Raw genomic sequence first — 144,179 nt, forward strand, 5'->3', positions numbered from 1 at the left:
ATTGCTTAGGGCTGGTGGGAAATGGGGAGGGTGGTCTGGGGGAGCTTTTGGGGGTGAGGGCTAAAGGGATTTATTTTGGAGGTGATGAAAATGTTCTAAGACTGTGGTGATGGTTGCACAACTCTTCACATACACTGAAAAACATTGAACTTCATACTTTAAATGGGCAAATTATATGGTATGTGAATTACATCTCAATAAAGCTGTTAGCAAATAAATATACATTATAGCAGGGTGATAAGTGCTATGAGGAAGAATAAAACAGCAGCAGAGGATCGATGGGGTATGCTGTTTAGATAGAGTGATCAGGGAGGGCTTCTCCAAAGACATGACGTTCAAGTGGAGACCAGAAAGAAGTGAGGGAGAAAGTGATGCAAGTATATTGGGGGAAGAGTGCTTCAGGCTAAAGACACAAGTATAAAAGTGATTGAAGCCACAGAGAGCTTGCCATGTCCAGGAACTCCCCAAAGGCCAGCATGGCTGAAACTGAGGAGGGGAGAGAAGTGTCAGCCAATGAGGACTCAGAGGAAGGCACTAGCCCAATTACATGGGGGTGGTATGGACCCAAGCTGGGGGTTTAGACTTGATACTTAGTGCAATGAGGTGTCTTTGATGCAGGCAAATGACACACGTGGATTTATGTTTTTTTTTTTGTTTGTTTTTTAATCACTCTTCCTGTAGGTGGAGAATTGTCTGCTGGGGTTGAAGTGAGTGGTATGCAGGTAAACCAGCTCTCCAGCGGGGAGAAAGGCCTTGGTTTGTAATATCTGCTAATTCCTGTGGTATAAATGCTCCCACCATGGCCAATTTCAAACTACCAACAATTCGACAATGGACTCTTGAAAGCCCTGAAAATATAAGCAGTCAGCTCTTGTGAGCCATCATGAGTCAGCTGCAGCACGCTGCTGGCAGGAGACTAATCAAGAGACTTCCAGAGCGGCAGTAACGTGGTGAGAAAAAGTAATCAGATTTGGGGTATATTTTTAAAGCTTCCTCCAATTATGCATGAGGGTAAGTGATGTTCTTGCTGTATCCCGCTTCATTCTCATACTATTCCAGAGCCACCTTTTGCCTACAGAATACCTTCATGCAAATCAGAAAAATGCGCCCCTTCCTCCAGGATCATAATGCCTTGAACTGGGACACAATGGTGTAGGGTGTGCAGTGTGGGCCCCATTGCAACCTCACGCTCGCCAGCTGCCCTGTGCAGGGCCCAGCCTGCCAGATCCTAAGGTTACAACCCTGTAAGCCCTGTAATAATGCTGGTGAAGAAACCATGTAACTCCCTTTTTAATGGATGAGAAATTGGAAGCCCATATTAGTTAAGTAACTTGTCTATAGGAGGAGATGTGATTTAAACCCAAGCTGCTCTATCTCAAAGTCTTTGATAGTTTTCCTTGAAACTCCTTTGAGATATTTCTTGTCAGTACCCCCAGATGCACTCCAGTGGAGGCTCAGGTCCCAAAGTATAGCTGCAAGTCTGAGCTGTCAGGTATGCCAGACTGCAAGGGCAAGAGCGTGGAAAGGAAGAAAAAGAACCGAGAGATGTAGAGTCAAAGATTTTTATCCCTGGAGAGGTGGCAAGCCAAGGTGAAGAGAAAGGAACAAAACACTTATGAAGTACATGCTTAGTAGGAAATATTTCAAATATTTTCATGTTAATTTGGAAAAACATTAGCTTCATTTTAAAATGAGGCTCAGAGAGGTTAAGGAGCATGCTCAGGGTCACACAGCTGGTAGGTGGCATCTGGGCAATAGCCTATGCTCTTTCCACATGATCTTCCAGCAGCTGGAGCTCTACCACAGGGCAAGGGAGCCCCACTCTTTTAGTGTCCACTGTTCCTCAGAAGATCATGGTCATGATTCTGGGAGCAATCCGGCCACTTTCTGAAGTATTTCAGGAACTTGACATCAAGGTGGTTGTATGGGGGTCATTTTTTTTCATTCATTCAACAAACATAGGTCATCTATTATCTACCAGGCACCCCAGTTAGGTAATGGGGCTGTTAGGAAGAATATGACATTGCCTCTGACCTTATACATTACTCAACAGCCCTCTTTATGTTTCCTTTTACAATCTGGGGCTCAACTCCCCTTTGCTCACTCCCAGTCTATTCATGGCTTGAAGGGAATCCAGGATGCTCACGTGGTCTGACCTTTCCCTAAGCAGCTGCGGGAAATGGAATCTGGACACACGGAAGGGGTTAAAAATGGCAACTTCCATTTCCTGTGCCGCAAATGTGGCTTTGCTCCTTCCTCTGCCTGTCTCTGAGCTGACAAATTTGGGACTGCCAACTGCAGAATTTCTGGACAGCATTGGGTCAGCCCTCCACTTGCACTCACTTATCCATTCCTGGTCTCCCTGTTTCTGACCAGGGAGTAAGAACCTGTCTTGTGGGGATGTGGGGCACTTCCCTAGTGCAGGGCCCCTTTTTGGCTTTGGGAAGGACCAGAGGATTAGGCTGAAAGTTTTTTTTCATGGAAATGGAATTCGAATTGGAACCTTATGTTGGTTTCTCTGGGCTTCAGAGCACGGCTACAGCATGGTCTACACGTGCCAGACCTGGCCTGCTGAAGATCTGCTAACCCGTTGAGTAGACAAGCACATGCTTTCTCCCCAAGGGACAGGCTGCATGCACATTCTTTTCCTGTAAGAACGCCCTTCGGGTGAGGAGATAGTATAATACAATGCCCATGTACATCTGCATGAATATGTGTGTGTATGTGCATGCACATGTGTATGTGTGCACAGGTGTGTGTGTGCATTTGTGTGTGTGTGTGTGTGTGTGTGTGTTTAAAGAAAAAGGAAGCCACAGAGGGCTAGTTCCGCATTCAGGAAAGCAGATGGTTAGGATGAGCACTGGGCTCCTCTGAGTTCTCACATTGTGTTCAGCCCTAGGAGGCTGCTCATTATAGCTGCTCAGCTGGCTTTGAATCTCCACTCCATAGTTTATTATTTGAGTGACTTTCTGCAAGTTACTGACTTCTCTCAGGGGACCAGTTATCTACTGCCACATAACAAGATACCCAACACATAGTGGCTTAAAACAACAATTTATCAGGATTATATTTCACAAATCTGTGATTCAGGAATTAAGTCATAGTGGGAACATTCTGTACTGCTTTATGATATCTGAAGCCTCAGCTGGGATGGCTTGAATGGCTGAACACTGAAACAGCTGGGGGCTGTTTGGAGTGTCTCTCTCTCTCTCTCTCCTCCCTATATATATATGTACCTGTATATCAGTTAGGGTTCCCTAGAGGGACAGAAATTATATATATATTAACGAGAACATTATATATATATATAATGTATATAATAAATATATATGTGGGTGTTTATTAAGTAGTATTAGCTCACACGATCACAAGGTCCCACAATATGCTGTCTGCAAGCTGAGGAACAAGGAAGCCAGTCTGAGTCCCAAAGCTGAAGAACTTGGAGTCCAATATTCGAGGGCAGGAAACACCCAGCATGGAGGAAAGATGTAGGCTGGGAGGCTAAGCCACTCTAGTCTTTTCACATTTTTTTTCTGCCTGCTTTATATTCTAGCTGTGCTGGCTGCTGATTAGATGGTGCCCACCCAGACTGAGGGTGGGTCTGCCTTTCCCAGACCACTGACTCAAATGTTAATCTCCTTTGGCAACATCCTCACAGACACACCCAGGATCAATACTTTGCATCCTTCAGTCCAATCAAGTTGGCACTTGGTATTAACCATCACATCGTGGAAGGGGTGATATGAATGCACGTATGTGCGTGTGTGTACATATGACTAGATAGACAATCCTTGAGGGCAGAAGCCATGACTCTTTTTTTCCCCACTCTATACCTGGTGCCCAACACTGTATCTGGTACACAGAAGATGCTTAATACATATTTATCAAATAAATGAACAGATTGTTCTCAAGTCTGCCGTATGTATGGTCAAAAGAAAGAAGGCAATTATAACAAGAAAGAGTGAGGGTAGGAGAGGCAGGCCTCTCAAGAAGCCTTCTTTTTATTCTCTCCACATGCATAAATATTGCTCAAGTCATCTCTGAAATGGGTGGAGAATCCCGTGTATTTTGCAGTTAATAAAGCCTAAGGTGCTCAGGGCACACAGATTCTTACCTACATACTAGGATAATATAAAAGGCCTGCATGAATTGATACAAGCTTTTCTGATGAATAGGTTCTGGGAATAAATGGGAGATACAGAGTACTTTGAGATTTTTAGATGACAAATCAGTTGCAAATGTCCTCCACTGTAATTTTTACCTCTCCATATTTTGGCTGTTGGTATAAGATCCTTCAGCTTCTGCCATCCTTCATCTTATCCTCAGAAATGGCACTTCCCAATATAGAATGGTACAGGAATACTTTAGAATAGAGGGAAATGAGGGGAAATAGCACCGAAATGATGAGTGTGTTTGCGTCCTCCCTCTCTATGCCTCTGCCGCTGTGTAGAACGCAGCTGGTAGCACATTTCCTCCCCCGCGCCCCCTCTGAGAATCAGGCCCGGCTCTGTGGGGAGGGGTGCGTAAAGCCCACTTCTGGCCCAGAGGAAGAGCCTGGTTGTGATGTCTGCTGTTGCCGTATCAGGCCAGACAGGAATTAGGGGAAAACTGCTGTCATCAGGGAGTTACTGCCACTGTTGTTTTTCGTAAACTGTGATTCTTTCTACCAATCAGTAGACAGATGCCCAGAGACCCTCAGAAATGGTATAAGCCTAGAATTTGGAGCACACGTCCAGGCTCTGAGGCTTATAGAACTAGGATTAAAACTTAAATTGGACCTCGGTCCTCTGGTCTAAGCCCCTCTCTGTGCCAGAAGGGAAACTGAGGCCCAGGAAAACGAGGTGACGCAGGTGAATCAGCAGCACGGCCAGGCCCACAAGTCAGGCTTTTGACTCCAATGTTAGTGTTCAAGGCTCCAGATGTGGACATTCCTTGTAAACTGTAAAACACCCAAAAAGGAAGATCATTATTCATGTTGTTACATTCCTGTGTCCCTTGGTCATTTGGATGGAAAATGTAAATGAACAGGAAGTGGGAGTACATTTGAGAATCTTCCTTCTCTTCAGAACAGCCATCACCTCATCCTCTTGTCCCTGAAACCTCTCCCACCCCACCATCCACAAACTGATCCTTCCTTCCCTGAACTCTGGCTACTGAGCTGTTTCCTAAACCCGGGTTTGGCTGGAAACAACACCCAAATATCAGAGAGGAGGATGCACGGGAGAAGGTGGACTGTGAAGGGCTTGGGCCAGGCTTTCACCTACAAGAAGAAATGGATGAAATGGACATGATCCAAAAAAGGGCAAAACGGGTCCCCTTCACTCGCTCACTCGCCTCTCATCGCTCCTGGCCCCAATCCCCAAACGTCCCAGGAGGTCTATGCGGAGTCCTTGCTTTCAGCCCATTGCAGCAGCATCACCCCTCTCTGTTATCAGAAGCCTGGCAGCCTCTGTAAATTGCATCTGGGAGGAAATGAGATCCTCCTTACACAGGGCCATTTCCAGGCTTCCTGAACCACTGAGAGTGCTGGAGGAGGAGGGGATGAATATTTCATAAAAGGCCATAAAACATAATTTGTTCCTTTGAGTGAATTAGAGACTGTAGTTAAAAAAAGAGAGAAGTTACCATCAGTGGACCAGGAGTGTTGCATTATTTAGCTCCAGCTATTTCATTACATCTGTAAAGCAGGAGAACCAGAACATTAAAATCACACCCTTTGCTCCTCAGGAAGGGAAACAGAATCTTAGAGGCCCAAATACATACAACATAGACTCACCAGGCAAGGAGAGGTGGCTGTCTGCCTGGAATGTGTTCACAGGGGTGACATGAATGCTTTTGCTGGAAACGGGCAACCAGCCTGTCCAGCTCACCACACTGATCCCGTCTAATTGCATCAAAGGGGGAAAGGTGAGCCAGTGGACCTAGCGGGGGCTTCTTTTTCTGTTAGGATCTTCCCTAACCTCCCCTCTTGTCCTTTCCTGAAGCAACTTCCTTTCCTTCTCCCAGACTGGAGGGGAATTTGAGCCCAGAATAGAGAACAGCCTAAAAGTGGACATCAGACATCCTCGTTCCAGTCTCCGCACCCCACCAGGAATAATGCCTTACAAGTAATGTCTTTGAGACCTTGTCTACCCGTCCTCTTTTGGGGACCTGTCCTATTCAACAGATATTTCGTCTTCTCTAATTCCTTCTCTTTTGCAACCATAGGATTTTGCAAATTTCTGACTATGGGAGAAAACTGAAAATCATTTTTTTTTTCGATGCAAAGCAATTTAACTTCCTTTGCCTTAAGGTCTCCATCACGAACCATATCCTAATCTTGACCTTTCTGAACCATAAAGTCCTTTAGTTTGTTTTCAGAACTAAAAATACCTTTTTACCCCATGGATTCCACATCTACCAAAATAAGCAATAGATACGAATTTTAAAACTACAATTTCGTTAACTGTGCCAGAGGTTTAAGATCAATCTCTTGGGGATCATGTTCAAAGAACTTATGCTTCCTTCCAGTGGTAGAAGAGAAAGGAAAATATTTTCCCCATTTTTACAGAACATGCCCTGAAAATCATGGCTTTGTTGTTCTTCCATGGACCGGCATTTGGTATTCCTTCCCTTCGTGCCTGCTATTTGGGGCAATTCCTACAATTAAATGTGGCTTTGTGTGTCTTGTCCAGCTGTCCTTCCATCACCCCACTCCTCCCCTCTACACACATGCTCTCTCTCTCTCTCTCTCTCTCTCTCTCTCTCTCTCAGCACACATGCACAGCTGCATAGAATTTGCTTTTACTCCATCAGTGCCTTGAGAGGGATGGTGTTGCAGCTGAAGGGAGATCCTTTTGGACCTGTGTCATTCCTTATGTCACCTGCTTAGTAACCAGTGCTCTCTGCACATAAGCCGCCTGGTCCTTTGCCTCTTCTTCTTGGTTGCTTGATCCTCCTTCTGTCCCTCATTGTTACTCATTAATTTACACTTATTGAGCACCTGCTCTGTGAAGGACATTGTGCTAGGCCAGGGGGAGAAGGCATAATAACAGGGTCTTTGTCCTCAGGATCCTTGGAGTCTATGAGAAACTTGTGATTCTCTCTGACCTGCCACTTTGTCCTGGGAGAGTTTGCTATTTATAACCTTTGAGGTAGAGTAATCCTGCTGAACAGGGAATTAAGACATCTATATTTCAGTCATTGTAGCCATTAATACTATGGAAAAGTAATTTGCTCACTTTATACTCTGATTCTGGCATCAGCAAAATCATGTAGTTCGTTGAGATGATGTTCACCATTCCTCCTAGTGCTTGATTTCTATGATCTTATTTCTATAATACACAAGTGCCTCCAAATGTGAGGCTCGGTGAGAAATAGGGATTTGTGGTTAAATACATTTGGGAAACATCGGGTTAAATAATGTTAAGGGGTGAATCAGAGGTTTTACTATTCTAACGTCTATTGTGAAGCTCTCTGAGACAAAGTGTAAGATTCGTAAACTCATTTAATTGGGGTGGGTGTTTACAAATATCAAATCCATTTTTTTATCAAGTGAATTTCTTTTACTTCTGAGTTAAAGAATTTACATCTCTAGGCAGCTGGTTCTTTGACCAGGAGTGGAACCCAGATTGTGGCAGTTTGGAATCCTAAGCACAAGGCTACAGGGTGGAGTGCCTTGTCTGTGTACATATCTATTAACGTGGTGAGAACTAGAATTGTGTAGAATACAGTCTGGGAAGATGAAGAGAGAGAGCTGCCCACATGGGCTCTGGACTCAAGACTGAGTGTATTTTTTGAAGGCTAGAGTACAGTGGCATGATCATAGCCCCACTGCAGCCTCCAACTCCTCGGTTCAAGTCATCCTCCTGCCTCAGTTTCCCAAGGTGGGACTACAGGCATGTGCCACCATGCCTGGATAACTTAAAACAATTTTTTTTTTTTTTTGTAGAATGGTTGCATTTGAAGCCTGCTCAGGTACCCACTGGCTCCGTGAGCTGGTAAATTAAACTTCCCATCCTTCTATTTTCTCATTTTTAAAACGAGGCTAGGAAAAGCTTTACCTCATACATCTTAGCAAAGTGCTTGGAATGCAGTATGCATTCACAAAATGCTTATCATTAGCTATTACTAACTTTAATCAATGTTTATTGAAAAGTTAATAAACAGAAGAAAGTTACAACATTTTATCATAAAGACTTAGCTACTGTCCATGACCCCACTGGAGATGCAGATAGGACACCAGAGTTAGACAACAGGTTGCTATCATTTCAGTGGTAAAGTTAGGTCAGAAAATGGACAAGGAAGAGTAAAAATCCAGACCAGTTTAATGTAAACAAAGTGAAGATCTCTATAGAAAGCTGTGGTAGGAGGAGAAGTAAGCAATAGTAAGAATGAAAAAGTTGGCCAAAGTTAGGCTTTTGAAATTAATTTCATGATCCATGTTTAATTCTCTTCTTATAGGCATAGAAAATAGAATATTAATGATCTCTGTATTGTATTTATCTTCCAAGCAGGAATGCAAGTAGGTATATTGGTCGGGAGAGACAGGGTTATGCTGCAGGAACAAACAGCCCACAAAGCTTAGTGGGTTATAGCAAAGGACTATTGCTCAGACTACCTAGCCATCACTGACACTCTTAGGGTTCTGCTCTATGTCTTTCAATCTGGGTTGTAGGCTGATGGAGTTGCTACCTTCTCAAGTGCTATGGATCATTATGGCAGAGGAAGAGAGCATTGGCAATTAAGTGCTGCAGGCCTGATATGACACATGGCACAACTTATCAGCTAGAACTAGTCACGTGACTCTCACCCAACCTCGTGAAAACCAAGAAGGACACAATCTCACCATGTACCCAGGAGGTAAACAGACTGGAAATGTTTGTCAAATAGCAGCAATGACTACCATTGCCTGCTATTAGGGTCACAAAATGTTTGTCTCCCCCAGGCAAAATACACTTACTTACTACCTAAGGAAGACAGCCTAAAAGTCCAACCCAGTCCTGGTATCAAGCTGAAATGCTAGGGTCTCTTGTGGTGTGTAACAGGGCAGTTTTCACATTAGGGAGTGGCATGTTCTCGTCTCCATAGTTGTGAATGTGGATCCTTTCCTTTCTGAGACTTAGGCTCCAAAAAGATAAGTAATCGTTTCTTTCCCACAAGACAAGAAATGATTCATTTGAAGTAGGATAACTGCAATCAATATTCCTATTCAGAAAGGGGGAAGATTGTGGACGCACAGCAGTCACTGGTCCATAACGACTCTGAAATCCTGCGAAACAGAATTCGACCCTCACTTGGCTGCCTGGGAGGAGATCCCAGCCCTCTGTTCTCTGCCTATGGATTCTCCCTCTGGAGGGTCTTCTTTCTGTTGCCCTCCTTGCTGCTATCAGAGATGGGAATTGCAGATGATATTGAACTGCTTTCTTGGCCGGCTCCTTGTCTGTGATAATTTAGAGGCCCAACGGTACTTTACATTTTGAAAAGTCATGAATGGTTTCGTTCTGGTCATGCTTCCTTTGGTAGGATGACTGTCTTAAAATCTTCTTAGACTTTTTCCTGTGTGTTTCAGGCAGACCTGTGTACCGAAAGCCAATAACCACACCTATGGTTACAGTGGTTATCCTATTCTAAATGAGCCATTGTATGTCGTGCTATGGGATAGAGGCAGATAATTTGTCTTTTGGGTTTCTAAGTCTCGGAATTGCAGAAATCCATATTCAAAACTGATGTAGAGACTAGCACACGTCGCTTCTTAATATAAAAACTACTATGCACTGCTAGAGAACCTAGCATTTCAGCTTGATACCAGGACTGGGCAGGACTTTGGGGTTGTCTTCCTTAGGGAATAAGTAAGTGTATTTTGCCTGTGGGAGCCATGGTTCTTCTCAACGTGAACCTCACAGCAGTAATTTGGGTCTATATATTATTTGTGGGATGTTACAGCTTTAGTCTTGATTTTTCTCTCACTCTTACCTGAGCCAGTTTGCGCCCAGTTTGAATGACTTTTTGAAGCCATAACTTCAACTACACTTTTGCCCTGCAATGACTTATTCCATTCAGAGGAACTGACAATGGACATGACTGCCCTATGCTTGATTTGTTCCATGGCATGAGCTGAAGTACTCATCAGTCTTTCTTGTATAAAGGTCTTTTACGTTTTGTTTACTTCTTTGGGGAATGAGAAGCAGCTGCCTGTCTACCCTGAAAATCCCCACATTTCTGGACTCTCTCCTGTCCATTTCCTCTCTGCTTGCTAACTGGCTAAATCTTTTCCGAACTCACAAATATCTTGTACTATATTGTCAGATGCAGCCAACAGTGGCCACCATACAATATAACAAGCTGTTTTTCAATCCTCTTCCAAGATATGCACGTTTTTAGGGATATAATCTGCCTTCTAAGTTATCACAGGTGACAGTTTTGAGAATATTTTTCCATTTGTAACATGGATTGCCTGTCATGGTCTCCTATAAAGTTTCTTCAATACCTGTCATCCGGCCACAGAACCAGTGTCACAAGTTTGTGTGGTTTTTTTTGGTTTTTTTGTTTGTTTGTTTGTTTTTTTGATGGAGTCTTGCTCTGTGGCCAGGTCGGAGTACAGTGGCGCAATCTTGACTCACAACAACCTCTGCCTCCCAGGTTCAAGCGATTCTCCTGACTCAGCCTCCCGAGTAGCTGGGACTACAAGTGCGAACCACCACACCCCGCTAATTTTTGTATTTTTAGAAATGGGGTTTCACCATGTTGGCTGGGATGGTCTCGATCTCTTGACCTTGTGATCCACCTGCCACAGCCTCCCAAAGTGCTGGGATTACAAGTGTGAGCCACCGCACCTTGGCCATGTCACAGGTTTTAAGTTTTTACTTTTAGCAGCTTCTTACTTCAGTTTGGATAGACTTGATTCTGCTATGGGAACAAATCAATCCCTGAATACCAGAGGATTAGAGCAATAAGGGTTTGTTTCTCACTCATGCTACTATTGCTTCAGCTGGGAGCCAAGCTTCCTGCCACCTCACCCTGTAACACAGCTCACCCTGACAGAGCAGCCACCATCCTGAACAAAGCTGGTCATTGTGGTTGGTGTGAAGAAAGCTCTGGGGGCTTTCCCATGAGGAATTAAATATTTTGGTTCAGAAGTGACACACATCACTTCTGATTATAACTCACTGTCCAGAACTACTTGCCTGGTGCCACACAGCCCCAAGTGAGTGAGAGAGTAAAATTCTCCATGTTCCTGAAAAGTAGAGAGCTGGAGACATTTGGAAAACAGCATTAATGACTATCACAGGAGGGGAATTGGATGAAGATGCAGGCTGCAAACTTAGGATACTAACAAGCTCTCTTGGGATCCCCCCAGAAGGATGAGGAGTTCGTTATAGATTTATTTCTTGGCATGGATAGTAATTTCCTGAGGCTGTTGATTGGTGTGGCACAGATGTCTAATGCATTTCTTTTCTAATATACAGCCTCACTCAAGTGAAAGCTGTTAGATTTTTCTCTACTGAATTATGGAACATCATCGTCACCATCACTACTTTGTAATTGACGTCATCATCCTCATTAAAAATTGGACTAAGCAGCTAATTATAAATAGTGCTTTTGTATAGCACATGTGTTTGCATTTGCCCCCCTGACTCCATCCACTTGGCCACAGGGGAAGCCCAGGAGGAGGGAAATGGCCACAGTGCATCCAGAGACTAAATGAATAGAAGGGAACTTCAGGTCAAAGTGTTGTGTTATCAATGTTGGCAGGGTACATCAATTAGTTTGTGGAACCAGTGGGTGCTACTGCAGGAAATTAACCCTCGAAGTTCAAGATATCTGACTTATTTTTAATGTAACTCTCAGATGACCAAATTTTTGGGGTGTGTGTGTGTGTGTGTGTGTGTGTGTGTAGAGGGAGGGGAACAAAAGGAAAATAGCAAAAATTGACTGCAAAGTATAGAGTTATCCAGCCATCCATTTTTCTCCCTTCCTTCCCAGGATTCAATGCTGTCTTCTCTCTCCAGCAGAAAAAGTAGGAGAAGGTTAAGAGAAGGAGTAAACATGACCCAGGCCCTGGTGTAAGGGGTGAACGAGGGACCCAGAAGAAGGGGATTGGGCCAGGCAGAACACTGTGTTTGGACAGAGGGGCTTCCACTTGGAACACCCTGAAGAACTGAAGCTGGAGGGCAGAGCCTTGCCCAGAGTGAGATGGTGAGAGGAGGGACACAGGATCAGACTCACCACCCCTGCTTCTCGCTGGCTCTGAGTGGTTTGGATTCCACAGTGGAAAGCTCAAGAGTGGGGTGGGTCATCCTAGGGAGGGTGTGTCTGTGCTTGTGCACGAGTGTTGTGTTCTCTCAATAAGAGGTAAGGAAGCTGACTACCTGCCACCCTGTCCTCACAGCAGGGGCCTGTGGGTGACCATGAGGAGAACCATTTCCAGAGGTTACACAGAGAAAGAGGAAAACTTCAGGGATCCTATTACCAGAGTGATGACAAGTGCACACACACACACACACACACACGCACACGCGCACACACGCACACATACGCGCACACACAGCAAAATAAAAATGTAAAGAAGCCTGGAAGATAGATCATTTATGGTCATTTATGTACCATAAATACATAAATGGAATAGGTACATTTTGGAACCTAGGGCAGAGGTCGGACTATAAATGGTTATCACACGATGCTTCACATTATCTGTGCTCATCTTGTTGGGCACATACATCAATTCTTAGGTGGTTCTTCCCATGGATGCCCTCTACGTACTCCTGACCTGTTGTAGATCATGCGTTCCACTGGAAGGCCAGCGTGGGCTCAGGAGGAGGGGGCCCCTGGGATCCCGTCCTGGTTGTTGGTTTCTGGGACCTCTCCATCTCTTGGCTTTCCTTTGACCTCACTGACAACCCCTCAGCCTCCTCTGCTGGCTGCCCTTCCTCTGACCTTGACCAGTAGATTGAAGACTGCTGTGAAGGACTTGGTCCTGGTCATTTCTCTTCATTGTCCATATTCTGTTTCTGCAGAAGACCTTAGTGCCATGAATTTATATATTTCTAGATGTTTTAAATTCATAAATCATAAATTTCTTTTTCATATTCCAGACCTAAAGAAATTACCGCTTCCTTGATGTCTTCATTTGCATGTATAATTTCCTTCTCCAGTTTAATACATCTAAAGGTGAGGTCTTGATGCATCCCAACTTGTTTAACCTCTTGTCTTCTCTTTCTTAGTAAAGGGCAATACCCACCTGCCTAGTTGCTTGAGGTTGGCATTGGTGGCTTATTTCTCATGTTCTAGTGATGATCAATTCCTGCTGATTCTATCATCTAAACATACCTCCTCAGTTCTCCTCACCTCCTCTCCACTCTATCTCTACCCACTCTACCCATTCTGCCTTTCTCTGGCCTAAGTCACCATTATCTTTTCCCCAGATGACTGCAATTTCCTGGTCTTTCTATTTCTTCTTCTACCCCTTCATAATTCATTCCCCTCACAGCCTCTAAGTAAATCACATCACGTCTCTCCTCTGCTTGAAAACCATCATTGGCTTCATACCGCCCTTCAGATAAAAACTGAGCACCTTACCCTACAAGATGGTACCCTTGCTAGTTCTTCAATCTTATCTTGCACCTCCCTTTCCCTTGCCCATTCTCCTCCCAGCACATGGCCTTCTTTTTGACCTTGAACACCCATGACCTTTCTAGCCCAGGGCTCTTGCACTTGTCAGTCCAGAATGTTCTTCCCTGCTTTTGGCACTGTGGCCCCGTTCTCTTATTTATTTATGTTTGAGACAGAGTCCCCCTCTGTCACCCAGGCTGGAGTGCAGTGGTACCATATTGGCTCACTGCAACCTCCACCTCCCAGGTTAAAGCGATTCTCCTGCCTCAACCTCCCGAGTAGCTGGGACTACAGGCGCCCTCCACCACACCCAGATAATTTTTGTATTTTTAGTAGAGACGGAGTTTCACCATGTTGGTCAGGCTGGTCTTGAACTCCTAACCTCAGGTGATCCACCTGCCTCAGCCTCCCAAAGTGCTGGGATTACAGGCGTGAGCCACTGTGCCAGGCTCCATTCTCCTCTTTGGATTATCAGTTGAAATATTACCTCTTCAGAGGGAACTTTTCCAGCTACCCTTGCAAAATTGAGTCCCCAAGTTCATTTCTGACATAGCATCCCATTTATCCTCCTCAAGGTATTTACTGCAATATGGAAATATCTTCCATATTGTTTACTGTTAAAATTTTCTGTCTATAATGTAATTTATTTATTATGTGAAAATGTATGCTTATCAAAGCAGATATTTTGTGTAGATCTCTGCTAAATCCTCAGAACCTGGCACCATGCTGGCATCCAGTAGCTGCTCAATAAATACTTTTTAAATAAATGAATGATCGCTATGACCATGGCAAACATCTGAATCTGGATACAACAACAAAAAATAACAACACAATCTGTGCTGGCATGAAATTGGTGCTTGGTGAATGTTGGGGAAAAATTACCTGACATTGGAAGCCACTTGGCAGCATCTGTGGATGGAGTTGTGTCTTCCTTCACCTGGGAGCTGGCACTTCTGAAGGTGTGATTGTACTCATCCTTAACACACGCTGGGGGCGAATGATCTAGGCATAGGGTTTTTCTGAAGCTAAGAAATGAGTCTGTTTCACAAAAGAACTAAAAACAGAACTCTGATTCATGCATTTGCCAATGGCTTTTCCTTCTCAGGGGAACCTCCCCGGGCACAGTGAAACCCCTCTTGGGACACAACCTCATGCTTGATGGAAGGTAATCACGGAACATCAACTCTGCCTGTAGGGTGGCAGGCAGCCCAGCCAGGCTTAACTCGAGGGGCACTCCAGTGGAGTTTCTCAACACCTTCTCAGGGTGTGTACACTTCTGCAGAATGAAAGTTCCTTCCCAGGCTTTGCCAGGATTGGTTTTGAAGAATTACTGACCTAGTTGACAGTCTTGTGAATAAAAATGGCAATGATGAAAAAAAAACCTGCAAAGGAATCATTCATTATAAATTTGAAAACAAAAACAAAAAGAATCATGGGTTAGTCAATTTACGACTCAGAAAATAATGACAGATAACTGGATGAGGGTAAAGAGTATCTTTCGTATTGTATGTGTTGTTGGTTTCCTTTTCTTTTCTTTCAAAACAGTTTTGAAACACAGCAACTTTTGCGTGGAGTCTAAATGGCTTAATTACATAGCCTGTCAGTGAGAAAACTCCACTGGATGACTCCGTGTACTTGCTTTCTCTCTCTTCACTGAGACAAGCAAGGTGAGAGAAGGGAGTGGAAATGAGATAGGCAAGCATGAGATGGGCAAGCTGGCTGCTTTCCTGTTGTGATGTGGTTTGGAGAAAAAAGAACAAAAGTCCCTTACTCAAACTGTAACTCCAAGCCAGTCAACATCAAAAGCCCAAGAAGCTATTAACCACAAATTAATTAATCCCTTGCTGTAGAGAACCAGGGACCTTCCCGAGGTCCTGTATGCCTAGCTAGGCTTAACTTTCACCTCATCATGAACTTTTCCTTATTTTAGTACTAAAAATCATGCCCGCAGGTGGAGATTTAAGGTGCCAATGAGACATATGTTGTGCGAAGCAGCATCTTAAACCACCACACATGTGCCAGAAAAAGCTCATCTCTATATGCCCTGACTTCCCCTTACTGCAGACCCCCGCAAAGGGAACCCGTGCCTTGACTTTGGAGAGCAACCCACTTCCTTTCTTGCTGTTTGGTCCCTTATGTCCATAAGCTTTCATAAAAAAATCTTTCTCTTTGCTCCTGTATGCTGTGATCTCTTTTGATTTCTATCCCGGGGGATCAAAAAAGCCCACAAGGCGTTGGTGCCAGAAATCAGCTGTGCAAGCACAGAAAGGGAGCAGAGGCTGTTGCCTGGCTCAACTGGTGAGGAGCAAGACTGGAGAATGAGTATGCAGTGAATTCAAAGGCTAGCATCTTTCTTACCCACTCAACACCTGACCCCTTCCCGACACATCTAGAAGCCTTGGTTCTCTCCTTCCTCTAGCCCTCTGAGAGCGAATGCTGCTGAGAACCACTGTGGTTTTAAAATACTCCGTGCAACACAAAGGACTCTCAGATGCAACCTGTGGTTTCAGAGCACCTTTATGTGTCATTCTCATCATTAAACTCAATGAATGTGTACTAATCATCTAATATGCACTGGAAGCTACACAAAAACACTTTGTAGTTGTTAGCCAATTCATTTTGGCTACAACCAGCCAGAAAAGAGGAAACTGAGGCACAGAGAAGCAAATGTCAACCCTACCTGGAAGTGTCAGTCTGAAACGATCAGTTGAGTCTTCCTCTACCAGACCCCAACTTGTCTGGTCTGGCGAAGAAAGACAGAAATGGATGGAAAACCATTCTTATCCCCTTCTTACTGGAGAGTTAGGGAGAGTCAACTGGTCCCTAACAACAAACTTTGTCCTACTCAAATACTGCCAAAGGGGTCTTCGTTGTAACATGGCTTACGAGCAGACGACATCTTTCTGGGAAAGCACCTAGAATGTGACTGGCACATATTCAATGCCCAGTAAACGTAGCTATTATTTTTTCAGTCATCACTCTTGCATACCCCTTTTCCATTCACCCTCTTCTCCCCTTTTTTGGCTACCCAACAAGCAGAAATTCCAGATGCATCCTCCGGGGTGGCTAGGAGCAAAGCATCCCCAGGAGGCAGTGTTTCCTGGGCTGAGGTATCTCTGAGGTGCTTCCATCTTCCGGGTCCTTCCTCACTGGGGTTGTTGCCTCAGGCTCTCAGGACTCCCCCGAAAAACTTCTGATGGGAAAGGCATTGATCCACTTGCCACCCTTTCTCTACCATCCCTTTGCAATTCTAAGAGAGTTGCAGCCTCACCCTCCCAGGCTTGCAAAGGTAGAGGGAGAATTATATTGGAATTTAAATTGGAAGCTCTCAAGGCATCTCAAAAATACTTTCTCTATTTTTTTTTTTCCTGTAGATATTGGAGAGGTTGGCAAACGGGTCTTCCTAAAGACAGAAGAATGTATGATTTAATGTTTTCTTTAGATTTCTGGATGAGTGGGTGCACAGTGCTCCGTATTGTGTGGTGGGGCGGGGTGTGTCTTCTTATTGATGAAATACCACTGCGCAGGTCAACTCGGTAAACCGAAATGAGAAAAGCCGATTGCGGGGGTGGAGGGGGTGTGGTATGAGGGTGCCGGCGCTTGTGGAGGGGGGCGCGAATGTGAACGTGTGAAAGCGAGAGGCGTGCCAGGAGAGCGCGGGAAAGCTTACTGGTGAGGCGAGTGTGCGTCTATTTCCATGGCGCCCTGGCTCGCGGCAACCCCTGGCTGGGCGAGGGGTGTGATGTGGGAGTGGGGTGGGAGGGGGCAGCAGGCGGGGCCTGCCACGTCACTTGGAGAGTGTGTGTTGGGAAGGAAGGGCAGAGCGGAGAGCCGAGCCGCTGCAGCTGCGGCGGCGGCAGCGAAGCCTTGAGCCGTGGGGAGGTGGGTCCCCGCGCTCGGGCGCCGGGGCAGCCCAAGGCCCTCTGCGCGGCCTGCGGCGCGGCTCCTAGGGAGGAGGTGGCGGCTGTGGCGGCCGGAACCGCGACCTTGGCCGGACCCAGCCCCGCGGTGGACGCAGGGCGGAGGCCGAGCCCCGCCAGGAGTCTGCCGAGCCGGAGGGAGGCGCATCAGGCGCTTCGGTACCAGCGGCAGCCGGGGGTCCGGAGCGGCTGCAGGAGCGCAGTGGGAACTGGGAAGAGCCAGCCCGGCTGGAGGGCGGACCCCTGCGACCGGGAACCGGGTCTCAGGCACCGCTGGGGGCGAAGCCACGCGTCTTTTCGGGCAGCCAGTTTCACGCGCGCCCGTGTGCGGTTCCGGGCATCCCAGTAAGCTCTAGCACCGGGGCGCGGGTAACGGGAAGCGCAGAACCAAATCCCCAGCGCCCAGGTCACCTCCCCAGACCCAGCCTTGCAGGGACCAGGGCTTTAGGGCTCACGGACCCAACCGCCAGGTCAGACCGTGAACCGGGAGGAGCACGAGCCCCACCCTAAAGAGGGCGCAGCCAGGAGCCGGGGAGCGGGTGCCGCGCTCCAGAGGTTGTGTCGTGGGCGCCGTCCTAGTGGCGGGGAGCGCACCTCCGAGGGGGCATGAGATCTGAGAAATCCCTTACGCTGGCGGCGCCGGGGGAGGTCCGTGGGCCGGAGGGGGAGCAACAGGATGCGGGAGACTTCCCGGAGGCCGGCGGGGGCGGGGGCTGCTGTAGTAGCGAGCGGCTGGTGATCAATATCTCCGGGCTGCGCTTTGAGACACAACTGCGCACCCTGTCGCTGTTTCCGGACACGCTGCTCGGAGACCCCGGCCGCCGAGTCCGCTTCTTCGACCCCCTGAGGAACGAGTACTTCTTCGACCGCAACCGGCCCAGCTTCGACGCCATCCTCTACTACTACCAGTCGGGGGGCCGCCTGCGGAGGCCGGTCAACGTGCCCCTGGACATTTTCCTGGAGGAGATCCGCTTCTACCAGCTGGGGGACGAGGCCCTGGCGGCCTTCCGGGAGGACGAGGGCTGCCTGCCCGAAGGTGGCGAGGACGAGAAGCCGCTGCCCTCCCAGCCCTTCCAGCGCCAGGTGTGGCTGCTCTTCGAGTACCCAGAGAGCTCTGGGCCCGCCAGGGGTATCGCCATCGTCTCCGTGTTGGTCATTCTCATCTCCATAGTCATCTTTTGTCTAGAGACCTTACCCCAGTTCCGTGTAGATGGTCGAGGTGGAAGCAATGGTGGTGGTGTGAGTCGAGTCTCCTCAGTTTCCAGGGGGAGTCAGGAGGAAGAGGAGGATGAAGATGATTCCTACACATTTCATCATGGCATCACCCCTGGGGAAATGGGGACCGGGGGCTCGTCCTCACTCAGTACTCTGGGGGGCTCCTTCTTTACAGACCCTTTCTTTCTGGTGGAGACCCTGTGCATTGTCTGGTTCACTTTTGAGCTCTTGGTGCGCTTCTCCGCCTGCCCCAGCAAGCCGGCCTTCTTCCGGAACATCATGAACATCATTGACTTGGTGGCTATCTTCCCCTACTTCATCACCCTGGGCACTGAGCTGGTGCAGCAGCAGGAGCAGCAGCCAGCCAGTGGAGGAGGCAGCCAGAATGGGCAGCAGGCCATGTCCCTGGCCATCCTCAGAGTCATCCGCCTGGTCCGGGTGTTCCGCATCTTCAAGCTCTCCCGCCACTCCAAGGGGCTGCAGATCCTGGGCAAGACCTTGCAGGCCTCCATGAGGGAGCTGGGGTTGCTCATCTTCTTCCTGTTCATCGGGGTCATCCTCTTCTCCAGTGCTGTTTACTTCGCAGAGGCTGACGATGACGATTCGCTCTTTCCCAGCATCCCGGATGCCTTCTGGTGGGCAGTGGTTACAATGACCACGGTAGGTTACGGGGACATGTACCCCATGACTGTGGGGGGCAAGATCGTGGGCTCGCTGTGTGCCATCGCTGGGGTCCTCACCATTGCCCTGCCTGTGCCCGTCATTGTCTCCAACTTCAACTACTTCTACCACCGGGAGACGGAGCAGGAGGAGCAAGGCCAGTATACCCACGTCACTTGTGGGCAGCCTGCGCCAGACCTGAAGGCAACTGACAATGGACTTGGCAAGCCTGACTTCCCCGAGGCTAACCGGGAACGGAGACCCAGCTACCTTCCTACACCACATCGGGCCTATGCAGAGAAAAGAATGCTCACAGAGGTCTGACCAATGAAGGCAGGGCCTGCAGGAGGGGAGCACTGAGCTAACAGTCTCTTAGGCTTCCTTCTCATTTTCACTACTCACTCTAGCTTCAGTTGACTTCTTGACTCTCTCCCCCACACCCACTACCTGGCATCCAGGACCAAATACCTGGACTATCAACCTTGTTGCTTAATCCCTTGTTGCTTAAGCATTCAAGGTGAATCCATCTAAGTGACATTTTTAAAATTCCAGCGGTGCCACCCAATCATGCCCATCTTCTGTCATATGGATGAGATATACATTTATGTCTGACCTTCCCTCAAGACTGATTTTTCATGTCTGGGACTTACAATATCTCTAGGAACAGCAATGTCAACAGGATGGAAACCAGCCATACCTAAGTCTTCGCTCCCTCCTTAGTGTTCTTTGCTTTGGGTCATGTGCGCTTCCTAGCTTCAGGCTGCTTGGTAACTGGAAGAAGCTGGAGGACAGAAGCAGTACTCAACTTGCTGTTATTCCGGAGCCCTGTAACACCCGCTCGTCATCCTGCAGATGACCCTTGGTAGAGTCTTCATTTGCACAGCCTCAAAATAGGTTATTCATTTCTAAACTTGGCTGGAATTAGAGAAAATACAATCAAACTTTACCACTTGGAGGACACGGGGGTTAGTCCAGGACCAAAGGGGCCATGGATTTTTCAAAGTGTGGCTCAGCACAAGAGGCACTGGTGTTTGGTCTACATTTGGTCCTCCCCACTCTGATCCCCTGACTCTCTAGCTTCCAGGAAGGTTCCTTCTCAGAGCCAAATACTCTTTTTGTGCAAGTGCCTTCCTGAGCAGAAGAACTGGAGAAAGGGAGCCACAGAACCAGGAGGGATGTCTGAATAGAGTCAAGCAACTGGCTTGACCACAGTCTGAAGCAAGGTGCCACTTAAACAGATGCTGTTTTCTCAAAGGGGCAGAGGAATCCTGTTGCAGATGGCAGCCTTTTCTTCCTCATTTCCCCCAAATTTTCTCTAGCCCTCTACCTTGCTTCCTGGGAATTTGATTTAGGATTGCTGTTGGAGGCTTCCTCAAGCAAACTCCAGCTTAAAGCCCTAGACAGGTAAAAGCACACATTGGATGGCAGCATGGGTTTCTTCCCATTTTATGGGCATGAAATAGGTGGTTTAGAATAAGGAGCAAGTGTTATTCTTTTGCCAACAGCCTCACTCTAAGAGGTTTTTTTGCTGAGTCAAGCAAACACTTGCCTGCTCTGCCCCTTGGAGCTGCATTTGGTCTGCTCTCACTGGTAAGGTGACGTGGTGGCGTTCCCACTTGATCTAAGCCATTTTCTTCCAGTGTGAGACCACTGCCATCTATCCACTGGCCCACCTACCCTCCTTTCTCTCTCAGTAACGTTGCCATTTGTTTTTTGCCTTTGATAAACTGTGATGTACTGTTCTGAGTTCTTTTGGGTGCAGTTCTGAAACTGAAAGGACTGTTAACATGTTTTTAATTTTATATCTATGCTTTCAGACTCTCTGATGATAATTTTTTTAAAACATTATTTTCTCGAAGACCAGCTTAGGAGAGGACAGCCTTACGAGGGTTTGCTTGAGAGGCAGTGTTGCTTCTGTGACTGCCAGATCTAAATCTCGATCTTGCCATAACTTTACAGGGTAACTTGGGTCCACAGTCCCTCTTTGTGCCTCAGTTTACCCACCCATTAAATGGGAACATTATTGTCTTCCCCTCCCTACCTCATGGGGAATGTCTGGGAAGCTGGGGACATTGCTATGCAAATGTGTGAATCTTAGTCATGGATTTGATTTTTAGTTCTCTCCATACCCCCATAGGCAAGGCCTTCCCCCAGAGTTCCTGCCTTGGATCCAAAGCCTAAGAATAGGCCATTATGGACCATTGGCTCCCGAAATCCCTCCTTGGCCTCTTGGACTGAGCCCCTCAGCCTTTCTTCTTACCCTTCAGAAAGGAGGGTTCTTTTTAGATATGTTCAGGGGGATCCTTCCATGGCTGGAGGTCACCTTGACTAGGAGCTTGGCTTCTCCAAACCTGAAACACAGTAGAAGATAGAGATGTTTATGATGCACAAACCTGCTCTGAGGTCAGAAAGTGCTAGTTTTCCAAATCTCTCCCATTACTGCTGGCTATTTGGGGAAAGAAGAGAAAAGCCCATTCCAGAGGCAGAAGGGAAGCTCCCAGCCGAGGGTGAAAGTTGGGACATGTATGCATGTATCTCTGTATATGTGTATGTAATCATCCTCATCACCATCCCTGAGAAAACATTTCCTTTTCAAGTCAGAGCACGCTTGAAAGGGTTTGTGGAGAGCCCAGCTCACCAGGGACTCTGGTTGCCGTAGCAACCTTCCAGACTGTTCTCTCTATCTTCTGCTTTGGGCATCAAGGGAGACCAGGGGACTACATCTTTCCAGCTTCTCAAATGGGAGCACCTCCCACATAGTGGCTTAGGGGCTGGGAGTGCCAGGACAGGGATGTGGGACTTTTGGAAAATGTGGAGGAAGCAGGGCCTCAAAGCTTCCTGTCTGGACTTTTCTTCCTAGTTTCCCCACCCAGTCATTGCAGCTGCCTCATCTTACTCCTGATTCTTCAGAAATTTGAATGTTAGGCAACCAGTTAAACCAACGTCAGTGTTAATTTTTTCGAGCTGTCGAGGGGAGCCCTTAGAGGGGACAACTTCTCCTTGGAGTGGCAGCCAGGCTGGGCCTCACCAGGTGAGATCACAGTCTTAGGGATCATGGAGTTCCCGTCTCCGCAGAGGCAGGCTCTTCCCAGCTCCACGAGAGGCGGAGAATTGCAACTTGTTCCTCCCCGGGAACAGTCTATCTCGCTCCTGGGAGGAATCTCAAAGATCTTTCTTCTCAAGACATCGAAGAAAAACGGAGAGGCTGTAGCTCGACCAAGTTTCTGGGAAGAATTTTGTCAAGTGATCCTTCTCTGACCTTAAGTCTCTTTATTTGGATTTTGTGCCCTGAGCACCAAGAGAATATGCACTCTGTGCTGCCTGGACAGCTGGGGTGGTCATTCCCAGGAAGGGTCCAAGCCATCGCTACACCTGACTCAAGCTGGAAGGAGCTCCCAGAGGACTTCCTGGCACTGCCAGCCTCAGCCTGAGATGCGGGATATTCGTCCCCACGGAGCGAGGAGGGACAGCGCGCCGTCTTTGCAGGTGAGGTAGGTTCTACTGGAGGGGAATTTTGTTTTTGGCTCAGTCCTGCAGGCAAAATTAGAACGGGGTGGGGAGAGAGAGAGAAGGTGGGGAAGCGTGCATCTGGAGAGATGCAAGGGTTTCATTCTCCTTCCCTCAGGGGCTACCTCGCTTTTTCTGTGTATTTTTCTTTGACTCAATTGACTTCGGTTTTCTTTTTCTCTGTTTCTGTCCCCTTGATGCTGCTGGCCCCTTTAAAAAATTCTCTCTTTTTCTGTGCATTTTTCCCTTTCCTTCTTTTCATTCTTACTGTCTCTGCCTTTTTTCTCCTTTCTCTAGTTTTCTTCCTTCTGGTTTTCCCCCCTCTGTTGTTTTACCGTCTTCTTCCTTCTATGTGTGTCTTCCTGCCTATCTTTCTCCCTCTCTCCACCTTTTCAGCAACTGGGAGCACCTAGAGTGCTGACGGCGAGGTTGCACATTGAAATCTAGGACAGCTGTGCTTACTAAGGTCTGTCTGGAGCAGGAGTATTCCACTCTTTCCTGACTTCTCACTCTGCCATTCTTTCCTACCATGCTTACCTCTGTGGGGGCAAGTCCTGAACCTACCAAGCAAGAGGAGACTGCCGTGGGCTCAGAAAAATGTCTCCCAGAAATTTCCTGAACCTGCAAGCATAAATGAGAGAAGGCAGGCTGGGAGGGAGAGAATGACCCTGAGAAGTCTCAGACGAATCCTCTGCTGAGTAGCCCTGGACCACCTCAGGGTCTCCAAGCTTAGGAGGCTGGCAGAGAGGTCAAAGACAGAGGAACAGTAGAAATGTCAAATAAACAGACAAAAGAGGGCTTAGGAGGAAGGCATAAGGTTGGAGTTAGCCTGGAAAAAGCCTTACCTCGGGGATGACCTTAGCACTGCCCTTAATTCACTTGAAGGTTTTGTTAGTATCTGGCTGTCTCTCTCGGGTACTGAAGGCAGAACAAAAGGAAAGGACATAAATCTCAGTGGTACAAGGTGCAGGGAATCCTGACAAGCAGGATTAAGATTCACCAGGCAGTCCGCAAGGAGAATTGACGGACTCTTTGCTAGAAGTCTCAGAGCATGGGCTAAGTCCCACCTGCAGCAGGACATCAGGACAACCTGAGGGGTCCCCAGGGGGTGGAAGGTTATGCTATTACAATTGGCCCCAGATAACTTTTGGGGGGTAATAGAAATGCTCTCAAACAGGCTTGTGGTAATAATCATACGACTCTAAAAATTGCACCCCCAAATCATTGAATTGTGAAAAAAAAGAAAGCAATGAGTCTAATAATCTGGGAGTTTTCCATCTGGGCTGGAAGAACGGTTTGGTCCTATAAATCTAGAAGTTTGGCGTGTCTAAAAATGGACCAGACAATATCTAGAATAGAACGACAGTTTTTTTTTCTTCTGCCACATGGGGACACTTCAGAGCTTACATGCAGTTTATTCATGCACAATATCACGAACTGGTGTGTGTGTGTGTGTGTGTGTGTGTGTGTGTGTGTGTGCGCGCGCGCGCGCGCTTCGTTTTGACATCAAATTGTTACGAGAGTTACATGCTTTTTTCTTTTTTCCTCTAAAGATGTGTCATGCCAGTTTTTTGGGTAAGTGCAGGGCATAATTAACATGCATTGAGCTATGATATATATGTTGAACATTATTCATCATATAGGACTATGGCCTTGAGCTTGCCCAAGGAACTTACAGTTTGCTGGCAAAAAGAAAAAAACTCCGAGAAAAGTTCCTACAAACCAAAAACCCCACCAAATCCCTACAGCTGTAAACTCAGGATTCCTTAAGAGATTGCATAGGGCCCAAGGTTTTATTGATGTATATACTATGGTTATTATTTTATTTTTGAATTTTTTGAAATTTTTTTTTGTGGGTACATAAAGGTTTCATTTTTCCTAACCCCCTCCCCACACTCCCCCTACAGTTGTTATTGATGCTTAACAGCCCTATGATGAGGTCCCAGCAGTCTTTGGTGCTTTGGGTAAACAAAAGAAGTGGGCGGTAACGGCCTTCATTTGTCTTACTGAACCTTTCAGTGATTCTCTCCCAGACTCTGATCTCCTCTTGGCCTTCTTCACCTTGTGCCCACCGGACCCTCCCTTCCCTTCCCATGGTGCTTTCCTCAGATGCACCAGCCAGTCCTGCGGCTTGTCATTTCTCCTCTCCACTGGCTGAGCCCTTGCTTGCGGCAGAATTTCTATCTGCCAGCAACTCGACATCCATTCCAAGATAGATTCCCAGAGAGTGTGGTCCTTCCGGGACAATCTAGCTGGAGCTGCCATCCTGGCTCACATGGGTTTTGACTGTGTGTTATTGCCGTGGGAAGGAAGTGGGGAGGAAAGTGTACTCCAATCCTACCTTGTCACGGTCACTTAGGGGAGGAAAAGAAATCCTTTTACTAGGTGGTAGGAGTTCCTCTCTCCATCTCACTTCGTATTTTGCCTCGGGTTGCACAGAGAGCTCATGGCAGAATAAGGTCTGGAGCTTGGCAGTTGGCAGGGAGAGGGATCTTCCCAGACGCAGGCCGTGGGGAAGGAAGACAGATGGGCTGTTAGCCTCTCATCTTGCCAGGTCTCCTGATGAACCACTTCTGTGCTGGGCTTGAGGTCTCTGTGTGGTTGGAGATGGTCATGTTTTTCACGTCCCTTTGCTCTGAACTTGAGAAAGTAGTTCACCCTGCCTCTTGGTCTTCTTGGTCCTCATCCTCTGGCTTCACCTGGTACCCTAAAGGGGGAGTGGAAACCTATCAGCCGCCGCCTTTGAAGGGTTATCAAAGCGGCGGCTGTGTTTGAAGGTGCACAGTAACAACAGGAGAGTGACTCCCTAGTTTTCAGAACAAAAGAGGAAAAGTTCCCACCCTACAGGAAGTATCATTCACACTGGTCTTTTTTTTTTTTTTTTTTTTTTTTTTTTGAGACGGAGTCTCGCTCTGTCGCCCAGGCTGGAGTGCAGTGGCGCGATCTCGGCTCACTGCAAGCTCCGCCTCCCGGGTTCACGCCATTCTCCTGCCTCAGCCTCCCGAGTAGCTGGGACTACAGGCGCCCACCACCACGTCCGGCTAATTTTTTGTATTTTTAGTAGAGACGGGGTTTCACCGTGGTCTCGATCTCCTGACCTTGTGATCCGCCCGCCTCGGCCTCCCAAAGTGCTGGGATTACAGGCGTGAGCCACCGCGCCCGGCCCATTCACACTGGTCTTACCTTGGCTATCACTTGACCTGTTTGGGGACTAGCCCTGCTGGGATTTATTACAATTTTTTTTTTAAACCCAACTCCACCCTCATCATTGTTACTCTAAAGAGAGTTCCTCATTCCTTGGTCACGAGCCTCAGCAGATACACTTTACCTCCTCCTAGAAAACATTTTGGAATCTTAAGCAGCTTCTGCTGTAGGCTGCAAGGAGCGCAGACAGACCCTGGCTCTTTGGTGAGAGCAAAGCCGACATTTCAAAAGGAAATTGCAGCCACGCAGTCTGCTGGCGCTGCTATTTTTGACATGCTTGCTGTTCTCTCAGGGCTTGACAACCGCTGTCTCCAGGAGACAGACAAACCTGCTCTTGGCAGCAGAGACACTGCTTTGAAAAAGAACATAGGAAGACAGTCCTGCAGCTGGGAGGGGCGGGGAGGACTTACCACTGGAAGTGTGGTACCTGGCTAGCGGGGCTGCAGATCTGAGGCTGCAGGATTTATCCTCACCCAGGGAATCCTGACCCTGCGTTGCATCATTCCCAGTGGGAACAGTCCTAGCAAGAATAAGAATGGCGCCATTCATTTACAGAACATTTTCAAACACGTTCAGTGCTTTCAGACATCGTGCTGTTTAACAAAGGGGTTAAGAGCATAGTTGCTGGAACCAGATCGTCGCAGCTCAAATCCCTCGTTTGCTGGGTGACATTGGGCAAGTTATGGAACAGTTCTGTGGCCTCAGTTTCCTTTTCTGTCAAATGGAGGCTAATAATCGTACCAATCTGATAGGGTTGTTTCGAAGATTAAAATAATTAATATATGTACAGTGTTTAAATGTACAATGTCAGCTGTTATTATCATCCTATAGCAATGAAATGAGGTGGTAGGCTAGGCTTTGTTTTTTTCTTTGGCAGGTAAGAAAATTGAAGCTCAGAGGGGTTGTGATGTACTTAAAGGCACACAGTAATGTGTGTTTAATACTCTTCAGGGGACATGAAACCGAATGGAATGCAGTGAGGGTCTAACTGTTATTGGGCGAGAGAATGAAGCCATAGCTCCTAAATGTGTATATAGACTTCTGTTTACATGCCAGCTTGTCTCTGATGGAACAGCAGCAGGTGTCCTGTGCTTTTGTTTCCTATGGGTCTCTGAGTGTGCACACACACACACATATGCATATACACACATAAATATATATACATACATCCACATATATACACACATATATATGCACACAAACCCGTATATACACACACATGTATATACACAAACATAAATATACACACGCACATGTATACACACATATATGCACACACAAACACATATATACACACATGTATGCACAGACTCATATATACACGCTTATACATATACCCACATATATACACACACACGTGGTGCTCTATATTCTATCTCTATATTCTATATATGTGTAGCGTATATACGTGGAACATCTTTCTATGGAGCCCTTCCTCAGTACCGCCACTGATCTCCCTCTCCCATTTTAACATTCTCAGTGGTTGACACTCCACTCGAGTTTTCCTCACACACCTGCTCATGCCTTCTTCCTTGGGATGAATGCAGGGTCTTATAGTTAGCAGGAGGGACAGAACCCACAAACCAGACCCGGGCCCAGAATTTTCCTACACTGTTCCAGTGGCTTTCAAACTTCCACTGTCCTGGTCCTCATCCTCAGCATGCATTCTGTTCCCCAGTCACCTTCACGGCCCCCTTTGCAGGTGGGGGTACCCCTTAATCTCTCGTGAATGTGTTTCTGCTTTCCTGGTCCTCCATTAAAGTGGAGGAGACAGGAGGCCCTGGAGTTGGAATAATCCAACTCCCCTGCCCTTGTGGGTCTCCACTGGCCTTCACTCCGCCTAAAGAGCATTTATGACGTCTCTTGTTAGGGGTCTTGGTGTGGGCCAGATTGCTGTCTTCACCCTCATCTCACTGCCATAGCCACTACGGCTTCTTACAAAGGTCCCATCCCAGGGCAAGGCGACGTGGCTGCCTTCATGTTTGAGGATTCTGAGCATGCTGGCTTGCCTGCCTTTGGAGTTGGAGAATTGGTCTGAATCACTGTTTATTAGCTGTACCTCATTTAACCTCTCCAAGCTTCAGTTTCGTCATCTGCAGAATAAGGAAGCTAACATCACTTGCCTTACACAGTTGCTGTGAGATTCAGAAGAGACAGCCAGTTACAGAGTTTAGCAGGAAATAAACTCTTAGCAAAGCATGGCTCTTCCCACTGCCAATCAGCAGAGGGACCCTCGGAGACACCAAACACCCACCTGAGAGTGGGGCCGAAACTACCTGCATGTCAGAGAAAGGCAGGGTCCTTGCTGACTGCAGTTTTGTTCTCTGAAACAAACATTTAAATGAAATATGACATAAAAAATAGACTCAGGATAGCTAGCTATTTTTACCAGAAGGCTCTTTGCCTAGAGGATTCACAGCAGAATTTCTTTAAATAATTGCACTTACGATGTGATTTAATATACAGAAATATAATCTGAATATATCTTGGAAGAATAGGATGGATATACTGGTAATATGTATATATTTTAACAAAGTTTGTTTCCAGCCAAACTAGAATGAGAATTCTCGCTTAACCCTTCCCTCAAGCCCGGGAGCATTGGAGAGGGTGGTGCTGAGGGTCCCAGATGGAGGGGGCAGTCAATGCCTCTTTACGAAGAAGGAGACTGATGCAGAGAAGTGAAATAATTTGCCCAAGATCACACAGGAAATTAGGGGCAGAGCTGTGCTTGGGACCCAAATTTTCTGACTCCAACTCCAGCATATTTTCCCATGGGAAATGAAACTATAAGAAATTATCTAAACACACACACACACACACACTTAAAAATAACTATTCATTTTCTGTCCAACCAAACTCCCTAGCAGAGCTGTCCATTGAAAATGGAATTAAGTGATTTTTAGTTTTATCTTTCCCTCCCCTGAGTTTCCAGGGCACAGAGGCAGTGGTCGTAGCTACAGAAGCCCAGAACCAGATGACCAGCTTCTGGATTTTTAAGGAAGTACTAATGACTGAGGACTAGTGCAGACCAAAGGTATTTAGCACCGGACAAAGAGAGGCTCATGTACAGGCTCTGGGCTTCTAATCTCACTGATTAAGGGCTTCTTTAACCTCTTAAGGCTTTATTTTTTCTGTTTAATTTAGTGACTGGACAGCATAAAACTGTCATAGATTGGAAATCAGGAAAGCAAGGGGTTATCTGAGTCTTCTGTATTTTATAGAGGAAGGAGGGGATGCAGAAGGTCAGCATCTTACCCAGGAGCGTTGACTTCTGATGCCTTGGGAGGCAGAAAGCAGCTTCTAGACTCTTCCCTGCACTTTGTTGCCCTGACAGAGAAAGAGAAGCGCTATCAGTTACAGAGCTCTTTCACAAATCATAGGACCAGGGTCAGAAAGGAAGAACGTGTCCAGAAGCCCTGGTTGTTGAGGCATAAATCAGCTAGGCACTCCTCAGCTGCTTTAAGGCAATTTGGCATTGGTGGAAAGAGAAACAAGTTCTGATATGGTGGGGAAAATAGCCATGTTCCCTGCAGAAGACTGCTGTCTGTGCTTCAGGGGAAGGATCACGTTCACCCGGGAGAGCGTATGTGTGCACACTAAGGCGCCAGGCACACCCTCCCAACCAGACCCTCTACTCACTTGGAAGTGTGTGTGTGTGTGTGTGTGTGTGTGTTTTGTCTTTCTTTTTTGTGCATCTGCAATCTCCTGGTTTATGGTTTTACATGCCTCCAGCAATTCCGAATTGCAATCACAGAGCACCTACCCTAAAACTGGGCAGATTACCTTGTAAGAGGTCCTCAGTTGTCACTTGTGGCTTGGGAGCCACATGGGACACAACATTAAGGGCTATTGGAATATTTCACACACACATCTGACTTTTTGGTTTCCTTCAAAGCAAAGGTCCGGGCTTGTTGATCCCACACGTTTCCTTTCCACCCCCATCAGCAAAAGCTGAGGGACCGTGGCCCCCTGCAGAAGGACGTGGGTCCTCTTTGCACAGTGCCCATCACTTCTTAGTCCCTGCTGCTGAGGCTGGGCCATCTGTCATTTTTTTTTTTAAGATGGAGTTTCGCGGGCCGGGCGCGGTGGCTCAAGCCTGTAATCCCAGCACTTTGGGAGGCCGAGGCGGGCGGATCACAAGGTCAGGAGATCGAGACCACAGTGAAACCCCGTCTCTACTAAAAATACAAAAAATTAGCCGGGCGCGGTGGCGGGCGCCTGTAGTCCCAGCTACTCAGGAGGCTGAGGCAGGAGAATGGCGTAAACCCGGGAGGCGGAGCTTGCAGTGAGCCGAGATAGCGCCACTGCACTCCAGCCTGGGCAACAGCGTGAGACCCCGTCTCAAAAAAAAAAAAAAAAAAAAAGATGGAGTTTCGCTCTTGTTTCCCAGGCTGGAGTGCAATGTCATGGTCTCGGCTCACCGCAACCTCTACCTCCCAGGTTCAAGTGGTTTTCCTGTCTCTGTCTCCTGAGTAGCTGGAATGAGCGCCCGCCACCAGGCCTGACTAATGTTTTGTATTTTTAGTAGAGAGTGGGTTTCACCATGTTGGCCAGGTTGGTCTCAAACTCCTGACCTGAAGTGATCCACCCGCCTTGGCCTCCCAAAGTGTTGGGATTACAGGTGTGAACCACTGCCCCCAGCCTGTCTGTCAGTTTTAATTGTGCCCCTAGCCGTGTTTTTTCGTAGGTGGGAGATAGCTCTCTATGTACATTTCTACCAAAGCTTAGAAAAAGAAAGATGGAAAGAGTATCGTGTTTAGGGAAACCATATCTGGCTTATGTCACCTGGTAACCCCTGGGGATACAGGTGCTTGTGGCCATACTCAGAGCCTTCCTGTGTGACTTCATCTAGTGGCTCAGAATCAATTATCTGACTTAGAAGTAGCAGGTCAGATGGAGATGGGAATATGTGAGTTTGCTGGAAAAAACAGAAATGAGAGCAGAAATGAAGGCTGTTTGCCGGGAGGAGCCGGTTCCAGCTATCCGTGAGAGACGGAACTGTGAGGCTGCACAGAGAAGAGGGCACTGGAGAGTAACAAGAGCATGCCATGTTCTGTGTCCAGGTAAGCAGGCAGGGGAATGTGTGATGTGATTCAGAACTCCCAACTGAAATGATGAAAATGAGAAATCAGGCAAACTTCCGCGTTTGGAGATGTGTCCAATTAGAGAACCGCCACCTGTTTCTGTGATCTCAGACTGTGGAGCACTACTCCACTCCTGCTGGCTAGGACCGAGTGGGCGTCAGAGCGGGGATTCATGAGTGGCATCGTGTGGCTTTCCTGATAACCACTGGCCACCCAGCCACGGGCTCTGCATCTGTCAGGTTGCTTCTGCAATGCCATGAGGCCCATGGCCATCCCCAGATTCGATCTTGCCTCTCCTGGGTTATTTCCAGCTGGTTTCAGCTCTCAGGTGGAATCTCCTGTCTTTGAAGCTTTTTGGTCAAAAGGTAAATGACCGTAGATTTGGAACCATGTCTGACGTTATTTCCTTCGGAGGGAGAGAAGAAAGGTTTTCCTTTTTTTAAGCTTTATATTTGCCCTTTCCAGGAGGGCAGGAAATGTTCAATCAGGTTGGGGTTAAATAAAATCCATCATGAGCCTCACATTGGAATGCTGGTAGGCTTCCCTTTTTCCAACAGATGCATTTCCAAAAAGTTGTTGTTGTTGTTGTTTTGTGTGTGTATAATATAATTATTTTCCCATCAGAGGCGCTCTTTAATAGAAGTGGGCCCTTTCACATTAAAAAATCTACACAATATGGTTACACTTAAAAGACAGCATGTAGTCGGTGGAAAAATGAATATAAACTAGCTTGTAATGTACTTCATGCAATCGTGATTCCTTCCTTCAGTGGAAGGAAGAGGGATGCTGTGGCATTGGAAATGATGAGGACTGCTGATCAGACTTAAAAGGAAAAAGAACGTTTTTATTTTCATTGTAGGAACTAGGAGATATTTTTTAAAATACATGTTCAAAAATGGGAACTCCAGCTGGGTGCAGCAGCTCATGCCTGTAATCCCAGCACTTTGGGAGGCCGAGGCAGGCGAATCGGTTGATGTCAGGAGTTCGAGATGAGCCTGGCCAACATGGTGAAACTCCATCTCTACTAAAAATACAAAAATTAGCCGGGTGTGGTGGCGGATTTCTGTAATCTCGGCTACTTGGGAGGTAGAGGCATGCAAATTGCTTGAACCAGGGAGGTGGAGGTTGCAGTGAGCTGAGATCGTGCCACTGCACTCCAGCCTGGGCAACAGAGTGAGACACTGTCTCAAATAAATAAATAAATAATAAAATTAAATTAAATGGGGAATTCCAAGAAACTCTATCATAATCTCTCTTTTTCTTGCTGCATGCAGACTGTAAGTGATGCATTTGCAGGTGGGCAACACTGTGTTTCCCACACCTGTAGCTGTGTCAGGTGAGGCAGGACAGGAGACATGAGGACATGGTTCTGAGCCTCTTAGTCTATCTGTGAACGGTGTAGGCAGAGGGTGATATCTGTCCACCCTGAGGGAGTCAACTCCCAGTGCTATTCCCCACTGGTGTCTACCTGTGTGACCCAGGGAGAATTCAGAATCTCACTGAGCCTTGTTTTTCTCCTCTGTAAAACTGGGCCATTAATAGACATCCCACATGGTGGCCAGTGAATCGGTGGAATTAAAGCAGGTAACGCTAACAGGCCTGGTATGTGGTAAGCATTCAGTAAAAGTTATCATTTCATGGTCTATTTCTTATTTGCCCACTTTGACAGAGTACTGAGGCATAGGCAAGGCCTCTTATCCAAACGTTAGGTACAGTTAAAACCACTCACAGCTCTCCTAAATCAGTCTTTTGGGAAATATGTCTACCTATGTAGACATATTTCTTTCGTTTCATAGATTTGGACTTTCTGATCCAATAGTGACCATGATTCAGCTATTCAATCACCAAACACTTGGTCATAACAGAGGCGACTCATGTAAAGGGGCTTCCTACCCTCTTAGAGTGAAACTGTTTCCTTGATAAAAAAGCCAGCAGCAGAGAATATCCAGGGATTTTGTTAAATTCCTAAAGAAAGAACATAAGCAATGAGGTGACTTACCCATTGAGAATCCCTGAGATCAGCGAGAACTTCCAGAAAACTTGGGAATCCACAGAGAGATTGAAGGACTGAGTGTGGAAGGCTCGCATGACTCAGCTATTCACTTGGCTGACCTGTGGGCTGCCATCAGCGGGAGAATGAGCGGGAAGAAATGCACAAGGGTGCGGGTAGGATGCTTTCTCCCCGATGCGCGAGGTCAACACTTTTCTTTGCAATTATAACACAAATCAGTGGAAAACAGACTCAACTTACAGAGGATGCATTGACTTTACCTTCAGCATTTCAGGGATGTATTTAATTTGCAAGCCAGTCAGCTGACTCACTTAATATATCAATCGAGAATAAGGACAGATGACATGGAATAATTGAGCAGGAAGAGAATTCTAAAAGTCATGGAATTCATTGCCTTGCTGTGCATTAGAAAAATTTCTAGATTATTCCAGGCTTATTCTGAAAAATGCCCAGAGAAAGAGAATCCATAATATAGACTCCTTCAAGCGACTTGTGTTTGAGCACCCTTTGTCAGTATGTTTTCCTCATTTCTCAGTTAAACATCTCCTGCTGCAGTTTAAATTTCCTTCCTCCTGTTTTGTCTTCTGCTGACATGGATACTCAAGTGACCATATTACCTAGAATAACTCATGCCAGAGTTCCTCAAATGTGATCTGCAGAACATCAGTCCTACACAACTTTCCATGGAGAAAGAATCCCCAGGCACTATGTTTCAGAAATGCTGCCTCTTGGAGATGTACAATGCATATGAACATAAAAGTAAAGGCTCTGAGAAGTCCTGCAGCAGTAAACCTATTTCACTTCTTTAACCCAGTGTTTTTCAACTTTTTAGTTTTTAAAACTTTTTTTTACCACAGAATCTCCTTCCCCCTTTTATAGTAATGTCTGCTGACATACCCCCAAAACTCATCCAACAAATACATTTTGAAAAACTCGAAGAGATATGAAGCTTGTTGCGATGGATTTGAGTGCACGGAGCCTCAGCCATTAAAGGTTTTTTGAGTTGGACCATTTTGTGGCTTCTTACCAAGCTTCTTAAAGTTCTTCACGCCCCTCTTGAGTTGTGCAGAAACAGAAATGGTGTTTTGATAAGGCTCTGAATAATGTGATAAAAGACATCCTCTTCCTTATAGTCCTTATAAGTCTTCTTAAATAGAAGTCTTTGAGAAAATAACAGTAAGAGTTGGTCTTGTTAGGTTTAGGGCTACCTTGCTAGGAAATGTCCACAGATCTGATGCACTCTGCCAGGGGAATGAGGACGTCTGCATGCCTTACAGTGTAACAGCCAATTCCTATGCACGTTGTTAACCAAGTCAAAAATTGTAACATGGATTTTTTTTACAATCACTTTTCTAACGAAAACCTATTGATGAAAACATTCATGATAAGCTTTACTAACTATCCTATTTATGAAATCTTCCTCACAATCTGAGAAAGATGCAAATACCAGCAGTGAGTTGTATGTAACTGGGTTTTCTCAGTATTCTTTTCCATCTTCGTAAACACTGTTTTCAAGTGTGACATTTGCCCTTTCTCCCTAAGTATTTTTGGTGCTGACACACCACAGTTGGACGTGGTTCCTCTGGTGCTTGGATTTCAGTCCCCTGGAAAGATGTTTTCTGCTAGGCGTTTTTGTTTGTTTGTTTGTTTTATTGTTTTGTTGTTTTGGTGCTGCTGAGGGCTCTTACCTCTGACCCTCTTCTCATCCAGCAAGGCCTGAGGCTTGCAGTCTGCTTCTCACCCACTGGCCCAGGCTGAAATTCCTACTTCCGTGGTGTCCCTTCTGTGCTCAGAGGCAAAAGCAGAAAGGATGTAATTGCTCTTGTCCTGTTGTTGCCTTTGTACCGATTCCTCTTCTGTACATCTTGAGCCATGAGGAAAAGTTTCTGGTATTAAAGCCACTAAAAGTCAGAAGTGGACTGTGGGGTGGGTGAGGATTGCATCCAATTCTGCGTCTGTCACTAACCTGCTGTGTGACCCTACCCATGTCACCTGCCTGGCCCTCAGCAAATGGTAGCCATTAGTATTGTTCTCCCACCAGAGTCTTCACTGTAAAGTGAGGTCATTGGATTGGACGACTGGGTTTCTGCCTGAAAATTCTGCGAATACCCAAGTGTATTAATCAGATGTGCAGCTGGCTCCCTGAAAACTTGACAGACTTTATTGCTTGGCTTTTGCCACTGGAGTGATCTTTGAAAAAGAGAGTTGGAGTTACTAGGTTTTCAACTTGATGTAGAATCACTGAATTTCAGAGCTCATATACTCCAGTCTCTTATTTTACAAAGATCTGAACTTACATTTAAAAATATACTGAGCAGGTTGTAGCAAAGTTTTGAAAGAGATACAATAATTTTTATCTGCTATCAAGGAATGATAAACGTCTTCCTTTTCCTTCCTTTCTGCGTCTATTCCTTCCTCCCTCCTTCCTTTCCTCCTCTCCTCCCTCCTCCCTCTCTCTTTCCTTCCTTCCCTCCCTTTTTTCTCCCTCCTCCCCTCTCTCTTCCTTCCTCCTTTTTTCCTTCCTTCCTTCTTTTTCTCCCTCCCTCCCCTTCTTCCTTCCTTCCTTCCTTCCTTCCTTCCTTCCTTCCTTCCTTCCTTCCTTCCTTCCTTCCCTTGTCCTTCCCTCCTCCTTCCCTCCCTCCTTTCTTTCTATTTTTCTTAGATGAAGTCTATCCTAGTTATTAAGTGATTCCAGATCCTTCTTTACTTCGGCGTTGCAAAATAAACATTCCTCGGTTTTGGCTGTGTCAAGCACCTTGGCATTATGATGGGGAAAGTGCTGGGCAAGAAAAGATGTTTCTATATTAAGGAGAAGCAGGGGCGTGCGGCCCAGCAGGGATGCGAACCAGTATTCCCTGGGTCTCAGACTCCACACTAGAGGAAGGAGTCTGTAGAAAGGACAAAGGAAAGAAAGGTTGGTGTCACTCTCTGGAATCCTTAGACAAAGTAGAAGCTGGCTTCTTCTATTTCTGGGAGACAGCAGTGAGCAGCCCCAAGGGCAGGCATTGGGTTGTAGTGCCTGGGTCACCTCCCTGTGCCACACAGTGGCTCTGGGATAGAAAAGTCCCTGGAAGAGTGTCTAGCTCTGCCCTCACAGCTCTGCCCTGGGAAGCTTCCGAGCTGGGGCCTACGCCTGCACAGCTCCACCAAGGTCCTGCTGCTTTTTGGTGTGCGTTCATCATTCTCATCCCTCTCAGCTTTCCTTCCTACTCTGAGTGCAGCCTCACGAAGCCGCCCAATCCCTGGACAGGGATAGGAAGCCTGTGTGGACTCCTAATGTGCTGTTTGACCTTGAGCAAGTTACTTCAATTGAACTCTTTATTTTCAGACTCTAAAAGGAATATCTGCTCATAATAGAAAATTACCCCAATTTAGAAAAGTATAAGGAAGAAAATAAAAATCCCATAACCCCACCACCAGAGACACTGAGTGTTGGAACTTTGTTGTATTTTTCCCCCAGACTAACTTTGTCTGTCTGTATCAGTATATCTATAGAGATCATTCAGTATTTCATTGGAAAAGCTTCACGTTATATCTCTAGTTTTCTCATGCAGTTACTACATGGCCGTCATAGAGATGCAGCCTTCTTTTGGTAACCCACTTCCCATTGGACATTCAGGTTGCTTCTAATGAATGGTGCCACAACAAACACTTGTAGCGTCGATATTTGTTCACATTTATGACTCCTTCCTTGGCTATACTCCTAAAAGCGTCAAGAGATGTGAACAAAGTGAGCAACTAGTTTTCTAGGTATCACCTTTCTCACCTATAGTAAAACAACAACGGAAACAACAATCAGTGATAGCAGCAGACACTCACGTAGCATCTTGTGTGCCAGGCATGTCTCTAAGGGCTTATGTGTACCAATGCACTTAATCGTCCCAGTTGCACCATTATTATCTCCATTTCACAGAATTAGCTTTCCCAGAGTCACACACAGCCAGTTAGCGGGGTGGCAGGATTTCAGCCTAGGCAGTCTGGCTCCAGAGTCGTGCTCTCATCTGCTAAGCTAGTATTACCCCTGTCGGATGAAAGAGCTAAAATGAAGAATCCCTGGGGTCCTGTTACCCGGGAACATCACTAATGTAGCATGGAATCCTGCAAATAATGCTAGAATGGAGTAATGCAGTGGCCTGGTAAGCGTTCACTAGCTCCTGTCATCCTCTTCGTCCTCCCATTTGTGTGTTTGACGAGCTTGGGGTCCCTGTGTTTGTGAGTGCGTGTGCATGGGTATGCATGTGTTTGTATAATTTTATGAAGGGAACAGAGTCAGCAGAGTGTGAAGCAAGAAAGCCTGAACAATCTGTTGACACAACAATAAAGCGCTCGTAATTGACGCTGTTAGTTATAGATAACTCATCATCGTTTCCTTTTTGTCTTAAGGTTCCCAGGCACTTTGGCTGGGAAATGTGTCATTTCATAATTGGAGTGTCCCCCCTTGTGGAGCAGGAATGGGATGGGATTTGGCCGTCTACTATAACTCCATCTCCCCAAAGCATGTCTGTACTTATTGTCTGAGGTGGCTGCTTCCCCTCCTTGAACTGATTTGCCTGTGCTGTCCAGAAGCATTGCTGGATATGATTATCGGAGCGAATCGACAGACTTTTCACTGGCATACCATGTCCACCTGCTCTGATCGCTTGCTAAATATAGAGATTGCCAGGACCCCTTGAAATTTTGATTCAGTAGATCTGGGAGAAGCCTGAGAATATGCTTTTTTAAAAAACATGTGCTCGGAGTGATCATTGTCAGGGAGTTTGGGGAAGTTTTAGGTAGCAGGTCTCAACCTTCAGAGGATATCAGCATCGCCAGATTCTTTTGAAAAAAGTACCACTTCCTATCCTTCTGCTGACTGCCTGCCCTAATTTGAATAACTGATCTAGGGTGGTTTCCAAGTGCAGGATTAAAAAAAAAGTCTCTAGAGGTTCTTGTGTGCAGCCATAGTTGGGTACCTCCAGCCTAAGAAGTTCTGGTGATAATATTACACCTATACCTTTCATTGCACTTCACATTTGACAACTCTCTTTCACCATTGAGCATCATAACAATTCACTAAGGTTAGTATAGCAGGCATTATTATATTGCCCTTGGCTGAGAGAGGTTGATTGAATTGCCTAAGGTTGCACAGCTTCTCCCTCAGTCAGCAGCAGCTGTTCTCTACTTGGCTCATGGCCAGTCCTGCCAGTTCTTTTGGGAAGGGGAAGCCTCCTCTCCCCTGAGACTCTCAGGATGAAATCAGTTGCCTCTCCTAGTGCTGATGCTCGTGAGGCTCTTTCTTCCCCTTCTCAGCCACATCCTTTCTACTGCAGCCACTCTTCCTGCTCAGAGGGCCTCTCTCTGAAAGGTGCAGTTGCGTTTCCCTCCCAGGCTCCATCCCACTTAACAGTTAGGTCATGGCACTGAGGGATGGACAGCTTGGAGCCCGGACAGTCCACATCCTCCACTATGGTCTGAGGACACAGACATGCTGCCCCCCAGCTCCAGCCCCTTCGATGCCATCCTGCAGAAAGCACTGCGCATGGTGCATGGCAGGATCCAGGAAAGTCCCATCCCAAACACTGCTGCCCCCAGCTACAGCCTCACACCCCCATCCCAAATTCTCACATCCACCACCAAAGCTTCTCTCACCCCTGCATCCCACCCCTGATAACCTGAAAGCCCACCTGAGTCCTTCCTGGGAGGCGGCTGTGTGGGGCTGGAGCCCCTGCAGTGGTGAGTCCCACTCCGGACACCTGGCCAAAGGGAGCTTAACAAGGTGACCAGCGAAAGAGAAACAGAACCAGGTAAGGGCATCCGCCCCTTCCGCCATCCTCCACCCCGCAACCAACTGCAGGCTCAAAATCTCTCCCGATTCAAACCGAGGACTTTAGTTTCTCTTTACTGTTCCTCTCCTTGTCCAAACCTTTTCCTTCACACAGGCTGAATCTTGGAGAGGCTCCCAGTGACTGCAGACTTCCTGTGTCAGAATCCTGCAGCCTCTGTCCCTGGGCTGCTTGGGTGGAGTGGGAGGCGGCGGAAGAAGGCGGGGTTTGCCTTGCAGGCAATGCAGGCAGTGGCGCTGCACCCAGGGAAGAGTTCCAAATGCTGATTCTCTCCATTCCCTTTACCTCCCTACCTATTCAGCAGCCTTGCAACGGAGACGAAGCCACCCCCTAGCAGACTCTTGCAGGATATCGTTCACTTTCCTCTCTCGGGCCCTGCCCACCATGGGTTGTTGGTTTTGTGAGTTGGTGTGGGAGAGTCAGCAGGGTCCTCAGTGACTTTTGATGGTTCAGCACTGACTTTCAGGAAAGGTAAGCTGTCTGCCAACAAAGCTGGTCCCCACTGTGCCTCCTCCTCTTATACAACAACCTCAGGTGGCTTTCCTACCGGGTGAGAGGATTTGGAAGAACTGCGGAGGAATATGGGACCGACGAGCTCTCCTTTCTCAAAACAAAAGGAGCCTTGGTGCAGATGCACAAGGTGGTTGTTGAAGTTGCATGTGACCCAGAACGGCTGGCTTGGTGGATCTTTACTGTTCTGGCTGGACATTGTCAGGCAGCTATCAGGGGGTCCAAGAGTCCTTCACAATAACCCCTTATCACCCTCAAACAGCCAGCCAAGATGGTGCTGCTTGACCCCGTCCTGCTGACGGTGGTCTGGACCAGGGTTGAGCCTGAGAGCCAGCCAACATGAGCCTCTTTCCTAAAAGCCGTTAGTCAGGAAGAAAAGGTTCCGGTTCAGTCTGGGCTAGCCTCCCTATGGAAGAGGTGGAAAACCTCCCAGCCGTGGGAGCTGGACGGGGTCTGATGCATCCTCCAGCTCCGCTTTCTCCTTTTGTAAATGCCAAAAGGAATTGGGGTCCTGAGTGATGACTTGATTGGCCCAAGGCCACACGGCAACTATGACTACTTTATAACAGAGCTGGATTTTGGAGTCCAGTGTGTTAATTCACTTACTCCGTTGGCTAAGACACAAAGCTTCTGAAAATAATCTCTTATGAGAGCTTCCATTCAGCTCAGACTTGGAAGAAAGGACAGTTGTTATGTGCTCTATACGGAGAGAACACAGGTCTCAGTATCAGACTGATCTGGGCTCAAAGCCCGGCTCTCCTAGTCACTAGTGTTGAGATCCTGGGTGCATTTCTCACACACCTTGTGCTCCTCCAGTATAAAATAGGGATCACCCTGGTCTCCTCACAGAAACATGGTGAGGGTGTTCTATTGAGTAGAAGATATACTTAGCAAATACTCATTGCTAAATAAAACAAGGCTTCCCGGTCAAAATGAGTAATAGCTCCCTCCTTCCTAGTGCTCTGATTCTGAAGCTGGCGTAGTTGTGGAATTATTAGTGCCCTCATGTTTGTGGTTGGGACCAGAAAACAGGGGCCTTTCTCTTGCTTTTCGTCAGACCCCGAGGGGAATGCTCTGCACAGAGCCTGGGTGTCATCAGTCAGCCCATGACCATCCCTTGTAGACTTGGGAGAACTCAGCCAGAGAGGGAAATGTGAGACTCTGGCAACGTGAAAAAAACAAGTACCTCTCTATTACTTTTTTTTCTAGCCTTGTGAAGTTTGTTCAGCCTACAACCCAGCATTGATTAAAGGCCTGCTCTGTGAGCCCACCCCAGTGGCAGTGTGCCCACTGGGTAAGATAAAGTGAGAGGTGCAGGGACGCACAGGTAGAAGGAGATCCTTCAGGCCTGGTCACATCTGAGGTTATGGGGCAGTGGCCTGATACTCCTGAGACAATACGCTTCTTGATACTCTTTTGAGGATGGCTGCAGAGGACATTGACTTGTACCTTTGGCTCCTCTGTTCATTCTTCACCTCATAGAATGAACATTTGCAGGCCTGCACTGAGGCACTGTTTTGTCCTTGTTATGTGCTTCATGCCCTAAGTCACCACATCTGAATTCAGTTCCTAGTCACTCGCCTGTCTTCAGAACAAATCCCTACGGAATATCCATCTTTCTAGACCCAGAGACGGTCCTGCCTCTCTCAACCTTCCCTCTGTCCTCATCACTCTAAATCCTAAATCTCCTTCAAAGACCACCTAGCTCATACCCAGCTTTCTTCATGAAGTATTCATGTGGACTGGACCCCTCCTTTTGCACTCAGCAGAGGTTACCTTGTGTTGCTGTACATTTTTAAACTGTAAGAGTCCTTTCTAGAGATACATGTACCACCAAACCCTCACCTCTAGGGGTCAACAACCTAGTTGAAAATACATCCTAAGTACAATTGGGCTGCCATTTTTTTGAAGGCAGTGCCCTGTTTCATCTTTTTTATTCCTCAGTGCACAATATTGGGGAACTATAGGTTGCATATAACAGTGGCATTAAAAAAAAGAACACTTTTTATCTCATATAAAATGGAGTCTTGAGGAAGGACAGCTTCAGGATTGGTAATGTATCAGTTGGCTATTGCTCCGTAGCTAGCCAATTCAAAATTGAAGAGTTTGAAACACCACCATTACTTTATAGCTCCCAATTCAAGCAGGTCAGCAATTTTGGCTGGGCTCAGCTGGGCAGCTCTTCTGTTCTCACCTGTGCTTCCTCATGCATCTGTGGTCATCTCTAGGTTGATCAGGTGGTGCTGCTGGGGGTTGTGTGACTGTTGGCCAGGGAGCCTCAGTATCCGGCCTATGTTGCTCCCATATCTCTAGCAGGGCAGCCTGGAGTTTCCCTCTTGAGATGAGATTTGGAGTTGGTGCCGTCACTTCTGCTGCAATGCTGTTGACTAAGACTCAGTAATAAGGAAATAGACTCTGTCTCTTGATGGGAGGAGCTTCAAGATCACATTGCCAAGGGCAGGTGGAGCATTGGAAGCATTTGTTTTTTGTGGTGGGTCTACCATGGCCAATGATGTTAGGGCTTGAAGAAGTCTGTTCTTAGGACTTGCTTGGATTTTTGCCTCATGCTCACAGATGGCAGCAGCAGTTCCAAGCATCATGTCCTCACACAACAGTGTGTGCAGGCAGGAAGGGTTGAGCCTAAAGATGATGAAAACCTCCCCAGCTGTCTCTTATGAGCCTTTCCTTAGGCTGTGGTTAGGGCAGGGCTGTCCTAACCAGAATAGACCAAAGGCTAGGATTACCATGATTAACTTAGAGTCGTCCCTAGGCTGGGAGGGACTTGTCTTCTTCTTCTTGGCCTTTTCCTTCTTCGTCTTCTTTTTTTTTAAATAAAAATTTTTTTTTGACAGGGTCTTGCTCTGTCACCCAGGCTGGAGTGCAGTGGCATGATCATGACTGTCTGTAGCCTTGATGTCTCAGGCCCAAGTGATCCTCTCACCTCAGCCTCCTGAATAGCTGGGACTACAGGCACACCCACCACGTCTGGCTAATAAATTTTTATTTTTATTTTTTGTAGAGACAGGGTCTTGCTATGTTTCCCAGATTGATCTGAAACTCCTGGGCTGAAGCAGTCCTCCTACTTTGGCCTCCCAAAGTGCTGGGATTATCGGCGTGAGCCACCATGTCCAGCCATTCTGTCTTCTTTGAAGGACTTCTTTGAAGTCAAAAGTGTTGGCTTCCAGAAACCTGAACAAAATTGGGGTTCTGAGAGCACAAAGGCAGCAGTGGTGGGGGTGACAGCTGGGTTGGGAACTAGTAAGGTGTGGAAGAAGAAACTTACATGGTGTCTTGTACTCACTTATTTTTTTAAAATAGACATTTATAGTAAGCCTATATGTATGAGGCACTAGAGAATTAAAGGTGAGTAAAACTTTAATCTTCTAAGAAGGCCAAATCTAGATGGCAGATACGAGTCAACAGCTGACTGTAGTACAATGATGGTAAATGGTAGAGGTAGGGGCTTGGGAGTTTAGGGCAGACTTTTAGGGCTTACATGAGGGCCCGGATCTTGCCCTGCTGTCCATGCCTTACCACCAGTGGGTTCTGACAGTAAAGACCAATGCAGGCAGCAAGGCACCACTTTATTCGTATCCAAAGCAGGACCCAGCTACCTGCAATTCAGGGCTCTCCAGTAAAAGACTGGGTTGAAACCCACAACTGGAATTGCAGGCCAAAGTGGGGTGTCTTACTCTCATCTACCTTGGAGCCAAAATCTGTGACAAGCTCTTTTAGAGGCAACTTTCAGGAAGGTAAGAGAACAAGACCCAGAAGTCATTCTAAGCCCTCTCGCCCAGCTGGTTTCATGGAGTGAGAATCATATGGACAGAAAGGAAAGGTGCCTGGTCTGACCCAAGGGGTCAGGGACTGAAAAGTGAACTGGGTATGAGGACTGACTTAAGGCACAATAGTTGTGTTAACTGGTAAAATGTAGCCTAACCAATGTATTGGGTTCAACTATTGGGATTAAGAATTTAGCATTCTTGGAGTCTATAGGGGGGAAATTAATAAATGCAAGTGTAACTGAGTACTCCCATTTTTCTAAGAAAAAGAGAATGATATTTTCTAAATTTTTTTTCTTTCCTTTTTTTCTCCATTTCCCCCTGCTCCCCACTTCCTACTTAGCCCTTTGGAAATGTAGTTCTAACCTTTACCTCCCCTTCAGCAGACACTCCCTACAGGGCAATTTCATCTAACTATGCGCTTAGAAGCTCCAGAGTGGAACTCTGCCACCAGGAGACTTCCTCATGGGACAACAGTCAGTCTCCAACCCAAAGTTGCCTGTTATGAAACTCTCTCCCACCTGGAGAATTTTGGCTGCCTTTAACAACCTAGTTCTGCCCACAAAGACATCAACTCAGCTGTCTGATTGATAAGGCACCGAAGCCAATATGTGTACCCCCACCTGCTGGCTTCCTCTCCTGCATGTCATTCATGCTAGGCCCCCTTTAAAAAGAACCTTCTTTCTGTTCCAAAGGCAAAGTGGTGCCCTTAAGGCAGGAAGCCTATACTTCTTCCTCTAAGGTAGCTATGGAATAAAAAGTCACTCTCTCTTTTTTTTTTGAGACGGAGTTTCACTCTTGTTACCCGGCTTGAGTGCAATGGCACAACCTTGACTCACTGCAACCTCCACCTCCTGGGTTCAAGTGATTCTCCTGCCTCAGACCCCTCCTGAGTAACTGGGATTACAAGTGCCTGCCACCATGCCTGGCTATTTTTTTTTTTGTATTTTTAGTAGAGACAGACTTTCACCATGTTGGCCAGGCTGGTCATGAACTCTGACCTCGGGTGATCCACCTGCCTTGGCCTCCCAAAGTGCTGGGATTACAGGCACGAGCCACCACGCCTGGCCAAAAGTCACTGTCTTTATACCAGACCTCACTCTTGTTAATTGGACTCTGCCCACAGCGAGTAGATCAGGTGGACTCTGAAGTAAGTGATACTGTGAAGGCAGGTAGCGGGTGGTCTGGGTAAGTGAGGAAGAGCAACAAATTCTTCCTTGGCACTGGAGGGAGTCAGGGAGGGTTTCTCAGGGGAATTAACACTTCAGCAGGGCCTTGGAAGATGACTTGGAATTTTCATTGTTGAAAATAAAATTCTTAATAAGAGAAATGCCATGGGGCTCAAGAATGGGATGCTGTGTTCAAGGACCCAGGAGCCTGGGTTATATGCAGTAAGAGAAAGGGTGCAGGAAAGGCTAGAAAAATAAGTCGGATTCAAGATTGTGAAGAGTCATGAAGCCGCTTAGAAGTGGGATTCATTCTGAAGGCCATGGGAGTAAGCAGGAGTTTTAGATCAAAGTGACATGCTCAGGTCACATTTAGGAATGGTACCTCTGGCTGAAGCAAGATGGGAGCGGGAGAGACTAGCATGGAGGGGACCCAGTGGGAGTAGTGTCTGATACAGCCAGTTGCAGGGAGACATGCCCGGGCGGCTCACCCAGGAGAAATATTTTGTCATTGACACTGCTTATAATTGCTAACTGTGATATTGTGGAATATATATTTGGTCTTCATCTTCTTTCCTGGCATAGGGATCTCCAAAGTGATGTCTTCTTGTATGTCAGTGAGTTTACTGATGGCTGGCAGCCCCTGGATAGCTTCAGGACAGTGGCTGGTCACTGAAAAGACCAAGGCAGGATTATAGGGCTAGAACTTTTTTTTTTTTTTTTTTTTTTTTTGAGACGGAGTCTCACGCTGTTGCCCAGGCTGGAGTGCAGTGGCGCGATCTCGGCTCACTGCAAGTTCCGCCTCCCGGGTTCCCGCCATTCTCCTGCCTCAGCCTCCTGAGTAGCTGGGACTACAGGCGCCCGCCACCGCGCCCGGCTAATTTTTTTTTTTTTTGTATTTTTAGTAGAGACGGGGTTTCACTGTGGTCTCGATCTCCTGACCTTGTGATCCGCCCGCCTCGGCCTCCCAAAGTGCTGGGATTACAGGCTTGAGCCACCGCGCCCGGCAGGGCTAGAACTTTCAATCCGGCCCCACCAAGGGGTGAGGGGCTGAAGGTCAAGGCAATCATCAATGGCCAGTGGTTAAATCAATCATGCCTATGTAATGAAGCCTCCATAAAAACTCCAAAAAGGACTGGTTTCAAAGAGCTTCTGGATAGCTGAACACATTGAGGTTCCTAGAAGGTGGCACACCCTGAGAGGGCATAGAAGCTCTGTGCCCCTTCTCCATACCTTGCCCTGTGCACCTCTTCATCACTATCCTTTGTAATAAACCCATAAATGTAAGTAAGTTTCCTGAGTTCTGTGAACCACTCTAGCAAATTAAGCAAACCCAAGGAGGGGGTCATGGCAACTCCAGTGTATAAAACCAGTCCCTCAGAAGCACAGGCAAAACAACCTGGGGCTTGTGACTGGCACTGGAAGTTGGGGGGCAGTCTTGTAGGGCTGAGCCCTCAACCTATGGGATCTGATGCTGTCTCCAGGTAGACAGCATCAGAATGGAATTGGAGGACACCAGGTGGTGTCTGCTGCAATTGCTTGCATGTTGGTGGGGAAGAATCCCCAAAGATTTTATCACAGAAATCTGTGCTAATGGTTGTGGTGTGAGAGTAGAGGAAGAAGTTTGCGTTTTTTCCTACTCACAGACACATACGGAAATAAAAAGCAGTCAACTTTTGGCCAGTATTATCGTTTTAATATCCTCTGCAGACAGTGCAACCTGTGTGGGTACAGACTGCTCTCCATGCACTCCTCGTTGCTCCACCTATGGGAGAGGCTTTTATGGAAACCCAAGCAGAAGAGGCTACAGTCACTTACTGAGCATCTGCTGGGAGTGCATGGATAGACGGCCTGAGTGTGGGCTCTGCAGCTCCGAGGCGGTTGGAAGAGAACCTTTGTATTTGGGTGCTGCTGCGCTAGGCTGCGGAGACGGCTCTCCAAGTGTTCCACTCTGAGAGAGTAGAAAATAAGCACACCCACTAAGACGGCATAAGGTGGGGAAGGATGGGGTGGTTATCGTCATCTGACTGGCCTCGGCTGCAGGGTCCCATAAGTTCCACCTCTTGTGGCCATGGCCACAGTGGCATCCCCTTGACCCTCTCCAGGAGCCTAGGAACTCCTTCTTCAGACTGCTTGGAGGGGGTGGTAAGGACCAGTGTCTCTTTTATTCTTGGAATGTCCTCCATAAAAATTTCAGAGCTGCCTGGGAATCAAGTTGAGTGGAGATGTTTGATGAATAGGTTTATTCAGAAACAAACCCTGCAGCATCTGTGGCTCCTGGCTTGTCTAGGAGCCCTGCTCCCTGCCTTGGATACTGGGAGGTGGCAGCATGGCACCTTATACACACTGGGGGCTACCAGTGAGTTTACAGGGTGATACTATTTGCAGAGCAGCGACTGAAGACAGCTGCTTTTCTTGATCTCTTATTGCTTTTCAAGTGTAGCCTACATGAAATGGGATACGATGGTCCAGTTTACTCAGTCTCTCTGAAAAATGAGAAACTTTGTTATGTCTATTTGCTGTTGATCTGCTGCCTGATTTTGAACAGAGCATATAACCTATCTGCATAACTAAATGCCGTACACTTGGAGGCTTCCATAACAGAGACTTATTTTTTAACTGCTGTGGTAGCTAGAAATCCATCATCAAGCTGTCAGCAAATTGGTTTCTGGTGAGGGCTCTCTTCCTGGCTTGCAGATGACTGCCTTCTCACTGAGGATGCACATGGCCTTTCCTCTGTGCATAGAGTGAGAAAGAGCTCCAGTGTGTCTCCCCTTTTAATGAGGTCACCAATCCCATGGGACTAGGACCCCGCCCTTATGACCTCATGTAACCTTAACTACTTACTTAGAGGTCCATCTTCAAATACGGGCATTCTGAGATGTAGGGCTTCAGCATATGAGTTTTGGGGAAACACAAACATTGGTCCATAATACATACCCTTAAAGATGTTCTCCTGCTCTGATTGCTTTCAAAGGCTCTCAGGAGTTCAGGCATAATATACATAAAAAAGCAGGCAAACTCTGCTTATGCATAGAATAATAAAGTTTGTGCGTTGAACTCAAAAGCTTAAGGAAGACTTGGTTTAAAGATTTATAATCTTAATAAATTGAATGCAGTTGACCTGTAAACAACATGGGTTTAAACAGCATGAGCCCACTTATGCATGGATTTTCTTCTGCTTCTGCCACCCCTGGAACAGCAAGACCAACCCTTCCTCTTCCTCCTCCTTCTCAGCCTACTCGGTGTGAAGACAATGAGGATGAAGACCTTTACAATGATACACTTCCACTTAATAACCAGTAACTATATTTTCTCTTCCTTATCATTTTCCTAACATTTTCTTTTCTCTAGCTTACTTTATTGTAAGAATATACTACATAATACATATAACATACAAAATATGTGTTAAATGACTTTTTGTGTCATCAGCAAGGCTTCTGGTCAACAGGAGGTTATTAGCAGTTAAGTTTTGGGGGAGTCAAAAGTTATATGCAAAGTTTCAACTGCTCAGGAGTCGGCAACCCTAATTCCCAAGTTGTTCAAAGTCAACTGTATTTATTTATCAAAGCAATGTATTTTCCTTTTTTTTTTTTTTGAGATGGAGTCTCACTCTGTCGCCCAGGCTGGAGTGCAGTGGCCGGATCTCAGCTCACTGCAAGCTCCGCCTCCGGGGTTTACGCCGTTCTCCTGCCTCAGCCTCCCAAGTAGCTGGGACTACAGGCGCCCACCACCTCGCCCGGCTAGTTTTTTGTATTTTTTAGTAGAGACGGGGTTTCACCGTGTTAGCCAGGATGGTCTCAATCTCCTGACCTCGTGATCCACCCGTCTCGGCCTCCCAAAGTGCTGGGATTACAGGCTTGCGCCACCGAAAGCAATGTATTTTCTAAATAACTATTCAGGAAACAAAAGCCACCTTGTGGAAACAGAAAACATGCCCATTGACATATATGTATACACGCATAGAAAAAAAGACTGGATGTATATTAATAATAATAGTCATAGCTAGTAGTTACAGAACACTGTGCCTTATATCAACATTATCTTAAATCCTCCCATTGTGGAGTAGCTTCAATTATAATTTCCATTTACCAGAGGAGGCCACCGAGCAACTGGCCTAAGACCAAGTTTATGTGACTCCAAAGGCAAAGTGCTTGTTTTTTTCTGAGTAGAAGGTACATGCACAATTTTTATTTCTTTTTTATAGTTTTCTGAAGTCAGTGAATTATTCATAATGAGTGTGTACTTTTTTTTTGGAAGAGAAAAAACTTCCATCATGAAAAGTTATAATGGATGGCTATGGTAAGAGGCAAACAGGGAAAAATCATAAGTTTATGTCATTCCTGAATATTCTAGTTGTAGAAGGAAGCAGTTGATTTGGGCCTAAAATGGTATTTTGTTTGCATTTCATTGATAATTATGATATATATCCTCTTAAAGATAAAGTGACCCTTGAGAGTGTCTGGATAATTTTCCTGTAGGTAACAACCCCATTAAAAAGTGGGCAAGAGACCTGAACAGACACTTTTCTAAAGAAGGCATGCACGTGGTCAATAAGCATATGAAAAAAGCTCAATATCACTCATCATTAGAGAAATGCAAGTCAAACCCACAATGAGATACCATCTCACACCAGCCAGAGCGGCGGTAGCCCTAACTTGTTGCATGCCACTTCTTTACCTCCTGGGAATGAATGCACAGGGCTCTGGTGACAAATCTGAGGGAAGCAGAAAATTTTACTAAGCTCGAGGTTTTAAGGGATGACACGTTCCACATCAATCACAGAAATGGCAGAATGCTTGGGAAACATCTGTTGAGCCTAACTCCAACAAGACTGAGATGGTCAGTGGCACGCACTGGGTCAGCAAGAAGGATGGTTCAGATTCTGGTCCCAGAATTCCCTGCTGATGTGGCATAGCCCAAGCTCTGAGGAGCGGAGCCCACTTAGGGATGTGTCCCTCAATAGCCAGCTATTGCCCGAGACTAGCTGGAGGCAGAGGATTGGGTGTTTTTAAAGTGCACACAAGGAAGATTCTCAATCGTATTATATTGCGAACATAAAAATTTAGGACTGCCCATGTTGATTGCAGCTTGTGTCTGAAGGGGAGCTTATTTAAGGAAGACAATCTGATAGTCTTACTCCTTAGAAGGAACTTTAAAGAATATTTGGTTGATCATATAGTCCTGATAAGCAGGAAGAAAAAGAAAGGATGAATTTAAACTCATTTTACTCATCAAAGGGTGACATTAATATTGGATTATCAGGCAGTACCTAATTGCACAAGGGGTATAAACAAGTGGTGCTCAACATTTGACATTCAAATTTAGAGTCCACTGATGCCCCCATCTTATGCTGAATTTAGAATCGTGTGCATTAGGTGACAGATGAGCGTTCTCATGGTGGCCCCATCAGCCAGCCAGTATCACCATCTTTTCTGTATAATAATGCTGTATGCATAATAAATTGGCAATTTATTAAGATTATAAGATAAATAATAAATATTTAGTAAGATTTATTTAATCTTATTTTTAGCAATTTTTTGTCCTTATTTTATCAAAGTGAGAAGAAAATAGAGACGTCTGCAGCACAAAGCATTGGTGTTAAAACTTAATAAACTTGAGGCAAGATGAAAATCATTAGATTTGCCTAAAGTGCTCTATCAGATGTTCAGTGGAATTCAGCCAATTGAATATGTATTGAAGTGCAGAGGAAGGTGACGTATTTAAAGATCATGTGTGAAGTGCTGCAAATATACCATCAACGATTATGTCTAAAAGGCAAAGTGTGAAGGAGGGTTTTGTACCATGTTAGCTTGCCGGCATAGAAACCCATACGACACATGACCTTTTGCACGTTTTCTGTCAGTACATTTCCATTTCCAGAAATTTAAATTTTAATCTAAAAATGGGGACTGGTAATATAGAGAGGAGAGAGGGAAACAGGGCATTCAAAGAAAAAACATGCGATCTCCAAGTTGTAGAATTTTAGGGTAGAGATGAGACAGATGAATAAATGTTATTTAAACCAAAGCAATACATACTGGTTGTTGCCACAGGAAAGCATAGTGTATCATACAAATTTTTCAGCATGTATGTATTGAGGTCCTCCTGTCTTCTAGGCACTGGGGATATAGTGATAAATGAAACAAAAGATTTCTTCCTTTTATGGAGCTTAAGTGTGTGTGTGTATGTGTGTGTGTGTGTGGATGTGTATGTGTGCTGATGAGGAGGAGGAGTGGAAAGAGATGTTAATCCATTAAGCCCAAATGTAAAATTGCAACTGTGCACATGTTACTGGGAACTGATACCCACAAAACTGCTATGAAAGTCCAAATTAGGGACATTTAACTCAATGACATTTTAGCTGATATTTGAATGATTAACAGGAGTTAAATAGTCAGAGGAGGTAGAAACCACATTCCAGGGAGAGGGGACAGTGTATCCAAAGGCCCCATGATGAGAGGAACATGGTAAGTATGAGCATGGTGAGCCTGGAGCTAGGTCCACAGGTTACGAGTTTTATCTTCAGCCTTGGAGCCACGGGATGAATGCCTTAGGTGGGTTTCAAGTGGTGGGGTGGTGAAATGGTTTGGTAGTTCTCACACTGCTATAAAGAGCTACCTGAGACTGGGTAGTTTGTGAAGAACAGAGGTTTAATTGACTCACAGTTCCACAGGCTATATAGGAAACATGACTGGAGAGGTTTCAGGAAACTTGCAGTCATGGTGGGAAGGTGAATGAGAAGCAACCATGTCTTCACGTGGCGGCAGGAGAGAGAGAGAGAGCAAAAGGGGAAGGGCTACACACTTTCAAACAACCAGATCTTATGGGAACTCACTATCATGAGAACTGCAAGGGGGAAATCCACCCCCATAATCCAGTCACCTCCCACCAGGTCCTGCCTCAACACTGAGGATTACAATTCAGCATGAGATCTGAGTGGCAACGCAGCCTAACCATATCCGATGGGGTAATACGATCGGATTTGTGAGTGAAAGTATTGGTCTGGCCACAGTATAATGGATTGGAGGGACTGGATGGATGCAGGTGGACCAATGATAAAACTTGTGTCCATGGCCAGGTGGAAGATGGGACTAGGGCAGTAGTGATGGAGATGGAAAGAGGTGAATAGGTTTGAGAGCTTCGGGAAGGTGAAAGCTTTGGTACTTGGGAATCAATTGGAGGTGGTGGGATAGACAGAAAGGGAGGAGGAGGATGACTTCCAGGCATTAATAATACAAAATAGTAGATAATTCAATAGTCACTTCATTTTGGCATTGGAATGAAGTATGATTTGGGTGGAGGGCAAAACAGTAATCATGTTTTAAAAATTCTTTACTTTTTGTTAAAGTAATATATGCACACAGTTTGAAAAGACAAGCAATAGTTATGTTAGGCCGTTCTTGCGTTGCTATCAGGAAATACCTGAGAGTGGATAATTTATAAGAAAAGAGGTTTAACTGGCTCACAGTTCTGTAGGTTGTACAGGAAGCAGGGAGGTGTCTGCTTCTGGGGAGGCTTCAGGGAGCTTTTACTCATGGTAGAAGGCAAAGTGGGAGCAGGCAGTTCACATGGCGAAACCAGAAGCAAGAGGGTGAGGTGGGCAGTGCCACATACTTTTAAACAACAAGGTATCGTGAGAACTCACTCAAGGACAGCACTAAGGGCATGGTGCTAAACCATTCATGAGAAATCCATCCCCATTACCCAATCACCTCCCACCAGGACCCACCTCTAATATTGGAGATTACATTTGACATAAAGTTTGGGTGGAGACACAGATCAAAACCATATCAATAGTATAAGGCTTCCAGGGAAAACCAGCTTGCCCGTGTCTCTCTCTCCCTCACCATGAAGCCAGTCCATAGCAGGACCACTTTCAATTATTTTAAGTTTGTTTTCTGGGATTGACCTTTATTTTTTCTCAGTAAATGTAGATGTTACTCTTTCTTGATTTACTTTTTCATTTAACAAATATTTCTAAAGCACCTACTATGTGCCAGTCACTCTGTTCTAACCATGGATGCATCAGCAAACAAATTATGGATACATGTAGCAAACAGAATTCCCTGTCCTCATGTTGCTTTCATTCCAGTAGGGAGAATAAACAAATGTTTAAATAAAATATTACTATAACCATCTCATTATAATGAGGTGGTGCCCTTTGTAGAGATGATTATAAATAATATGGAGAAAAGTAAACCACAGCAGAGGTAATGTAGGGAATGTCAGGGAAGAAGTATAGTGTTAAATAACAGAGTGGGAGAAGGGGTAGGCTTACTGAGAAGATGGCATCTGAGCATCTTCAGGATGGGAGGACTGGACCCTGTGGATAATGGGGGAAGGGGCAGGTTAAGCAAGGGGAACAGCTAGTGCAAAGGCCCTGAGGTGGGAGGACATGGGGTAACTGAGGAACAGAACAGCAAAGGGGCCTTTACTGCTGGAGGAAGGTGAATGAGGAGGAGAGTAATTTGGGTGGGGTAAGCCAGGGTGACCCAGATTGCATAGGGCCTTTGGGCTGCCGTAAGGACTGTGACTCTGCGTGATGGGCATTACCTCTTGCCTTGGTACATGAAGCCATATGTCCTCTACCACTTTCTCTGCCTCCCCCGTAATTTTTTGGTTAAATCAGTGTTCAGTGTGTCTGTCACTATCACTATGAAAGACTATTTTCTGGATTGCAAAGCAGTATATTATAATGTTAATTTATTTTATTTTATTTTTATTTTATTTATTTTTTATTTTTTTATTATTATTATACTTTAAATTCTAGGGTACATGTGCATAATGTGCAGGTTTGTTACATATGTATACTTGTGTCATGTTGGTATGCTGCACCCATCAACTCATCAGCACCCATCAACTCGTCATTTACATCAGGTATAACTCCCAAAGCAATCCCTTCCCCCACTTCTCGAGTCCAAGTGATCTCATTGTTCAGTTTATAATGTTAATTTAATGTCTTGTAAACATTTTGTTAATAATTACCTCATTTTCTTCACCTGCTTAATTTTCAGTGTTCCTGTTTATAATTCTTCCCAGATTTGCCAACGGAGTTGGAAAAAGCCCTCTGAACATGGTTTCCCGTGGGATCAGATGCATCAGGCTGTGGACCATTCGGTTCCTTCCCCCTGGAGCCTTCCTTTCGGAGCCTTCCCTCCCCCACTGTCTTGCCTGCTTTCTCTCTGCCCTGGACAGCTGGTGTCCTGGGAATTCTTTTCCTTCCCTTCTACCCTGGGTCTTCGTTTTTCTGGACTATATGTTTCTTCTTTCTTGGTTTATTTCTTCTCTGGATTGGACAAACCCTTCAGTAGGGTAAGAAAGGGTAAATGGAAAATACAGTTTTGAGCTTTCATGCCTCAAAATGCCTTTATCCAGTTCTCAAACTTTATGAATTACTGGATGGATGTTAAATTCCGGAATGGGTATCATGGTTTCCTAGAATTTTGAAAGCATTGCTCTGCTGCTTCCTAACCTCCACCCTTGCTGCAAGGAGTCAAGGCTTCTCCGATTTCTTTGTACATGAACTTCTCTCCCTCTGCAGGTTGTTAAGATTTGCTCTTTGTGGATGCTCCGCAATCATGATTAAGTGCATTGTTGTGAATGTGCTGGATATTAGGCATAGGGTTCCTAGAAAAAACAGAGGATGCCTGTTAAATTTGAATTTTAGATAAACTAGGAGTAATTTTTACAATGTTTGGGACATACTTGTACTAAAAGATTACTTACTATATAAAATTTAAATGTCACTAGTGTCCTTTTTGTTTGTTTTTGCTAAATCTGGCAACCTCAGAACTCAGGTTCTTCAGTCTAGAGACTCGATTTGGGGCCATTTTCATGTGCCATTTCTTTTCTTTTAAATTAAAATATTAGCCTAAGGGGAAAAAGGTAAACCATTTCAATAAGGCTTATAACAACAGTAACAATCCCCTGCCCTACCCTTCCTTATCCCTACCTTGCATCCTTCAGAAACAATTTCTTGGAACTCTTTAGCTGTTTCTTCTACATTTGTCACTGGATTTCTCCTTTATCTCACATACCTGGACCAGACATGTTTCCAATTTTAGAGTTTTTTTTTTTGAATATTTGCATATACATAATGAGGTATCTTGGGGATGGTACCCAAATGTAAACCAAAATTCATTTGTGTTTCATATACACTTTGTACACATAGCCTGAAAGTAATTTTTCAATAACTTTGTGCATGAAACAAAGTTTGTGTACATTGAACTACCAGAAAGCAAAGGTGTCACTACTTCATGTTGGCACTCAACAAGTTTCAGATTTTGGAGCATTTTGGATTTTGGATTTTGGAGCTTGGGATTAGGGATGCTAGACCTGTAACACACTTATATTGCTTTTTAATTTTTATTTTTTAAGTCTTAGGAAAATTGACTTCCAAGTATGGAAGATAAGGATTTACCTTTCTTACACCACCCACCGTTACTCTCCACAATGTAGACACACACCCATCTCAACCCACTGTAATATAAATAACATATTTATTAGTTCAGCGTTCATCCTACTTTATTATGATGGTGTCGATAGTATTCCTCCTCGAGCCACATAATGTGCAGTGTTGTCGTTCCGTTTCCTTTCTTGTGCTGCTTTTTGCTTTCTTCTGGAGTTACTGAATATCTTCTTTTTCCTTGTTTAGTTTTCTATATACCTATCACTGATACCCAAATGGAGAGTGGGGTTCAGGAAACTTCCCACCAGAAACGTAAATCTCCTCCTACATGTAAATGCACCAGGCTCTCCCTCACCTTCATCTTGACTTCCAGGGCCACTCTGTCCCCCTGCTTCAGGATGGCCGAGGCCTGTTGCTTCACCATTGTCCTGGAACACCCCTTTACTATTGTCCAAATATTTCCCTTCGCCTCTCTGCTGCAAGTAGTTGCTTTGATGAGGATGGCATTTGAGGTTGAAAACCACCTCCATTGTCTTCTAGTTTCTAATGATGTTTTTGGTAAAATCTGATACCCTAATTTCCAAATTTCATAATGCTATACCTTGATGTAGGTCTATCTTTATCCATTTTCTTGGGCGTTTAGTGGGCACTCTGGGTCTGGAAATGCATGTTTTCAATTCTTGAACATTTAAAAAACTATTTCTTTAATAATGTTCTTTCATTGTTTTTGCCTGTTCTCTTTTCCTATAACTCTGTTATAAGACTTTGGATCCCCTGGGCTGGTTCTCAAATTTCCTTATTTCTTCTCTATTCTTTTCCATTCTACTTTCTGGGAGAGTTCCTCAACTTTGTTTTCTAGCTCTTCTATTGAAGTTTTGATTTTGGCTGTCATATTTTTAATTTCCAAAGAATTATTTTCTTCTCCTTGGGTGGTTCCTTTTTATAATAGCAGCTTCTTCTTGTTTCATGGATAAACTAGTTCATCTTATTTATCTGAGGATTTTTAATATATCTGAAGTTTTCTCTTGCTTCTGGAATTTTCTGTTTTCTCTGAGTTTCTGTCTTTGGTTTTGACCTTTCAGAGGCTTTCCTTAGATGTTTGTAATTTGAGGATCTCTGTTCATTTTCACGAGTGAAGTACTAAGAAGCTTACTGGAATCTCTGTGTCTTTGGAGCTTGTGGAGTGGTGAGCTTATTGCAGAGTGATGAAGCTGGGATCAGGCCGTCTCACTGGGGGCCTCCAGTATCTACAGGCCTTTTTTTTTTTCTTGGAATCCTTCGGTTTTTCCATGAAAATACTCTCCAACTTGCCCGTTTGATATTACCCTGGGAGCAGAGCAGGGGAAGTGGCCAAGTGTCTCACCATTCAACATGTGGGATTTCCCCTCACACTTAACTCCTTGCCTTCAGTACGGTTCCTCCAGAGCCTTATATGGTGCCAGCTTTGCTTGAGTCTAGGCCCTTCTGGTATAGTTTCTCCAGAATAAATTTTACATCTTTTGACAAGGTGGTAGGATTAGTAGCTGCTTGGTTTTGTGAGATTGCAAAGGAGACCTGAAAATGTGTGTCTAACTGCAACCAGTTTTTAGCTCTGCCCCTCAACCCTGCTTCTGTGGCACCTGACACCCTCAACTCCTGAGCCTTTATAGGTTCCTGGGGGTAAATCAGGTTGTATCTCATTGGCATCAGCAGGGACTCAGGCTTTAAATCTTTCCCCCTCCCAAGTAAAATGCTATTTCTCCAGGGGCTTTCCATCATCTGCAAATTGGTTTTTAATATTTTCATCCACTATTCTGATTTCTTTGTCTACATAATTTACCTCCTCTCTTCTCTGTAAAAATTTCCTCTGCTGTTATTTTTGTAGGGTTTCAGGAGGGAGCAAAAAAAAAATCCAACTTTTTTATTTATTTATTTATTTTTGAGACGGAGTTTCGCTCTTGTTGCCCAGGCTGGAGTGCAGTGATGTGATCTCGGCTCACCGCGACCTCCGCCTTCCCGGTTCAAGCGATTCTCCTGCCTCAGCCTCCCGAGTAGCTGGGATTACAGGCATGCGCCACCACGCCTGGCTGATTTTGTATTTTTAGTAGAGACGGGGTTTCTCCATGTTGGTCCGGCTGATTCCAACTTTTTAATCAGTCATTTTAAACTCTAGAGCAGATGGACTTCCCCAGCGATGTTTTCTTTGGGCTCATATAAAAATTACGGTGCATTCCCTAAGAACATACAGTAGGTGGAGCCATAGAACAGTCCAGGGAGAACGCTTCTGATGTTTAATTTACATTCATAGCAGAATTGAGTCTAATGACCCTTAGCATTTAGAACCTGTGTTCAGGCACCTGACACAACTCCACATTTATGAATGCAGAAGTGCTTGTACAGGCTTTTCCTCCATCACATGTGCGTGTGAAGAGTAATGAGTTTTCCGTTCATTTCCCTTTGAAACAACCGAAGAAAACTTTGACCCTTTGCTAAGGTACCTTCCACCTAATGGCCACTGGAATCGCACACAGAGATTTTTGCTCTTTTTCTTTCTCACCACTTTGCAAGAGCTATCGCACCCTCACGAAGCCAGTGGGAAGCCCCTGAACAATGTCCTAGTGAGTCTGACGCCAGAGAGTCAGTGACAGTCACCAGGGCAAACTGCTGTCCTGAACACCAGGCTTTACAGTTAAATTTGTGCTTGAGTAAGATTGCCAGTTACTCCATGCCATGGACCTTTGGGCTTGCTCCCAAATGACTTAAATTACAAATGTAAAGTCTTTTCCTTCTGCAGAAGTCCATTGCATGGGCGCAATCATGATACCAACTGGAGTTTATGGAAACCTTATTTACCTTTTGCAAAGCAGATCACAAACACCTTGTTGTCGTTGCTCCTGTTTCACATGCAGAAACAGAAATGACAATGGTTGCTGGTTTGTTTGGCGACTCTGGCTTGCTCTTGGAGTACTTTCTGGTAGTCACAGAGACACATGCATTGTGTCAGGGATGACAAGCGAGGAGTTTAACTTTGCCCAGGCCACGGTAGAGGCCGATGTTAAACACAGGACTTCGGGCAGCATATCTCACAGGCTTTGCAATAGCGTGTGGGCCAGACGGGAAAGGCAGCAGAGAGATCAGTCATGCAGAGGACTGGTCTGCGTGGGAGTTATCTGCCTCTGATATACACATGACTGGGCAAATATCAAGGGTGGAGTTATTTTTTTACATGGATTTCCCAACCAAAGGGGCTCTTGGCCGTAGGGGCTCAGCCGGGCCTAGAGGGACTGGACTCAGCATTGTGGGAAGGAGACTCGAGAACATTCTGGCAGTGTAGGGGTTGGGTAAGGAGGAGCCAGGCAGTGGCAGGAACTCTTTCAGAGAGAGAGGAACATGCCTGATGTTGGTCCAGGCTGAGGGTGGGAGAGGGGACCCTTCGACCATGTGGACAGTGGGAGGTGTCAGGGAGCAGCGAGAGCAGCTGGATAGATCAGATGAGACTGTGCTCTCTGGGGCCTGGAAGTTGGGCACACGGGTTGGACTGGACTCTAGAGGGACTCGGGGGCCGTTAAAGGTGAAGAATTAATGACAACAGTATTAAGGACAACATGGGCAGAAATGGCTTCAGGTTGCACAAGCTCACAGTCACTGATTAGTTGCCGGAGTTTGCTGGGTGGCAGTGGGAGGTACAGTTTGAACAGACCAGAGTGCCTAAGGCTGGGGACCCGGTAGGAGATCACTAGGCAAATGCTAGCGGGGTGAGGAAGCACACTGTTGTTTCCAGGTTTCTCAGTTCCATCCCTCATGCGACACACCCTTATATTGCTAACTACACTTCCTTTTGTTCTGGTTCCTCCCTGGCAGGAAAAATGCTGGCAGGTGGTGCAAGCAAGGACATCTACGCATAGAATTCTGACAGCAGCTGAACCCTCAACTTCTTCAGAAGACGAGACCCCCTGCCTAGGTGATCTGGCCTGACACCCCTGTGGAGGCCCCCCACAAGCAGCAACCAAGCCAGAAAAAGCTGAGACCAGACCCGCTCTCCCTAGAGATGGGGCCCAGAATGTCGGGGTGAAGCTGTAGGAACAGGGTGAAAGCTGGTGGGCAAAGAGACCAGCTATGGGGTGGTCAGGGGATTCCGGGAGGTGCATGGTTGTGTTGCAGACCCACCCAGGACAAGGGTGGCTGTGGAAGAATGGCAAATAAACATATGGCAAAATCTCAGAGGCTGTACATTATGCCGTGAGAAAATACCGACGGCCAAGTTAGGCAGACAAGCCACGTGGTCTCCACAAGAGTAGGCAGGGATCCGAAATTCAGAGCACCTGCAGCTTTCTGGGCATCCTCACTACACAGGAGGATGTGATGGCCACTCACAGATAACCAGATCTGTGACCACAGAGGGCTTGATCACCCTCTGCCGTGACCCGGCCTGCAGACAGGGGACATTCTGCAAGAAAGTAAGATGCGTAACACCCATGATCTTAGAGTTATCTGCCTCTGATATACACATGACTGAGCAAATAAAAAGGGCTGAGTTATTTTTTTTATGTGGACTTCCCGGAGGCCAGATGATGCTGTGTGCGGGGTCTCCCAGACACAGAAGGGTGTTCCTCCTAGTCACCCAAGTTGTTCTTGTAGCTGACAGCTGTTCTCCCTTGGCCTGTCCTCGGTGGAAGGAGGTCACGTTACTTCTCAGCAATCAAACAAGTCCTGTACTCTTCCAGGATCTCTGGTGGGGGACATTCCCACTGCTAGGCACTCATTCAGATGTCTTTTCCTCTTCCTGACGAAATGAAGGATCAGGATGATTTTCTTGCGTGGAATCTTCTTTCCTAACGAGTTGTTGCTGGGGCTCCAAGTTGCTTTAATGCCCACACCCTCCCAGATTGTCCTGAGTGCTGGGGCCTCCTGACCATGTTGCAGAAGTCTGGACAGCAGAGACCGTGGCCTTAGCCATGTGTCTAGCAGAGAACCTGATACAGAATTGTGCCTCATACAATGTGTGGTGAATGAATGAGTGAGGAAATAAATGAAGGAATCTGGTTAATACATACAGTTAAAACACTTACATACAAATAATCAGGGACCCACACATTGTTTACTACAAGTGGAGGTGGTTGTCAAACATCCCTGAAAACACACACACGTGCACACACACACACACATATACACACCCCTTTTCTCTGCCAGGCTTCTCTAAATAAATCCAATAACTTTATTAGATGAACTCTACCCAATTTCCTACTAAATAAACCCAACAATTCTGACACCTCCTGTGAGGGTCTGTTTCCCAAACTGTGTCTAACATTGATTTGTTCATCATTTAGCAGGCGTTTATTGAGTACCTACTATGTACTGAGCACTTTTCTAGGTGAATGAAATGAATAAAAGCAACAAGAGCCCATGCCCCTACGAAGGCTGAGTTCTGGTTGGGGAGAAAGGTGCACAATACAATAAATAACTAAAATACGTTGTATGCTAGGTGAGTATAGGCAACAGAGGAAAATCAAGCAAGGGGGCTAGAGAATACAGAGAATATAGCAGGAGTGTGCGTGTGTGTGTGTGTGTGTGTGTGTCGGGGTTGTGGGTGGACAGCAGCTTAAAGCAGGGGAGACACGGAAGTATGACTTACAAGGTAACGTTTGCATAAAGAGCAGAATGAGGCCAGAGGGAGCCAGGTAGATGTGCGGTGCCCGGGAGGGTTAGAAATGTTCTTGGAGGAGGATTAAGTGCAAAGGCCCTGAGGTGGATGTGTGGCTGGCGTGTTCCAGGAACAGCAAGGAGGGCACTGTGGCATGCGGGGGGCAGTGAGCCAGCAGGAGAGCAGGAGGTGGGACCGGGGACAGCTGAGTGGTGGAGAATTGGGCCCATCAGCCAGGGCCTTGCAGCACTTTGCTTGTACTCTGAGTTGCAGGGGAAGCCATTCTTCCAGGGTTTTGAGCAGAGACGGGATGTGGAGGTAAATTGTAACAGAGTTACCAGTGAGGAGGCCGTTTGGATAATCCAGCAGAGAGTTGAGGATGGTTTGAACCAGGTTGTTGCAGTGGAGGTGGTGAGACGCGGACAGATCTGGATCATTTTGCAGAGTGTGCCAACAGAAGGAACTGGATGTGGAGTGAGTGTGAGAGAAAGTGAAGGTCAGGAGGACTCCAAGGTGGTGAACTTGAGTGGTGGGTGGAAGAAGGGAAAGGCAGCTGAACCAGCAACTGGGCCCTGGAGGCTGGACCCCCCTCCCTGGCTGCTGCTTGAGGCTGGTTGCCACCCCTCCCAGCAGCTCCCAGAGGCTGGTGTGCGGGGCCACCCTAGCCGGTGAAGCAGGCTCTGATGCCGGCCGACGCTCCTCCACGTTTCAGAGCAGGTCTAGCGGGGCCTGACTCCACGTCCCAGCCTCCACCTTTCTCTCGAGGAAGCCAGTGGGAGGGGGCACTGTCATTGCCCTCTCTGCTTGTCTTCCTGACCCCATGTCGCGGTGGGAGGCATCTGAGCATCTGTGATTCATTCTTAGTCTCTCACCCTTCCTGCCCTTCACACACCCACCCCCCAATTTTATTCACTACCTTCTTCACATTCCCACTCTCCACACTCACACTAGAGCAGGCCAGGTCTGCTTCTTGGCTGACCACGTGACAGAGCACCCACAAGAAAGTAACTAGAGAACCCTAAAGTGCCCTCGGGCCAGGGAAATGCCACCAAGTCTGTGGCGACAGAGCAGTAGAGACAGACTATCTGGAAGGTGGTCCTTCCACCTAGTCACTCCTAGGGATGCTGGGGATATAACTGGCACTGACTCCAGCTGGCAAGTGACATGTGCTGGAAGCTACTCCAAAATGGGAAGCAAGAGACCAGACACGCTGGGATAGGGGTGGTGGGGAAGGGAAAGCTGGGTGTGTGGAATGCCTGAGCAGAAGGCCCTGAAACCATTCTGGAGAAAAGAAGAAAAACCAGTGGGAGGCCGAGAACACGTCCATCACAGCTCCTGAGCAGGGGCCAGGGTGGTCTCTTCCAGAGTGGACAGATGATGGAGGATGGCCACCCACCATGATGCGAGCAGGAGGGCTGATGGCCCAGGCTGCCCTCCACTGTCCCTGCTGTCTGCTGTCTGCTTGTCTTTGGAATGCGTCGCTCCGGGGGTGACTCTTGTCTTTATTTTCAGGGTGAGGTAACAGAGAACCAATTTGCCAGGATGCTCTTGGGTGCTGTAGGCTGATATTCGAAAGATTCTGCTTCCAGAGCTCAGTTGGGCTGGCTGATGACTATGGGGCTTCCTGGGTCATTGAAGGGGACACCTCAGGGGCTGTTCATTCCCTCGAGTACATGGCGGCCACAGCCTGGGAGAGTGGAAAAGCTTTGGGCTGAAGTGTAGAGACTTGGGAGCTAGCCACAGCCCTGCCACTATCTCACTGTGGGATTCACATCAGCACTGCACATCTTCATTTCCTAGTTAGCTCACCTGGGAAATGGGGAAATGGACCAGATAATCTCCAGTGTCTCTTCCCACTTAGTAATTCTGAGATTAGTAACTGTTACGAGATTAACCAAGGGTGAACCGATTTCTAAGTCCATGCTGGAAAATGGAAGCCCTTTCCTCTTGTCTAGGGAGATCCATGTAAATTCCACACCTATTAAGCATTCATACTCTGTGGCAGGAAGTTATAAATGCCAGGTGACTCTGGCTCTTTTTACAGTGATTCTGGGTCCAGGCAAGAGTGGCAGGTTTTGGGATGACCTGTGACATAGGGTTGCTGTGATGATTAAATGAGTTGCATAAGTGTTAACCATCATCATTATTATCATCACTATTATGGGACAAGTCACGTAGACTTTCTCTTTCCGCTGAGGAAGCCTGGAATCCCTCAGCCTCATTTTCATGGTGCTCCTAGGCCAAGCCAGCAGCCCTGATTGAACCCTGGGCCTGAACTGTTTGGCTTTGTGGGCTGCAGAGAAGGATCTGTCTCTCTTAGCTCAATCTCAGAACACAAAGCCTACCTGGTGGCTGGGGCGAAGTGGGAGAGATGAGGATAAGGTGAATCCCATGGTCATCGCGACAGCGAAGTGCGGTGACGTTCATGAAAGTGTGTGTGGCTGCCGGGCTCCCTCCCAGTGTAGAAGGCCATGAACAGCCCTGCTGGCTGCCTCTTAGATGAACAAGGAGCCATGAACTCATTCAGTCATCTCTCTGGAGTCCTCGTGTGTCAGAACGTTTTAGAGACAGGAGGTCAGCTGGTGGACCTGCACACCACACCCCCTAGCAAATGGATGAAGGCAAGCTTCAGGGAAGGGAGAGTGGTTGGTTCACGGCGAGGCGGGGCTGAAAGTGGCTTCCAAGGTAGGGGAGCAGCACTCCAGGAGCTCTGGCTTCAAGCCTGCCTGTGGCTGCTGGTGAGGCTGCAGTCAGACATGGAGAGCGATTGTCCTTATGGCCAAGACCTCCACGTGCTGGACATGATGAAACAAACAAACAAGGAAGCAAGCAAGCAAGCAAGCAGACAAACAACTTCCTCTAGAAGCTGTGTGTGTGACCTGAGGTCCATGCATGAGAATCTTTGAGCCGCACACATCTGCCCTGTAGCTTCCAGCCGAGCCCTTTCTGCTTTTCTTGAAGATTCCGAGACACATTCGCATTCTGATGACTGTCCATTAGAGGGAGACATCACCACTTGTATTTAATATTTCTCTCTAGACGCTCCGTGCCGCCCTTAGTAAGCCGTGCTTGTTGGAAGAGCTCTCAGGGAAGGACCAACGCAGCCTGCGGTGTGAATCGACTCGGGGCTGGGAGTCAGCACTGCCTTCCTCGGGGGCTGCCGGAGTCTCTTCCCCTTTGGCAGAGGTGCGGCCAGCCGTCCAGATGTGGCTGGATGACTAGTTACGGGGCAATCAGCTGCCCTTCTGCCCCACTCTCTTGGAGGTATTGGGTGCAGAAGTGACTGCTCGGGGATTCCAAGTGGATGTAGGGGAGCCGAGGCCTCAAAGGCTCCCGATCTCCTGGCCTGTGAAAGCAAGTGGGCATCTTAGGGAGTCCTTGCATATGGGTGGCTGCAACTTCCAGGAAGAGGTCGTAGAGGAAGCAGCAGGAAGCAGCAGAAAATGTTCCTGGGAACTCCACGCAGAGGCTGGACGCCCTGGGAACTTTGGCTCAGTTTGCTCTGTGGAGGGAAATTACCTGTAGGGACCAGGATATAACACAGCAAGGAGATCAGGTGTCTTTTGGAAAAATGATTTTCCAGGTCAAATTACATACCACTTGCTTACAGATTTTCTGGAATCTGACCAGGCTAAGAATCAGGCTGAATTATTTTGAACGCCTACTGATCACTGGACCCGGAAAGAGGAGGGGAGACATGGAAAGGTGACCTTGTAGGCAACCCTTTTGCCTCTGGTGTCAGTCTTCCACTCAGGGCCTCGGTTTCCCCCTCTGCCAAGCGGGAAGCTGATTTAGGTGATCTCCAAGTTTCCTCCTGCAATGGACAGTGGTATGTTCAGTTTTTCCTGCTGTGTTATGGGTCATTTGTCACCAACTTGCTTCTTTCCGCAGTTTGAAGCGTGTTAAGAGTGGCCCCCATCTCCCACATAAGCAAGCAGTTTTTAAAAAAATACCTGTTAAGGCTGGGCGCGGTGGCTCAAGCCTGTAATCCCAGCACTTTGGGAGGCCGAGATGGGCGGATCACGAGGTCAGGAGATCGAGACCATGCTGGCTAACACGGTGAAACCCCATCTCTACTAAAAAATAAAAAAAATAAAAAAACTAGCCGGGCGCGGTGGCAGGCGCCTGTAGTCCCAGCTACTCAGGAGGCTGAGGCAGGAGAATGGCGTAAGCCCGGGAGGCGGAGCTTGCAGTGAGCTGAGATCCAGCCACTGCACTCCAGCCTGGGCGACAGAGCGAGACTCCGTCTCAAAAAAACAAAAACAAACAAACAAAAACCTGTTAAAATAAAATGAGATTGGCCTCTTAGAATCAGTGAGCTCATCAAAATGGTGCTGAGCCCTTCTGAGCTCAATTAATGTTGACAGTAATTGATGCATTTCACAGCACTAGACTGGAAAAGTGCAAGCACAGGGCTAAGGCTTACATTTCCTGTGTCAACAGTCACTTGCCTGCTGTCTGGTTTCTTTTTGTCGTTTTTGGTCCTGCTTACTTTGTGCCGGCCAGTGCCAGCTCATGGGGCTCTGTGAGGCCACCTCCCCTGCTGGTGACAGAGTCTTCGCTGCTCTTAATTTCCAAGTCCTGCTTCATCTCTTGAAGATGCTTCAGTGACTCCATTCCAAGGTGGGTTTAGATGACAAAGTGGATGACAATGGGAGGAATAGGGGAATCTCCTTAGAGACAAACCTGGGAGAAGGCATTTTTCATTCCAATCAATACATAAATGTTATTGATTGGAATTATACTGGATACATACTGCTTGGAACAAGGAAGAAGTATCTTTCCATTTCTTTTTGTTTAGCCCTTTAATAGGAAAAGTCTCTCTCTCTCTCTCTCTTTTTTTTTTTTGTTAATGGAGCTTCCCTCTTGTCGCCCAGGCTGGAGTACAATGGCGCGATCTCGGCTCACCGCAACCTCCGCCTCCCGGGTTCAAGCAATTCTCCTGCCTCAGCCTCCTGAGTAGCTGGGATTACAGGCATGCGCCACCACGCCCAGCTAATTTTGTAGTTTTAGTATAAATGGGGTTTCTCCATGCTGGTCAGGCTGATCTCAAACTCTCGACCTCAGGTGATCCTCCCGCCTCAGTCTCCCAAAGTGCTGGGATAACAGACATGACCCACCATGCCCAGCCATTTCTGGTTATTAATAGGAACAAAATACCAGGGCATGCTTGGTCTAGGTCAGTCCTCATTCTTCACTGTGGATCAGAATCAGCTGGAGAACTTGTCAAAATTCCTGGGCTCTGAACCCCCGAGTTACTGACTCGGTAGGCCTAAGAGGCCTGAGAATTTGCATTTCTATCAAGCTCCCAGATGATGCTGATGCGTAGGTCAAGGACCACACTGAGTAGCACCAACCTGGAACACAGCGTTACCAGGTCTTGGTCTCCATCCAATGCGGTAAACACTATGCAGATAACAACCTGGGGACTCTTGAGCTTATAGGGAACAGTCAATGCAATAGAAGCACACGCTGTTAGGTCTCCAAGGAAACAGGGACAGTCTCTTCTCCCGCTGTTAGTTAATGAGAGTGTGGTTGTAACTAAACTACTGGCTAATTACCACGATTGTGGGAAGCGTCCCAGGTCGGCGCTGTGAGCTTCTGCCACTAGGGGGAACCAGGGCTATTTCTCTACAGGCTGCAGGGTGTGAGAAGAGGAAAAGTACTGAAGAGAGTGAGCAAAGCCTTTCAGAAAATACTGCAACACTGCGTGCCCGAGGCCCCCGCACATCGCTGCAATCTTGATGTGCACAGACACCGTCGAGAACCAAGGCTTGGCAGGGAGGGGGGCTGGCTTATTTTCTAAGTTGCTTGGTTCTCCTCCCTTTCCTTAAAGCACATCCACATTAAGCCCTTCATGCGACGGTGACCTGTGGTATGAGAAGAAACACAGGTCGCTATCCTGGCTTTGCAGATACAGTAAGCTCAGGAGAGAGAGAAAGGAGCTGGGCAAGATGCCAAGAAGGGAGGGCTGAGCTGGCGGGACCCAGATGTTCCCTGCCCAGGAGTGTCATGGAGGGAAGGGGAGGCAGGCCTGGGGTTTGGACTGGCCAGCTTGCAGGTTGCTGTCAACCCTGAATGTTGTGGCATAGGTCAGGATGAGCTCCCTTGTGGTGGGGAAGGCAGAGGAATTCCTAAGGGAGAAAAATACAGGAAAGCAGGTTTTGAGGCTAAGAAGACAAAATGACTGAGGGTATTTTACCTGCCCTGAACTTGCAAACAAGTATGGATCATGAACTCTTGTGAGTGCTGCCGCACACCCTGTCAGCTGCTGTCTTCTGGGGACATGTATATTCTGACCGCCACAGAGGGCAGCATAGCAGCCACAGCACTCGCTGAGTGGGAACCTGCCACCTAACCTGTTCGTGGCGTCCTTGCCTCGTCCTCTCTCATTAAGCCCTCTTTCCCCGAACCACAGCTTTGGAAACAGCTTAATCTCTAACAAGTGATCTGGCAAGGACTTGCATTTCAGTCCGTAAAAACCACTTTGTTCCCTTTCTTGGCATGACAGTGGCCTTCTAATGGTTTTGGAGATAAGATATGAGCCGAGGTGATGTTGGGACATGTGGAATCCATGGTGGGCTGCACATGTATTAATTCGAGGAACAAATTTCCATAATGTGTGTGTGTGTGTGTGTGTCTTTGTGGGCATGTGGGTGTGCACCTCAATGGCAAATTATAATAGCAAAACATTAGCTATAAACATTTAGTTTGAGGACTTGGTGTATAGTTCCATCCCCAATGGTCTCATTAGCTTACTAACATTCACGTGTCCCTGTGACCAACACATGCAACTCACTGTTCAGAGGGAGCCCCACCACAGCTAAACAGAGGGGCCAGGAGTCTTCCTTCTCAAGCTGCAGCCTGACTTTTCTCCAGCTTACTATGATAGTTTTTTGGCATGAGCAAAATAAGCAGACCCTGTCTCATAATTGAAAATGAAAAGTGTGTGTGTGTGTGTGTGTGTGTGCATCCTTTTCATGTTCCTTAAAACATTTTTAGCAGCTAAAATCATGTCTGTATGCTACTTTCTCACTGCCAGCCACAGAAAGGATCTTACACAAAGAAGTCCATGGGGCTCCCCTTCTCCTGCACTCAAGTCCTGGATAGGAATTCCGACTTTCCGAGTGACAGTGCCCAAAAGGGTTCCTTTTCACCTTTGTTGAGCGCAGAAGCAGTGGTTCTTCAAGAGAGGGCATCTCCCTCATCCCTTAGTCATTCCGAGCTGTTTGGCTCACAGGTACTTTCAGCATCAGATCTTGTCCTGACTCCAGCTTCCTCTGAGTGCACATCTTTAGGGCCTCTGCAGGGCAGAGCACCCATGCCTGGGAGGCCTCTCTATCCCTGGATCCCTGTGGCCACTCCTCAAGGCTCTTATCGCCAACCCAGGGATCTGCTGCTCCGTGCTGCTATCTTGAGCACTGGCTGGCTGCTTGGAGCAGGCAGGGTCCAATGACCACAAGTCAGGGAGTGGAGAGAGGTGTTTGCTGCAGACTGCGATTCTGATCCTTTCCCTGTCCTTGAAGGACCCCTCCTCCCCTGTCTCCCTCGCAGGCTTCTCCTGCGCCGGAGCTGACCCGGAACATCAGAGGCAGGAAAGACACTGCTCCAGTTGAATTTTGCTGCAGTTTCTTTTTTTCTCCCCTAGATGCTGAGAGCTATTTTTAGCCAGGGACTTTTTTTTTTTTTTTTTTTTTTTTTCCAGGGGATCCACAGTCTATTTTTAAAGGCCTTACGGAGGCCAGATCATTCAGTGTTTCTCACAGGGACGTCAGGGAGAGTTAGGTGGGACAGGCCAGGGCAGTGGGGATGGTGGCATGTTCCTGAGGATGAGAGGGTATCAGGAGAGCCCTGGGGAAGGTTGGGAGAAGCATGGTCCCCAGGCAGGGCAGAGTGGGGGACTTTCTCATGCTGGAGAGCGTAGGAGGAACCCACCATGTTCCTCCCTCCCATCACCACAGGCTTCAGGGCCAGAGCCACCTGACTGTCTTCCCATCCCAGCAGCCACAATGACGTTGCCCTCCAACATGGCAGTGGGTTTAACCGACTGTGCTTTCCCTTCTTCTTCCTGAACTTCCATGTTCAGATCTCTTCCGCATCTCCTCTTTCCGTGGCACTCCCTTGCCTCTGCAAACTGAGCTGTGGAAAGTTTTGGATCATGTCTTGGGCCTGAAGCCAGTCCCAAGTGGGCAAAGCTGAAGTCCTGGGTGAAGAGGGGACCTCGTGTGTCACAAGATGGGGACCAGGGTGGATAGGCTCCTGCTGCGACAGGGAGGATACAGCCAGGAGGTAATTTTGTCCTGGGCTCCCCAGGGGGGAAAGAAGAAGGAGGAAAAGGAGGAATCAGAGGAGAGCCGTTCAGAGTGACTTGGGCAAAGAGAGTAACAGGCTGTGGTGTCCCCAGAGACTCCCCTAGACCCACCCTTGCTCCCACTCCTGAGTCCAGCGCTTAGTGCATCACTCCAAGGTCTGTGGATTTGGGGTTTGGATTCACAAGACCAGGATAGAGTAGTTAGGGAGAAAGGGCTGGATGGAAAATTCCAGACAGAGTTGGTGAAAATGCTTCCAAACAGAGCTAAAGAGCTTTCCTCTCAGTGAATAGACAGAGGGCTGTCCTCGCGGGAGTCCCGCGGCCACCCCATTGGGTGAGCCTCTCACACTTCTCCTTGCTGTCTCCTTGTAGAACTTAGTCCACAGGGCCAGGGCCTGGAACTGCTCTGAAAATAACTGGGGATTCTTGGTGTTCTCTGAATCCCCCTGCCAATCTTCAGTTGTACCAAGGAGTGCGGAGGAAGGAGGCAGTGAGTGAGGAAGTCTAATTCCAGCTCTTTAGCCAACACCTGCACCGCCCTTCAGAGAAAGGCAGGCTGGGGATGCTGTTTGTGCCCCCCGTTGGGGTGCCAGGACCCCTGGTAAGGCTGCCTGCCTTGGGTGGGAGCTGAGACATAGCCTGGGCCCCTTCTGCACGGTGCATGGGCCAGGACAGCCTGGCCTTCCTGGCTCCGTTGGCAGGCGAGGAAGGGGCGAGAGTGCAATGTGCTTCTAGACAGATTTTTATGCTCCCCACATCAAAACCTCCCACCATCATCTTCTGAGAGCCTCAGCCAAGCTGCAGGACCTTCTTTCCCTGTTCACATCAATCTTCACAACAATCCTGGGATGCCAGGTCTTCCCTCATTCTGAACTCTCCAGAACCCCCTAAATTTATCAATGATCCCTGTATCGCTGAGGCCCTTCCTGACCACTCTATTTAAAACAGTCACTTCCCTCGCTAGCACCCACCCCCCCCCTTACCTAAGTTACGGTTTCTCTCATCTGCCATAGATCTCATCGTAGATCTCCCCACCTATGGTTTATTATCTGTCTCCCGACATGAGCTCCACAAGGACGGGGTTTTGTCTCATTTGTTTATGGCTAAATCCCTCAGTGCCTAGACCAGTGCCAACATATGTGAAGCACCCAATATATGTTTGCTGAATGAATTAAGAAAAAGAGCAAAATGTGCCACGGCATAATCGTCCCTGGGGAAACTTTCTGACCTCCTGGCTCCAGCCCAGCAGAGAATTCAGGGAAAAGAGTGACCTCTCACCCCTTTTGCAGCAGATCAGTTCAGGTCCTGGAATAATCAGCAGTTCAGAACCTCAGCATATCGAAGCAGGAAGGGACCAAAGAGATCGTTAGATTTAAGCCCCACCTTTTTGTGGAAGAGGGAACTAAAACCCAGAGAGCTGAAGAAACTTTTCCAGAGTCACACAGCCAATTGGTGACAGCAGGTGGAACCCAAGTTCCCTCCTCCCAGGCTAGAATTCCTTCAATAAGCTCAAGTGGCCACGAACCTCTCTCTGCTCAGAAATGTGGAATTAGCCAGGTACGGTGGTGTGCACGTGCAGTCCCAGCTATTTGGGAGGCTGAGGCGGGAGGATCGCTTGAGTCCAGGAGTTTGAGGCTGCAGTCAGCTATTATCACACCACTGCACTCCAGCCTGGATGACAGAACAAGACCCTGTCTCAGAAACAAAACCAAACCAAAAAAAGAACAGAAAACAATCAAACAAAAAGCCCAGAAATGAGAGAAAGCATTACATTCCCTCCCAGGCCAAGGAAGCCAAAGTCCTCTTGACAAGCAGGATAAGATCATCCTCACACTTGGGGCTAACGAATCCAAAATCCAGAATGACCAGGCTCTGCCAGTGGAGGGCTCTGGGAGGCTGTTGAAAAATGTGCCTTGTAAGATGTTTACTCTCAGCAGGACCCAAACTCCACATAGGGAAGAAACCACATCAGCAGGGACAGACACTGCTTCGAGAGGCCATCAAGGGCTGGCCGTAACCTCCACCCAGTGGAGTTAATGTATATATGTATTTGCAAGGAAGAGCTAGAAGCTAACCAGAATATAAATATATATATTTCACAAGTCACCCTGAATGGCAAAGCAGACCCAGACCCGAACTCTTTATAGCCTCTCAGTTCATTCCCTTTCCCTACGCAGCACCAAGCAGGAGTCAGGCTCAGGTCCACGAGTCTGGCAATGTGAGTGACATGCCATATCCCTCTGTTTTCCACTCATGCAGCACCATGGCTCCTAGATGGAGAGCGTGTTCAGCCTCCAGAATTAGTTCATTCTCAGTGGGTATCAGTGCCTCATGCGAATCACCTGCTGTGTTAGATTCTCCCCGGTGGGCCTTCAGATATGTGCAGATGAGTTTGAATTTATGTTGAACCCAGTTTTACATCTCAAGCTGATGTTTTGAGATAAGTCCGACTGGGGAGGGAGCTGGCAAGCTAGGGAGTTCAAACACCGTGAGGACCCGTGAAGGGTGTTAAAGGTTGCAATAGAACTGCATTAGAATGTGAAGAGCATTTTTTCACAACACATTTGCTTACACTGGGTCATCCTCTCTCTTTTAAGTCTCCGTGATGACCCGCCAGCTCTCCAGGGCAATTCTGCTGCCTTGGCGAGCTCTGGAGTGGATTGGCCCCGCCGTGGGATGGCTGAGACCTGAGCTTCCAGGTCTGAAGATTTGCGGCTTCCAGGAGGAGGCGGTTTCAGAAAAGAACCAGGGCTGAGCTAATAGTAACAAGTGCAGGGTAGAAAAGCCCTAGATTAAGTCTCATTAGTAGAAAAGTCCTTTTGTCTCTTTATGTCTCCAAGGCAAATGTCTTACTTGGCTACTAGTTTATTTAGCTGATCATAGTGTGGGGGACTTGCAAAGTCAGAGCTGTTAACTGGGTTCTAGAAACCTTCAAAACCTGTCTTTGCCAGTGTTGGAGGATGAGGGTGGATGGCACTGAATTATTTCCTGAGACTTTTCTGGTCTGAAGAAATTTCCACTAAGGGCTGAAGAATTCAAAAAGATGCACGTGAAGATACTTACTTACAGCCCAATAACTTATGTGAATAATGATGATCTGAGGATGACAATAATAAAGATAAGATGATGAAACTAGTATCAGCAAATGTTTTTTATATGCTGACTGTGTCCTGGGCATTGGGCTGAGTCCTTGACATGCAATAACTCATTTAATCCTTACAGTAATCCCAGGAGGTAGGTTCTTCTAGTATTTCCATTTTGCTGATAAGAAAACTGAGGTTCAGAGAGGTTAAGCAACTTGCCTGAGCTCGCATAGCAGCTAAGTGCTGGAGCTGAGCCTCACATGCAAGAGGTCTGCTTCCAGAGCCTCAGGGATGAAGCAGTACCTTCTACCATGTTTTCAGTTCCTGGTTACCCCTCGTGCATTCCAGGTCTGTAATCCAGGTAATGGCCTCAACTCTCCTCTAAGAAAAAGTTAACGCTTTTTCTTAGCTCTTACCCAATAAAGGGGACACAAATAGTGTGTAGGCAATAATTAGAACTGCCTAGAGAGCATATATGGAAAACAGCCACAAGAGGAGGTAGTACACAAAAGAGTGGAAGAAGAAGAAACTAGAGAGGTGGGTTGGCTGAAGAAATGAAGGAGGTTGGGGTTTAACTGCATCCTGGAGGCATTAGGGAGCCATTAGAGGTTTTGGAGCAGGGAAATGATGAGATCATGCTTGTATTTTAGGAAGGTTAACTTCAGTGACTAAGATCTGGATGGCGTGATTTTAGGGTTTTATCTGTATCCCTTCATGTCATAGCAGCAGGAAGGCCCTCTCTTCCATGCACTTCTGAGGCTGTGCGGCCTGTGAGGTAGAAAGCAATGGGGCATCCTCCCATTTTATAGAGAAGGAAGTTGAGGCTCGCTTATGGGTTCCATGTCATTCTGGCTTCCTAGAGCACTGGGAGAGGAGGAAACACACCTGTGCAAGCAGTGGTGTGTGGGTGAATGCTTAGCAACTGACCCTCTGGTGGAAAAAAGCCCTGACTAGAAGCATTTGCAAATTCCTGTGGTAAATACTCCCACTGATGCTAATTTCAAGCTACAATATGATGTCCACTGGGTTGCAGAACTCCTGAAAATTTAACAATGAGTCCTAGCAAATCAGCATAAGCTGGCTCCAACACCTCTGCGTGCAGTCTAGTGGCATCGCGGGGCGTGTATTCATGCAGACCTAGAGGGAGTTTGCAGCCAGCTGATGAGAGAGGCAAGGTAACATGCCCAGGCCACAGCTGACTTGGAGACGCGGGAATTGAATGAGGGGTAGGAGCCGGCATCTTGGTTCCCAGGCCGTGTGTTTATGCAGGCTCTGTTTAGGAAGGCAAAATTTGGTCTTTGCCTGGTCTCCCTTCAGAAGAGAAGGGATAGCAACATTTTTCCTCTGGCTCCTAAGAAATATGTGTCAGCCACAACCTCCTACCAGAACTAGAAAAACAATGTCATGGAATATTTTTAATAGTGAGTACAAATCCCATACAGTGATGGATGAAGTGTGAAGATTCAAGTCCAGAGAGTCTGCTAGAAGATTACAAATCATTTTTCAGTTTGCATTATGCTTCTATTCATTTGCTCATTCATTCAGCCATTTATTCAATCATTCAGCTGACATAAATTGGGAGCCCCGACATGGAGGTTATTAGCAACAGAAGAGAAGCACCACCAGTCATGTACTGATGAGAGAGCAAGGCCAGTTGGTGGAGGGAGAGTGTCAGAGATCAGAGGTCGGAGGCAGGCGCAGGCAGTTGACGGTGAGTCTTTGTATGCAAGACAAAAGTTAAAAAGTCAGCAGTAACTAGAGTTTCAAGAAGCAATAGGTGAGAAGCTCAGCACCAGCAGGTGGGAGGGGAGTACTGAGCACCAGTGAGCAGAGAATGTTGCTCTAAGCAGACTTGTCCCAGTCACTGGCACTTACACACTTAAAAAAAAAAAAAACTATTTATTTATTTTTTAAGACAGGGTCTCACTCTCTCACCCAGGCTAGAGTGCAGTGGGGTACCATCTCAGCTCACTGCAGCCTTTATTTCCCAGGCTCCAGCGAACCTCCCACCTCAGCCTCCTAAGTAGCCTGCAATCCTAGCACTTTGGAAGGCCAAAGTGGGTGGATCACTTGAGGTCAGTTGTGTACCACCACAACTGGTTAATTTTTGTATTTTCGGTTAGAGACGGGGTTTCACCATGTTGGCCAGTCTGGTCTCGAACTCCTGAGCTTAAGAGATCCACCAGTATCAGCCTCCCACAGTGTTGGGATTACAGGCGTGTGCCCCTGCACCCAGCCTACACACTTCTTGTTGGGACAAGGGATAACATCAGGTAGGGGTTTGCACAAAGGTGGAACAGGTAAAAGGAAAGGAATGAACGCTTGTAGAGAGACCCTGGCATCCACAGGCACTGTATGAGATTTGTTTTTTCAAGTCTTATCAGCAAAGGGAGATTTTTGTGAGATACGTGGTATAACTATTCGCTTGAGAAAACTGGTGCTCAGAAAGTTTACGTGACTTGCCTATGGTCACACAGCTAGTAAGTGGCAGAACCAAGAGGGATGAAATAAGCAGAGAAATACAGATTCAGCCAGATTGGCAGCTGAGTCAGTTAGGTGTCTCCCCTCACATGAGGGCTCTTTGGCTATTGGCGGGTTGGAGTGACTAGTGGCAGACAGGGTTGGAAGAAGGATAGCAATATTTTCATTCTCTCCAGGCCACTAGGAGCAAGGTGTTCACTGTCCTGTCCATGGGTCCTCCCTGGAGGAAGGGATCTGAGTGTTTACACAAGGGCACATTTCTGGTACGCTGAGGAGGGCCAAACTGTAAACGGAGATCGTGCCCCCAGCTCGGCAGATGCCTGAGAATGAGGCGCTCGCTGACATGCTGATGGAGAACAGGGAATTCTTGTTTACCCGGCTCACCATCTGGACTTGTGAAGCAATGTCCAAGGAAGTGGCTGTAACTAAAAGCTCAGAGCTGCCTCCCTGGCTCCCTCCATGCTTGCGCTACTGCCCGTCCAGGCGCAGTGTGGCTGGTAGGGGAGGGAGGGCAGGGGCTCAGAACAGGGGCAGCATGGGGACACTGCCGTGGAGTCTAGGCAGGGTGGATGGTAACTGCGAATGTCTGGGGGTGAGAAGTTGAGCCCATTCTCTCTGAGGACTTATATGAGTGAATGGACTTCTTTCAGAAGAGAAATTTAGATCAGACGAGTGGGAGCACTTCCTCATTAAAGAGTTGGAAAACAGTATAATGTGTTAAGCAGACCATTCAGTGAAATGCATCTTTAAAAATTTTTATTTTAGGTTTGAGGGTACATGTGCATGTGTGTTACAGGGATATATCACATAATGATGAGGTTTGGGCTTCTAGTACATATACCCTTCACCCAAATAGTGAACAATGTACCTAGTAGGTAATTTTTCAACCTTCACCTCCCCACTTTCATAGTCCCCAGTGTCTCTTATTTCCATCTTAATTTCCACATGTACCCAATTGTTTAGCTTCCACTTATAAGTGAGAACATGCAGTATTTGATTTTCTGTTTCTGAATTATTTCCCTTACGATAATGGCCTCTAGTTACATCTATGCTGTTGCAAAGGACGTGACTGTATTCTTTTTATGGCTGCATATTATTCCACAGTGTATATGTACCATGTTTACTTTATCTAATCCACCATTGATAGACATTTAGGTGGATTCCATGACTTTGCTATTGTGAATAGTGCTGAGATAAACATACAAGTGCAGATGTTTTTCTGATAAAGTGTGTCTTTTTTATTTCCTTTGGGATTGCTGTGTCAAATGGGGTTCTATTTTTGGTTGTTTGGGAAATCTCCATACTGTTTTCCATAGGGTTTGAACTAATCTATATTCCCATCAACAGTGTATAAGTTCCTGGATTGCTTTTGGGATGGGTGGAGAGAGACGGCTGGGAGCAGTGCCTCTGACTGGTTGGGAGGAGTAACTGATGAGGGTGACTCTCTCCCAGCCTAGAACATGCAGTTTGGGAGATATCAACTTACTCCACTTGAAAGAGCTGAGGGAACTGGGGAGGGCTTGAATTGTTGCATCCTTTGTGGGGACGCGGGTGTGAAAGTAGGTCACTTGTTCCCTTGCCCTATGCCATTCCTGCCCTTTAAGGAGAACAGTGATCTGGAGAATCCAGAATTGTGAGCAATCCTCAAATTGTTTCTGTTTGGCATTAGGATGCCCTCTTTAATAGCTTTGGTTCAGGCTAATTTGAAAAATTGCTTTCATTTTGTGTTGGTCAGGATAGAGTTTCACCAAATGATCCCAAAATCTCAATGGCTTCACTTGATAAATTGTACTTCTCACTCACATCACAATTGCATGTGAGCTGGTAAAAGAAGGAGGGCATGGGGGAGGCTGTGTTCTAGTAGTCATTCAGGGATCCAGGCCCTACCATTCCCCAGTCCCATGGGTTTCCACTGCTTGTTGCTGGGAGGTGGGGTAGGGAGGGAGAAAGAGAGTAGGATTTCTCAGAAGGTTTTTAGGGACTAGTTCTAGAAGTGACATAAATTATTCATGACTACATTTCACTGATGAGAATCAGTTATATGGCCCCATCTACTGCAAGAAAGATTAAAAATAAAGCACCCAGGAGGAAAAGGACACTGGGTTTGGTGAACTCGTAGCAGTGTCTCTGGCCCACATGTCCTAAGGTTTCTGGGAGTACAATGCATTATTCGTATTCGGGGAATGGGTTGTAAAGTCCTCTATGATTTCCCTCACAGACACAGGCTGAAATAAGCACTGTGTGGATAACTCACAGCTGTTTTAAAAGGGTCATGAAGCATTCTCTTGGGAAAGCAGGACTCTCCACTTTGCGTTGTGGAGACACCTTGTACCGGTGGCAGCTCTGTCTTTGTCATTGGGAAAAGGTTGTGAATCTGGGACTTCATATGAATTGATCCTTTGGAGGGTGTCTCCACGGTGGTTCATTTACAGTTCATTCATCTGAATGACTCAGGCATCAGATCTGGAGACTTTCAGGACCTGAGATCAAGAACTTTAAGAGGTTTTGCTGGCTTCCTGGGACCATTGCATTGGATTGTATTTGTAAGATAATAGGTCTAAGATCCCTGTAGACTCTAGGTTCCAATCCCCTCCTGTCTACAGGACATCCAGGCCTGTCCATCATGGATTTTCTAGCATTTCTACCTAACTCTACGTAGAGAAGCTCATAGACGTGAAGGAAAAATCCCTTTGACTATCTGCAACCTATGGATGGCATGATCACTGTCTTGGTTCGCCAGGACAGCCCTGGTTTATGCTTATCGCTCAGGCATAAAGTTTTACGGTGCCTGCTTTTATTATTGAAAGCGTACCAGTTTGGACAATAAGTTATGTAGTCACCCTTCTGAGAAGAGACTCATGACCTAGGCTCCATCCTGACTCTGTGATCAGATGCATCCTTGCAAGCAGCCTGCACACAGAGCCTGACGACACCACCATGATGCTGGAGTTGGGCCTGCATTCCCAATACCCTTGTCATTGTCACCCTGTGACTTCTAGTTTCTAAGGGATCTTGGTCTCCTTTCTTTCAGGCCTCAGAATCACAGGTCTGTGCTCAAACAGTATCACTAAGCAGACAATAAAACAAAAGCCCATCATGCTTAGGAGTTGACTGAAGCATGTATTATTAGTTCTAGTTTACAGGACTATAAATATTTAGAACCATGAAGATAAGTGATATTTCCGAAGTCAGACGAAGCCCAGACTCCAGTTCTAACCCAGACATCCTGATTCTAGGTGACTTTTTTCCCCCCTATGCCAGATATAATGTCTCAGATGCCCCTTACCTAATGGGAGGTCCAAGTTCATACCAGGCAAAGTTCTATAGGAGGGCCAAAAACCAAACTAATAACTAAAAAGGATCTGTGGTATGGTTAATTTATATATATTATAATAACTTTCTGGATCCTCTCTCTGAGTAATTCATCTTTGTCTCCAAAAAGCCTTGTTTGCTTGGAGAAATACACATAGGCCCTAAGCCGCACGTGATCCCGGCTCTGTAAGTGAAAGGCCCACAGAGCACCCCTCTGAAGGTAAGGATGACATTTCTGCTCCATGAAGGAAAAGTAAAATATAAACTCTTAATCAGTTGAATATCAACATCAAATAGAGTCCAGGATTAGCACCATTAGGTGGTGGGGAGAATACGCAGTGGCGTGTAATCTGGTAGTGATGAATGTTGCCGCCAAACCCACATATTAACCAAATTGAGCTCTCCAAATTTCCTCACCTGTTTTGGTTATGGTTTTACATTTAGTTTGGATGGACTGTTTATAAACCTATTTTGGAACTGCAAATGTGACCTTTGGATCTCTTAGACTGTGCTCTCAGCAATCTGGAGCCTTCTCTGCACAGAGTTTCTAGGAAACAAACAAAAAGGATGGACCAGAGAAGCAAAGGACATCTATTATACATCTTGGAGCCCATCCCTTGATGTTCCTCTAGTCCTCCTGCTTGATTTCTTTGGGGCCTTGGCGATATCATTCAAAGCTTATTTCATGAAAACACAGATTCTTTGAAACTGGAAGGGACTTTGGAGACTATTCAACAATTACCAGACGTGATATATTGTATCACTGATGGTATGCTAGGAGATTCCAGGAGCTACATAAACTTCAAACATGTATACAGTAAGTCCTCACTTACCGTCATCACCGTCATCAGCAGATTCCTGGAAACTGCACCTTTAAGGATAAGTGATATAAACAAGAGTGAAGTTCCTACAGTATATTTCTGGTTTCAAAAGAATCAACAAATTTCTAAGTAAAGACCCAAACACTTTTAATATTAAACATTGAAATAAATGCGAGCTAGTCATATAATTAACAAAGATTAATAAAAACAAGTAAGATAGTTATTTACCCAGTTATTCCACCTATGTATCACAGGTGGCCAGAGCTTTCAAGAGCTCAGGGTGCCAGGCAGGAATCGACCCAGTGCAGGGCGCATTCACACACGCAGTCATGCTGGAACCATGTGGACATACCAGCTCACCTAACAGGTACAGCTTTGGGATGTGGGAGGAAACCGGAGTGCCCAGAGAAAACCCATGCAGACATGGGGAGAACATTCAGACTCCACACAGACTTCCTTTGTGGGAAGCATTTTTTTGTCTCATCAACTTTATAGGGAAGCAACATAGAATGAAACAACATTATTTGAGGACCTGCTGTATTTCTTGAGTGTTTAATTAAATGTAGCTTAGAAAGAATATACAACTACAACATCAAAGCCATTAGTCTATGAATGGTGTTGATTAAGACAAGGCAAGTAGTAAGTAAAACAAAGTCAATTTGAAGAGAAATGACGAGGACATTAAGGTTGACACATAGATATGTAAAAAAAAAAATTTCAAAGTGATGCCAAATGAATGCATTTTGGAAAATTCTGATTTGGTGTACTTCTCTTGCTTTACAGATGAAGAAATTGAGGACTGATTAAAAAAAATAGTAGATCCAGGACTCGAACCATGGTATCCACCCCTCCCTATACCCACCACCTTCCTAGGCATGCTTTCTGGGGACCATTTCCCCCCAGGACTCACAGCTAGAAACTAATGTCCAGTCAGCATTCCCTGACCCTCACTGGTAGGGCTCCTCGCAGAGAGGTGAGTCACTGTTCCCTCCTAGCATTGAAAGCACTCCCCATCTTCATTCTACCAGACACACATTTCCTATCCTATGGAATATGGTTTATTTTTTTTCTTTTGTGGATCCAAGACAGGAAGGTAGGACCTTGCCTGTAGACTCAGGACGCTTAATGTTGCCTGGATGTTTTAGAAAAAGCAAAGCAAAGATTTCTGTCTGCTCATTGAATGAAGAGCCATGGGCAGAGGCCAAATGCACAAGCAGATCATCAGCTTCAGCAGGGGTTGGGGTCAGGCTCCTCATTGCTAGAGTTCCTCTGCCTCAATCTCCAGCACTGTGATCAGGAATTGAGTCCTGGGAGAAAAACCTGTCGAGCATCTTCTGGAAGAAGGCATTCAATCAGCCACATAGTGGTGTGCATTGGTTCCCTGGGGCTGAGACCTTTTCTCTCTGTTCCAAGGAGCACCCTCCCCACCTACATGAAACTATAAATATCAGTAGGCAGAAGCACTGCATGTGCTTAAGCTTTAGAGCCAGGATCTCTCTTGGCCATCAAGCTCTAGCTGTGCATGGACTTGCAGGCTGGCAGGAGTCTGCAACACTCACGCTGTCAAATCCCCCATCTCCGGATGCAGACTGGGGGCTCTAACAGCTTTCATGAGCATCGAAACTTCTCTTCAAGCTTCCAGTTTCAATCTGGATATTTGGATATATGTGTCATGTGGCCACACTAGCATTACAGAACCCAAGACCTTGGTGGAGGAGAATGAACGAGGAAAAGAACAGCCTAATGTGATGGAAAGAAGAGTAACAGCAACAGAGCAAGGTTGAAAATGAAGGGGTGGAAAATACATGCCAAGCAAATACTAAGAGAAATCCAGGATGGCCATATGAATACTAGCCAGAAAAGATCCAGGAGGAAGACAGTTTTGAAGTTAAGAGTCATTCTTTAATTACTAAAGGAATAATTCGTGAATAATATATAATAATTCTAGGTTGAACTATACCTAACAATTCAAACCAAAACTATATAATGCAACTATTGCCAGCGTTATAAGGAAGAGCTGGCAAATACATTTAAACACACCTTTCTAAAAACTAATAGATCGAGAAGGCAAAAAACAATAACATAGAGAAGATTTGCACATCATGGTTAGCAAACTTTGTCCAATGTAAGTGTGTAGAATCTGGCCCTCCAAAATTACAGAGGTCAGTCTTTTCAATTAAACATGGAACAATAGCCAAATTTACTGTAATTTTTAGTTTTCTTTAAATTGATTGACTTTTTTTTCTAAAAAGTTCCGGATGTTTTAAATCACAACTTCCTTTCAGGTAGCAGGTGCAAATTAATTGACTTTTGTCTTTTAATTGACTACTTGTCATTTTATAAGGAATACCACTGATAAACTGTTAAGTTTGATGTGATAGTTATTATATTTATATCCAAGACATATTTTATTATGTAATAAGTAGTACACATTTAAAAGAAGTGCTCCTCAGAATTTGCTTTTATTCTACCCATCATATATGTAAGAAATATGTAAAAATGCTGAAATTAATGAAATAAGAGTCCAACTCCAGAAGTTATAAAAGAACAATGAGTAATCTAATGGAAGTAGAAAGAGAAAATAGTAAAGATAAGAGCAAAATGAACAAAACAAGAAAATATAGAAAGAAATGACTAAAAAAGTTGGTGATTTGAAATAAGTAACAAAATAGGCAATCCTTAGGCAATATTGATGAAATAACAGAACACATAAATACAAAATCATAGAAATGAAAACTGAGAATTAATTCCATTTACAGTATAGATTTTAACATTATGAGATAACTGTAATTAAATGTATGACAATACATTTGAAAATCTAGGCAAAATATTAGTATCACTTATCAAGATTGAGTAAATAAAACAATAGGTCACACGAGTAGATCTGAAACTATTAAAGTGCATCAGTAGTTAAAAAGTTACCTATGAAACAAGTAAACAGCAAAACACCATACTCAGATAGTTTTACATTGAATTCTACCAAAGCTGCAATGAAGAAATAACTTATATCCTATATAAATCTCTTCAGAGAACAAACAGGAGAACTGTGCAACCTTGATATCAAAATCAGCTAAGTTACAAGATGGGCAAATTATAGACTACTTTCACTTATAAATAGATGCAAATGGCCTGAATAAAATATTCTCAAGCCAAATCCATCAATGTATTAAAAATACACTGTGACTGAGTTGAATTTATCTGAGGAATTTAAGAATAGTTTATTGAAAGCATTGCTAATGTAATTGACAACCTTAGAGTAATAAGCTATTAGCATCTCAGAGATAGAGAAACAGTGTTTTAAAAATTCAACACTCATTCTTGATTTAAAAAAAAAACCTTAGCAAACTAAGAATTGAACAGAATTTCTTTAACATGATAGAGAGTTAAAATTCACAGCAAAATCTTACTTAAAGATCTGTTCAACTAAGCATTATCTTGAAAGTTAGAAACAAGACAAGGATGCCTGCTATTGCCACTTCTATTAAAAGTGATGTTTACACAAGGAGAAGGAAAGAAAGAAAGAAAGAAAGAAAGAAAGAAAAAAAGAAAGAAAGAAAGAAAGAAAAAGATAGATATAAGGAAGAAAGGAAGGAAGGATGGAAGGAAGGAAGGAAGGAAGAAGGATTGGAAGGGAAGAACAAGTTTCTCACTATTACAGATGAAATAATTGCCAGTATAGAAGATAAAAGTAATCTGTAGGCCAACAATTATAAATAAGAAGTATTCATCAAGGTTATTGGATATAAGAGCAGTACTCAAACCAATAGTATTTACATCTAATCAACAACAAATGATCAATATAGTTTAGTAAATGAAATACTATAGAGCAGATGAAATAAATGAATGAGATCAGCCTGTATCAACAGTGATACGTCTCAATTACCAAACCATACTGACTTTAGAAAAGCAAGTTGCAAACTGATATGTACAGCACGATACCCTAAATACAGCAAATGCATAAAGACATGTTTAGGAACGATAGAAATCTTTCAGGGTAGTGGTATGTCTGGGGACAGAGGGAAAGAGATGGAGGGTAGAGATTCTGCAGAATGTTCTTTGGAGAGGAGGTTTGAAGTGAATAACACAAAATGTTTGATTTTAGTGTCTATTCTATTATTTCATTACATTTTTACATATTTTTAACATTCCATTATTAAATCTTCAAAAGGAAAAGAAATCTCTAGTGGCAAAACTTAAGGCATGGCTCCAAGTAGGTGCTGGGAACCTTCACCAGCAGGCCTGGGGCAGTTCACTTCCTGGGAGGAGTAGGGCTATATGGAAGACATCGCTTGGACTTCCTGGCCACATCTACCACATGAAATGAGCAGAATGAGCTTACCTGCATTGCAGCAGAATGCTTCCCCACACCATCCCCCATTCCAAACTCCCACCCCACTGGGGCTTATGTCTAACAGGGGAAGCTACTGCACTCTGTATTCTGTAGCCAGAGGATATTGTGAATCTGTTTTAGACTAAGACAGGTGCTGTAAAACATAGCCCAAGGCAACCAATTATGGGATTGAGTCCACTAAGAAAAGAGAGCAGAAACATTTTTTGGAGGGAAAATTGGGGTCAAACACAAAGAAAGGTATTTTATGTCCATCGTTTCATTTCTGTGTTATCAGTCTCGGATTGAAAGGGATAATATAAAACCTGGCTTAGCAGGTGAGGAGGAAGGAGTGATTTGAAGCTATGTCTTTTGGATTCTCTTACTTGTAAATATCCCTTGAAATGTCCTTCCCATAAGAAAACACAACCACAAGAAGATAAATGAGCCGGCATCTTGTGGGCGGTCTCCTAGAAGGAAGAACAATGTAAAGAAAACGTGAAGTGTTGCAGTCTTGGCAGACTAACTGGGGAGCGCACGTTCCTCCTTCTCCAGATTCTTGATAAGTTTTGTTCATTTGGGGAGCTTTTTTTTTTTCTTGCAAAGTGATTAGTTTTCCTCCGAACATTGCACTATAGTGGGTAAGAAACTGTGGTCCAGTTGGAGACATGCTTGGATCTCATCCCTGCTTCTGCCTGCGCACCTGAGTCTGAGTGACTCCGGGCACTGCCTGAGCATCAAAAGGTGGATATAATACCATTGTAGGACCAGTGACTTTGAAACCTTATCTAGCTCTAGGTTTTATTTTGTCTTTTTCCACCATTCTACTCTGGGACTTTTTGCACTCTGAATTCCTACAACTCGAGATATATCCTTCACTTTGAAAATTCTCTGATCCGTCCTTCAGATGGGCAATAGCAATGCCTCACTAGTCCAGATCAAAGCATAGATTTTTCTCCCGAGTATTTCCACAAACCAGTGAGCACTAGTATACACTGTTAGAGGGCTAGGATATAGGCCCATGGTACTGCGAGCCTCTTTAGGACACAGCAGACATCCTGAATGTCTTTATCCCCAAAGCTTGGTACTGGGTCTAGCACACAAGTGTTCGGTAAATGTCTTATAACAGTGAATGAAGAAATAGACGTTATTGATTTAAAATGCTTTATGTTGTGCCCCAAAGACATTTTTTTTTCTGGGGATATTTCCAGGACAGTAACTTGTGTATAGACAAGATAACTACTTCAGTGCTAGGAGCTTCCAATATGTGTTCATGGATTCATCCTTGGCCCTTAATTGTGTGTTCAAATTTTAAGTCCTCTTTACTCTGGGATAGAGGCAATTCCTAGGGAAGCAGGTAAATAAATACTCAGTAACCAGTAATGCTAGGGGTTTTCATAAGGTGGTTTCATGGTATATTAACCACATCTTTTATTTTCTATATCCTGATGCTTTGACTTCTGGGGCCTTGCAGACCCTGGAGGGACTGTCCCTTCCAAGGTCAGTCAATTTCTAGAGATAATAAAGAATTCACCCACAAGCATGCCTGTCAAATGCAAACCAGCAAAGCCAGAGTCCATATCCCCAACCACCTCCTTTACTGGGCTCTCACACCCCAGGCTACTGTCTATCTGCCCTAGTCACCCCATGGCCATGACCAGGCAAATAGGGACAGCCTCTGCACCCAGAGCCCTCTGAAATTGTTTAAACCAGCCAGTCCTAAACCCTCTCACTCTCCTACACCCATTCTTTCTTTCAGAAACCATAGTCATGGCTGCTGCCATGGTTACTTCCTCTCCCTCTGCCTGCTGACCAGTGCCGGGGCTCATCAGGTGGCCCCTTGTGGCCTGGTGTGCCTGCTTCTCCTGGGCTCTGTCAAGATGGCAAACCGCCTTTTCAGTGGTAGTTGTTTCTTGATCTGTTGGCTTTACCATATCCAAATCATAATAAAAACCCATGAACTTATCACAACACCCTGGGAAGCAAGATTTCACAAATTAACAGCTCAGGTAAGTGAAGTGGCAAAAATGAGACAGGAAGTAATTGATGGAGCTTTGATTGGAACCCAGGCCTAGAAGCCCTAAATTCAATGCTCTTTACACCACAACATGTGATACCTGGGTCTTTTGATGGAAAAACACTCTACAATAAGCATTTTTAAACATACACAAGGGAATATGGACATATACGCATATTCCTATTTGTATACAGAGGTCATATGCTCTATGTGGTGCTTTCTAGCTTGCTTTATTTTCTTGAAAGAATACGTCTTAGGTTTCTTTGTTTTTAACCAAACTTTTTTTCTGTTTTAAAGTGGGGAGGAACATATTCATCGTGTGCATTTTTCCCAGTTTTAATACTGGCCAAATACAGCCTGCGGAGGCCAGGATCAATGTAATTTGGAGCATAAAATTTCCCTGGCTGTAACTGTCATGTAAAAATCATAATCACAATCATAATCATTTCACCAAGAGGCTATGTGCCAGTCACCATTGTAAGCATGCATCTGCTCATATACTTCCTCAAGAATGCTGAAGGAGAAGCAATTATTATTCCCATTTTGAAGTTGTGGAAACTGAGGAACCTGCCAGTATTAGGCCATTTTCATGCTGTTGATAAAGACATATTTGAGACTGGGCACTTTACAAAAGAAAGAGGTTTAATTGGACTTGCAGTTCCACATGGCTGGGGAGTCCTCACAATCATGGTGGAAGGAAAGGAGGAGGAAATCACATTTTATGTGGATAGTGGCAGGCAAAGAGAGAGCTTGTGCAGATAAACTCCCGTTTTAAAACCATCAGATCTTGTGAGACCCATTCATTATCAGAACAGCACGGGAAAGACCCATCCCCATGATTCAATCACCTCCCACCAGGTCCCTCCCACAACACGTGGGAATTATGGGAGCTAGAAGATGAGATTTGGGTGAGGACGCAGAACCAAACCATATCACCACCAAGGTCGCACAATGAGAAAGCAGTGGAGTCCAGGACTCCACCCCCAGCTGTCTGATTCTAAAGTTCGTGCACCAGGTCAGTGTTTCTCTAACTGATCTACGTATGACTCACGGAGGGATCTTTCTAAAATGCAGATTCTGATGTGAAAGGCCTGGGGTGGGGCTCCCAGGGGATACTGGTGCTGCTTGTCTGCAGACCACACTTTACACAACAAGGTTCTCCACTATTGTGGAGAGCCCGTTGGCATTGCCTGTGAGCTGCAGTCCTTTACTCTGCCTTTCAAAGAATGTGCCATTTGGGTGTCCTTCACTGCTTATTTCCAAACTTCAGCAATTCTCCAGCTGTTCTGTGAAAACACAGTAGCCTCTGGGGGATGATGTTGGGTGGGGAGGAGAAATGAATCTCATCTTTGCTCATGTAATTGGCAGCTATGGGGGAAAGATGAGAAGAAATGAAGGGGGACAGTGTTTGAACAAAGAAAGTAGAGGGGAGAGGATCCTTTATTCCAATAGAGACTGAACTATTTCTCTATTTTGGCAGATGGAAGCTTCAATAAAATGAATTTCCACCAGAGCATATTTGAGCCCCACTTGTTTTGATGGAAGATCTAATTAAAGACCATTAGCAGGAAAACATGGGGAAAAAACCCTGTCCTCAAAACAAATTCACTGCTGATCTGCACAGAGAGAAGCTACTTCTCTGCTCTCTTGCAACGGACAGGTGCTATGTCAACAGGCAAAGAATTCTTAACATGGATCAATGATTTGCAAAATATCTTTTCCCTTGTGCATCATTCTGTGCTACTTCACAAGTAATTAGAAGTACAGGTTGTATTTTATTTCCTCTCCTAAAAGAAAACTTAAAAAGTGGGCATAACTAATGGGAAATCCATGGCTTCCACTGCAAGGCAAAAGATATATAGCCTTGTGTTTCAATGATATGAGGTAATTCATAGCTATACTTCAACTTCCTTAAGGAAAGCACTCTGACGTGATAATGGCTGGAGTGATCACAAAGGTTGTATTGCTGAAGTGCCCATCTTCACAACTCTGGCAATATCATCACGACCCCTTTATCCCCCTTCACAGAGCAAATGGCCACAGCTCCTTCTTCCTGTTTCAGCTGGGGAAAACTGTTCACAGCAAACTTAGAGACCTTTCCCTTTCTCTCTTTTCTAAGGGTCTGGAGAAATTTGTTTATTTATTTAGTAAAAATTAATGAGTACCACCTGTTATGTACCAACCATCAAGGTATGTTTATTTTACCTTACATCTAATGATATTCATGTAATAATTACTACTACATACCTACTCTGAGAATAAATTAAAAATATATCAAATGCTCAGGCTTTTTGTTTGTTTCTGTTATTTATTTAATTTTATTATTATTATTTTTGAGACAGAGTCTCACTCTGTCACCCAGGCTGGAGTGCAGTGGCGTGATCTTGGCTCACTGCAAGCTCCACCTCCCGGGTTCACACCATTCTCCTGCCTCAGCCTCCCAAGTAGTTGGGACTACAGGCGCCCACCACCACGCCCAGCTAATTTTTTGTGTTTTGTTTAGTAGAACCAGGGTTTCACCGTGTTCGCCAGGATGGTCTCGATCTCCTGACCTCATGATCTGCCCGCTTGGGCCTCCCAAGGTGCTGGGTTTACAGGAGTGAGCCACCGCGCCCAGCCCGTTTTTTTAATTTATTGACATTTTCCTTCTACAACTGAGTGATAGCATACTATTCCAGGCTTCATTTTACACTCAACTTTCTTAGCAAAGTCATAAACATGCAAGTTTTACAAAAATAATAAAAGGTTTTATTAATTTTCCCAAGAGACTCTCTTAAGTTTTTGACAATTATATGTTTCTGCTTTTAATTTTCATCTTTCTAGCATCCTTGTAGAATTTGTTTTTCTATTGTTAGCTGGCCTTATGCTGCATTTATCAATGGTCAGTGCATATTTCTGAAGGTCAGGTCTTTTCACTTCAGTTTAATCATAGGCTTTACTTTAAAAAAAAAAAAAAAACCTTCAACTATGATCAAAATCTCTGGCTCTTTCCACTTTTCCTGACCCCTTGCTGTACCCATGTCCCCGCTAGGCCACATTCAAGGACTCCCTACTGCCAGTTGGAAGGGCTCCCATCTGCCACTACTTCTGCCACATCCCGAGGGTCTACATGAATATTTCACTCTAACAACCTGGAAATATGGATGTTGAACTCAGCAACTCTTTTGAAGCAAATAGTAGGTTCTAAATAAACACTTGGTTGATGTGTAAAACCACAATACTCAGCAACTCATTGCAATGTAGAGAGTGTGTCATCTGGCCATCTCTGGTCCAGTCTACCTCACCTCTAATTACATTCAATATTAATTTTCATCCTGACTCTGTCACTATGAACTGTAAGCGTTGCATAGGTTACTTAACTCTACCAAGCTTGAGTTTATTCATTTTCCTGCAAAGCGGAGGCAGTAACATCTAGAAATTAAACAAGTAGTACATGTGCCTGGCACATGGAAATTTCTTAGCACGTCCTAATCCTCCTGCAATCTAATTTCCTAGTTCTTCTCTTTTTTTTTCTCCTGGGAATATGGTTCATTGCTTGTGAAATAGCTTTGCAAATAAAATATTGCAGAAATGTTGTTGCTCCTATTACGTGATGTTTACGGTATAATTTCTCCCTTTAACATACATTTTCCAATATAGTATTAAATAGAATGATGGCCAAGTTCCCTGAGCCTTTGTTTGTCTGTCTTTAAAATTGAATGTTATAAATATGGAATGTTATAAATATTTAGGGAAGTCACATTTGTTAAGTGTGCTACAGAATATTTGATACTTAATAGGGGTTCAATAAACAGTAGCTGTTACTATTATTTTATAATCACTCCCATATCTTTGTGCACTTCACCAGTTAGTCTCTCCAGCTTGTGGTTTCCTGTACTCCTCACCCTCCCCTTTCAGTATAAAATTTGATAAGGGAGTGAGGAAACCCAGGATGTTGAGATGCACTGAATATACTTGGGATCCTCATAATGAGTTGTAACACAAGGGCTGAAAAAAAGTTCATAGTTTGCTGGGCCCAGCACATAAAGTGGATGGTTATTTTATATAACTAGTCATTGATTCATGGTCCTCTAACATTTTCTTTCCCCAGTATAGGGTAACTAGGTAACATTTTCTTTCCCTAGTATAACAAACAAGCAAATAACAAACTTGTTGATCTCTGAATGCTCCTATTCTCTGAGGTCTCCCATTGAGAGAGAAAGAAGATTTGTAGCTAAGCCTCCATGCTACTCATTCCTTGCCAGAGGAGTGCTGTAACACTCACAACCTTACATGGTCTTATGTGTAAACAGGGCAGTTTTTGTTATGTCCAATTTGCAATAAGCCCAGAAGATCGTGTTATAAAACAGCAGGAGGGAAGGTTCAGCATTGAAGCTCAGGTGCCAGTCAGCATCTTGGGCTCTGCATCCCAGTGGTTACGACATCTGCTCAGGGCCCTGCCAGATGTGCTCTCTGGCAGTTGTCTCTGCCATCTCTATTTGTGAGTGAAGCTGCAAGCCTCTGAGAGTCAAACTTGAGCAGAGAAGGCGGAGGGAGGAGAAAAGCACCTTTAGCTTAAACGTGGTTGGCCTCTCCTTTCAATCCTTTGCTGACACCTTAGACAGCTGCTGCACTGGGCTTCAGTGCATACACACAGAACTGAAACTCAGCCATCAACCAGTTAGGACCAGCAGATCCTCACCATGTGCCAAGGCAAGCCCCAAGACTTGTGAAATGGTGCAGAGAAAGAAGATCCATCATAAGAAGTTACAGATATTGATACAGCTTATTTGGAGCAAATGACTATCACAGCACTTTGTAACTTGCACCTGTGTAATGTCGTCTCTAGTCCATTCTCTACTTTGCTGCTCAAGAAATCTTCCAAAACTGCATCTTTGTATTTGAACACTTTGTATTCAAATAGATTCCATGGCTCTAGATGGCTTCTCAAATAAAGCCTAAATTCTGAAGCCCAACATTTGACAATCCATTGCAAATCCAAATGTCTGGGTTTATCTTGGATTCCTCTCCATGATGAACCCTTACACTTCAGCCAGACTAAACCACATGGCACCCAGGGGCTTGCAGGACACCCCCTTCCCTAAACTCAGTCATTTGTTCATGGTGTTCCTTCTGCACACATTGTCTTTTTGTTTCCTCCCTCCAAGCTGCATATCTCAGACACATTTGTCTCTCATTGTCCAGCTCACAGGCCACCCCCTTCACGATACCATCTCTGAGCTCCCCAGTCAGAATTTATTTCTTCCTCCTCTAAACTTCCCTAGCACCTTTCATGGCCTTGTACTGGTGTAACTGATGAAATCTTTCTTCCCAAACTATATTATAAATCTTTGAGGGCATACTTTTATATCCTATCTTGTGCCTAGATTAGTGAATTACATTTAATAAAACACCATAAATATTAAACCAGTGACTACATACTGTCCTCTGTACTTTTCAACTGGAGTTAACATCAATGATTATTTACATATAAATCGGGCAGTTTTTATCATCTCCATTTCACAATGGGTGAAACTGAGATTCAGAAAGTTTAAGTAACTCACCTAAGGCTACACAGATCAATGATCCTGGAGTTAGGAAAATAACATGAAAAAATTCCTTGTCTTAGTACTTTTACTCAGCCCTAAGGTGAAAAGAGTTTCACCTGTCATTCTCAGGTCAGGGCTCTGCTGGGAAATGGAGTGGTCTGAATTGTTCGGTGAAGCAAGCAGTGGATTCACAGGGAAGACAGAAGTGGATGTTCCAGGAAGGAGCTAGTGACAAAGGCGGACATGAATATATTGTGGTTTACAGGTGAAAAATATTTTCACTATGTCCATGGCCCAGCCTAGTGCCTGGCTGGTACTGAATATGTGTTAACTAAAGACATAAAGGAAGGGAAGAAGAAAGGGAAGTGGTGAGGAAAGTTTGGAGGAGGAGCACTGCATCTAGATTAGTGAAGAAGTACAGAAATTACCCTCCCAGTGCTGGAAAACATGCTGGGTTGTCAGTGCAGCTTTACTGCATGGGAGGACACGTCCTCTCTGGCTGAGAAGAAGGTATGTGCTCCATTCAGCACTGCAGAGGGACAGAGTTCCCTAGGCCATCGCCATTATTGTTGGCATCTTTGCCCCATATGAGTATCAGTGGTAAATGTTGTCTGATTTTGATAGGTGAGAGACCCCAGTGGTGAGGCCCACTAGAACCTACTTTGCCTGCTACTAAGCCACTCTCCCCAGCCCATTTCCTTGAAGATCCTGATGGCTCTTGAGCATAATAACGCATGTTAATGTAGGGAAGAAAAACGTAGACTAGAAAGCAAGAGACTTGTGTGGCTTTAGGCAGGTCAGTTCTCATCACGTCTCTTGGCCTTAGTTGTTTCCCAAGTGTCAGGTAGGGATAATAACATCTGTCTTAACCTCACGGATCATGAGGCTGCAATGAGAGACAGAATGGAAGTACTTTGAAAGTATGAAGCCACGCATAGCATTGGAAACAAGGGTGGATTTCTGCTCTAGAAAAAATAATTGAAGTGATCATTCTCCAGGTCTGACATTTTGATTTTACCTTGCAACCTGACCTGAGAAGTAAACCACAGCCCAGTGGGAGGGGCTTTGCGCATAACCCACCCTCTAGATTTATGACAGCACACAATACTCCCACACCCTCAAAGACCTTTCCTGGAGCACTACCTGGGAACCACCAAGTGAGGTCTCAGGTCCAGCCCCCCATGCATACATTGCCTGACCTACCTTGCTGACCATTTTTCGTTCATTCCTTATGAAATAACCAAGACAGCAATAACTCAGCTCTTTATCTTTTTATTTCAATGAAACTGGAGTTGCTATATACATTTAACCTAAAGAGTCCATATGGTGTGACAAACGGCAGAGCAAAGAAACCCCATGTGTTCTTCCTCTTTGCTTTCTTCCCCTTGCGCATGCCAGCTTCCCAGTAAAATGCAATCCCTAAAATTGTTGATTTGCATCAGCATTGCAATTAATCATCACTGATATTAGTGTATCTTCTACCCCAGTGGCTCTGCATCCCTCAGGAACACCCTGGCCACAGGTCTAAAAGCACTCACTGCGGTCTGTGAAATTCTTACCCGGCTGTTATTTCGGAGCTCTTGGAAGCAGCACGCTCAGATGGCTGACGGCATCGGAATGGGAAATACCTGCTCCAGAGGGGGCCAGTCAAACAATCTCGGTTGGTTTTATTGCTGCCACATCCAGGAATCAGGTGCCTGGAAAAAAATATGCTTACAGGATCAGACTGAGGAAGCTGCAATGCCATCTGGGGTCAGGAAAAGATTTTTGTCCAAGTGCCAACTGCGGGGGCTGAGGCAGTGTGGTGCTCCGCTGGCACGGAGTCTGAAATAGCCCAGGAGGTGCTGGGGAAGCAAGGAGGAAAGCTGCCCAGAATGTTACCAGGGGAGGACTGGGGACTTCGGTGGGGATGGGGGAAGATGCCGAAGGCTTGAGCCTTCTACACTGGACAATTTAGAAAATGTTTCGTTTGGGAAATTTTGAAACATACACAGAAGTAGAGACATAGCCTAAGAAGTCCTCAGGCGCTCACTGCTCAACTTCAACACCAACCTCATTGGGTTTTATGGAGGCAAATCCTAGACATCATATGAATATTTCTTTCTTTCTTTTCCTTCTTTCCCTCCCTCCCTGCCTCCCTCCCTCCTTTCTTTCCTTCCTTCCTTCCCTCCCTCCCTCCCTCCCTCCCTCCTTCCTTCCTTCCTTCCTTCCTTCCTTCCTTCCTTCCTTCCTTCCTTCCTTCCTTCCTTCCTTCCTTCCTTCCTTCTTTCTCTCTGTCTTTCACAGAGTCTCACTCTGTTGCCCAGGCTGGAGTGCAGTGGCACGATCTTCGCTCACTGCAAGCTCCACCTCCCAGGTTCACGTCATTCTCCTGCCTCAGCCTCCCTAGTAGCTGGGACTACAGGCGCCTGCCACCATGCCCTGTTAATTTTTTTAAATTTATTTTTATTTTTTATTTTTAGTAGAGACCGGGTTTCACCATGTTAGCCAGGATGGTCTGGTTCTCCTGACCTCATAATCCTCCCGCCTCAGCCTCCCAAAGTGCTGGGATTACAGGCATGAGCCACCGCACTTGGCCGCATCCATGAATATTTCTGCAAGCATCTCTAAAAATAAAAACCTTAGCTATCATACCATTATCATATGTAAAAATTTACAATCATTCTACTATATTAAAATGCAGTATTCAAATTTCCCAAATTGTTTACTAATAGCACTTGATATTTTGATCAACTTAGGTAGAATTAAAGCTAATAATTAAAAAGGGAAAATGAGAGACAAAAGGCAAAAATAATAAGGGAAAGAAAGAGGGAGAAATTAATGAACACGTATTTGTTGGATGTCTGTAATGTACCAGGCCTTGTACTGGGTTCTAGGGCACTGTGACCTCATTTTAGGAGATAAGAAAACCAAAAGGCAGACAGGTTAAGTCATTTGTCCAAAGCCAGTTCACTTGTAAGTCTTGAAGATGTAATTCCAATTGAGGTCTATACAGTTCCAAAGCCTGCCTTTTTCTTCTGTGCCACGTTTCATCTGAAATAACTAAATAATCTACTAGGAGTTCTTGGAAAGAAGGAGAAGAGAAAGGATAAGGGGAGTAAAATTCTATTACCATCAAAAAGTAGTAAAGTAGAATTGTTTTGGAGTCAGATATTCCTGGATTTGAATCTTAGCTCTGCAACTGAGTGGAGAAGTTTCTTTCCTTTCCTAAATCTTACTTTCTTCATAAGTAAAATGGGATGTAGCAAGGATTAAAATAAAGATTTCGAACATTTAATAGTGGTTGTTGGATGGGAGTGGGGATGGGAAGAGAGAAGACAAGAAGTAGTCAATATTTACCTCATTCTTCTGCAGACTAGGGCTTCCCAGTCACTGATAAGAATGATAACTAAGAACTAGACAAGGCAATCCAGCAGTGATAACATGAACAACAGGGGTCCGTGTAGGAGGTGGAGAGGTGCAGAGGCAGGTCGGATCAAGGAAGTACTCAGCCAATGCCTGTCCCTTTCTGAGCACAGGAGCAAAAGAGGGGAGTGAAGGTGAAGATGGTGTGAGAGTGGGAGAGTCACGGGACCCACCTGAATGATGGAGTGGGTGGGAGTGGCTCAGCAGAAGTGGGGAATAAGACTGGAATGACGGAACCTCAAAAAGTGGGAGATAACAGACATACTCCTTTAAATACTGTTATCGTGTATATTTAAGGTGTACAGCATGACGTTATGAGTTACATATAGATAGTAAAATGGTTACTATAGTGAAGCAAATTAGCATATCTGTCATCTCACTGAGTTACTCCAACCTGTTTTTTTGTGTCAAGAGCAGCTAAAATCTACTCATGTAGCAGAAATCCCTCATACAGCACAATTTTATTACCTATGGTCCTCATGTATACATTAGACCTCTAGACTTGTCCATCCTACATCCTGCTACACACACACACGCAAACACACACACACAAACACATACACGGGTTCTTCTCAGACACACAACTCTTTATTTTCTCCCTCCCACTCCCGTGGCTGGTAACCACTGTTTTATTCTCTACCCAGAGATATTCTTAATCAAACAAAAGGTTTGCTCAGAACTTCAGGAACATGAATCCAACTCTGATATGCCAGTCAGATTGGGTAAGAGAAAGATGTGGGGGCAGGGACACTAATATAGTAGGTGGTGTAAATCCTAAAGCAGGTCTCGAGGTGTTGGGATGAATACTGATTTTTTAGGTTTGTGTGAAGTTTCCTATGCACAAAGATTTTTGAAGCCTATTCACAGAAATTCTTTTTCTTTTTCTTTCTTTTTTTTTGAGACAAGGTATTGCTCTGTTGCCCAGAGTGGAGTGCAGTGGTACCAACGTGGCTCACTGCAGCCTTGAGTTCTTGGGCTCAAGCGATCCTCCCACCTCAGCCTCCAAGGTAGCTAGCACTACAGGCCTGCACTACTATGCAGCTACTTAATTTTTTTTTTTTTTTTTTATGGAGACGGGGTCCTGCTATTTGCCCAGGCAGGTCTTGAACTCCTGGCCTCAAGTGCTCCTCCCACCATGGCCTCCCAAAGGGCAGGGATTACAGGTGTGAGCCATTGCTTCCAGCTGATGATATTATGCTAATGTTCTGATAGTAATGTCTTCTGGTTTCAAGAAAAAAAGAGAGAAGTTCCAGATGTCCAAAGACACCTTGACCAACCATGGCCCCTTTGCAGAAAGAACCCACCGATCAAAGCCAAAACCCTATCCACCAGCAACTGCAGACACAAGTTATGATGAATGAAGAAGATGTTGCCAAAGATTGCGCCAGCAAAAATATGCAAGGGAGGCACTATGTTATTATCATAAAATAAACTCAGAGACCCAACGAGTTCTGAGAATCTTGCTGATTTTGGATACGTGTTCAAATAGACACTTATTTTAAGACTCTTAAAATGCCATTTTGGAGCAGCAGCTTTAGTGACAGTAAAATTTGAGCTGATGACAATGTCAAGGGTTTCCTCCACGACTTTTAGCTATTAAAAACAATCTCATAGTCTCTTAGGAAGATTTCCTTTTGATCCAAATTGAGGTTCAGCTATTGATTTCCAAAGAGTTAGATTACTAGGATCGTTAGGTTGGAATGAAATACCAGGGACGTCTTGCCCATTGTCATTTTCCTGCAGAAGAGCCGTGTGTGTGTGTGTGTGTGTGTGTGTGTGTGTGTGTGTGTGTATGTGTGATTTTCTAGTGTGTGTGTGTGTACATATATATATATATAGAGAGAGAGAGAGAGAGAGGGAGAGAATCATAAAATCATGGTAAAGCTTAAATGCTGTATGTGAAGGATATTCCACCAAATATTTTTATTTGCTGGTTTAACAATACTCACTTTCAGGAAATTCTTCCATCTATCTTGCTTGCATTCCATTGTTGTAATTCAGGTCAATATTCTAGATTTGCAAGCACATTTAATAAGCTTTACATAAGCACTTTAAAAACATTTAGTCAGAGTACCAGGAGAGAATTATGATATAATAGGGCCCATTTATTGAGACATGAGGACTCACTTTCAGCACTAAATGATGGCTTAAGGTCACTGATAGCTTTTGGTTCAAGCCTACAATCTTGATTAGACTTTAAAGTGGTAGAGAAATACATCTAGTTATACCTAGTTTCTTCATTTATTTCTTTGTTCATTCCTTCATTCCTTCTTTCCTCTCTCCCCTTCTGTTGATACCTATCAACCACAGAGATATTATAAGGCAATTTTCAAAACAGCGACTTTCTAATCTGTCTCTTGTTCCCTTGTCTTTACTCCTCTTTTGAGAAATATCTTCTCTAAATAATCAATTTTTGGAGCAATAATTTTTTCTGAAGGGACAGATGAGAATTCATTTATTCTGTTCTTTGAGCAGTAGTGAGAAAAGAAATAGTGATTAACTTCAGTTCCTGTGTCATGCTAGGTGTGTGAACCAATCCTTCTCTTAAATACAATTAAAAATTTGGCTACAATTTTTTTAAAAAGCATCTTCAAAACCAGATGCGGAAAGAATCCACAGATCAAAGTCAAAACCCTGTCCACCAGCAACTGCAGACACAAGTCATGATGAATGAAGAAGATGTTGCCAAATATTACGCTGATGAGAGAGAGATGAGAGATTAAGAAAGATCAGGAAAATGATGAGAGAGTAAGATGAGAGAATAAGAAAGATCAGGAAAAATATCAGAGAGATAATCAGAACTCCAAAGTTGCCTCAAATATTCTTGATTCTAACAAACCTAAGCTTCAGTTTTGGGAGACATGAGGGGTAAAAGGGAATTATTTCAAGGATTTAGCCTTACTCAAGGTGGGAAGTCTGATAGAAAATATTCCCTCCATTAAGTGAGGACCCAAAGTGATTCACCATCAGAATAAGAGGAATAAGAACTAGCCCCAAGTCCAAATCTTGGGGAAAGTCACCCTGATGCTGAAGGGGGCAGAGGAACAAAGGCAAAAGAAACATCCTCAGGAGGTTGTGGAAATAAGACGGGCCTATAGGGATTTGCAAGCATGACTGGTGTTGTCTAGGGGGTCCAGGGAAGCTGAAGCAATGAACTTGGTTAACATTACCTAGAACAGTAGTACTTCCAGGAGCCTAGAATAAACAAACAAAAATTCTTACTGGATGAAGATACTCTTTATCCTAGACCTCAAAAAGTATCCCATAAATGCATTTTGCAAGGATAGTGAACAGTACACTGTAAAACACAATTAAGAATAAAAAGGGAAACAAGGCAATATCAGTGAGAAGCAGCAGAAACGACAAATGGCAGGAACCAATCCATAAAGATTTTAGATATGAAAATTATCAGATACAGGCTATAAAAGAACTATGCCTTATTTCTGGATTACAAATATGAAAGCATGAAATTATAAGATGTGAAATATTTTTTCAAAGGCACATTGGAAAGAATTTCTAGAATTGAAAAACATAATAACTGGAAATAAACCTAAATGGAATGAATTAACAGCCAATTAGATGAAGGGAGAATTTGTGAACCAAAAGATAGATTAAAAATTAACATAGTGAAACAAAAAGATGAAAAATATGGAAGAGAGGTAAAGAAATCTAGAGGATGTAGTTCCAGAAGGAAGAGGGAGAGAATGAGGACAGTATTTGCAGAGAAAATGACTCATGAAGGACGTAAGTCCACATATTCGAAATAGCAAATAAGTTAGACAAGATGAATAAACGAAAGTAAACCACACCGGAATTTATTAGAGGAAAACTTCAGAGATCTAAAGACAAACATAGCACATCAAAAGGAAAAAAGACAAATTACCTTCAAAGAAGCAACAATAAGACTAAAATTAGACTTCCCAGCAGACACAGTGGAAGCCAAAGAAAATAACTGTTAACCTAGAGTTCTATATATAACAAGAATACATTCAAGAATAAGAAGTGAAGATATTTTCAAACAAAACAGTAAGTTCAATACCAGAAGACCTGCACTAAAGAATGCACTTCAGGAAGAAAAGTTACCTCTAATGGGAAGTATAAGGTGCAAGAAGGATTGGAGAACAGAAATTAATTAAACAGAAAAGATACATATAGTAGAGTAGATGAACAAATGTAAAATTGATTCTTTGGAAAGTCTAATGAAATTGACAAATCTGATGGACAATTGATCATAAAAAGAAAGGGAGGGTGCATATAAACAATGTTTTGAATAATAAGGGGACATAACTATAAGTATGCATAATTAAATATATAGTAAGAAGATACCAATAGCAACTTCAATGCAACAAATCTAAAAATCTGATTTCTTTGAAAATACATAGGCCGGGCGCGGTGGCTCAAGCCTGTAATCCCAGCACTTTGGGAGGCCGAGACGGGTGGATCACGAGGTCAGGAGATCGAGACCATCCTGGCTAACACGGTGAAACCCCGTCTCTACTAAAAAAATACAAAAAACTAGCCGGGCGAGGTGGCGGGCGCCTGTAGTCCCAGCTACTCGGGAGGCTGAGGCAGGAGAATGGCGTGAACCCGGGAGGCGGAGCTTGCAGTGAGCTGAGATCCGGCCACTGCACTCCAGCCTGGGCGACAGAGCGAGACTCCGTCTCAAAAAAAAAAAAAAAAAGAAAAAAAGAAAATACATAGTAGCAGTCTAAAACAAATCCAAAAATAGCCACCTTGATTAATCTTATTACCTTAAGTTGTTAATCAAGTTCATAGGTAAAAATCTTCTCATAAAGAAATAATCAGGCTTAGTTGACTTTGCTAAAGAATTCTACCAAAATTTAATAAAAAATTTCCAGCATTACACAACTATTTCTAATATACCTCATGGAAGACTAACAGTTTCCTAACTCTTATTATGAAACTAGCATAACCTTGATACCTATCTTAAGGAAGGAAAATCACAAGCCAATTTCATTCATGTATCTCCTATAGATACAAAAATTCTAAACAAAATAATAGTACAACGAAACCAGCAAAGTTGGGTTTTATTGAAGAATGCATGGGTTGTTTAATAATAAAGAAAATTAAATTCACCACATTAACAGATTCAAAGAGAGATGCTATGGACTGAATATTTGTGTCTCCCCTTCTCAACTCATCTGTTGAAATCCTAGTCCCCAGTGTGAGGGTATTTGGAGATGGAGCCTTTAGGAGATAATTAGGTCATGTGGGTTGTATCTTCCTGACAAGATTAGAGCCGTTATAAGAAGAGACACAAGAGAGCTTGCCTCCTCTGTCTGTCCTTCTTCTACGTGAGGATACAGCAAGAAGGGGGCCATACAGAAAGAGGGCCCTCACCAGGCACCAGTTCTACTAGTGCCTTGAACTTGGACTTCCAGTCTCCAGAACTGTGAGAAATAAACGTTTGTTGTTTAAACCACCTATTCTATGTCATTCTATCACAGCAGCCCAAACTGACTAAGATGAGGGAAATACTATAATTATTTTAAAAGATGCAAAAAGTGATAAAATTTAACATCTATTGATGCTAGTAGCTATCAGGAAAATAATGTTAGAGGGGAGCTTCCTTTATCTAATAAGGAATATTGAAATAAACACAAAAATAATAAAAATTTCCTAAGGCAAAGATTGTACTTTATAGAGGAATGTCAATCCTGCTCACTGCTTCTAGTCATTCTCCTAGATAGCACAGTAAGTCAAGAGAAAGAAATACGAAGTGTAAAGATTTCAAAGGAAGGAATAAATCTATTATCAGTTGCAGATGCCATATTTCTGACCTAGAAAACTCAAATGAGACTACAAACAAATTATTAGAATTAATTAGATAATTTAATGAGTTTGCTGAGTGCAAATCAACACAAAAAATTAATTGCATTTCTGTATCCTAGCAATAGTTAGAAGCGTATATTTAAACTGCATGTCATTTGCAATAGCATAAAAATAAAGTAGCTACAAATAAACCTAATAAAATTATAGAAGACTTTTATGATAATATTATAAAACTTTTATTGAAATACATTAATGAAGACATTTTCTCAAAATTGATGCTTTACATTCAATGCAAACAATAGCCCCAGTTTTGTTTTTATTTTGAGGGAATTTGGCACAATGTATATGGACCAGCAAAAGGCCAAATAAAGCCAGAATGTTCCTGAAGAAGAAAAGGTTCAGAATGACTATGAAGTTATGGTAATTAAGAACTTTTAGTGTAGGACTGGTGAAGGTATACAAAAATATAAATCACGAATACAGAAATAGAGCACACAAACAAACCCACACATATATTTATACTGCAGCATAACAATGTAGATCAATAAGGAAATAAGGTTTTTCAATAAAATAACTATTTGGATAATATGATACTATTTGCATTAAAAATGAAACTGGGTCCCTATGTCATGTCAAAAACAAAATTCATTGCAGATTAATTTTCACATTTCAAGTGTTAAAGTGAAAACTATAAAAGAGTTAGAAGACAATTTAAGATACTTATTTTTTTGCCTTGGGTAGGACCTTCCCTTCTTAAATAATTGAGAAGAAATGCAAATTGTAAAGAAAAATATTCATTAAATTGTTTATTTTAAAATTGAGAATTTCTCTTCATAAAAAATAATATAGAGAAAGTGAAATTAAGCCACAAGCTGGAAGAAAAAAATTATAGCAATAGAACAGAGAGAGAATTAATATCCAGCATATATTAGGTTGGTGCAAAAGTATGGCAGTTTTTGCCATTACTTTTAATGGCACCAGTAGATTTTGCACCAAGCTAATATAAAGAACTGTTACAAATGAATATATAAGACACATCTCAAGATAAAAATAGGAAAAGACTTTCAGGTATTCAATTAAAAAATGGTCATTATGAAAAGATTTTCGATTTCAGAAAGTCAGGGAAATAAAAATTAAAATACAATGAGACATTTCACTTCATTCCCGTTAGGATGGTTAGTATCAAGAAATAAATAAACAAAACTAGAAAATAACAAGTGTTGACAAGGATGTGGATAAATTGGAATCCTTGTGCACTGATTGTGAGAATGTAAAACAATATGGGCACTGTGCAAAACAATATGGTATTTCCTCAAAAAATTTAGGCAGAATTACCTTATGATTCCACTTCTGGGTATGTACCCAAAAGAACTGAAAGTAGGATCTCAAACAGATATTTGTACACTCATGTTACAGCAGCATTATTCACAATAGCCTTAGGATGGAAGCAACACCAGTGTCCCTCAATGGATGAATGGATTAGCAAAATATGGTATATTTATACCATGGAATTTTATTTACTCTTAAAGAAGAAGGAAATTCTGACAAATGTTGCAACAAGGATGAACCTTGAGGACAGTGTGTTAAGTGAAATAGGCCTATCACAAAATGAAACATACTGTGAGTCCAGTATGTCCAATATTCTGTGAGGTACTTAGAGTAGTCAAATTCATTGAGACAGAAAGTAGAATGAATGAATGGTTGTGGCCAGGGGCTGGAGGGAAGAGAGGAAAGGGGAGGTATAATGGGTACAGAGTTTCAGTTTGGCAAGGCGAAAAGCATTCTAGAGATGAGTGGTTGTGATGGTTGCATGTCAGTGTGAATGTGCTCGATGTCCTCAAACTGTACACCTAAAATGGTTATGATAGCAAATTTTATGAGATGTATATTTTACCACAATTCCTAAAAAAAAGAGATATTTCATATCCATTAGAATGGCAAAATTTTTAAAGTTTGGACAATAGCTAGTGACGGTGAATATATGGAACAACTCTAAGTCTTATATACTGCTTGTGGGAGTATAAGACTCAATAACTTTGGGAAAATAATTTGCCATTACCTTATAAACTAAATGTCTCTATACCTGATGGTTCAGATCTTCCATTCCAGGTATAGACCTTAAAGCAAATCTTGCACATGTACACAAGAAGATGCCAGCCCTGTTTATAATGGCAACACAAACACACTGAAAATAACCCATATATGCATCAACAGTGGAATGGATAAATACATTGTATATATTCATAAGCTGAATTATCACACAACAATAATACATGACTGAATTCCAGGAACACAAAATTGACTAGAGAAAACACATGACAAAACAATGCATATTCTGTTTGGAATATTCTGTTACAGGTTGAGTATCCCTTATTTAAAATGTTTGGGACCAGCACTATTTCAGATTTTGGATTTTTCTGAATTTTGAAATATTTGCATATACATAATAAGATATCTTGCGGTTGAGACCCAAGTCTAAAACAAAATTTATTTATGTTTCATACATACTGTACATGCATAGTCTGAAAGTATCTTTATAGAATATTTTAAATCATTTTGTGCATAAAACAAAGTTTGCATTACTTATGTGTGGCATTTTCCACTTATGATGTCATGTTGGTGTTCAAAAAGTGTTGGATTTTGGAGCATTTTGGATTTGGGATTTCAGATTTTTGGATTAGGGATGTTCAATACGTGCATTCAAAAGTCCACCAAATATGCTACGTGAGACTATAAAACAAACGTTGTAAAACTATACTGAAAAGGAAGGGAATGAAATGAGAAGCTCTGGGCAGGGGTCAGGGAGGGAGTAGAGACACAGAGAGACTCCTAAGGGCTTAAAAGGTAGTGGTAATGTTTTATTTATTAAACCTGAAGGTTGGTACATTGTTGTTTACTGGATTTTCTATACCTCAAACTTTTTTTCTAAATATTAATTTATATATTTTCAATATTTAACAAAGTTTCTTCAACACTGGCCCATGGGTGTGTTGGAAGATAGATCAGGAAGTAACCAACTATAGGCCCAAGTATGTGTTTACATTACCCGTGGCTATGTGTACATATGTGTAATGTAGATACCTGTTCTTTCCTTTTCAAGACAGGCATTTTTACAAAACGGTAGGGAAAAAGCCTTCCAGAAGGATCCATTTAAGAGGGAATTTGAAAGTACAAGGGAGAGAATTTGCTGGTAATCCATGGTGAAGCTTCCTGAGAAGGTATGTGGGCAGAGGATCCAAGTTCAGGTGGAGGCATGGGCCTTGGAGAAGGGAAGAACAGGCCCAGGTATAGCTGGGCACAGGTGTTTGCTGGATAGAAATGAAGTGTGGGAGTTGCCCTCCAGTGGATTCTGGTTTTCTCTGTAAAGTAGAAGGCAAGGGTATTTTCTGAGAATGAGGGATTGGATACAAAATCTTTTCAGAAAAGATTAAAACTTTGGAAGTGAGAACAGGGTCATTGGACCTTGTTCTTGGGAAGGAGAGACTGGGAAGGCTGTAGCGCATGAGGATTCCAAGTCAAGGTGGTCTGTCTTAACTTCCTAGTAGTTCCTGGTCTGAGACCCTTCTGACATCAGAGATCTGAGAGCACAGTGGGTCAGAGTCTACAGGGAGGGCTGGAAAATGAACCCTAAGGGATAAGTGTTGGCATTGGTCACAGGGAGAGACCTTTGGGAACTGGGTTATAGTCAAGTGGGTCATGGCTCCGAGCTGAATAAGTAGCTGGACAGTGCTGACAGAGTCAAGGCAGGGTGGAGCCTTAACAGCTCAGAAGAAACAAACACATACGGCTGAATCGATTCATTGCTGAAATAGATGAGTTGTTTGTTCTATCAGGCTGCCAAGAGAGGAGATTTCCTCCTAACGACAATAGGTAAAGCTGTTTCCAACAGTGCTGAGAAGGTGCTGAGATTTTAGAGAAATGCAGAGTTTTGGGGGAAGCACAGGGTGTTCTGCCATGTGCAAAATTATTGTGTCTGATACATGAGCTTCTTTGCAGTGGCTTTGAAGATGGAATTCATTTGTCCAAGCAAAAGTATTTAATTCTGTTGTGCTGCAGTTTATAAAATATTTACATTGTTATTCTACATATACACATCGCTTACAATCCAGTTGCATTTCTCTCTGATGCACTTTCAATAAGACTTGGACTCCTGACAATGTCATCCAAGCCAATTGTTAGGGGAAAGAATCACGGAATCATTGCAGCTCACAAAGCCCCCAGGATGTCAAACCATCCATCCTGTTATCTTCAGGAAGAATAGAACCCAAACTAGCCCAAATAAAGAGACTTGTCTCCTACGCCTGAAAAATCAAGACAAACTGACCAATCTTTCTTAATTTTCAGCTATCTTCCTCGAAATCAGAATGTTCTGAATAACCCACTTTCCTCTTACTGTAATTACTGTGTTTCTTAGAATATGGTATTTAAACAGAAAATCCCAAAGTTGCTGACAATAGACTCTGAGTTCCAAAAGTGTGAAAGTGAATTAGAAGCAACTTAAGGCAATGTGGTATAAAGGAAAAATAAGGGACTAGGAGTCAGGGGCCAGTGTACGCTGTCTCTGTCCACATGTCCACATTGCCTATAAAAACGTGGAGGGGCCAAGGGCCTATCATCCCTTCCTACTCAGTGTCCTTACCATGTTAGGATAATAAATGCTTTCTTCCCCTACCTCCAAGGGTTTGTCTGAGGATTAAGCAATAATGCATAAGAGTTTTTGAAAAGTAGAAAGCATGGTATGTAGATAAAGATTCAAAACAATCCATTACCATGGGCTGGGTGATGACTGGCATCAGAAACCCACCTTCTTTTACGATAACACTGAAAAGTGTCTGCAAATTGGCTTTTATTTTTCCTTCTGAGACTAAAAGCAATTGGTATCCTATTGATACCAATTCAAGGGTGGATTGCTGAGTGTGCAGGGTTTTCACAGTTCCTTGCTTGCTCTTCCATCTCCCTCCCACCTGGTTTTGTCGTTTCACTGCTCATTTACATCTCCACTTGAGTGCGCTTCCACAACTGACCTACTCTGTCCCGGGAAAGGACTTTGCTTCCCACGTCTGCATCTTTGCTCTTGCCTTCCCTCCCCCGTAAATTGCACCCTTCTCTTCCCCTCTGCCGGCCTTTGGGAGACATTGCTCCTGCAGAGCAGCTCCAGCTGGCCATGCTATGAGACCACCTGTCTCCCGTCCCAAAAGCCTTCTTGAACACATTCGATTGCACTAATCACTTGCCTTCTTTTAGAAGCTGTCATTTTCCATCCATACGTCTTGTCTCCGCAACAAAGATAATAAATTTACTGAGGGTATGGGCAATGCTTTTTTTTTTCCTCGCCTTTTCCTCAGCAAAAGACATATGCCTTGTAAATATTCAGTACTGTAAAGAGTTAATTGGCGGGGCACAGTGGCTCACGCCTGTAATCCCAGCACTTTGGGAGACCGAGACGGGTGGATCATGAGGTTAAGAGATCGAGACCATCCTGGCCAACATGGTGGAACGCGATCTCTACTAAAAATACAAAAATTAACTGGGCATGGTGCTGCATGCCTGTAGTCCCAGCTACTTGGGAGGCTGAGACAGGAGAATAGCTTGAACCCAGGAGGCAGAGATTGCAGTGAGCCAAGATTGTGCCACTGCACTCCAGGCTGGCGACATAGCGAGATTCCATCTCAAAAGGAAAAAAAAAAAAAAAGAGTTAATTGATATGAATAAAAAGAAGAAAAGTGCAAGACATTCAGAGTGGGGCCTTTTTTTTGGGTGAGATGTGAAAAGACAGAAGGAGCAAATTGGTTTGGAAATTCTGAATTCAATGTTTCTATGGCATTCCTATCTTTAATTACGTTGGATAATTAATCATAGTATTTATTTGTGGCTTAATTTATTGTGTGAATAAAGTGTGTGCTGCATAATCAGTGAGGGAGGTGAGGCGGGCATATTAGGTTTCGTAGTCTGAAATCAGAGCAATAGCATTTTGCTTCTAAATGACTAGGATTTAAAAAAATATGGTATTCATAAAACCACACTGCAACCACTCTGGAAACCATTAAAATAACCACAATGCAGGACAGACCTGGCTCTGCCTGTTACCTGCCAGCAGCAATTACATATTGGATTTGTGAAGCCTCTAAAAGCCTAGCACTTTAATAGGGGTTTGAGTATTTGTCACATGACACCGATACCTCTGTTATGGTAAGTTTGTTATGGAGCAAAGCAACGGTTTAGGGTCCTGTCCTAGGTGGCTGAGAAGGATACTGGAAGTGATGAATTAAAGCATTTAAGGGCTGTGTTTTAAGGATATGGATTTTTAACTAATGATCTCATCCTAGGAATACATATCTGGGTTGTGAATGAAAGATAACTGTATGCATACAAGTGTGTACATATGCATGTAACAGTTTGATCTGTTTACTTATATTTTACCTCTATGTCAGGAAGGACTTAGGAATTTAAAAAATACACGCAGCCTAAAAGCACAAAATAAATTTTGGAGGGCAAGAAACACACACACATACACCCTACCCACAGAAATGCATACCGTGGTGCCCTATTTGGTTGCGAGAGGAAGGCTGAAAATGCGGCTTTAAAAGTTTACCTGAAGATAAAAATGCAGTCAGCTTCAAGAATCACAGTAACCACAAGACACAACTGATGTTTAAGAGAACCACACCTATCTCGGACATTGAGACCAAGATTTCTTCTCGGGATCCTCATAGCGGAAGACAGTGTGTCACATGGTGGATGACGTCCTCTACAAAGTCTAGATGATACTTACCATCATGCATTTATAGGGTTTTTTCTTATAATGTTCCTCTTTGCAAGCTAAAAGCATAAAAACAATTCTATGAGGGACCCAAACGGTGCTGTCCTTGTATAGAGCACACCGTGAGCCTGGATTGACCCAAGGGTAGAATCTCGAAGCAGCATTGTCTAATAAACATTTCTGTGGCCGGGCGCGGTGGCTCACGCCTGTAATCCCAGCTGTTTGGGAGGCTGAGGTGGGCGGATCACGAGGTCAGGAGATCGAGACCATCCTGGCTAATATGGTGAAACCCCGTCTCTACTAAAAATACAAAAAATTAGCTGGGCGAGGTGGTGGGCGCCTGTAGTCCCAGCTACTCGGGAGGCTGAGGCAGGAGAATGGCGTGAACCCAGGAGGCGGAGTTTGCAGTGAGCGGAGATTGCGCCACTCACTCCAGCCTGGGTGACAGAGCAAGACTCCGTCTCAAAACAAAACAAAACAAACAAAAAATTTCTGTGATGGCAAAAGTGTTCCATATCTGCACCATCCAATATGGTAATCACCAACTACACATGGCTGTTCAGCCGTTGACATGTGACCAGGGGATGGAGGAGCAGAAGTTCAATTCTTATTTGAATTCATTTAAATGTAAATAGCCACATGCTAGTGGCTATTGTGCTGGACAGAGCAGCTCTAGGAAATGTCTGTGTTATAGGCCTTTCAACCATCACGGATGTTATTTCTTGCAACTGAGATTTGACAAGTTATAGGGCTAAGAGAATACTTATGGCAAGGGCAAAATTTACCTCTGAAAACATTTCTAGGTGTGCTGCAGCACAGAGAAGATTAGGCAATAGAGGTCTCAAAGCTCCATGCCATCAGGTAGATGCAGTTATTATAGACCATTCTGAGATGTAAGCACTCCCAGTATATGTATTCTTAGTTAGAAGTTCTAATCTATGTTTTGGTATTCTAATCTGTTTTGTACCTTATAGACATATGCATCATTTTAACAACTGTTTTTAAACCAATACTGTCAACCTCCTTTTCTATTCAACACCAGAGATGCTGAATTCTTTTGGAGAAAGATCACACACAAATAGGCATTTCTTCAAATTCCTGGTTTCTGATCTCAACTGGGCCTTTGATGCTTTCTTGTGAGCCTTTTATGTGTGTCCTTCTTAAGGCTTCATTCCTCCCACTCTCACCTCTGGTGGAGAGGGGATCTTTTCCAAAATAACACACTTTGGGTGCATGAGTGGTTCTGTGGTAGAGTTCTTGCTGCCAGGATAGCACAGTTTGATTATCACTGTGAGAGGTGATCAACATTAGCAAGAGGGAAGGTAGCTTTTCTTACCATGAGCCTTTCTGAGGGCTCCATCGTTGCCCTGCTGGGATAAGCATAAGCACAGGTCTCTCCAGCTCAGATATGGGGGACAAAAAGATTTCTCCAATCTGCCGTAGAAGAAGGGCACGATGGAGTGGGGACCTTGAGAGCAAGGCAAAGGAGTGAACAAAGAATAAAAGGGATGACAAGGGGAGGAAAGACTTTTGGGCTTCCATCTGATGTGGAGTTTGAGTGCATTGGAAGGTGATCCACTTAGAAGAATCACCTTAGAAGGAAGGTAACAGTTAAATATATTCATGAGATGGAAATACATTCTGAGAAATGCATCATTGGGTAATTTCATCATTGTACAAACATCATAGAGTGTAGTTACACAAACCTAGATTGTACAGCCTACTGCACACCTAGGCTATATAGTACAGCCCATTGCTCCTAAGCTACAGACCTGCACAGCACGTGACTGTACTGAATACTGTAGGCAATCGTTACACAATGGTAGGTATCTGTGTATCCAAACATATCTACTCATAGAGAAGATACAGTAGCACTGGCATGGTGGCTCATGCCTTTAATCCCAGCACTTTAGGAGGCCGAGGCAGGAGGATCAAGGGTTCAAGACCACCCTGGGAAACATGGCAAAATCCCATCTCTACACAATTACAAAAAATTAGCTGGGTGTGGTGGTGTGTCCCTGTAGTCCCAGCTACTTGGGAGGCTGAGGTGGGAGGATGGCTTGAGCCCAGGAGGTCAAGGCTGCAGTGAGCTGTGATCACACCATTGCACTCCAGCCTGGGCAACACAGTGAGACCCTGTCTCAATTTAAGAAAAAAAGAAAAGAAAAAGATACAGTAAAAATATGGTATACAAGATAGAAAATAGTACACCTGTATAGGGCATTTACCATGAATGGAGCTTACAGGACTCCAAGTTGCTCTGGGAGAGTCAGCGAGTGAACGGTGAGTGAATGTGAAGGCCTACGACACTACTGTACACTACTGCAGACTTTATAAACACTGTACGCTTAGGCTACAGCAAATTTATTAAAATACGTTTCTTTTTTCAATAATCAATTAACCTTAGCTTACTGTAATATTTTTACTTAATAAACTTTACTTTTTTTAACTTTTTGACTCTTTCATAACACAATTTAAAACATAAACACATTGTACAGCTATGCAAAAGTATTTTTTCTTTGTACCCCTATTTCATAAGCTTTTATCTATTTTTAATTTTTAAAAAATCTTTTAAACTTTGTTGTTAAAAACGAAGACACAGACACACACTTAACCCAGGCCTTCACGGCATCAGGATCATCAATATCACTGTCTTCCACTTGCACATCTTGTCTCACTGGAAGCCTTTCAGGGGCAGTAACACTCACGGAGCTGTCATTTCCTATTATAACAATGCCTTCTAGAATACCTCCTAAAGGACCTGCCTGAGGCTAATTTTACAGTTAACTTTTTTTTAATAAGTAGAAGGAGTACGTGATAAAATAAGAATAATAATTATAGTAAATACGTAAACCCAGTAACAGTTATTTTATTATTACTAGGTATTATGTACTGTCCATAATTGTATGTTCTATAGTCTGATATGATCAACAGCAAAGTAGGTTTGGTTGCACCTGCATTACCACTGGCAAGGGAGTCCTATGTTACATCACCATGTCACTAGGCAGTACGAAGATTTTAGCTCCATTACAACCTTATGGGACCACCATCTTATACATAGTCTGTTGTTGACCAAAAGGTTGTTATCTGATGCATGACTGTACATTATTCCAGACATTGAACTCTGAGTGATTTGTGATTTACTGTGAGTAAGACTGGGTCTTTGTGGAAATGGACTACACACCTTCTAGATGATGTGGGGCAAAACGGCAAGGTCCCACGTGTTTTCCTAATCCACTCTCTCTTCTATTCTTCTTTGGGCCTCTCTTCAACCTTTCAAGGTCTCCTTTTCTGTGCCCGTCAGTAGATAACATCTACTTCACTCAGAAACTAGAAACCTTCAGATGAAATCTCCCTCTAGTTTCTGAATTCACTCTCGGCTCGCAGGTGCAGTAATACGTTCCCATCAGTGCTTGCCTCTTTCCAGTTGATGACAGTGAATAGGTCCCTTACTCTAGAAAACGAATGATTCCAGCTGTACTCTTGATCCCTCTTCTCATTATTCCTAGGGATCTCCATTAATTTTTCCCTTTTCTCCACTATAGCGTCAACCTTGATCTCATATTTTCTTCAGTTATCATTCTCAGCATTTAAGCATGCTCAAATCTTTTAAAAAAAAATCCCTTGACCTCAGGGATCCCTTTTACTATTACCTCTGTCACTCTCCTGTCCTCTAGTTTTAAATTTCTTCAAAGAATGCCGAGTTTCCCTAACATTACTTGCTCCCTTCATTGATTCCTTTCCTACGGGCAGCCTGGTATCTGTTCCCACTACTTCACTGAAACCTCTGCTTCAATGCAAGACAATCAATGGCCAGTTGGTGGCTACGTCTGACTATATTTCTTATTCTAACTGATCTTCCTGAAGTGCTCCCTTCTGTTTGTACATTTCTCTCTAAGATGCTCAGGCCAAAGATCTGGGAGCCACTCCTAACTCTCTCTGTCCCTGCTTTTCTGGACACTGGTTAATCAACTCCCTACTGTGCAGTCCTAGCCTTGTCCTTTTTAACATTGCTCTGAAATCTCCAGCCTCACGATTTAGGTGAGATTGACCGCATTCCATCTCCAGGAAAGGGTCCTGATTTCTTTAATCCAATCAGCACATCCCATGTTCCTGACTGCAGTGATTGGCTCGAGGATGAGTAAATAATGCAAGGCAGGGCAATCAGAGTCACTGAGACTCAATTCTGAAACTCTCTTTTGAGCCATCAGAGAAGCGAACTTATTTCCTGCTAGACATGAGGAATATAGCCTCAGGAGTGCTGCAGCCATCTTGGGAACTCACACAAGAGGCCTGCTGGAGAGTAGAGTCAGTCAGGAGGCCTGGAGGGATGGAGAAATGCAGAGGGAAAAAAATAGGTCATGGTCATAGAATTGCGTGCTGGCGAAAGCCTTTCCTGAAGCTCCAAACCTATTCTAAAAATGCTCAGTTTTCTTATCCATTAAGTCCCTTTTTCTTGTGTAAGACATTTTGGGTCAGATTTTTCATGTCTATAATGAGAACAAGTTCTGACATAAGGCCCTACATCTGACTGGTTTATCCATAATGTGCTGCAAGTCTGTTTAAAATTTTTAACGAGAAGTTCTTTAATGAAATGTAATGAGCAAACTCAACTCTAACTTGATAATGAGGAAAGTTACTGAATTTTGCAACAGGAAGTTCTAGGAGAAGAAGGCTCCATGACTGGTTGATTCAGCAGTCTAACGACATTGCCAGATTCCAGGGTTTTTGTCTCTCTCTGCTGTGCCGTCTTCACTGTCGGCTTAATCATTTGGCCTGGTAACAGCATGGATATAGCAATGACTCATCCAGACATGGCATCTAGACGATGAAAGGAAAACAGTCTTTCTACAGTGTTTTCCTATCACTGAGGAAGTCTCTCCCTGAAGACCTCCAGAAGACATCCTCTCGCATCTCCTAAGCTAGAACTGCGTCTCAGACCAGTTCCTGAGTGAGATAACCTGGAGCAGTGGGCTTGGCTTCTGGCACATGGCTAGGTAGAAGGCAGTTCTCAGGGAGATAACAGGGAAGACTGGAAGCTCAGGAGGAAGCCAACAGGATCCACTCTAGCGACAAACAAGAGGCTTCCTGACCTGGCTTCTGCCACTTCTCTGACCTTATCTTCTACCACTCACCTCTTTGTACTTGACCTTGCAGCTCTACTGACCTAAGTTCTGTTTTTCTGAGCATTTTATGCACTCACTTGTGCATCTAAGACCTTAAAGTGTGCTGCTGCCTTTGTTCTAGAAGGCACTCCCACGTCCATAACTCATTGTCTACTCATCTTTTGGGATTCATCTTATGTGTTACTTTGTTGCTTACCCTGAGAACTGCTCCCTCACTCCCAAGGCTTGGTTAGGGGCCATTCTTCTACACTCCCAACACACCTCTGCCTGTCCCATTAAAGTGTTTGTCATGTTGCCTTGTAATTACCTGTTTATTTCCTTGTCTTCACAACTAGAATATGACCTTGAGGAAATGATTTCTATCTTGGCCTCTGACGATTTACACAATCACTGAGGCATAGCAGGTGTTCCATAATTGTTTTTTTAGTGAATTTCTAAGTGCATACTCTTCCAAGATCTGAGCCTGTCCAAGTAGTCTTACTAAGGCAAAATATTCCGCCAGTCCTTCCTACTACATATACTCCTCTTTTCAAGGGCAACCCAGAGCAGTTTCTTGAAGAAATCACAGGTCGAGATCTTGAAAAATTCTTATTTCTAAACTTCTGTCAGCTATATATACTTCAATATTATTTATTTGACAAAGGCATAATTAAAATAAATGTTACTTAGGTATAATCTACACACAACAAAATGTAACCGCCTTAAGTGTACAATTATATGAGTTTTGGTTAAATTAGACGTCCATGTAACTGCTACCACAATCAAGATTTGAAACCCTTACAATTCCCTTAGGCCCTTTTCCAGTCAATCCCCTCATCCCTGATACTCAGAAACCACTGATCTGTGTTTGCTTCGTCTAGAATCTCATATAAATAGAATCATACAGTATGTGTTCTTTTGTATCTATTCAAATATTTGCTCTTTTTTATTGTGTTGTCTGTCTTCTGCTTGTTGAGTTGTAAGAGCTACTTATTTGTCTCAATGAGTTCTTTGTCTGACATATGTATTATGAATATTTTCTCCCAGTCTGTGGCTTGCCTTTTCATCTTCTTAACCCTGTCTTTTGAAGGACAGAAGTTTAAAGTTTCTATAAAGTTAATTGTCTCAACTTTTTATTTTATGGTGCGTTTGTGTTCTAAATTATAAAGATTTCCTCTTGTGTTTTCTTCTAGAAGTCATATAGCTTTAGCTTTTACGTTTAGGTTGTGATCCATTTTGAGTAATTTTTGTATAGTATGTGAGATGGGTGTGAAGGTTTATGAATGTCCAGTTGTTCTGGGTCCATTTGTTGAGAAGACTGTCTTTTCTCCATTACCTTGACACCTGTTTTGAAAATCAATTGACTATATATGAGTGGGTCTGTTTCTAGAGTATTCTGTTCTATGGATCTAAATGTCTCTCCGTATACCAACACTAAACTGTCTGGATTATTGTAACTTTAAAGTAAGACTTAAAATGAGGTACAGTAAGTTCTATAATCTAGTTCCTTTTAAAACTTCTTTTAGCTATTGTAGGTCCCTTGTAGTTTTTGAAATAAGCTTTAGAATCAGTTTGATTTTAGAATCAATTTCTGTGAATAAGTCTGATGGTATTATGATTATGTTGAATCTTTAGATATTTGGGGAGAATTGATATCATCTTAGTATTGAGCCTTCCAATCCACGATCATGATGTATCTTTCCATTTATTCATGTCTTCTTTAATTTGTCTCAGCAGTATTTTGTAGTTTCCCATGTATAGGTCTCACATATAACATATTTTATTACATTAATCTAAGTATTTTATGTTTTTTATTATTTTAAATGCTAGACACATGACTGATTTTTAAATACTCAACTGGTATCCTTCAAGCTTCATAAATTCACTTGTATTCTAGTGGCTTTTTTGTAGATTCCCTAGGACTTTCTATATACCCAATCATCATGATGTCTATAAATAAGGACAGCTTCTTTTCTTTATTTCCAATACATATTTTTTATTTCTTTTTATTGCTTTATTGCATTGGCTAAGTCTCTAATATGATGTTGAGTAGAAATGATAAGAGTACATATCCTTGCCTTGTTCTCAGTCCTCAGAGGAAAGTATTCAGCTTTTTTACAATTAAATAAGATGTTTGCTGTAGGTTTTTGTGTGTGTGTGTGCGTGGACATCATTTGTCAGATTAAAGAAATTCCCTCTACTCTCAGTGTGCCAAAAGGTTTGTTTTGTTTTAATTATAAATGGGTGTTGAATTTTGTCAAATAGCTCTTCTGAATCAATTTTGAATCTCCTGTGAGTCTCTGAATTGAGTGAATTGCATTGACTAATATTTTAATATTAAAGGAACTCAGCTTCACAGCGTTGTGTAGAGTTTACCTTACCCATGCACAGTTTAGTGTTCAGCAACAGGCTCAAGGGGGACTCCATGCAGATTTCTGGTGCTTTTTCTCTATGTATCTCCTTCTTCTCCAGTGCTTTGTCTCATGACTTTCAGTCATCTCACCCTTCTCAATTTAAAATTCTTTCTGAGTGAGAATGTCAGACTCTGCTTGGGTCTCGTCTTTCTGCATAGCTTCTGAAAAGTACCTCCAGGCAAAAAGCCAGGGTGATCATAGGGGTCACCTCATTTGTTTCCCTTTTCTAAAAGGTCACCATACTGTCCTGCCTATTGCTCAGTGCTGCCCCACACATATATTTTAGTTTATGGTGGAAAAAGTCCAGTACTCGTTATACTGATGTAGCTGAATGTTGAAGCTAGCTGTAAGGATTCTTGATGGTAGAAGGACATTTGTTCTTTTCTCTGATTCTTTAGTATTTATTGACTGTTTTCTCTCAGTGAATATTTATTAAAGACCTGTCTAATGCAATGTTTCCTGACCTTTTTAGTGCCTTTTTCTTTTGAAGTTGGTACTTTGTTGACCATCAACTCTATGCTGGGCACTGATCAGTATTTGATTGTGCTATATACCCTCACAGGAGCCTATGATATAGGGATTATATTTTACAAATAAAGAGATGAACATGTAAAGTGACAGAGTGACTTATCCAAGATCAAAGTGATTGAATTCGTCTTTGATTTAAGAACTTAGGCTTTTGGCTGGGCGCGGTGGCTCGCACCTGTAATCCCAGCACTTTTGGAGGCCGAGGTGGGTGGATCACGAGGTCAGGAGATCGAGACCATCCTTGCTAACATGGTGAAACCCTGTCTCTACTAAAAATACAAAAAATTAGCCGGGCGTGGTGGCGGGCGCCTGTAGTCCCAGCTACTCGGGAGGCTGAGGCAGGAGAATGGCCTGAACCCGGGAGGCAGAGCTTGCAGTGATCCGAGATTGCGCCACTGCACTCTAGCCTGGGTGACAGAGTGAGACTCCATCTCAAACAAAACAAAACAAAACAAAACAAAACAAAACAAAAAAACCCTTAGGCTTTTAACTATCATGGTGTAATCTCTCATTGATATTTTGATAAAATTATGTTTGGATCTTGTCCTCAGAAATAAAATTATGGACATGTACACCCCAAAATATGTGTACAATTTCAAAGGGTTCACAGATCCCTAGAGCTCTTCCACAGATGAGTCTAATTATAATGCCACCAAGAGGACCCCATATTACTCATTGTCATCTTAAATCCTTGGTGACTTCTGAGCTTTCCCTTTCAAGTCCTACTGGTTCTATATTACCTTTTACAGTCATACTTCAAATCTTGTAAGACCCCGGGTCCTCTGCTTGTGACACTGCCCTCAACAGGATCTATGGTGCGTCTGTAGGCACATTCATGCCTAATATGACCACCTCCTTTTATGCCGTCTCTTGCCTTACCACTGCATAACGCTTAAGAAACTGATCTTAAGAAGGACACTACATGTAGAACTAGTGCACATGTTTTTTTTTTTTTTTTTTTTTTTTAATAAATAAATGATCATCAGGACGAAATCTATCCTGACTCACTTCCAAGTTTATCCCAGACACCCAGTGCCCAATCACTTAAATGCGTGGTTCCTCACCACAAGTGAGCCCTTGGTGCTGCCAGGCAACCCTGCTACATTCCCCAACCCATTCACTTTCCAGTTCTCCTAAGTGGTTATTCTGCAGTTTCCCCCTCCCATTTCATTTCTTTTTTCTTTTTTTTTTTCTTTTTTTCAGAGATGGAGTCTTGCTCTGTTGCCCAGTCTGGAGTGTAGTGGCTCAATCCTGGCTCACTGCAACTTCCACCTCCTGGGTTAAAGTGATTGTCCTACCTCAGACGCCCAAGTAGCTGGGACTACAGGTGCACGCTACCATATCTGGCAATTTGTGTATTTTTAATTGAGACAGTTTTCACCATGTTGGCCAGGCTGGTCTTGAACTCCTAACCTTAAGTGATCCACCCACTTTGGCCTTCCAAAGTGCTGGGATTGCAGGTGTGAGCCACCATGTCTGGCCACCCCTCCTATTTCTAAGGCCTCCTTCCCCAGCCTCACTTTCAGCTGATGACCTTGCTTTCCTTTTTACTGAGAAAACTTCTTCTGATTGCATAGGTGAATGTCCACTAACTCCCACAACTTCTACTCCACTACTAGCAGGTGACTTCTGCTCTCTGTCTCTCTCTCATTTCTACAGACAAATTGCCCTTTTCCAAGGCCAATCCCTTGTTTTGGGTCTTAGATTCCATTCTCCTTTTGCTTTCTCAAGAACATTGCTCTCATTTTTCTGTTTCTACCACATCACTATTTCTCTGTTTTCTACTGAATCATTGCCTTTAGCATACAAACATATTGTAATAGCTCTCATCATTTGTTTTTTAAAGTCTCATCGCTCATCATCTTCCTTCAGTCCATTCTTCTGTTCCCCTGAGCACCCAAACTCCAAAAGCGTTTTTTTACCTACTGTCCTCAGTTCTCTCTCAATCTCTTTTCAACTCAATTTTTCTAAATCTGATAGTCATTTCTATGTTCCTCATTCTACTCATCCTACTGGCAGTATGCGGCAATGTTGATGTCTCCCTTCTTCTTAACATACTGTTCTCATTTGGTTTTGCAGACCCCCACATTCTCCTGTTTTGTTCTCCTCATCATCACTGCTTCTCAGTTTCCTTTGGTGGCTTCTTCCTTCTTTTACTGACCTCTAAGCATTAGAGTGTCCCAAGGCACAATCTCTGCACATTTCCTCTTCCCTTTCTACCCTCAGGTTCAAGTGCTCTAATCTGCTATTCTGGATTTAATTACCATCCACCCCAGTGGTTCTCAGCTGAGGGTAATTTTTGCATTGTCTGGAAACACTTTTGGTTGTCACAACTCGGGGAAGGTGCTACTGGCATCTAATGGCTGAAGGCAAGGGAAGCTGCTGAATATACTAAAATCCACAGGACCACACCCCACAACAATAAAAAGTATTCAGCCCAAATGTGCTAAAGTTGAGAAACCTTGATCTACTCAGACCTCTTCCCTGAACTCTAACCTTGTATGTTTAACTTTCTACTCAACATCCTCATTTGCATATTTATAGGTATCTCAAAGGTAACACATCCCAAAGTTGTGATTCCCCATGCCTCAGCTCAGCTTCCCTAGAAAGCATAACCCAAGACAGGTTTACGTGCTAATACTTTAATGGGAGGTGTGAACCCAGAACCATGAGAGGAAGAGAAAAGGAAAGCGAGAGAGAAGGACAGGGTGCAGATCCAACGAGAAGAGTTACCAAACTGGTTACTGCTTCATGAGTCACAAAGAGACACAGCCTTTTCATTAGACCATGTGGTTGCTTGGCCATGAAAAGAATAAAGGTAGAGGGAATTTACCTACGAGCTCCCTCCTAGCTTGCATCTCCCACTGGGCAAGCTCCTCTTGGTTCATTGAGCTAATGCCCCCCTAGGTTTGTGTTGCTCACCTAGGCCTTTTTGCAGTCCTGAGGAATCCAGATTCCACTCCTTGCAGTGTCATCAACTTCAGAAGGCAGAACTATGCCACCCATAGAGTTGACTTTTCCAGCAGCACCTGCAGTGGGGCAAGTGGCCATAGGACAAGACAATGGTGAGCTGGAGAGAATCTGAGGAGATGCCTAAGTTGCCCAAAACAGTGACTACTAAGGCACACAAGGTCTCAGACTTCAAGGAGCTCCTAAGCCGCACAACACAATGACAACTAAGACACAGAAGATCTCAGACTTCAAGGAGCTCACGTTCAGGTAGGAGAGAAACTGTTTGGGACACTCCTGCAGTAAATGATATTACCATTTGTCTGGTTATTAAGGCCACAAGCCTAGGAGACAGTCCTAAAACTTTTCTTTCCTCACATCCCAAATTCTGTCATCTCTATTTCAAGATGAATTCTCTTCCAAAAACTCCTCACAAGCTCACCACAGTCTCCCTCATCTAAGCCACCATTGCTTATGCTACTTAATAACCTCCAACCTTGTGTCTTGTTTCTAGTAGCCAGAATAATCTTTAAGAAATGCAACTCATATTACTATATTGATGCATATCCTCCAGTAGGTTCCCATTGTACTCAGAATGAAATGAACTATTCTTACCATAGCCTGAGAGGCCCTGCATGATCTGGGCTCTCCCTGCCTTTCTGACCTACCTTTGTTGACATTCTTTCTCGGTCAGTTCTTTCTGGCCATAGTGGCCCTCTTGTTTCCTGAATATGCTGAGTCTGTCCTTGCCTTGGGACCTTTGCTCTTACACCCATCCTTCTCATCTTCCTGTTCCTTGCTCTCTCTTCTTGATGTTTTTCATTCAAATGTTACTTCTGCAGAGAGGCCCTTCTTATCTGCAAACCTATATTTGTCACTTACTGTGCCTGTTTCTTAATTTTCTTTATCCAACACTATAATGTATGAGGTATGTGTTTATTGCCTTTATCTCCCACCAGAATATGAGCTCCATGAGACCTGGGACCTTATATGTCTCCATTCCAGTGAGAGGGCAGTGTCTGGCCCACAGCTGGGGCTGGGCAAATATTTGTTGAATTAATAAATATCTTCAGACCCTTACCAAGGGAGGACTTCCATCAAGAGTGTTGAGTTCCAGTTAGCCAGGCGTGATGGCTTGTGCCTATTGTCCTGCTAGCTACTCCAGAGGCTAAGGTGGGAGGATTGCTTGAGCCCAATACTTCCAGGTTGCAGTGAGCTATGATTACACCACTAAACCCTGTCTCAAAGAAGAAGAAGAGGAAGAAGAAGAAGAAGAGGAAGAGGAAGGAGGAAGAGGAGGAAGAGGAGGAGGAGGAGGAGGAAGAGGAGGAGGAGAATGCTGAGTTCCTAGCTCACAATTTTCTTCCAGTCCCTTGGAGGTCCAGTCCTGTAAACACATCTATCAGAGATGTCGAAGATTTCCTAATATGCCCCCCAATAAAACCCTGAATTTAGGAACCTTGGATCCCATCCAATCTGTGAATCCCTTCTAGCAAGGCAATCTCCTAATGCTGAGTTAGGGCACGTGCATTCACATGAAGCTAGGAAGATGACAATCTTAGGGACATTTAAAGAAAGGCAATGGTTTATAGGAAGAGGGAGGTACAAGACAAGGACAAAGAAAGTGGAGAATAGGGAAGCTCAGTTGTGCTGGGATATGATCAGAAAACCCTTGTCTAGTAGAGTTATCCCCAATAGGATTCTAGCAGCAGCAGCAGCAACAAAACCAAGAGACTTGATGTTACTTCAGCTGGGAGCTTCATATTTATATATCTATTTTTATTTTTAAAAATAAAAAAGCTATTTATTTGCATTAGAGCAGCAGTGCAGAAAGGTAGGGATCCCTGGAGCTATTGAGATTGAAGGATATGCGTGTGGAAGGTGGGAAAAGGGCAGAGTTCAACATGGGAAGGAGGAGTATAAGATAACTCATTGTTCATGAAAGAAAAGCTGGGGTATGGATCTGAAGGAGGGGACGGAACATACACTTTTGTTTTTCTGAAGGGAATGCTGGCGTCTGAATCTGGAGGAAGGATTTAACTAGTTCCAGACAGGGACTGTTGCACTGCCTGGGCAATCCCGCAGAGGCCCCTGCTTTCCACTAGCCACAATAGAGCGGGGAGGATGCAATCATTGGCTTTGATTAAGGAGGTGGGTGGTGTAGGCGGGAGGCAACAGTGGTGAGAAGGGTGGTCCCAAGGCCGAGGGAGGAGCCAATCAGCGGCGACTCTGGGCTCTTGCAGCCTCCTTAGAGACTCCACAGCCCTGGAAGTACCAAACTGCCGGCAGCCTTTTCTCGAGCTGCAGGCGCGGAGACTCAGCGCCTCTGGGGGCGCAGCTCCAGCCGCACTCGCAGGGCACGGCGCACGCCCCCAGCTCCTGCTGCCATGCGCCTCTGCGGGGGACCCTTTCCGAATAAATTGCAAGCTTTGAAAGTGGCCTTGTGGAGGCACTAGGCTGGGGAAAGAGGCTACGGGAGGAGGGGCATAGGGTGGGAGGTGAGTAGGCGACTTGCTTCTCAGATTATTCCCAATTAGCACCAAGTTGGCAGACAACCCCACAAACCCACGAAGCCTTCGGTCCCCCACAAGTCACATTCTCTGTATTTCAGAATAATCGGATTGTAAGAAAACTTCAAGTCCCATCGTAGGTTAAAGAGGGACAGGCTCTTAGCACCATCGCCGCCTAGTAAAACTACATGGAACAAACCCAGGGATCCTCAACTGCACAGCTCTGCCTAAAGTCTGCAGCTCTGAGAGTCCAGCCGGCGGGGGGAAGCTGGGAGGGCCCCGCAGAGAGCAAGGGCCTTCTTGGGGGAGGAGCGGAATGGGGCGCAGAGCAGTGCGATCGAAGAGGGTTACTGTGGGACTGCACAAAAGCAAACCCATTGGAGGAGTTTTGCCAGAAACACCACCGCCTGCATTGCGTCGGACCTGACCATTTCCAATGTGAAATTCCCGGGGAAGGTCGCGAGCCGCCAGGGGCCGTGCGTGGGCGGGGCGGTGGGCCACAAGGGAAGTAGAGTTAGTGGTCGGCTTTTCTGGTAGGAGAGGAAAAAGCTGTGCTGGCAAGGGTGGGAACTGAATGACAACCCCGCTCTCTTCCAAACCACCCCCTCATATTTTCCATCCACCTCCTCGCGCCTGCCCTCCCCCGCCCTCCCCAACCCACGCCCGGGTGGGCCAATCGCTGCTCTGTATTCCAGGCGCTTTCTCAGGTTTCTGCTGATCTTGCAGCGCCCAGAAATGGACCGAGCGGACCCGCCGCCGCACGCACCCTGCTCCACTCCGAGCTCCTGAGGGCTCCCGGCGCGCCGCGTAGCCTTGGCGAGGTCCGCGCTGGGGTGCGGCGAGCGAAGGGAACTGGAGAGCCATGTAGATCCAGGCTCTTGCCCGCCCGCCTCCTTCGGGATCGAATCAAGGGCTCCCATAGTGTTAGGAGGGGGCGAGAGTGCTGTTTATCGTCATTTGCCTCTGAGCTTCGGGAAAGAGTGATATTTTGCTTTTCCGCCCCGCATCCTCCGGAACTCCCTGCACCGGAGAGAGGACGGCGTCTCCAGGTTGCTGGCAACCGGTGAGAATGGGGGTAGGGAATGAACATTTTCGCCGTAGCTCCTCGGTAAAGCGATTGTCCAACTGAGAGGGGCGTCGGACGAGCGGACCAGGGCGGCGAGTTTGCCCGGCGCGTCTCGGATGCTGCTGCGGCGGCCGCCGCGGCTCCCGCCAGGGCACTGCAAAGGCGACCTGCCGCATTCCCACGCGGGCTCTCCGCCGACTCAGCACCGCCCCTGCGCCAAGCCGGCCGGCCAGGTAGGGGTTTCCCCAGCTCGGGGCTGCAGAAGCGGGGGTTGGGGCGACGGGGTGGGGGAGGCCGGGGGTGCGGGGATGCTGCCTGGGACCCGGAGCTTCCCCCGGCGTCTCTCGGCGCTTTTCCGATCTCTAGTTTAACGAAGTTGTAAACAGATCGGCTGTTGGGCATTGGGGAAAGTGGGATGGAAGAGCCCCAAACTTGGATTTCCGGGTGTCTGCGTGTCGTCTGTCCGTGTGTGTGTGATAGCCCTAGTAAACGTCCAGTGCTTTCCGAGCTAGAGGTCTGTGTTCTTCGGTGTCTGTAGGTCCGTCCCATCCGAATGCTTCTGATTTTCTACCCCCGTATCACTTTCTATTTCTCTGCAGCGTCCATCGATCGCCCTGGTGGGAGCTTAGAAGGCGGCAGGCGAAGAGGGGTAGGAGGGGGGAGAGCCGAGGAGAAGCAGAGGGGGTGGCAGGCATGGGGATCTGCTGAGCTGGCACTGCACCGGGTCCTAGCAAGGCTCTCGGAGGGGAGGGGAGGCCAGGGCGACCCCCGAAGCCATGGCCCAGTCCGCTAGAACGGCACTGCGTTAAGGCACCTGGGATCAGGAAGAAATATCTAAACAACAACAACAACAACAACAAAAAGCCAACAAACCCCCAAATCCAAACCCGACCCTCTGCAAAAAGCGGCACCCGGCCCGCAGGCGAGGGGGATTCCAAATTGAGTACAAGGCAGGGTGGAGGGGAAGGCAGCGAGAGGCAAAGTCGCAGATCTCCCGACCTGCTCATTTTGAAGCCCCTCCCCCTGGGCGTGAGGGAGACGCGCACTCCGGTGGGGGGGCCGCTTGGGTCCCCCCCCACCCCTGGTCCCTGGCTGTTTCCCACCCCGGGCTCTCTCCTGGCCTCCCACCCCCGCGCCCGGCTTTCACCATGACGGTGATGTCTGGGGAGAACGTGGACGAGGCTTCGGCCGCCCCGGGCCACCCCCAGGATGGCAGCTACCCCCGGCAGACCGACCACGACGACCACGAGTGCTGCGAGCGCGTGGTGATCAACATCTCCGGGCTGCGCTTCGAGACGCAGCTCAAGACCCTGGCGCAGTTCCCCAACACGCTGCTGGGCAACCCTAAGAAACGCATGCGCTACTTCGACCCCCTGAGGAACGAGTACTTCTTCGACCGCAACCGGCCCAGCTTCGACGCCATCCTCTACTACTACCAGTCGGGGGGCCGCCTGCGGAGGCCGGTCAACGTGCCCCTGGACATGTTCTCCGAGGAGATCAAGTTTTACGAGTTGGGCGAGGAGGCCATGGAGAAGTTCCGGGAGGACGAGGGCTTCATCAAGGAGGAGGAGCGTCCTCTACCCGAGAAGGAGTACCAGCGCCAGGTGTGGCTGCTCTTCGAGTACCCCGAGAGTTCGGGGCCCGCCAGGGTCATTGCCATCGTCTCCGTCATGGTCATCCTCATCTCCATCGTCATCTTTTGCCTGGAGACGCTCCCCGAGCTGAAGGATGACAAGGACTTCACGGGCACCGTCCACCGCATCGACAACACCACGGTCATCTACAATTCCAACATCTTCACGGACCCCTTCTTCATCGTGGAAACGCTGTGTATCATCTGGTTCTCCTTCGAGCTGGTGGTGCGCTTCTTCGCCTGCCCCAGCAAGACGGACTTCTTCAAAAACATCATGAACTTCATCGACATTGTGGCCATCATTCCTTATTTCATCACCCTGGGCACCGAGATAGCTGAGCAGGAAGGAAACCAGAAGGGCGAGCAGGCCACCTCGCTGGCCATCCTCAGGGTCATCCGCTTGGTAAGGGTTTTTAGAATCTTCAAGCTCTCCCGCCACTCTAAGGGCCTCCAGATCCTGGGCCAGACCCTCAAAGCTAGTATGAGAGAGCTAGGGCTGCTCATCTTTTTCCTCTTCATCGGCGTCATCCTGTTTTCTAGTGCAGTGTACTTTGCCGAGGCGGAAGAAGCTGAGTCGCACTTCTCCAGTATCCCCGATGCTTTCTGGTGGGCGGTGGTGTCCATGACCACTGTAGGATACGGTGACATGTACCCTGTGACAATTGGAGGCAAGATCGTGGGCTCCTTGTGTGCCATCGCTGGTGTGCTGACAATTGCCCTGCCCGTACCTGTCATTGTGTCCAATTTCAACTATTTCTACCACCGAGAAACTGAGGGGGAAGAGCAGGCTCAGTTGCTCCACGTCAGTTCCCCTAACTTAGCCTCTGACAGTGACCTCAGTCGCCGCAGTTCCTCTACTATGAGCAAGTCTGAGTACATGGAGATCGAAGAGGATATGAATAATAGCATAGCCCATTATAGACAGGTCAATATCAGAACTGGCAATTGCACCACAGCTAACCAAAACTGCGTTAATAAGAGCAAGCTACTGACCGATGTTTAAAAAACAAAAGCAAGCAAACAAAAAAGCCCCACTTAGCAGCTCAAAAGACTTAAAAAACAAAACAGAAAAACCTGGTGACTCATGTCACGCTTTGTAGATACTTTACTAAGTAGACTTCGAATGCTCTATTTAACTGTCAATGCATTGTTGCATTGAGGATTTTGGGGGTGGTGAACCAGAAGCTTTCAAGATCCATGACAATAAACTATTTTCCTTTTATTAAAAAATGGGAAAAGAGAGAGTATTTTCTAAAACTGGCTTAAAAAGATTAGTCCATGAACTAGTCTAGGTAAAACAATAATCATATGCTTCCCCAAACTGAAACATTTTTAATGCTTTGGTTTCTTTAACTTTTTTAAAAACTCAAAACAAGATGATCGCTTAGAAATATAAAATTAAAATTTGCATGGGACTCCAGTAAAAAATCTTTGCAAACTGCATAGCACATTGAAGACAGTGCATCAGATGTATTATATGTAACATGATAGACCAGCCAAAATGGACAATGAATAGATATTTTTATTTCGATCAACTGAACTGCATATTACAAGGTGAAAAAAGAAAACTCCAATTACTTAAGACTGGTTCACAAAGCACCTTATAAATTGGATACTGGTCCTGATCTGTAGGGATTTCCTCCTGGGCCCATTCTCTTTCTAATCCAGATTGTTCTCTAAGAAAAAGATAACTGAATTAAATTAATTGATTCATCTGCAGTGCTGCTAAATTTTCTCAACTGCAGATGAGCCAAATACAGGTCTTTTCTCACCAGGCCTGCACTCCGACCCCTGGCTTTCAGAACTGGATGTAAAACCTTAGCCTCCTTATTGCAAGAGAGCACAAATGAAGTTAAATGTAAGCATGTTTGAATCTGATACAATTTACTTTATAATCGCATGCTGAGAAGTTAGCCCAGACAATAGGGGATAAGCTTAAGTTGAAATCGATTCTTCTAAAAATAGATCCTTTTTCATTTGCATTCACCAAAAGTGCACTCCTCCATTTATTAACTATTTTATTAGTAAATACAGTACTGTATTTAAGTGCATATGTTAGTCAGATGGGAACAATAACTTTTTGGAGCTCAAAGCATGTTCTCTCATTCAGCATTATGGCCTATTTGACTAAGATGTACCTTGAATTAATTAATGCATGATTTCAGTAATAAAAATTTAAAAAGTAATAAAAATTACAAGTCTGTGGGATGAAAGGCCCAATAGAAATTATGGGGGGTGGGGGTGGGGGCACTCAGTCAATTTTCCTGCCTTTGCTCAGGGAAATACCAGGTTTTTTGTGCAGGTGTAGGCGGAGAGAGGACCAATATGCCCATCCCTTAAAGGGAAGCCATGTGAAAAACTAAATAAATCATCAAGGTATATATAGCAACACCTAAGAACAAGTATTCTTTCTAGCTGAAGACAAACACAAGCAACACAAACAAACAAACAAACAAAAAAAAGGTGCAATACTGCATGTTTTTTGGTGCATTCTTAGGATGTAAATGAAAATGTTTCTCTATCGTATGCATCCAAAGCAGAGCTGATTTTTTTTCTTTGCAGTCATTATTTGAAGTCTGCAGAGACTTCAGCCCTCCCCTTGAGGCTCCCTGAAGAAACTAAACCAATTGATTTAATAGTTGCTTAGTGCCTTTATCCTGTACCCACAGTGAACCGCAGAAAGTGCCTCCCTGACACAGCTGAGAAGTTAGGTAACAAAAGTGGGGAAGGGTTGGGGCACAGACCTTTTGCTTTTTCTTTTTCCATTCTCGCTCTCTCATTTCACCACTGTGAGAAGACCACACCACCCTCAACCCTGGAGAGGAGAGTCCCAGGAGGGTGCTGTCTCTCTGGCCATCTACTAGCATTGGTCCCTTTGACAGCCTGACGCTGGATGTGAACTGAGACCCATCTTTGAAGTGGACGTGAACTGTGAACTTGTTTTTTCCTCTTCTCCACCAGAAGCCAAGATAAACTTTTTGGGAATTTGTTTCCTATCGAGGGCCACTTTGGACACACAAGGCTTCCTCAGGTCCAGTGTAGTGCTCCTGGCACCTTTCCTTATTCTTTGTCTGTTAGTAACAGCACTTTGCAAATCTCTCTGATGGTCCAATCTTTTTGGGCATTGTTGTGGATGTGGGAACACTCAGTTCATAATAACCTTTCCTAGGCCTTCCCTCCCGGTCTACCCCTTTCAGATATTTCCTATGACGCTCCTATGACCTTCCCACCTGGCAGTCACTTCACAGGCTGAACATCTAACTTCTGCTTCCCCAGTCGCTCAGCCCAGAGAATGGTGGGGACCCTGTTCCTGGCTGGAAGACAGCCACGGAACACAGACCTCTGGAGCTTGGCAGCTGTCCACCCGTGGAGAGGTACTCACAGCCTTTTTAAGGACCCTGAGGTGGGGAATCTTCATTCTGCGCTTAGCATGTGGCTGCCTGTTACCTGACATTCGGGCCCAGCTTCTTCCGAAAACCTGTTCTGTTTCTCCCACCCCTTTCCCCCATCCTGTCCTAGAACTAGCAGTGAGGCAGTCACCCTAGAAACTCGAGTTACGCCCATTCTGGCTAACTCGATTAAAAGAAAGAACATGGATATCTTTTTTTCCTACGTGACTTCTGTGAATCTGTGAGATGAACACAACACACATCGTGGAAGATGAGGGGCCAAGAACTGCACGGCATTTGACTACAGGGCATTAAACCCTCCCATGTGATGTCTCCTTCTCGTCTGAACCTTAACTCATTCTGGTGATTCCTTTCCTACTTGCTTAAAAATCCCCAATTAGGAAAAAAAATGCCAACCTCCTGCCAGTCCTGGGGCTATCTTGATCTTTCATTTCAACGTTGAGGTCTAGTGCACACAGAACTTGAAACACCGCACTCTGTCAACAGCAATAATCCACTCGGTACTGTGGGATGGATGGGTTAATGGATGAGAAAATGGCACCAAGACTGACTTTGGGTACTTGGTATGCTTACCATGGTTACACCCTGGAGTGGTTGATTCTTCTGCATGTGATATAGAAAAAAGTGCTGCATGCGGTGAACCTGTCAGCCTGGGACTGGGGATGAGTTGTTGTTATGAGTTTGGGGTGCTGTGAGGAAAATGAATGCTGCTTAGCTCATCTGTAGGTCATTGCAATGAATTCAGTAAGAATGGAGTACAGGGATTATCTGTGTAGCATAGGCATGCGATGTTTGACCAAGCTCTTACCCCTCGCACTGTAATGTGTTGAAATGTCTTTGTAGACCTGAAGGTGCACTTAACAAAACTGCCTATTAAGGGATAACTATTTTTTGGTTTACTTATTCTTATTTATTTTAGCAGGCTCTTTACCTTTTCTTCCCCTTCCTAGGCATGGAGCTCTAACAGCTCATGTCCTGACTATGTGTTTTCTCTAGGAGAAGACTGTTGATGTGCTGATAGCCATAACTCCTCTCTTCCAGTCTATTGGGGCCCTAGTTCAATAGGGTGGCATTGGAAGGGTTGGTCACAGCAGGGCTGTTAGCCATCCCAGAATCTCTGAAGTGGTTAACTCACCTGAAGTGATCTGAATCAGAGAGACCAAAGACATTCATTTCCTCTGTCCTCAGATTTCTAGAAGACAAATTCCAGCCAGGAAAACTTTCTGTTTTTGCATCTCCCTTTTCCCACTTGTGCACAACTCCCCTTGCACTCCCTGGAGACTTGAGTTCTGATTTTCAGTTATATCAGTTCGTTGGGAGTGTGTTCGTGGGTGAGCCTTGCAAAATCAGATACACCAAGAGCAAGTCCTTCTCCCGGATTCCGGCCAGTGGGCAGTCATTTCCCTGAAATGGAATTGTAAGGCAGGTTTAGATTCCACCATGGTGGACCTGAAGCACAGGTGGTATTACAGTCTTGATTTGCTTGAGAATTAAAAACATACATGTAAATGGCAAATGAGGAATACATTTTTTTTTAAAGTAGAAATTTGGTTGAGCCTATAAAGGGCCTTCTTCACATTATGTATAGTTACACATTTTTCAAATGAGTTACCATCTAAAAGTCAATAAAAATAATTTCCTAGCCCTCTCATTTAATATAGGAGACCTCAAAACACATGCTTTTTAAAATTTTTACATTTTAATTCTTAGTTTGGTAGATTGGATTGAAAGAAAGGAGAAAGAACATTAGCAGAAGGCACTTTCCCATTTTCTTCCAGGAATGACTTATTCCTGGGGTGGTGAGAATTGGTGGGTGGTAACCATCCATAGTATAAAATTGTTAGAAAGAATATAAACTGCCAAACAAGCATGTTATCTTCAGGCTTTTCCAAGCAAGAATGGAGTCTTTTGATGTTTATGTTCATTTTAAGAAGACAAACAAACTAAAATTTTAAGACCAGACGCAACCCAAGTTGAATTGTGATCTCAGGAGGTGACCTCTCATCCACCATGTGGCATATTACTACTTGTATTTGTATCATGGAATTTCAGGGTATATGTGAACATGTCTAGTATGACTCAGGTAAACCTTAAAAGAATGTATGTTACTTACCATTTTTGTAAAGAAGCAAACAGGAGCTGAATTGTTAACCAAAACTGTTCCATTACCTTGGGTCACTGTGCAAACTAATTCAGGGTATAGATGTAAAGTTTAGAAGCCTTGGGATTAAATGCCAGCCTCTTTGCTCAGGCAAAATGACCCTGGGCTTTCTTGGGAAGTCCAGCATGTATGTAAGGGGTGAGGCCCTGCTGACCTCAGGGCTATTAGCTTTAAGGAGATTAACCCTAGTCACAGTGATTTTCATTTAGGAGCTAACTAGGAGTTTACTTTTTGTGATGTGAAACTTCAAAGAGTATAGAAAACTTTTGTACCACAATCAAAGAAGAAGAAGAAATGGTGTATGGAATGAAAACAAAACAAAACAAGAAATCTCTTGTAAAATATTCCAGGTCAAAGTTGTCTCCTCTCCAAACCTTGCAGAAGCACCTTTCTTCTCTTCAGCGCACTGTTTTGGGACTGTTTATGCATCAGATGTAAGTAGACAACATGGACTCCATGTGACATGCCTCTAAGAGTAAAGATAAAGTATTACTGAGGTGAAAAATAAAAATGACTAGTATTAATTGAAAGTGCACCATCAGGACAACAAACCATTTAAGCTGAAAAAGCGCTATTTTATTTCTTCAGTTTGCCAGTTGCTTCACCTTGAGTTAAGGACATGTCTCATCTTCACCTACTGTGCATTTTCCCTTCTCTAACTGTGTAATATGTCAGGTCAAGGACATTGAATGTTATGAATTGAGAACCTAATTGATGCGCATAGTTTTCATCTATGCAATTTTACTTGCTTCTGTCACTTTATGATCTGTTCATATTTGGCATCAATTAAAGATAATTTTTAAGGATCTTATCAAGGAATATCTTGACTGGTTATTTGTCTCTTGTTTAACTGGTCTTTTGGGGGCCCTTTTCTTCCACCTTCTTCTGTGGGGTCTCTCTAAATAGTGGGATGAATACAAGATCAGATCATGAAACAGCCGTGTTGCCTTTGGCCCACACGGTCTGTTTCTGCTGTCCAAGGACATACCCTGGGGTTACGTTTTGAGGATAAATTCAGTTTGGTTTCAGGTAAGATCCCAAGTGAAGACCATTGGAATTTGGCCTGTGGAAGTTAGAGTGGAAGGAGGATCAAGTTTTTAAAATAAAAGAAGAAATGAGGCTCAGGGGAGCAAAGTCATTGGTTATATTCACTTAAGTTGTTTTGATTTGAAACAATTTTTTATGTACAGTCTGAGAAGCTTTGCAGGAAAGATAACTGCGTGTGTGTGTGTGTGTGTGAGAGAGAGAGAGAGACAGAGACACGACTGTGTGTGTGTGTGTGTGTGTGTGTAACAGTGTTGTGGTCTGGAATCAACTGACTGGATAGTTGCAGTGCGGTGTTAGGAGTGATTTTGATGTGGAAAAATAACGTGGTCACTATCTATTCTTTACATAGGCTTTTTCCATGTAGTTCTACATGTGGTTCACATTTCTTTCTTCCTGTTGTTGTTTTTTTTTTTTAAATGACTCGTTCGTGCGTTTTCTTTTGAATCTTCCTAAGATTTAGATCTTCTCTTTTCCTCCTTGTGAATATCACATTTTCTACACATTCTTTTATGTCAGAGCAAACAGGCGGAGGTGCTCTTGACAGGGGTCTGTTACATGCTAACTGCACTGGGTGGCTGGTGCATCATCGTAGAAGAGTATTGCACTGTGATAGGTTCATGTTACAAGATTTGCAGATTAATCTTTCTTTTGCTGTAGAAGTTGCCACTGAAAGTAGACTACAAACCTGGGCAGGCTGACCATTATTTTTCTGTTGTGGTCAAGAAACATGCCAGGCTAAGCTCTGACAGAGAAGGTAAGAAGACAGCCCAAGACACACCAACAGCAGTGGATGTTTCTCAAAGCTCAGCCTTAGAATGGTCTTCTTGAAGCAGAAACAGATAGAACTAGGTAGCTGCTAGGAATAGGGCTGTAACTGGAAGCTTTGTTGTTGACAAAGCTTTAAAAAGAAGTCAGGTCAGTTTAAAGGGGGGAGAACAGAGAGCAGATGTGATCTGAAGTCAGCGACTCTGCCACTGGGTGGGAAACTGCTTGCCGCAGTCAGTCCTGATTTCTGGATTCTGACCAGGTTTGAGTGTGGAGGGAGGGCCAGCCCTAAGGCTGGTGGCAAAGTACTGAGTGGATAAGACACAGCATGGCAGGCAGTTTACCTGGAAAAGAGCCCTTTGAACCAGTTTGAAAACAGACAATTTACGACATCTTATTTAATTAATTAAATCTAAGATACCATTACTTGTAAGATGCAGTGTTATCTGACATATTTGTAAGAAAGAGAGAACACCGACAATTATGACCTGCCATTGCATTGATTCATCCCAATTTTACAGATGTAAAAAGGTAAAAAGAGGAATCTTCAAATTGATACGCTATAGTGATTCTAGTATTTCCCTCCCCCGTTTTTATTTCTTGGTGTGATTAAGTGTTCGAATTCTGGTCCCTTAAATTTGGCAGTTTTGTGCAGATGTGAACCCTGAATAGAACCGTCAGATCTTATTTTAACTATATTTTTATCCCTCAGTATTTTTCTTGGCCCTGTCCCTGACTTAGGCTTTGTGCTAGGCATTGGAGGTGTGTTAGTTGACAGAGCAATGTACTCTACAGATCCTCTGCCCAGCAAAGGACTTAGACTTAATTGTGATCTACGGAATGAGGCTGGTCTTGTGTTATTCCCTCTCTCTCCCTAGAAAAGCACTCCCTCTATCATCAGATGTTCAGAATCGTCAGCGGCCCTTTGCTTTCAAAGTTCAAAGCAGCTGGGCACGTTCATTCCCAGGAAGGTGCTAACAGCAACACTTCCAGTCTGGATAGCTATCTTTGCAGTTTTCAAACCCTTTCCACGTTAGTTAGATTGCTTTCTTCTACTTGGTGAATTAGGTTGGGCTGATATTGCTGTCTTCATTTTATAGGCACAGGGATCTGCCCCCAAGATTGCTGGGCAGATGAAGCAGGCCTGGGTTTATTGATGATTCTTTGGGCCAGTGTCTGGCACACAGTAGGGGCTCTGAATGTTTACTGAACTGATCAAATGTTGGAAAGTGTAATGTCACATGGTAAAAACAAACCAATGGATTTCGTGTAGGCATTTAGCCTTTTTGAGCCTTTAAATTGCCCTTTTTTGTTTTGTTTTGTTTTTGAGATGGAATCTCACTCTGTTGCCCAGGCTGCAGTACAGTGGTGCGATCTTGGCTCACTGCAACCTCTGCCTCCCAGGTTCAAGTGATTCTCCCGCCTTAGCCTCCCAAGCAGCTGGGGTTACAGGCGCGTGCCACCACACCCTGCTAAATTTTTGTGTTTTTCTAGAGGCAAGGTTTCACCATGTTTACCAGTCTGGTCTCGAACTCCTGGCCTCAAGCAATCTGCCCACCTCGGCCTCTCGCAGTGCTGGGATTACAGGCGTGAGCCACCGTGCCTGGCCTAAATTGCTCATTTCTAAAATACAACTATAATAGCTCATAAGGTTGTGTGGATTAAATGAGATCATATAGGTCCACATGTTTGGCGAATTCTAATGAGTTTTATCAATGTGAGATGTTAATAGATATGTTGTTAGTTACAAGGACAAAGGAAAGAGCAGGAGGAGGCCACTGCGTCATTCCTCTCTAGAGAGGGAGCCACATTTTAAAGGAAGACTCCAGGGAGATCAGGCGCCTAATTCAAAGGATGTCTTGTATGATGGCGGATCTGAAGACTTGGGGCTGAGGTTTTTTCAGTAGGAACTTCAGTTCATCCTGCACATAGTGCCAGGCATACAGCAGCCTCCCAGGACCCTCAGCCACTATGTCCAGTCTTGTTCCTCCCTTGCCCGGTGGTATTAATACTATTTCACGTCTTCAGACCCCCAATGGGAAGGTTAAGCTGTGCCATGCAATACGCTGAGGAACAAGAAGGGCTCTTCAACAATTACATCACTTCTGATTGCCTCATTTCTCCTATGTGCAAAATGTTGTCTGATTTGATATTTTTTCTTCCACCTGTGAATATTGAAAAATCAAGCAAGATGCTTAGGAAGGGTTCTGATATGCTTGTCTGAGAGTCATTTTATAAATATAAAAATTTATTATAAACTGTCCTAGCTAAAAATAAAACAATGCTCACAAGAATATATGAGTCAATATAGTCTTTTCCTGAATAGCACATACGACACAGATGCTTATAAACATTTATAATTATAATATCTCTCTAGTGGTCTAGCTCTTCCTTCTTAAAACTGACTGGATTTAAACAGCAGTCAACTTTTGCCTGCATTTCTTTAGGAACTTCATTGGAATTAAAGTAAGGAGTTAGAATCAATCTGTTAGAATCTTGGGTTCACAAAAACATTTCTCTAGAGGATAATATTCAGGGGCTAGATTGAATTCTTTAAATCTTAATCATTTTTTAAAATAGATTTTATGCAGTATGTTCATGTGTGCTAACATATTCTCATGTCTCAAGCGTTGAGCATTAAATACACTGTAGGAATGTTTCCAGATAAACGAATTCCAGTTGAAATTTATTTTTTTTCAGAATTGAAATCAGAGGATGATCCATGAGTAGGGACTAAGTTTAGAATAATTACGTTTTTGGGCTCAAGGCCAAATTCAACTTTTGTTAAAAATGCTTATTCCTCAGTATAATGAATTAAGAGTGTTTGGAAATCCCAAATGCTTTAATTATCTCTAGAGTGATGACACTCTCTTTGTTTGCATTCCACTCAATATCATTATTTCACTGCTTCAGAAAGGAAGTAATTTTGTTTTATGTGAGTTGCAAAGGGAATCTTTCTGAGACGAGGATTCACTGTACATTGTATTCCTCTTTCATTAACAGGCAAAACATTTTTTAATATTAAGGAGAAAGTTGTGCATGTGTCAGCCTTAAAAGATGGAATGCTCACCTCAGTTTTTGAAAGATCAAAGGATATTAGCTTATTGTTAAAGGAAGTTTCTAGTGAAGATGGAATAGCTGTCTTAAGTTTACACAGGGCGAAGATCACTTTTTTGGCATTTACAAAATAATGCTCACCCCTAACGGATAAAAACGAGTACTCAAAACATAATTTAATCATGGCGTTGGTGATTCAAGAAAGAAAATTATTTAACTTTATCCCATACAAAGTAATTAGTGTGCTGGAAGAAGAGTGTTTGCCCACTGCAAGAATTTCCAAATAGTGCATTAGAACCGAATGTTTTAAGCCAAAGACACCCACCAGATATAAAACAAGGGCAAAAGAAAGTTGCTTAGCATGTGAAAGTCAAATCCTTTGTTTTAGTTATAATGCCCAAGAATTTGCAGCAAGAGTATGAAGGGTAAAATGAGATTGATGACGTTTACCTGACCGAAGGTGGTTAAGTTTGGCTAGGGCAACTTTCCAGTCTCCGGTTTTCAGATAGATGATTAGGAAGCAGACTGATACTGGGAAGATTTGACATCCTTCTTACCTGTTGAGCAATATGCAATATATCAAGTCACTCAATAAGTACCCAAGGCTAAAATGGTGACTAAAACAATGACTCATCAGTTAATGCTATTTAATGTTAAGTGATGGACTCCGATGCTGTTTTTAAAAAGCCATGTAAATCATCCCACGTGTCAATTTTGTGTGCTCAATGGTTAGCCAAATATGACGGAAATGGTTATTGGACTCTGGACTAAATGATCCAGGAATTTTGCTGGTGTTCAGTAGCATAGACTCTTGGTTATCACAGATTTTGTAGACATAGTCTTGCAGAGAAGAAGAGGAATACATTAGATGACTTTAAGATGTGATCTTGGGTAGCCTTAAAATTCTAGTGTTTGATACTAAAGGGCAACATTTCATTAGTCCCAAAGCTACATACTGACCTAAGTGGAAAATGATTAAAGATGATTGTTAAAAAGCAGAGTCTTATAATGGCTATACAATAAGGATGATTTTTTTTTTCATTTAAGTACATTTTCTTTATACCTGATGAATATATTAGGCAAAATCTTTACCATTCACATAAATTATACAATCACTCTGTGAATGAAAATTCTGAACTTGGCCTGTTACAGCAATTCCCAACTTCTCTGGTTGGGCTGACATTCAACTTTTATTATATTGAGTTCAGTTCCCCAATTCAGAAAACATAGTAATTGAGATTCTCAACAAAAACTGTTGTTCTTGGTGTCCTCTTCTTTGGGGAGGAATCTTTATTATGGGTCACTTTGACAGAGTTTGTTGTTTTCATCAAAATAGTTCATTATTTATTGAATTCCCTCTCAAAACCTGCAGCCTGAACATTTCCGGAGAATATATTTCTTCTTCATTCTGCTTAAGACTGATTGGTGCATTCTCCATGTATATCCCTGCTTTCTTCAGAGATCAGAGGTTGGCAGTTAATTTTGCTAAAAAATGGTTTAGTAGATCATCTGGGATTTGATATGTTAGAGCATCATCTTTTGGACTGATGAGTGTAGACATTCTAATATTTCTTGAGAGTCTTAAAAGTTGTTTTATTGTCACTTTAGTGAAAGTGGGAAAAGGGAACTCAGCACTTAACTTGAAGATCGAGAAATGGGACTCTTAAAATAAGCGTTGGTAGAGAAGTCTCTGGAATCTGAATTATAGTTCAGATCTATTTCATCTCTTGCATAGGCTTTAAACACCCATACATCACTTACTTGGGGCCCCTGATACTTGTGTCTCCAGGAAAATACCCATTCCCATCCCTTGTTCATGCATACATGGGTGCACATTATCATACACACACAACCACATGCATGCACACACACCTATACACCTGTCCATGAACCTGTTGGTATCATCCTTGCTATAGGACAGGTATGTGTTAGCCCCAGTGAGATAGCACTTTCAACTGATACTAAAGATTTGTCAGCTGAACACATTGGCTCATGCCTGTAATCCCAGTGCTTTGGGAGGCCAAGATGGGTGAATCTCTTGAGCCCAGGTGGTATTTGAGACCAGCCTGGGCAACATGGCAAAACCCCATCTCTATGAAAAAATACAAAATTTACGTGGGTGTATTGATGCATGCATGTAGTCTTGGCTGCTTGGGAGGCTGAGGTGAGAGGATCAACTGAACCTGGAAGATGGAGGCTGCAGTGAGCTGTGATAGCACCACTGTACTCCAGCCTGGGCAACAGAGTGAGACCCCATCTCAAGAAAAAAAAAAAAAGATTTGTCACCACCCCCTTATAATTAAGCAGAACAAATTTTCATAAAGAGATCATGATAAAATTTTCCATTTGGTAATTAGAGAAATTGCCATTCAAATGAAGGAAAAAGCAAAACCAAAGAGCGGAAGTGGAAGATCCCAGGATATTTTCCTCTGGGCCCATGGTGCACATCACAGTGAATGTGGTGAGGAGCGCTCTGATTCTTTCCTGCCTGGTCTATGCTCCACCTGCTCCCCGGATGGCTCAAGTGCACAAAGACAAACAATGGGCCTGGGGCGACAGATGCATGTGAAGCTCTGACACAGCTGGAGATGTGGCCATCTCTGAACGCTGGTCTATTCCTGCCTGGGCCATTGCCTTCTACTTTGTTAAATTCAAAAAGTGTGTATTTTCTGTCCTATGGTCTGCTGAGAAAGTGACATTTCTAAGTGGAACACTAGGCTTTAAAATTTTAAGCTTTAATTTATCACCTTAAATTTGCAGAATTTGGGTTTGTGGGCCAATTCCATGTCTCTTTACTACCCCAAGACTTTGTTTGCTGGTTTATAAATATTTGTGATCACAAGAATAGCTGCCTCAGCAATGCTATTTGGCTGAATTACTAACGCTACACTATTTTGATTCTTTTTGAAGAAAAGTGCTTTTCCCCTACAAATCCCAGTGACACTCTTCAAATCTGGATTCGTGTAAGACTTGTCATAAATGAATAAAAATGTAAGTGATATAATATGCTAAAGGCATGCCGTTTTAGTATTATTTAAATTCGTGCCTCGGTAAGCTTGGGCCTTCTGGCTTTATTTAAATTCTAACACTGCAGAACACAGGAAAGGTACACATTTGTCTACCCCATGTACAAATATCACAGAATTTAATGGCGTCTTAGTTAAAGAGGAAATAAGTGTTTCTTTTATATTTTTTACAATTCACGAAGAGCTTTCTCATACATCATCCTATTTGACCATCACACTAGACTCTTGAGGTGGTGGGTAAGTTATATGTACTTCTTTCTGCATGAAAATTGAGTTCCCGGGGAAACAGACTAGGAGATGAAGATTATGTGCAGGAAGATTATTAGGGAGTGCTCTTGGTATGATACTTGAGGGGAGAAAGGAAATGCTGAACAGACGGAGAAGCAGAGCTGCAATGCAGTCAACACAGAGGCCAAGTCCTCCCGGAGGGAGCTCTGCAGGAGCCGGGATGGCCCTTCAGAGTTGTCCTTAGTTGGCACATGGAGGTGAGGGCTTCACACTTCTCTCATTGACCTGTCTGTGGGCGCAGTTGCCCTGGGAAGGAACATGACCTTGGGCAAGGTAACTCTGTTGTCAGAGGCAATTCCCCAAGAAAGCCGATGGCTGAAGGTACTTCTAGCAGCTGGGGAATAAGTTCTCCAGTAGTGAAGGGGATCAGGGTATGACATCAGAGCACTGATTATGGTAGTATAATACACTCATTTGTGGCCAGAGGGAAGGCACCAAGAAAGAAAAAGATGAACAGTAAAGCACAAGGAACATTCATGCAAGGAATCATCAGTTTCTAATAATCAAGGGTGGACTGTAGTTTATAAATTGACCTGTTAAATGTACAAAGTGCTCTGCGGCCCCTGGAGATGACCCTTTCTAATGCATACCAGAAGGCAGCCTCCAGACTAGCCTGAGCTCTCTTGTATGGATCGAGTTCAATTATTAATCAGAAGCGATGGGTGATGCTGGGTGATGCTGGCTAATGCTGCCTAATGGCACAGACTGGGTAATTGTGCTCTTCTGTAATGCGTGTTCAGAACACAGGTTTGAATGGAACTGATACAGCCTGCTCCTCCCTTGTCTGGGCCCCTCAGTGGTATAATGCTTTGAGGGCCCAGTGAAATGCACCAAACCACACCTGTGACTTAATGCATCTGTATAACATTAGCACTTCCTCTTAATGTGTCATATGGATGATAAAGAAGTGCCTGGAAGGGAGCTGGTGGGAAGGGGCCTTTTAAAAGCAAACCCTCAGCCCGTGTGGTATTATCGCCATGCCCCTAAGTGTTTTTGTGGCCAGTTTAGAAGTACTCGGCGTGGAATTAATACACCTGGATCTTCTTTAAGAGAGTTAACTTGGCATTTGGTCCAGAAATGACAGAGCTATTTAGATTTTTCATCTGAAAACAGATCTCAGGGGAACTAATTGTTTAGGCAGCTTTGCATTTGGATCTGAAAAAACCTGTGTGCTATGTGATTACTGGTAATTGCTCTATTACTCTGTGCCTTCAAACTGTTAACAGGAACTTTGCATTTTGCTAAAATGTCCAACTTATTTCACCAGAAACAGAGTAGATTTGAAACTGTTCAGAAAACAAATATGGTTCCCCAAACTTCTGCCATTGTGTAGTATTAAATCACAGTTGTGTTGGAAATCTAGATTTCATATTTTAAATCCTGAATCTTAGCATTTTAATGCTTGAACTTTAGAATAAAATACCAACTTCTTTTAGTTTAGGTATCAAATTGTAGATGCTCATGGACTCCTGCAGTTTACAAATGAACCATTTAAGGAGTAAAATTGGGTATTTTAGCCGTATTTATGGCAAGCCATTTTCAGAGGTGTCGAAGACCCTACGATATTTGGATATTGCCAGAATGACTGAGGCCCTGAGACTACCAGAAGCCTGCAGATCTCTGAACAAAGAAAGAGAGAAGATGGGGGAGCCTCCACCTCAAAGGTTTGGCTCTCTGACCTCCACACTGGAAATACTGTCGGTGTGTGTGTTGCTTTGCAGAGCCTTTACTTTCTTTCTTACCTTTCTTTCTGACTTTTCATTAAATTTTTCCAACCACCAGTAAAAAATAGCTAGTTATGACCTTATTTCCAAATCAGGCTCTTCTAGAAAAGTGACCTATTGGGAAGAGCTGAGTTGGAACAGAAAAGCCCATTTCTTTCCGGTACTCTAGCAACGTCATAGCAGTTATCTCATTCTTCCTAGAAAAATGAGCAAGCCTCCCCAAATGGATTCCCCTCTCTCTTCAGAGCTGGACAACAGGACCTGAAGGTCTCTAAACAAATGAGATCATTAATACTGAAGTGACCTGTGGTGAAGGAAGGCATTATTTCTATGACGTAAACTGAACAGACATACAGAACCGACAGATTCACTTTTGCAAGTAAAAATATTTGGTCCTACCCAAGACTCTACTGATCCACTCTTAGAAATTTGCAGGGGACACGGTGTGGTGACACAAGCCTGTAATTCCAGCACTTTGGGAGGCAGACACGGGTGGATTGCTTGAGCCCAGGTATTTGAGACCCACCTGGGCAACATAACGAAACCCAGTCTCTACTAAAAATACAAAAATTACCTGACTGTAGTGGTGCACACCTGTAGTCCCAGCTACTTGGGAGGCTGAGGAGGGAGGATTGATTGGGCCTGGGAGGTCAAGACTGCAATGAGCCAAGATTGTGCCACTGCACTCCAGCCTGAGTGACTGAATGAGACCCTGACTCAAAAAAAAAAAAAAAAAAAAAAGAAATTTGCAGAGGTGTCAAGTTCTGAGTTACCTGCCCTCTTGCTAAATTTAACTGTGATGAATACCACGTGTATCCATGTGTGTAAGCAGCCTTTAGAGGCACAGTCCATGTCATTTTCCTTCAAGCAAAGTGTACCAATGACTGTTGGCAGCACACCTGATCATGGCCTTTGTCATTACCAAGCCTTCTTCTTCAAATTTGACTATCTCAAACAGCACAGCTTCTATTTAAACAGAATTTTAATTCATCCACATTTAAAGGTGGAACAATAGAAGACTGTTACTGCTTTTTGGGTCTCAGGTCACAGAAAAACTGGAATCTTGAACACAAGCTGCCAAGTAACATCCCGAATATTACAGAAGATCTAGGAATCAGCTGGAATTTCATTACATTTTGTTGGGAAATAGCGGGTAATGGTATGAGATATGGTTGATGTTACAGGTTAGAACTTATATTGGTCAAGGCAGTCTGGTGAGCACAAACACCAGTCCATGGCTGTAATAGACAGAAAAATCTAGACAATATGCAAGACCAGGAATATTTTTAGTTACTATGAAATGAATAATTCTTGGCTGCCAACTCCTTAAGAGAGAGGATTAAGGAAGTACATCCTTGCCTTAGAAATTTTCTCTCTGGGTCTTTGCAACTGCCAGGCAGTGGCAGCCTTGGGGCCTCTAGTAACATCTTGGACAATATTTTGGTGAGAGTATTCTTAACTCAGTGGCGGCCTCACAAAGGTGCTCACTGTAACGTAGAAGGGTTTTTGAGGGGTTTTTAAAACTCACTCAGAAGCAAAACCTGAACTCAGAAACTCCCCATTTATTAAGTTGCTATGTTCAAGTGTCCTGTAGTTTTCGTAGCTGATCTTTTGTGTGCGTGTGTGTGAAGTGTTAAGAGACAACTTCTATTTCCATGGTAGCACTGAGATCTTTACATCGAGAGAAGCTAAAATTGTTATTTGGACCTTGCCTGTAAGCCAATGACAACCAGATCTGATACTAACAATGACTTGGATACATATCATAGAGTCATAGAATCTCAGAGTTGACCTGAACCTTAAAAGTAATCTCTGTCTTTCACTTGTTTCATATTTGAACCGCCTTAATGCTGTCCTTTCCTATCCTTTCTGGGTGTGTTACTCAAAGAACTTGACAGTTATTTGTTTACAAATCCAGCTTTTTATTATTATATCGATGTATCATAAACTTGATTTTTTAGATGAGGAAGGGCAGAACAATAGAAAATGTCTAACTGCCGAAGGTCATAAAGCCAGATGCTAAAAGAGATAAAAGTCAGGAATCCTGATTCTCCAACTGGGATTTAGTTTATGTGGTCTCATAATGATATGAAAATAAGTGATCTGATGCAAGCTTAGAAAGATGGTGAAAATTGTAATTAATGTATTTTATTCATGTGTCCATGTTAAGTCAGCCTATCTTGACACAATGGTTATTAGTGCGATGTCAGGAACATTCATTTAAGCCAAATCTAAAATGCATTTGTTTTTGTAGACAGAAATGTTTGAAATTTGTAAAAGCCCATTTAAAAAATAAATTTGTTGAGGTCTTCCTACTGCAAGTTTGTACATGATTGTGTATTTTACTTGTGTTGTGTATTGTAATATTAAACGTTGAATTTTTTTAGCATATCAGACATCATTTTATCAGCCTAAGCATTTGCACTTAAAATAAATAAAATCAGGCTTTGGTTAAACAAAAATTTTAGCAGAAATAGAAGATTGACCCACTTTTTTGGGTGTCATTATTCTCTGCTTTAAAAATATTAATGCTTCCCTATTATATAGAGGATAAAGCTCAATCTCCTTAGCATGGTAAAGAAGGACCCTACAAATCTAACCCAGGAAAACTACCCCTATGGCAGGGATACACTTCCTTCTTGCTCTCTGAAGTAGGTAGCACTCGAGTAAGTTTCATTGCACAATATCATCTTCTGCAACTTCACTTTGTGCATCTGGTATTTATTTCAAACTCACAGAACCACCCAGCATTTCTAAACGTTATACTAACGTCCTATGCATTGTTATTACATCTTTGCATGCATTGACCTTTGTCGGACCTTGTTTTGCCCTCCCACTTTTATTCTCACTGGATCCATAAAGACCCAGCTCAGACATCACCACCACTGTATCCCACAATGATTTGAAAAATACATTTGAATGTGAATTCTTATTTGTCTCTGTCACCGCTACTACCCTGAATTCCACCAGAGTAGGACTTATATTTGGCACATGGTAGGTGTTCAGTGAGTCCTGAATGAAGAAAGAATATTTTGCTATGTTGGATGCTGTGGGGAAGACTCAAGGAAATTTTTGCAAGCAGGTAAGAATTTTAAGTGCTTATAATATATTATTTATACAACAGCTTTCTTCAAGGAGCTTAATGTTCTAAAGTCTTTAGCTTTATTTTATCCTTCCAGATTTACCATTTGACTTTTGCAAATAAGGTAAATAGTTCTCCATCTGTTATTCCTGTGGGCAGGAAACAGATTTCTCTCCTTCACGCTACTCGTAGAGGTCTTCCTAGTAAATTTCATGCCTTTATACATTAAATTAAAAATTACATAATGGGATGAATAACTACACTTCTTCAAGCATTCCTGGGAAAGGGAGACATTTCTGGAAGACAGGAAGACCTTTCTGGAAAAGATAATGAAACAAGCCCAGAAAAGGAGGCGAACCTTCAAAAATGACTTTAAATTCATGGCAAATCTGATACTAGAAACTGGAAGTCCCAGCAGGGTTGAAGTGTTCTCTCTCAGACTCCAGACTATGACTGTTCAGAGTGCAGTAGAGACTGCTTTTCGTCTTTCTGTTCTCACTCAGGTCCAGGAATTATGTGGGGTTTTCCATTTTGGCCTTCTGCTTTTCAAGGCTCATAAAAGCAGATTAACTCTTTTAATGTTTCCAGGATTAAACTAGTACAACCCCCCCCCAACCCCCACCAGAGAAAAAGCATATTATGTCATCGTATTATAGAAACATCTGAGTTTTTTGAAAAAAAATTATTTCCTGTACATGAATGACTACGGATGCAAGCTTTGTCCTGTGTTGAGGACCCGATGGCTTCTGCGGGTGAACTGGGTCCCTTCACCCAGTTGAATCCTCTCCTGCTCTCCTTTGCTGAGATTGTCTCCACCATCCCAATCTTGTGCTTTTTCTTTGTCCTTTGTGTGTTTGCAACACCTCCCAATTTAGCATCCTCCTGCCTTTAATGAATGTGCTGTTAGTGGTTTCCCCTCCTACCTCATCATTAATAAAGATGTTAAGGGAAACTGGGCCCATCACCAATCCAAGGAGCACCCCACTAAACACCTCCCACCCGGTTGCCACATAACTATTTATCATTACCCTTTGTTTACAATCCTTTCAACTGTTTCTAATCCATGTGGCAGTGCTTATATCCAAGCCAACTTGCAGCTGTTTTACAAGAAAGACAGAGAATCCTGCACTTTCCAGCGATCTTGTAATCCCTAGGAGAGCTTTTGTTCAGTGGAAGAGTACTTTCATGAGATGTAAGGAATTTGGGGAAGAAAGAATACAAATGCTTGGGGACAGATTTTTATTTTTCGATTATTTCCAGGGAAAAAAAATAGACAGTACCCTGAGAGTTGATATGGGACCCAGACGCCAAGAAAGTGGCAAGTGTAGCCTGTTAATCTGCCAGAGAGATGCCAGCAGCTTTCATCAAGCCCAGAATGGATGTGGAGCCACTTGCAGAAGCACACACACTCACTCATTTTCTTGTGGCTTAAAAATAGGCTCATAGTAACCTGACCCCCAAACGCTGGGTGAGGAATACATTCTCTTGGTCCGTTCTCGGGACGAATTGTATTTGACTGGTATTCTAAACTCTGGCAGTGGAAAAACAGACAAAGTGCATTCCTGAGGTCCACAAGGAGCTTGGTGCAGTGAGACAGACAGACATGACCATGGGCAGTGGGATAAGCCAAGAACACTAGGAGCAGAGGAAGCCAAGAACAAGCTAGGGGAGCCCAGAAGAGGAAATCCTGGTTCTGAAAGGAACATCTAGAGAACTTCTGAGAGGGGGAAATGTTTACATTGGGTCTTAGAGCATTTCTTCTTCTTCTTCTTCTTCTTCTTCTTCTTCTTCTTCTTCTTCTTCTTCTTCTTCTTCTTCTTCTTCTTCTTCTTCTCCTTCTTCTTCTTCTCCTCCTCCTCCTCCTCCTTGTTCCTCTTCTTCTTCTTCTTCTTCTTCTTCTTCTTCTTCTTCTTCTTCTTCTTCTTCTTCTTCTTCTTCTTCTTCTTCTTCTTCTTCTTCTTCTTCTTCTTCCTCCTCTTCTTCTTCTTCCTCCTCTTCCTCTTCCTCTTCCTCTTCTTCTTCTTCTTCTTTTCCTTAAAACAATATAAATTTATTTCCTCACAATTCTGGGGGTTGGAAGTCTGAAATCAAGGAGTTAGCAAAGCCAGGCTCTCGCAGCAGACAGAGGAGTCATTCCTGCCTCTTCTAGTTTCTAGCAGTGGCCAGCAATCCTTGGCGCTCCGTGGCTTATGGCTGCATAGCTCCAATCTCTTTGTCTTCACATGAATGTCTTCCCACAGTGCATTTGTGTCCAAATTTCCAATGTCCTGAAAAGATATCAGTCACCGGACTGGAGCCCACCCTAACCCAGTAAGCACTGAGACATGTTATTGTTACAGATCGCTCTGCTTCTTACCTGTGGGCACTGATCATTTCAGAATGACCATCCATTTTCTGCCTCTCTCAAGTTTCAGTTGCCCAAACTGCATATTGTAGTTCCGGCACGGATATCCCATAAAATGGAAATAAGCTTTTTCTTTGTTCTTTCTTTAAAATGCCTGTTTGGTTGAAACAAATCTTCAAACTAAGTTCAGCCAAGTATCTTTTCTCTATTCTCTGAACTCCCACACCACTATATTTACCTCTTTTTGTGGTACTCAACACATAATAATTATTTGTGTGTATCTTTCTCCCTTATAACGTTGTAATGTCCTTCTCGGAAACAGCCACGTTGTATACACATGTGTGACCCCCTGCAAACGGCTTGATGCTGCATGAATGAATGAATCAGGGAACACATGAATGAACGAATGAATGAACGAGTGGTTATCCTAATATTTTCTGAACTAAATATCAAACGATTTCTCCTTCTGAAATCTTTCTGTCTCACTTTTCTACTTTAAAATTGTAGCAGATAAATTTAATCAAAGGTAATGGTTTTAAAAAGTGTCAATGATTGTCATTGACAAAATAGAATATGTTTTGTCCTCACTTCGCCTTGACTTTGTTTATCTGACCTCTGCATACTTCCTTTCATAACCCTCAGCACTCCTGTGGGCTGGCAGCTCCTGTGCCTCTGATGGGAGGGTTGCCAGAGTTAGAATGGGGCTTTGGTGTAATTTTTCCTCTAGACT

General features: G+C 44.3%; 2 protein-coding genes across 3 annotated transcripts; both read left to right on the forward strand.

Annotated features, from left to right (window-relative positions):
• The first annotated feature begins 17,379 nt into the window (after positions 1-17,379).
• KCNA6 (potassium voltage-gated channel subfamily A member 6) lies at positions 17,380-59,082 on the forward strand. Of its 2 annotated transcripts, none has more exons than XM_005569867.4 (2): positions 17,380-22,876; positions 58,723-59,082. In XM_005569867.4, the coding sequence occupies exon 1, from the start codon at positions 18,117-18,119 to the stop codon at positions 19,707-19,709; it is 1,593 nt and encodes a 530-aa protein (XP_005569924.3). In that variant the 5' UTR covers positions 17,380-18,116; the 3' UTR covers positions 19,710-22,876; positions 58,723-59,082. The 2 variants fall into 2 exon arrangements, with proteins under 2 accessions (XP_005569924.3, XP_005569925.3); XM_005569868.4 differs by having other exon boundaries at positions 17,380-22,871.
• A 61,495-nt stretch (positions 59,083-120,577) lies between these two features.
• On the forward strand, positions 120,578-128,927 carry KCNA1 (potassium voltage-gated channel subfamily A member 1). The gene is made up of 2 exons (XM_005569869.4): positions 120,578-121,145; positions 121,512-128,927. Exon 2 carries the CDS (start codon positions 122,061-122,063, stop codon positions 123,546-123,548), a length of 1,488 nt encoding a protein of 495 aa, XP_005569926.1. The 5' UTR covers positions 120,578-121,145; positions 121,512-122,060; the 3' UTR covers positions 123,549-128,927.
• Positions 128,928-144,179: the final 15,252 nt, after the last annotated feature.

The sequence above is a fragment of the Macaca fascicularis genome, chromosome 11 (assembly GCF_037993035.2).
Source record: "Macaca fascicularis isolate 582-1 chromosome 11, T2T-MFA8v1.1".
NCBI lineage: Eukaryota > Metazoa > Chordata > Mammalia > Primates > Cercopithecidae > Macaca > Macaca fascicularis.

Bases quoted from the DNA above. Each gene is read 5' to 3' on its own strand.
- KCNA6 (XM_005569867.4), top strand. From the start codon at position 18,117: ATGAGATCTGAGAAATCCCTTACGCTGGCGGCGCCGGGGGAGGTCCGT.
- KCNA1 (XM_005569869.4), top strand. From the start codon at position 122,061: ATGACGGTGATGTCTGGGGAGAACGTGGACGAGGCTTCGGCCGCCCCG.